The 106,349-nt window shown below is 44.0% G+C and overlaps 2 protein-coding genes across 6 annotated transcripts; one reads left to right on the top strand and one right to left on the bottom strand.

Moving 5' to 3' along the window:
- Positions 1–4,137: 4,137 nt before the first annotated feature.
- Positions 4,138–9,604, bottom strand: TRH (thyrotropin releasing hormone). 2 transcript variants are annotated; one of them, XM_036391316.1, is made up of 5 exons: positions 9,562–9,604; positions 7,613–7,795; positions 7,471–7,523; positions 6,395–6,609; positions 4,138–5,623 (listed from the first exon to the last, which is right to left on the bottom strand). In XM_036391316.1, the coding sequence occupies exons 4-5, from the start codon at positions 6,585–6,587 to the stop codon at positions 5,046–5,048; spliced, it is 771 nt and encodes a 256-aa protein (XP_036247209.1). In that variant the 5' UTR covers positions 6,588–6,609; positions 7,471–7,523; positions 7,613–7,795; positions 9,562–9,604; the 3' UTR covers positions 4,138–5,045. The 2 variants fall into 2 exon arrangements, with proteins under 2 accessions (XP_036247209.1, XP_036247208.1); XM_036391315.2 differs by lacking the exons at positions 7,471–7,523; positions 7,613–7,795; positions 9,562–9,604 and having other exon boundaries at positions 6,395–7,378.
- Positions 9,605–25,989: 16,385 nt separating this feature from the next.
- TMCC1 (transmembrane and coiled-coil domain family 1) lies at positions 25,990–100,518 on the top strand. 4 transcript variants are annotated; one of them, XM_036390908.2, is made up of 7 exons: positions 25,990–26,066; positions 29,573–29,819; positions 40,106–40,162; positions 43,242–43,486; positions 86,515–87,449; positions 93,864–93,999; positions 96,323–100,518. In XM_036390908.2, exons 4-7 carry the CDS (start codon positions 43,283–43,285, stop codon positions 96,635–96,637), a joined length of 1,590 nt encoding a protein of 529 aa, XP_036246801.1. In that variant the 5' UTR covers positions 25,990–26,066; positions 29,573–29,819; positions 40,106–40,162; positions 43,242–43,282; the 3' UTR covers positions 96,638–100,518. The 4 variants fall into 4 exon arrangements, with proteins under 4 accessions (XP_036246801.1, XP_054372005.1, XP_054372004.1 ...); XM_054516029.1 differs by lacking the exon at positions 25,990–26,066 and adding an exon at positions 28,162–28,198; XM_054516030.1 differs by lacking the exon at positions 43,242–43,486.
- Positions 100,519–106,349: the final 5,831 nt, after the last annotated feature.

Below are 106,349 nucleotides of genomic sequence, written 5' to 3'. Positions count from 1 at the left end.
CTAAACATTTTGATACATAACAAATCTGTTTAATTGGTCTGTGTAGACAGGATAGAAGCAACATTTCCATGCCAAATCCATGATTTTTACTGTGTTTGCAGTCTCATCAATCCAAACTGACAGCCTCATGGTTTGTTAGAGTGGCAGCTGACTACTTGTTGAGCCCCTTTTATCTGATTTGTTGATTAACTGCTTCGATACCTGCAAGCCAGTCATCATCTCAAGTTTGTTTGGTCCCTTAACACTGCTGAATAATCTGTCTTATTGGTCCTGAGTGCCATGGAGTGGCATCACTTACATAAAGTAGGTGAATTATAAAGAAGAGAGATGGAAAGATTCAGAATTTCTTTGCATTTACATTTAATTAAAAGGTTTAACTGTAAGAGATGGATGCATCCATCCACAATGCATGGATTCCATTCAGGGCTCATTTCAAATGTCAAGTACACCACATTTGGGTGCTGTCTCTTCTAGCCTCTCATCTTCTCTTTTGTCTACAGGCTTGTGCAGCAACTGATGCCCTTCTTGAAGACAGCATGTCTAAAAGCAATAAGCAGAATACCCCCACCAGTTGGTATTTCATAGGGAAAGATTTATGATTTTTTGTAAGGTTGTTGTTGCTCTCTTTTTCAACACCACTTGCTTGTTCAAAGTGGTGTTTCAACATCACTTGCTCTTTGTCTTGACTGTTTTGACTCAGAGAACCTTTCATAAATTCTTACTATATTTTTCATTTGTCTAGACTTTACTCCTCCTCTTCTTCTTTTTTCACAAAGCTTCTTCAGACACTCCACACAGTACCAGCTTCAAAATCAAGAGGGAATTCATGGTGAAAACATATGCTTCTCTGTGAAAATTACTTTAAATCAGCAATAATATTTCAGGCAGACTCTTCAGATCAGTTCCCCTAGTTTTCTGAGTCATAATCTAACATTTTTCCCTATACTAATCAGTCTATGCTGCATCATATTAATTACATCCATTATAGAGAGAAGATGGCAATGAAGTAACTATGGCATGTTGGATTCTCATTTACCCGCATTCCATTTTGTAGGAGTATTTGTGCAATCTATGAAGTCCAGATTCCCCCTCTTTCCAATGCGTATGAACAGGAAGAAAGTGAGGAAATGTTAGCTGTAAGTGAGGAAGGTGTTCCTTCAGTCAACCCTTCTGTGGCCTACTGCTGTCTTGTCTGGATCACTGGCTGTTAGTTCAAACCACAGTGGCTGAGATAAGTTCAAGAGCTGGTTTCACCCTTTGGCTGGGATCATTCCATTGTATTGGTATCTGAATGCCCCATGTATATCAGAAACAGGTATCCTGCTCTAGCGTACCAATACAATTTATGATCTAGCAACACTCCTTCAGCCAGTGCTCCTTCCATCTTGGGGAAGCAGACAAGGTGAACTGGCTGGTACCTGACAAATGTTTTTTCTTTTGTTTCCTTCTTAGTACATATAAGCTGTATTGGTTTCATCAAGGAAACAAAACACACATGTCTTCACATAGGTCTAAAAGTAGTCTTAAGGCAGGTACATTCGCTCATTTTTCTCAAGGAGTTTCCCATCTGGTTTTATTGAAGGTCTCTGTGTCCAGCCTTTCCTTATTACCCTGCAGGGGTGTTCACGCTGTTCTTATCAGAAGGGGAAGAGAGGCTTCTGCACTCCAATGTTGATAGTCCACATACCCATTTCCTAGAATCAGAAGAACTTCCCTGTCTTCATTTTTTGTGTCATGCCTCTGTACAATCTAGACCTCACACAGTGTCATCCCTCTTGCATTCTCCACTTGACTTTTTTCAATCATATTTTTTATTTATAACGATGTCCTGACCTGACTGGTGCTTTAAAGTTGCAGCTGACCCTTTAATGTTAACTGAGTGAGTTACCAGGGAAGCAGTGACTCTACTTCAGCTGTGGTGGTGATGATGACGCTGTTTTCAAACTTTCTTCAACTAATGAGCCATTATAAGTAGTAATAAAGTTGTTTGTTGGGGCCACATGTCCCTCGGAAACACTCAGCCCATGCTAATTACAGTGGGTCAGCAAAGTGGTCAAGGCTCATAAGTGTGTGGGAGGGGGCATTGAACAGTAATGCTGAGAGGTGTTGAAAATAGTTGCAGGGAATGTTCATTATACAGCTGGTTCTCATGAACTTTCTCCACCCATTAAAACAAAACTCATTTTGAAGACACTTGTAAAATCTGTGCTTTACAAATCAAGCTCCCTTATGTCTCAGTAACTGGTAATAATACCCAGATATATGAAACTGCAGTGGAATCAACAAAGAACTCATCTGTGCAAGGTGGGTTTAGTCTCAATTAGAGCTAGAAATGAGATTTTGCGTGACTGTGCTGCCACATTAGAGCCATTGCACAGCTTTGCTCTGTGGAATTAATTCAGATGCTGCAGATTTTGCTACTGACTTCCATGACCTTTGGACCAAGTCTGCTGCTGGTTTGTTCTCATTCCTGAAGAGCCCCAGCCTGTCTGACAGACAGAGCACTTCCTCAGGGAACAGTGCAACTGTAAGGCCTGTTCTGCAGTTGTCAGTGCGAGTGACAGAGCAAAGCTAGTTACCTGTGGATGTTTGCATGGCTATTAAATTCTCCTAAGTTCTAATAAGAAGTGGCAGTGAGGGGAAGGTGTACAATAAAAATAAGATGATGAGAGAGAGATGTGCAATTAACTAATTCTTATGTTATGACTAAACATATATATTTGTATCTAAGTTGTTCATATTGCTAAGAAATTGCACTATATTTACTATTCAAATAAGCATGGCATAATAGGATAAAAGCTGTCTATTTTCTGCTTAGTTTCTTAGCCAAACTCCAGAATCAAAAAGCTTTTAAGGTGCAGATAAATCTGACAAATACTTAACTTTGAACACGTGCTTGTGTGTGCTTCATATTCACAAAAGCGTGAAATCCCCTGTGGTAGTCAATGCTCTGAGAATGATGTCTGTAGGAGAAGGAGTGTACTTGCCTGTATGCCTGCAACACTGCAGAAAACAGGAAAAATTAATAAATAGAGATGAAATTTTCACGCAGATACTGGAAGAAAATGTCCTTTTGATTAAAATAAGAATCTGGACATTTTGAAATACTGGAGTGAGTTAAAAAAAAGAACTTTTGAAATATGTAATCCTTGCTGTAACCCATGTTTACCCAATTGGTATTTTTTATTTTCTGTTTTTCACTTATTTTGAAAATTTCATAGCAAGTAGTGTTCCCCAAGGTTTAAGAAGCATTCATTCACTGCCAAAACAGTATATGAAATGGTATTCTACAGAGAAATCGGTTTTTCCCTGATAAAATGCAAATGAAGCATTTTAAAAGGCATCATATACAGAAAGTGTGCTGAAGGAAGTTGAAGTATATGGAATGTCCCCACCTATCTTCTCTAAGGATTTCAGCACTTGTTTATTAGAAACCCCCTGTCAATAGAAGATGTCTGTCCATTGTCACATACTGAACATCATATTACCTCCAAAGTTAGAAATTGTTTGAAAGACCACATGAAGTGTTGATCAACCTGTGAGCATCTAACTTCAGTGAAACTTGTGAGATGATGAATTATTTTTCTTCAGGGTAGCTAAACTGATTTCTGCAAAGCTGACTTCTGTAACTGAGGAGGAGTTCCAAGTCAGCTAATGTGTCTCTATGATCTTGAGGATGAATGTTGATGGAAAATATACTCATTTGTTTGTAGAAATAACATTTTAGCAAAATATTGATGTGCTATAACCTCTTTGAATGTACAAGAAGTGATATGAGTAACACAGTGTGCTCAGTAACTGCATATCAATTGCAAAAAGCAGTAAATATTGTTTAGACCCACAAACAGGAAATCAGCTTCTTGTCAAGTTCCCTGTGAAGTGTGTGACACAATTGATGTGAGTTTAGCCTAGATGCATAATTATGTGTGTCTGACAGGTGAAAGATCTTAAAAGGGAGCCTATCATCCTTCCACTTCAGTAATGAAATAGTTTAAGTACAAGCATGTGCTGACCACCAGCATGCAAGGAGATTGTACATAGAAAAATACCCTTTGTTGTTATTTTATTTAGCTTGAGTTGGTTGTATGTTTTTCACATTATTGCAGTGTGTTTGCACAACCAATAAGGACACCAGAGTTGACTATTCTTGTTTATTGAATAACTCATATCAAATAAACACTTTTGGAAGTCTGACCACAGAAAGTAAAAGCATTCCTTTGAGAGAAGAAAAATCAGAAATCCTCACTGAAAGAGACAGATCTCTTCTTGCTTTATTATTAAATGCCTGAGGAGAAGGCATGATTTCAAGTGGCATGACTGAAGTGTGGACACACCAGGGTGGGAGTTCTTGTGTGGGCTGTACACAGTCAGGGGGGGTCACAATGTGTGCTTGAGATGTTCAGGGATGCATTAACCATTTGCACTCTGTAGCCTCTTAGGTGAAGAGGGTTTTCCTGTGCCAGTTCCAAGACAAACTATGAAATCACTAGTCTATTTTGTTCCACTTGAAACTGTTCCTGTCTCTCTATAGTGTTTACTGTCTGGACAGATTGTAGTGTACGAGGACTCAGGTGTCCAGAATGTTATTATTTAGAACTGAAAACCTGCTCTATTTAATTTTGAAACAATTGCCATATGTTCTTTTTTCTTCCTCACTATTTACTGATTGCACTGATGTGAGAGGAAACCATATAATTATTCTACTTCAGTAGCGTCAGAACAGAAATTTAAGAGCCTGTTTTATTCATTTAGGAACACACAGCTGGATTATTTTGGGGTCTGGGCTCCTAAGAAAATAAGCACTCTTCCTAAAGTTGGGAAATTGAAGATTCTCAGTACTTGCCTGTTCCATTCAGATGGGTCCTTTAGTTCCTTTGCTTTAAGTGTGTGACAAAGCCATTAACTTGGATGGGAGCATTAACACACTGAAAGGTAGGTGCAGAGGTCAGCAGCAGGAAGCCAAAAAAAAGTGAACGGGATGTTTTGGTGATTTGGTGATTTTGGCAGTTTACTTCACCAAATGCAAGTGCTACACAATTATTTTCTCATTCCTCTGTTTCACTTTCCCATGCTGATCTCTTTCCTGGGTGCTGACGCTTTTCTTCTACCCTGTCTCTGCTAACATCTTCTACTAAATCAAGCAACAAGTTGCCTTTGTGACAAGTGAGTGACTCCTGAAAGTTGCAGGGACCTGTGTCATCTGAGCTGTCAGAATTCCAGTACCTTTTTCCAGGATGCTGGCGTTTCTCACCATATTCGTCTACCTCATAATTCCAGCCTCTTTTGCTAGGACGCTGGTGCCTGTACATCGGATATCTTCTGCCTGGATGTTCTCTTTTGGATAACTCATTCATGTAGGTTAGCTGTGCCCTAGGGCTGTAAGCAAACTGATCCAACAGTGACTTTCTGCTGGGAGGCTGTTGCCTTTTCAGCTCCAGATAGACATCAAGGTCATCTTCCATCTCCCTTTTTCCTGGGTGCTGCCTCTTCTGAATGTCTCCATAAGATGTCTCTTCCTCAACATCTCTTTTTCCAGGATGCTGTCTCTTCTCCAGGTTACCTAGGTACTTTTCCCCAGGGTGTTGTCTTTTGGAAAGCCCTTGTAGCAGAGGGGCAATTGATTCTGTCCAAGGAAAAGAATATGGTTAATGAAACCCCATAATCCTCCCTAAGGAAGTTGTAATAGGAATTTGTGGAGCAGGATCATAATCTGTTGCTTTTTGAAAGCCAACTCAGTATTTCCAGCTACCAGTCATAACACTATTAGTATATCTTACTCATTCTTAGGCTCTTTTTAATATTTCAGTGCTTGGATCAACACAACCAATTCTCAGCATTGATGTGAAGAGGGAGAATGGCTTTTCCTGTGGGCACTTGGGGCCAGCTCGTCTTCCACTCTGGAAAGACCCAGTGCTCCTATTTGCTGGAAGGCACCTCTGTGCTGTTTCTTGCAATCCCTGAGTCTGATCTTCCACTGCTGTGACAACTGGTAGCAGAGCATCTACAAGGTGGGAGCAGCCTCTAGCATTCCCAGCCGTGGAAAAAGCCTGCCTCTGTTAAGGGATAGGAACCAGTGAATCAGGGCAGTAGGTGAATGGCAGCACCCCCACCTCGAATTTACATTAGGTACAGGGTCCACAGCTGCAGAATGCCCTTCATGGGACCTCTTAGAGCTTCCCTAGGGAAGTACCTGCTGGACAAGCAGGTTTTCTGTGACAAGCTTCTAACCTTTTCATTGTGCAGCAGCTGCTTAGTGATAGTACAGCCTTTCCTGAGCAAAGAGATCTTAGAAAAGAAAGCATCTGTGAAGAACTGTCTGTCAGTGTATTGTAGCAGCCCTCTTATCCTTCCCTTCCCCTTAGTTCCAAATGGGTGTCCCCAGTGATATATATACCTTTATTAATCTCCTCCTTTTCAGCTTTCTTGAGGACAGACTGAAGAATGAGGCTTTCAGATCTCTGAAGGATGTCTTCCAGGGGACTTTTTCCCATGTTCTCACTCTTGTCTGGAAGGAGATGTTCCCCATTGAAGCAAACACCACACGAGGTCAAGAAGAGGAGTAGCAGGGGCAGCTGGATGGATGGCATTGTGGGACAGGGGTTCCTGCAACTTCCATTGGACAGAGAACAACAGGGGAGGAGGATGGAGCAAGCAAACCTAGCAATAACAGCAATATTTCCAGACACTGAAAAACAAATATGGCACTGCTGCAGGGATTGAAGTCTCTTAGGGTCTTTCCTCATTTCTGTTACTAACCTCTCAGTTTGTTTTTTATCCTTCAAAGCATCTAAATTCTTCATAATTAAAACCAGGTGGTTGTTCATTTTTCTGGCAGAATAAATATGATATGAACTTCATGAGGCATGGGTGATTCTGACAAACAGTGATTTTACTCTGCCTTCTGTCAAGAGGCAAACATAATTTCCTCCTTGAACTCTGTATGCACAAGGTGTAGACATCTATACCTGCTATCTCCATCAGGCAATTCCCTTTGCTAAGAGTTATTTTTAAAATGATACTGAGATTAGCAGCACTTCCATTCCACCCTTAGTTAAAGGCAAACCTAAATAATCCACTAGTTTTTTGCTATGTTTTTCTATACATTTAAAGTAGCCATGTGCTGGGTATTTGTCAGGCTAAGAAGACAGCTATGCTCTGTGTGGCAGGGAGATTTCTTGCATGGAAACAAATGAGGGAAGTACCTTAAATTTTTTTCAGAAACATAATAATAATTGTATCCTCTATTACCTCTTGCCCAGATACCAAGTGTTTTCCTATTTCTTCTAGCTAGCACTGAACTCCTAACATGCTTAGGGATTTATTTTACAGTAAGCAGAGTTCCTTCAGTAGAATGGAATACATCTTCAATACTACTGTAGCAGTCATTTATCTTATATCTTCAGAACGTAAAAGAAATGCACAATTTTATGAAGTCCTACAAATTTCCCAAATAGAAAATCAGTTCATTACCTTTTTTATTGGCAGGTTTTTATCAGTTCTGATCAAATCCTTGAGTAACAGCCCTAAGAACATCACATAGGCAATTTGACTCAGAGCAATCCTTAGACAGAACAGTAAAATCTGCTAAAAAGGAAATTATTTGATAAATTACCTGATCTGTAGTTTCAGATTTTTGCTTGATGCATCTGCCAAGTCCTTTAAAGCTCAGGTTTGTGCACCTGAGCTTCAGTTGCCCTTTTGCTGCTGCAGGCACACGGAGCGTCCAACAGAAGCGTTGCTGTGTGCTCTCTGCAGGGCTCACGTCTCTGTACTTATAGTCTACTGCCTCTGGACCCTGTATGCAAACAGCTCTGAGGTAATTTAGGGGATATGATGTGGGGGTTTTTTTGCTTTGTGTTTGTTTTTTTTTTTTTTACTGCTCTCAGAGAGCTGCATTTTGAATGCATTTAAGATTCACACAGTTATCTGCTGGCCTCCATAAATCCATGCTCGGCTCCCCAAAACCATTATTTTCCCATTCTCTAAAGAGATTATGTTGAACTTTATGTAACTCAGCATAAAGAAAAGGAGGTTTTCTTTGCTTAACAAAGCTAAGCTTGTTTGTCCTTTATTAAGCAAGTGTTTTGGAATAAAAGCAGAGAGGTAGGTAATTAATTAGGCTAGGGAAGAAAGACAATGGCAAAAATGTAATGGATTAGATTTAAATAAGTGTATACCCTGGGTTCTTATTCTGAATGACACTATACAGTTTCTGGCTCACAGTTTCTGGCTCACAGCTCCATATTTTTTTGGCATAGGCTTCCACAAAAAGTATTTTAGAATATGAGGTGCATAGCATTAAATATTAAAACATGTTTATGTTGCTGCTATGTGCCTCAAAAAGCATTATACTCTTGTGACTTGAAATAAGACTCCCTGTCTTTAACCTGTTGTCTACTTAACATACTGCTCCACACAGCACTGCTCGTGCAGGGGGGGACAACTCCTTGGCATTTCCTAGGTGTAGTAACTCCATAAGGTCTCTCATGTACGACACCTGAGTTTAAACAGTTACTGTATTGCCCTATGAAAGTGGGCATTGATGAAGTGGGAAACTGCCTGGTTTCATTCTCCTTAAAATCTGCTTCTTGACACACTTTTGAGCTTACTTTTAGAGAACATGTGTAAAGCACTGTGTTACTATTACAGCCCCATGCAAAGCTCTTCAGCAGGTGCAAAATTATATTCACAGTGCAATGCCCATGACTTCCGGTCTGGCCAGCTTTGCCTCTTTGCTCAGAGTTATTTTATTGTATTTTGGACTCACTTAGTAGTTTTAATGCTTTGTTTAAAGGAAGAAACTTAAAATTGAGCACCTCAGAGAGTTGGGGTTTTTAATGAAATATGTCCTTTTTCTATTTCACAGCTGGAAAACTGTCTGATTTTAGTATGATATCCTTTCTTTTAGAGTTCTGTTTTGCTTTTTTCCAGCTACATTTTTTCAGTTTCATTTCCCCTACAGATGATTTTTCTATTTAAAAGATTTCTGGAGGTTTGTTTAATGAGTGTAAAAGTTCTTTCCTCCCCCTGACTGCACAATTACTCATGGCACTGAGATGAATTCATGGGTAGGAAGGAGAGTTTGTTTCCTCAAACTCCAGAGTGTTCCAAGCTATACTTTTTTGTCTTGTCACAAATACATTGACACCCCAGACTTGCCCAGAGCTTCTGTCAGCACAGGGTTTGGCTCCCAGTCCACATCTAAGTCTGTGGTAGGTTCTAGAATTGCACAGCGATGTTGAACTACCACATTTCACACCTAAATACCGCATTTCAGCATCACTGTGATCCTCAATCCTTTGTCCAACTGCTGTATTTTATCACAAGTGCATCAAGTCCCTTGAGCTTTTGTGTCAGCTCAGTTGAGGAAGTTCCCAAATTTTCTTTTAAACGTTCTCAAGGGCACCCCAGCTTCTCAAGGTGCTTCTAAATGAAAAAACTGGGAGGCAGATAACTCCTCCAAAACCAGAGTCAGAGCCATACATGTGATCTGTGAGGACTGAGGTCTCCCATACTCCCCTCTCCAGCTTGCATGTTGCATGTGTTGCTGCAGTCACTCACCATGTGGCACCAGGATCCTGGTGCCTCCACTTGTGCTGAGCACTTGTCCAGCTCAGTGTTGGTGTTGATAGCAGCGGGGCCTTCACATTGGGGCTGTCACTGGGCACAGAGCTGGTCCCTAAAAAGATCTCAAAGGGGAATAATGAGGAAATCTGCTGCTAACCCTAGTCGCATCTCTGTTTTAAAGAATATAGACGTGTTTTGTACAGTTAGTCAGCCATGAGTTGGGCAGAAAGTTCTCCTTGGCAGATTTTTGAATTTCTACATCTTATTTTGACTGCCTTGCTCTTGTCACTGTCAGAGATAAGTAACTGAAGTACATTGCTCATTTTTAGTATAGTCATCCCTCCAGGAATCCTGAAATATGGAAGTTGTTATGGGAACTGCTTTTCTTTTCCTATAGGACTAAAAAATACTCTTGTTTGGAATCTATGGCTCATTGAATTTGTTACCAGTTTCACTAGGAGACGCTGAATTTTAAGTGGTTTGCCCTTTGTCACAGATCCGTAGTTTTAGAATTAGGAAGTGAGACCAGAATCTGTTCTGGTCTAAAGTTAGCCTTCCTTTATAGAAAATAGGTTTGGTTTCTGGTAGAACCTCACAAGACACACATCTTTCTCATTTAAAAGGTTACCTACATGGCTTTACTTCTGTGTGCAAGAATGAGAGAAATACCTTCACTGACTACTTAAGGCATCCCATTAATTTTTATTAACTGTACACTGTCAGTAGGACTGTAATTTTGATCTTCTCATCTCTTTAAATAACTTTAACCTCTTGGATATTTCCTGAATTGTATTTCTTGCAATGACTGCAAATCTAAGCTGTTCTGTCTGAACTTCCTCTTGTTAACAGTGCTATGAATTAGGAATGACTTGTTTGCTAACAGAAATGAGAGTCAAATCAGATATTTTGTTTTCTCTGGAAAATGTAAAAGCACAGTTTCTTCATATCACTCCTCCCGGTTTGTTCCTTGATTGAACTACTCAGGCAGAAAATTAGGGAGATGGATATCAGTAATAGGTGGACAATTCTCTCTTTCCATGTGATATCTTAACATGATCCTTCCTGCATAAGAACAGGTAAATAGTTTGCCCTGGAGGAGGATGTATTGTATTTTTGTGAGAGGTATAATTCCAGCTTTTCTTCATTTTGATTTTAATGACATCGGAGTGCCAGAGTATGTACAGCCACAATGATCTTTAGATGGTATATTAGACCCATAATATAGTTTTACGTGGGAGGCAAGCCTTCAGGAGTACAAACCTTTCTTAGGCCCAAGGAAATGCATTCATGTCTGAAAGTTTGTCTCTCCTCTTAGAATCAAAAAAGGACTTGTGATCTCCCAGAACTGTCAGCTTTTCATGGCAATAGATGTCACTACAATAGAAGATATTATACCTAATCTACAAACCTTGTATTAAATCTTAATAATTAATGGAGGCAGAGTTTTAACCAACTTCTATCTGCTAGAATAGAATAGAATAGAATAGAATAGAATAGAATAGAATAGAATAGAATAGAATAGATAGCCCCCAAAATTCATTTGCTAAGTAAATGGACCTAGACACTTCTGAGTGGATGTAATGACACATGAAGGAGGTTTTTGAAATGCAGCCTACTGTGGTCACCACCAGTATTAGCAAAAAAAAAAGATCCCTTTGTGTAAACGTACCCAGCCAGGGGGCTTCAGATGGACAGCAGATCAGTTTATCATAGCCCAGCTGGTTTTGCTGCAAGTCATCATAAAACCAAAACCCTTGAGGAATAATAAGGACAGCTTTCCTATTTGTTTTCATTAGCTGTGAATATAAAATCTAGGAAGGAAATGAAGGTAACTCGTCTATCATGTTCTCTTTCTTCCAGCACTGAGCCCCCACCACAGTACTTCTCTTGTTGCCTAGTGCAAGAGTCTGTAGTGGTAAACACTTGTTTGTGATGTAAGCTCTGCGGCCTTTTGGGGCTGAGCTTTAGTTGCACCCAGGTGAAGGAATTGGGCTGGAGAATCTGGTGAAATTATTAGAAGCTCTACTGGCTGATGTTGAATGGCACTTGAAGCATGACCTGAACATGGTAAGGATGTGTAAAGGATTCCTTTTGAAGGCTGTGTAACCTTCAATTGACACCTCCTTGTCAAAAATTCCAGAAATGGCAAAACCTTTTGCTCTGACTGTAAGGCCCAGACTTTCATAGTTTTGCAAACATAAAAGTGTTGAAGCCTAATTTTTTGAATTCATTGAAACTAATAGAAAACCCTTTGAGGAAACTTAATATATGGAGAGATTAGGCCTTCTGTTTTAAATAATGAGTAGGATGAGTATTGAAGGAGATTGAGAACATTTATTTCTTTGTGAGGAAGCCCTTAATAGAATTACTGAGTAAGTTCCTCATGGAACACATACACAGCTCTCCTCATCAATTTCAATCCAAAAAGGGAACTATTATATTAGAAGGAAAGGGCAGTATCCCACATATCATTAAAACTGTTGCCAAAAGGTGTATAAATAACATGTTGCTTGTCTTGGCTAAATAGTTGTATTGTTCATGAGGAAGCAAACCCAAAGCATTATGACATTAATGCCACATATTGGTTAAATGACAGATTTTTCAATATTAAACAGCATATTAGGCAGCCAAAACTTGACAGGCTTAATTGTATATTTAAGAGTCAGACTAACTCACAGTTTATTCTTTCTGGGAGGGTGGCAGTTTGGAATTAAAGATCTCAATAGATTCATTGTAGTGATTCTTTATTTTGTAATTATCTCAACAATGTTTATGCAGAATTATTTCTATAGTTTTTTAGTCAAGTGAACCCTGTGATTTGGGAAGAAAATTGCCATCATCAGAAAGAATATTTCTGTGCCCTGATTCTTGTTTCAGGCACAGTCCAGGATCTTTCAAAACAAATGTCACTTACTGAAACAGACATGGCTCTATGCCTCCAAGCACCAAAGAAACCTTCCAGCTGCCCACCCTGTTGTTTTTTCGCAGCTACTGATGACAAGACTCAAGATCTTGTTTACTTCCAACAGTCATCAGATGAAGCAAATTTACAGCTCAGTTCACCTTGCCAAAATACTATGTTTGAACTGGGGCAAGTTTCATCATATAGCAAGAATAGATTTGGGGAAATTTGATTTAGAATGGTAGAAAACATTCAGCTTACTTTTCAGAAGCAACTCTGATTCACACTGTGAGGTAAATGGCAAAGTCAGTTGGATGGTTGTAGATAGAAGATCACTACTTCCATAGAAATTAAAGAAGTGACATGGTGATGTGCTTGCTCTGTGCCTGTCCCTTACACTCACTGCTAAGACATACTAATTATGACAGAGAAGCCATAATTTGGTGTGAAGAGATGAGGTAGAGTTGCTAAGAGATTTAGTGTTTGGCACCAAGTGTTTGAAAGTGCTGATTTGGATTTTGAAGTCCACAATCCTCAGCTTGCAGCCAGTACTCCTGTCCAGTTCACCAGAAGCAATCAGCAGAGAGCATATTTGGATAGTCTGCCTGCCAGTCCTGGCTGGTACAGTTGTCAGGTACAAGGCTCCAAAGCTCCTGAAGGCTTGCCACAAATGGTGCATCCCCAGTGATTGGGAATCGGAGAGCACAAGTAAGAATAGGATGTAAAAGCAGAATGAAAAGTTCCAGACATGTTCCTTGTGCCTCACTGTAGAACATCATCCTCTCAAAATTTAGATATTTCTATAGCAGCTTTTAAAATTAAAGACGTGTATATCTTATTGTTGCATTTGGCTGTTGTAAAAGACAATGTTCAAAGTTCATTTAAAATTATTCTGTAAAGTGACCTCAAGCCTGGCTTTAAGGATGCAGCACAAATGTGATTTACCCTTAACTTGTATATGTTGATGTGCTAAGAAAGGGAAATGGGCCCGTGGCAGGACCACCTCAGCAAGGCAGATGTGTTTGTGCCTATCTATACACAACACCTAAGAACTGCTCTTCTACTGGAGAAGAATCAGACGTAGAGAGGAATTTTGAACAGGAATCTGGTTTAACTAACAGAGTTAACTTCTGGTACCAGTCATGCCAGCTGATCTGGTTGAATTAGGTAACAGTTCAGGTATTGCTCCTTCTCCTCAGGCGTTCCTGTCTGCCTGTGATGATGAATGTGTGTAATGCTGGATTTTACTTATGAACTGTTCCTGTCTATTTTGTCTAGTACCTTTGTCTTTCTTAATAGTTACTAAGTTATTTGGTCTACTCATTTTGTGAGGGCTTAAATTTGCTGACCATGTTCCTGCAGTAAGAGTAGACATTTTATCTTTTCAGCTACTCATTTTAGGAGTCCTGTAGCACAGCAACAGTGAAGATCAGAATCCTGTTGTCAGAAGTACTATGGTGAAGTAAAATCTGAAACTGTCTTCCCAAGAGAGTTAGAATTAAATCTAGGTGTATATGCATACATCTCCATGTGCACGTAGACCTATCAAACATCTACACGTGCACCTGGAGGTGTATGAAATGATGAAGCAAGAAGGTGGGGTAATCATGTCAGTTGCGTTGGCCATAAATCTGATCTTTCAGGAGTTTGGGTAGCTGTAAATCAGCATCAAGCTAATCAGGACCGGGTTAGAGTTGATTTGTGAGCTTTGCTACAGTGTTGAAAAAGGATGTGAAAGAAAGAAGACAGTCATTTTATCCTGGCATGAATTTCCTCCCTTTTGTAAGAAAAGGCTTATAAGAAAGCTGGTCACTTGCCATTACCAGAAGGTTAAAGACGTGCAGGTTTTGCTGTCTGATTCCAGCACAGGCCATTTATAGGAGGGTCTTAGCAAATATTAATGATATAGTTTACTGTTTCTAGTATTGTCCATCAGTCTCACTGTGTCTGCAGGGCACATGGCTACAGGAATTTTTATTCCTGTCACTTGCAACCATTACTAATGATACCAATGAAACTGGAAGCTCTTACTTAGAATCCAAGCCTTCACTGTAGCAAATATATGGATTTATGGCACTAGAGGTGTGGCTGGAAGTCAACCGGGAAGTGCTACTGCCTGTACTTGACTAACCACAGAAGCCACCAGAGATCTGATACGCTACCATATCAGATGTGTGCCTTCTGTAGAGCACGGTAGGTTGGGAGTTCTTTCCTTGGTGGATTGTGTGAACTAACTGGTTAGTATGAGGGAAGTTTACGGAGTACTCAGTACAGAACTGCTCCCTTGCTCATTGTGCGCAGTCATTTAGATGGAGCTTGATGTGCGGCTAAGAGACTTGGAGGGGGAGGAAGGTCTCCACAACCAGTTGCTCAAGACCGTTTTCATATTGTACTATGAGCTACATAACAACAATGACCTTTATCTAATTTGCACCTTTATAACTTTCATAGTCATTGTAATAACGATAGACTCTTCCACGGGTGCTTAATGGGTTTGTTTACAATCAAACAGCATAAAGTGAGAATCAATAGGTGTTCAGATGCCATTTTGGGGACAGGAATTGTAATTATTGAACAAATACTAGTCATTGTTCTTTATGGGGCAATAAAGACACACATGAGGTCAGTGAGGTATCTGCTGAGACCAGGAGTAGTATTGATTTTTAGAAATAGCTTCTGTGATATTCTCGTGGATTTCTCTTCTCATCAGTCCAGCTGGCAGACTCTGTGCATCTCAAGGGAAGCTGAGTGAATGAACATGTAGCCCTGGAGTAGAAGTTCCTTGAGTCATTTAACACCTGCTTCTGCTGAGAAGACTGTGAGGCACAAAGTCTGTATGCCTCTCAGGTTTTGTGTCATTCTCTTCCCCTGGGTGTTTTCAGCAAAGCCTGAGCATGAACAAAGATACATTTAAAAGTAGCTGGAGAATGGTTTGCAGATGCAAACTACAGCATATATCTTGTATTTTTATAAGCACCAAGCTGGGAGACCACATGGTTATTTGATTAGAATGGAGCCTGAGAACTGAGCTGATTTTGTTTCTGTCTCTTACATTGAATTGCTCTGTGATTTTCAGTGACTCATTGAGGCAAAAATCCAACTATAGTTAAAACCATACTCAGACTTTTCGTAGATGGGAACTGGAATTAAGTAAGCCCTTAAATATCCGAGTTTTGTGTTCCCTGTCCACAAATAAGCTATAGTGATACGATACAGAGAGTTTTGATGCTTGTGATATGCTTTAACAGTCACAAATTATGACAAGAGAAGTAAAAATTGTTATTTATAGTTTGTTGGGGTTTTTCCTAGGGAGCAAGTAGACTTCACCAAGCCTGGTGGGCATGGCATGCAAATCTTAGTAAAGAAAATGGTGAATACAAAACTCGTGTTTAATCTGACTCTGGTGAAGCTTTGGTGTGGTCAATTGTGACAAAAACACAATTTTATATCATACATATATTAAATATCAGCAATTTCACAGGATTCTTTCTACAAACTGCTGATGCCTTTAATAAACAGTTTTCTCCTCCAAATTTCTTTCTTTCCTTGCTGAGGCTGCTAGCAGATTTGAAATGTTCTATGTTGACACCTAAATGGTGTGATGGAATTCTAGAATGCACTCCTGGAATGGCTGGTGATAGTCTTCCTTGAATGTGGTACAAGAGAATGCAGGGTTTGGAATTACTTCCAAAGGATGAAAAAAGGACATTCATAAAAGCAATCCTTTTGTTAAATTTCCTCTGTGATGATCTATAGGTATCCTAGCAAATGTTACACATCTAGAAACTGTAACAAAAGTAAAGCAACTAGAAAAAGTAAAAAAAAAAAACCTCTTGGGAGTTGCTTTCACACCTGCATTTCCATGAGTGATTCAGAGATCATCATGGAAAATACAAAGTTAAAACTTTCATAACATTCTATTTTATAGCTTTTATTCAAAAATATGACCCAATATTTTGACATTTGAAATAGCTTATCAAGACATGCAGAGGCTGCCTGGCACTGGCATTAACTCTGTCCCAGCCAGACATAATATAGCAGTGGTTACAGAGGAGCTCTAAACTCTACGTAAAAAGGGCTCTGAGTTAGCTTGTTCTTTCCCTTGTTTGGATAAAGAAGCCAGTCTTGCCAGTCAAGACAGGTGCAATGTGCTCACTCTGTAGCAAACTTAAATTGCAAAGTTATTAAGTCCTTTTCAGCCTCAGGTAGCTGCGGATTTTTTAATTACAGGGTTAGTGATCTACAGTAATAGAGAGTTTGGGGACCTTATGAGGTAAAACAGTTTCTGATTACAAGTAGATCATGGTTTATTTAGACTTCTGCTTCAGAATATGGACTCCAAGGTGATATAGTCTGGACCTCCCTACTTAAAAATTTAGCAGACTACAAATTCTGCAGACTACAAGTTTTGTAATCCACAGAACTAACTTCTGTTAGTTCTACACTAACAGAACTAACAGAACTTCTTTTTTCTTCTACACTAACTTCTGTTCTTAGAGTTCTCAGCTGCCTGACAAATTGACAACACAAAAAATTAAAACCAATGTAATGACAGTGAATTTACAGTTAAGTGGTGACATTTTCAAAGGGTTATCTTTCCCATTTAAACACAAAGGAAGTAGCCAGGTTTGCTCAAGTAGTTGTTGTCTTGGTTGCTTTGATCCTTTGAAGATCTGACAACATATGGAACAGTGGCAGCTTCTAGGTACCGGGTACTGTCCTCTTTTTCTGGCTGTGAGAGCAGAAGCAGAGCCCTACTATAGCATGTGAATCAACTGCAACCATTGAAATTGTATAGATGTAGAGTAAGTTTGTGATTGTAGCAGAATTTAACTGCTATCTCCGAGGAACCCAAGTGAAAAGATTAAGTTAAATGAATGATATTGTGTTATCTGACTTGATATTGCCAGAGGTTGCTAAAAGGTCTTTGCTTCTTTAATGTTTATCTACTTCAGGAAATATATTTATGTCCGAGCCAGGTAAGGAAACCTGGTCTGATTGTGAGAGTGGGGGTAGAAACTGCAAAGGGGCCTCAGTCCCAGCTCAGGTGATGCAAGTGTGAATGCCAGAGTGGCTCCTGGATGGTCAGACAGAAGTTTCCTGAACACTGCACAGGTGCTGCTGTGCTGTTCAGAGCCCAATGAACCAAAGGGGAGCTATAGCCATCCTATTATCTTTAACTGGTATAAAGTAATATTGTCCTTGCGTTATTGAATTTTCAGCATCTAAATGATGATGGAAATTTTCCAACCAGATGTTCTCTCTCCAGGATCCTTGCAGATATTTCTAATTAACGTGACTGCGCCTGAACAATTTTGTCTCGGTTACATGGCAATTCTCCTGGTACTCAGGAGTGTAAGAGTTTAGGCTTGGCTTGTTCAAACTTGTATTTGTCTTATTTCAGTAATATTAACACAAACCCTGTAGCCTGTCTAGCAATGGAAACAGAACACAAATAACAAACAGTTTGTGTTTTTAAAGAGACTTACATATCCATCTATGGAAAAACAATCAATGACCATTTAGGTGCTTCTGACTGAACAAGATGTCTTTAAATTAAGTCTCACATCTCATATAAGACTTGGAAACAAGAACACTCTGACTTCCTAATTGAGCCACTGAAGAGCAAAGAAAGAAGTTTGAGTTGTTTGGCCAGGTGACATGTATGCTTCCACCAGGGGTCTTCAGCAGGGGAGCATTTTTCCTTTAGGCATCTGTCACAGGGAAGAACTGCCTTTAGGGGAGCAGAAAGACTGGGGAGAAAACTAAAATACTCACTTGGTGACCCTGAAATTAAGCAGCAGTTGGTGATAATTTTCTGATATTTTTCTTCATTCAAAGAACTCACTAGTTTTAGAATGAATTGGTGGTGCAAGAGTTGGAGCACAGTCACCCAGATGGAGGTACTGAGAGTAGAATTGGGGCAGCTGGTGTTAGACCAGTGTCATCTGTGTCACTGTAAACCATGATCAGATCTAATTGCACACAAGCACTGAGAAGACACTCTCATTCCTCTTTCTTCCTATCCACACTGCTCCAAATTCATGCTTGCATAAATTGTAGGGACTGCTCAGCCCCAGTTGATTTAATTCAGCATACTGATCAGATGTATCAAGAAGGGTCAAAATTTGGCACAGAGCTAGACATTCCCATGACAAAGGCTGAAATGATATTCTGCTTTCATCCTGATGCAATAAGACCTGCTTCTCAGTGCAAGTAAGTCTAGAATGGCAACAATTGTGTTGTTGATCTTTGCTTATTTTGTCAAGGGCGGGCATGATGTTATCTGCCTTTTTAGAAAGACCTGAATAAGCTATATGTATTAGTACTAGGAATTAAAAGCCTCTTGAATCTGCTTACCTGAGCCACAAAAGGGAAGCTGCCAAGTTGCTCTCATAATTATCAAAAAGTTAAATCTTGTATGTAAATAAGAGCCAAAGTGATTAAGAATTCATTTGGAAAGGAAGCAAAGATTACAAACTTGTTTGTTTTCTCACACCTGTTCTCCACTTCAGCAGTACAATAAAGCAAGGCATAGTTAATGCACTTTTCCCTAAAATTATTAATGTACCCAGGGGAATATGATCAGCTGAGGCTTTGGAGATCACACCGCCATTTGCCCAATTATACCTAATGACAACACATCGTTCCAGCAAAATGTGTCTATTCTTTGGTAGGTTACATTTCCTCTCGGCCTTTTGCTTATTGATCCAGTAATACCTCATGCAGAACAAACTTCTTTGTTGGCAAGTCATGTTTATGAGAACAGAAAAATCTTTTATGTTACATTTTTAACATCTGACCAAGTCAGTGAGAGGAAAAGCTTCCTGTATGGAGCATGACAAATTTTTGTGATTTTTGTAAAACAAAGCAATAAGTCAAATGTCTGTATAGTTTGGGCTATACAGATAATTCATGTTCTGTGTTCAGTATTTCTTTCTCCTTTGATGTCATAAAGCATCTTAAACTATGTCTGCATTACATAGCACTTAGAGTAAATGATCGCTTTAATCTTGTACTCCAAGTAGGTATATATTCAGTTCATTACAGAAAATCATATGTCTGCTCAGCAAAGCTGCAGCATCATGAAGCTCAAGGCATATTTACTTTTTTGATTTGTTGTTTTTGTTTGTTTGTTTGTTTGTTTGTTTGGGGTTTTTGTTTGTTGTTGGTTTTTTGGGGGTTTTTTTGGAAGTGGAAGGACTTGAAGAAAGCTGGTGAAATGATGTAACTAACTAAAACACTTAAAACATTTTTGTGTCTCCTGTGAGTGTTCATGAGAAGTACAAGCTGATGAGTAAGGGCAGGGTTGGATTCTGATTGCTCTTACAAATTGTCTCTCTAGTTACTTTTTTAATAGTTGTAAACTGCAACAAAAGAAATTGTTTTTTCAAATGCAGAACCATATCAAGGTAGTTCACTACCATCATTCAGCACTTTCTAGTTGGATTACTGCTGTGGTCTTCAGACCCTTGGAGTTTAGTTTTTAAAATTTTCAGCCTCATCATTATTGCTGTCCTTCCTTCCAGCATTTTTCCTAAAGTTCTCTCTTGTATGCTGGCGTCCTTCTTGTAAGAACCTCCAGTTTTATTCTCACAAAGGTTCCTACCAGTAATTTGAGCTAGGGAGTATACATGGGCTTTGCATTCCCCTTGTGAAGCCTGAAAGCACTGAGTCTGAGAAATGCAGCTGAGTGCACTGGCCACTGCTTGAATGTGACAGTGCTCACGGGGGTTCTTAGATGAGGCAAGAGACGAGAATGTTGACTCCATGTTCAGAAGGCTTGATTTCTTATTTTATGATATATATATTACATTATAACTATTCTAAAAAGAAATAGAAGGAAAGGTTTCGTCTCTCAGAAGGCTAGCTAAGAATAGAATAGAAAAGAATGATAACAAAAGGCAGCTCTCTCGGACTCTGTCCGAGATAGCTTGGCCTTGATTGGCCATTAATTATAAACATCCAAGATGGGCCAGTCACAGATGGACCTGTTGCATTCCACAGCAGCAGATAACCATTGTTTACATTTTGTTTCTGAGGCCTCAGCTTCTCAGAAGAGGAAAAATCCTAAGAAAAGATTTCACAAAAAGATGTCTGCGACACTTGAATCCCTTTTGTCTCCCTCACAGCCTTCATTTTCTGTATGCATCCTCAGAAAGATGGCAAACCTGGCAGTTTTTACTTAGAGGAAAACATGAAAACATGTTTTTCTCTCCCAGTGTATGAGAACTGGGAGTTTATCATTCAATGTCACAGAGAAACTTCTTATCATTCCACCAAATCATTCCTCCCAAGCTAAGTATTGATCCTTTGTTCTTAAGTAAACCCTGCAGTTAATCTTAATAATTCTGAGACATCTCATTCCAGTGGCTGGATCAATAATGTCTTTGATGGTGTCCTGCAGTGTTTTCGTGTCATTCCTCAGGACCTCTCTGTCACCTACTGTTCTTCCAGATCCCAGTGCAATAACCTGCTGCAGTGGTGAGAATGCTGTCAGCCCCTTCCCACTCATGTAGGACTCAGCCAGGAGGATATGGATGAGGCCTCAGATGAGAGTGTTTGTAATCAATGTCCATGTGAACTCCACGCTTTCCCTCACACTGAGGCTGGGAGATTTCCCCTGCCATGTCACAACAGTCAGACCTAATGCCCATAGGATGATTGCCATGAGCCTGCCTTTGGGCAGAAATACAGAAAGATATCCCCATTCCTCTTCTTATGCAGAGGCTCAGAGTAAAGCTGCCAGAGAGCAGTGAGTCCAGGGGCTCACTGAGGGATGGAGGACCAGGATGTGAGGCGCCACAAGGCAGGTGGGGCAGGGGCCTCCCAGTGCGGCACCTGAGGGCACACCTGTGTGCAGGGCACAGGGCAGCACTGACAACGGCAGCCAGAGTCAACCAGAGCGTCAGGGCAGTTTGAGGTGACGAGGTCCAGCCACGACGTCAGTCCATGGGTGAGGATCAGTTCTAGTGACAGTAACCAGGGTTACATGTGATTGCCAGGCAGGTCTGTAGAGGCAAGACAGGTGATCTGGGCTTGGTAGACCTGGCCACAGCCTCTGGGCCTCTCCTGTTGATCCTGCTCAGGTGCTAGGGGAGGCCTGGCTTTTGGAGGCTGCTGCCTTGCCAGCTGTGCCAGCTGTGCCAGGTGTTTGGCTCCTGGCTCTCCATACTTTATTGAGTAGTCAGCCCTTGCTGTGCCCTTTTTTTACCCTTTCTCTCCTTCTCCCATTGTAAAACATGCAGCTTAGGGATGGGAAGAAATCTGAGCAGTCAGACAGTTTTAAAGATAGAGTTGCAAAACAGAATAGTGCTGTGTCGCTTGCTTACCCAGAGTTAGATGTGCTAATCTTAAATAATTTCTGAATCTTTCTGATAGACAAGGTTGGTTGCATGTTTGTTACACAGAAGCCTTGGTCATTCAAAAATTGCCAGACAAGGGTGGGGGTTTTTTGTGGGGCTTCTTAAGTTTCTCAGGGCTGTGGTTTCTTCTTTTTATGCTATTTTGGTGACACAAATCCCATCTTGTTCAGATGTAGTTATAGAGAAACCAACAATATGTGCTATAGGTTCCTGTAAGATCTAATATAACTGTATTCTCATGAAAACTTTTAAGTGCTGATGCCTCCCACCTACTTCAATGGTTTTATCTCACTTACACACATGGAGAGGAAGAAATATTTGTATTTGCCTTAGAAGTGTAAACACCTAAGTCTGTAATGGTATTGCAGTAAAAAGCTTTATACAAAGTATAACTAAAATTTTAAAAGGCACTTTGCCCCATACTCTCTTAGTCCTCTTCATCTGAAAGCAAAGGTGCGTTCTTAGATCATAGCTGGAAATCTTCAAGACATAGGCCACAATAAGAATTTGTTCTCTTAACTGCATTAAAAGCCAACAGTCTTCCTATGGTTGTGAAGTACCTCTACTAAACTCAGAGGAAAAATGTTAAGATATGCTTTAAAATAATTGCAAATGAATTTCTAGTTTATTACTTGCCTGCAAGTCAAGAACTGAGCTTAGCCTAACACGTTCCCACACTTTGTTCTTATGATGTGATTTTACTCCAAGCTTAATTCCACACTGGTTAGTTAATTGAAGTATGTCAAAGGTAATTTTAAGTGAATGCACTGGGATTGAACTACATAATATTGCACAGCCTTTTTGCAGCAGTCTGAATGGAAGATAGTTAAGGGCTCTAAAATATGGTGCATACCTAGATGCTGTAAACTGACCAAAGTGGGATGGACATATTTTAAAATTTGTAGAATTTAATTTTAATCCTGGATTTAAATATCCCAAATTCAGATGTTGTCAGCCAGATCTCAAGTCAATGACCTGGATTCATCATTAAGTCCAGCATCAGTTTTTCACCTCAGGCTATCCCTCAGTTCCCTGATATTCTGTACTTCAGGGCACACAGTGCATAATGCAGTTCCTCAGCCAGTCTTATTCTCTCATTCTCTCTCATATACACAGTTAAAATGGAAGACAGGGAAAAAGTGGAAAACAAGGACCTCCTGCATTCTTGCATCTATTTTTTTCCCAGCCTGATTTGTGCTTCTAGGCAGACTGTGAAATTCAGGTCACACAGTACCGCCAAAGCTGAGCCTACCCCAGTAGTCTGTTGAAAATGGAGAGAATATGCTCAGTACAAGTCTGTCCTTCACAGTCTGTTCCCTGAACCAGCTCACTTGGCCTGAATAACTCAAAGGCCTGCAGTTTCCACATTTCATTTGTATCCCAGCATTTTAGAAGTTCTTAGGTATTTCAACTGCAGTTTGCAAAGAACTTTGTAAGGAAAAAATGCAGAAATGTATTTGTGAATTTATAATAGTCAGGTTTGATTATTGATTTCTAACTGACCTGAATCTATGTTTCCCAAATCCATTTTAACACTACATTGGTTTGAATAAAACCCCATTTTTACTACACCCCTCCCAACTTTGTAATTCAGTGTTACAAGCTTAGCTCCTTGTTTAAGCTCTATATGGACATTAAGTGTGAGGCAGGACAGACACCTAGATGGCAAGAGTAGCTGCTGACAGTAGATGCCAACAGGCAGTGAGGCTCTTGTGGTCCTTCCAAGGATGAGCACAGTCACTCTGAGTGATGTAGTGCTGTTGGGTACTTTTACAGGGTTCAGACTAATGAATGACTTGCTAACATTTGGTTAATTGTCAGTTGTGCCAATGAGGCTGAGTACTGCATTAGAGGGGCAGTATGAACTCCTAGGAACAGCAGCAGGAGCAATGCCTGCCCACTCCTTTCTGTTGTAGAGGGACACCACCTGGCTATCCAGTCTGAGACACATGCTATGATTTATTTCACTTGCAGATCCAAGCCCACACGGGATCCTGAAGCCTCTGATTAAGTAGTGCTCTGTGCCTTCTCCATTTGTCCAACAGCGACCTGCTACCAAAGGTTTCAGTAGTTCCGCACTTCCTCAGTTCAGTCATTCTTCCCTTTTTGTACAATGGAAGAATTAAACCATTTCTGTCTTGATTCTCAGACAGGACATCAACAAAGTTTAAGTTTTGAGGTTTTCTACAGAAAATAATAATTGTGTTGAGTTGAAGTGCAGGTTATGGGTCAGTAGTAAACAGTAAAGGGCCAGTAGGAAAGTCTAGCCCGGACAACGGATGTGAAACAGGTGTTTCAGCCCTAATGTGAGTGTACCCTGACCCTGGAGCTATCGGTGTGTGTGATCTGCCTGAGTGTGTGTCCGTAACACCTGCTGCCCGTGCCTGCTCAGTCCCAGCGCAGTCCCAGCTCCGCTGGCCTGGCTGGGGCGCTGCTGCCCCCTGCCGGACGGACCTTCCATGGCGGGGTGCGGGGCTCCGCCCGGCGTGCCCCCGCTGCCCTGCGCTCAGCCTGCATGAGTGCAGCCGACACGCGTGTGACACGTCTGCCCTCGCGTCTGACTGCTGGGCATCCCCCTGGGGTTACACACTGCAAGGTGTGCTGCCCACAGGCAGCGGAGTGTTCCACTCAGTGGCGTGGGTGCCCAAGGGCAGCTGTGGGGTGCACGGGCCACTGAAGTGGGACCCAGTGAGCCCAGGTGCTGCGAGGTGCTGACAGCGCTGGGTAGAAGGAGTTTGCACACAGTCGGTTTACACTCACACTCTGTGCAGTACCTGTGCCTTACCAAGGGGAAAAGCTGTCCAGGGTTTCATTCCAGTGCTCTGCACAGCACTGGGAATCCACGGCAATCCAGTCACACAACAAGGACACATGCTGGTGTATGCAGAGAAGTTGTGCAGATCAGCTGTGGGGCCTTGGTGTCCCTTGCTGATGCTGAGCATCACCCTCTGAGCATCGGGTGCCCTGTACCTGGGCAGTTGAGAAAGGTGTTTTTAATACAGCACCTCCATCTGCAGTGGGGGTTAATCACATTTATCTAGCTCAAGAGCAATGATATGAGGCCAACTTTCTTGGAAAGTCAAAAACATGAAAAAGACTAAATTTTTATTATTATTTGCATTAATTGCTTTTCTTTTACTAACTTCTTTGGCTGCATTGGAGCAGTCACAAGAGACAGAGCATCTTGCAAATGGAAGTGTACTTTTCATTATATTAGTGCATTACACCATTGTCTAGAGACTAAAGTGCATCCTTCAAAGTTATAATGAGCCATAATTTCATTGAAGGGTCTCTAGGATTTCTGGACCATGAGAGCAAAGCTACAGCAATTTAGTCACGGGGACCAGAAAATCAGATGACAGCCCCTTTAATACTCAGCTGGGAATATGCTACTGATCTGAGATACCTCAGGCTGGGGTGTCTGCTGTGGTGGAAATTCACGGATTTTACCTTTTAAGGACATTTCAATCCACGGTAACTATTCAAAGCCAACCCTGGCATGACTGTCCTTTCCTGCTCCTTCGACCCAGAGGTCAGAGCCAAGGGTGTTTGGCAGGGGGAGGTGGGTTTTCCCTGCTGTTTGGAAGGCTGTGCTTTAGTCAGTGCTGAGGGGGCCGTGACTCACCTGTGCGGGAGTCACACCTGAGGGGGAGTGACGGGCTCTCAAGGCGAGGAGCCACCCAAGGGAGCTCAGCCATGGCTGCGCCCGAAGGGGCCGGGCCCAGCGGGAAGGGGCTGCGGGAGACGGAAGAGGTGAGTAGAGAAAAACTGTCTGGAGTGCGAGTCTGCCGCCTCCGCAGCACAGAGAACGAGAGCCGCCCCGGCGCCCGCCGCGGCCGGAAGCGGGCCGGGCCGGGCCGGGCAGAAATCCCGCGGACGGGAACGGGAGCGGCCGGCAGAGACCCCGCAGAACGAGAACGAGAACGGGAACGGGAACGGACCAAGCAGAGACCCCGCGGAACGGGAACGGGCCGGTCTGGGCCGGGCCGGTCTGAGACCAGAGGCAGCGGCACCGGGAACTGATCTGACTCCGCCCACCCCGCACGTGACCGCGGCAGCGTTGCTGGGGCGGGGCCTCACCGCGCAGGCGCCGCCGGGAGGGCGTGCCCTACCGCAGGGCCCGCCCCCGCAGGTGACGCCACCGCGCGCGCCCGCCCTACCTCTCGCGCGACGTCACGCGGCCGGGCCGGGCGGTGGCGGCGCGCGGGGATGGAGCGGCCGCCGCTCGGCCGGTGAGTGACCGACGGACCGCGGGATCGGGAACGGGATCGGGAACGGGGCGGGAGAACACCTGGAACCGAGGGACGGGGCGAGGGGACCCCGCCCGACCGGCCCCGCGTGCGCCCATCGCGAGCGCCTCATCCACCCCCAGACCCGCCGCTCGGCCGGGCTGTCTCTCACCGCCCCCGCTCCTGCGGCCGGTTTAGGACTCTCTGTCCGGTCGCGGCCCCGCCGCCCTGCTCGCCCCGTTCCGGGCCGTCGTCCGGGACGCAGGACCCGGGCTTCGCGGGGCGATGTCCGGCCCGGCGGTGGCGAGTGGCGCCCTCGGCCCCTGCCGTGGCCCCCGCGACCGCCCCGATGCCCCGCGGCCCCCAGAGCCCTCTGGGCCCTCCCGGGGGCGGCCCCACGCACGTGTGGCCTGTGCCGGAGGTTCGCAAGGCACCGCCTCGGCCCTCGCGTTGGTTTGGGGCGGGCTGAGGCGTGTGTTCGCTTCACTGATTCCTGCTCGCCTTGGCTGTCTTTGATGAGATGGTTAAGACATGAATTATTTCATGGCGAGCTCAGAATTTGCCGGCTTAAAAGCAGATTGTCAGTGACAGGCCTTTAAAGTAAAGAGCTTAAGGGGTAAAGCAGCAGCTTCGAAGCTTTATGAGTGCTAAAATTCACGAGACTTGGAGCTGACACTCTGTTTGTGACTTGTGTGCAGCTGCTGTCAGTGGAGACACGGAAGTACCTGGTGTGCATTAGTCACAAATGCGGTGGCCAGCAAAACTCCCATGGTGGGTGGAAGCATTGCTTTCACTAAAAAACTCTATCAATAGGGAAACTTAATGAGGCTTCTTGGTGGGTAGGAGGTGTAAAGGTCTGAACTGAAGGTACAAAGATCTGAGTCGAAGTCTAGGGGAGGGGGAGGCAGAAGAAGGTAATGTAACTCCCACTGCATCAGTAAACAGTGTCCATCATCCACAAACCTTAAAATCAGGTGTTTCTGCAGATTGGAAGCCCTTAGTAACAGTCCAGGCTACTGGTGTGGTCACTGAAGTAGTGATGCCTTGACCTGAGCCAGTGCCACTGGGTTCTCCTCAGCCCGAGGAGTAAGTGCTGCTGTCCCTGATGCTCACCACTGACTCTGTCTTACTCAAGATTAACATGTGGCAGGTGACTCCATTTTTGGTCATGATCCTTCTCTTAGGGTAAATTCTTGGTCCATCTGGAAGTGTGTAGAGGCACGGAAGGCCCGGTGAGTAGGTGTACTCACTGGAAGGGCTGTTTCTGTCTTGATCCCAGGGGAGCTCTTCCCTCTCTTGTCTGGGGACAGTGGCACTCCCCAGCTTGCAGGGTTTGTGCTGCTCAGCAGCTCTGCAGCCACATAGGGTTCTGGCACCAAATGAACAAGTTTGTTGGAGCTTTGTGTACACTGTGTCCAGTTCTGTTGCCTGATAAACCCACCCAGCTGGTCTGGAAGCCATCCAAAGTATGGAAGCAAACTGAAGATGGAGAAAGATCTACTTTGTGTGCAATTTGCTTTAGAAAGAAATTGGAACTTCAGGTTTCCATAAAGTCTGGGGTTTCCCTCCTCCATTTACCACATAAAATTTACCACATTTACCACATTTCTGAGTTTGGTTTTCCAAGCAGTTTTGTGTCATAGTTTGAGCTGTCTCGCATCTTATTTAATCACAGCTGAAGTTCCTGTAATTAAAACGTATGTCTAATTCAGATACAAAATAGAAATCATTGGAAGTCTACGGATTTTGTTTCCCTGTGTTTAGAGAGGTGCATTCTGCAGGAAATGGGTTGTATCTAGTGAGTCAGCTCCTCCACTGCTTGGGTGAATGGCCTGTGCCTGACTGTGAGCTAGCAACTGTGGCTGCTCTGGAGTCAGGCAAACCTTGTGTTAGTGTTTTCTCTGGTCTTTCTGAGAATTGTTTTGAACCATTCAAAAAGACTTGGTGTGATAATATCTTGGGCTTGGTTTCTAGGAATTTTTGCTTAGAGCTCTGGAGGAGGAGTCTTCCCTTTCCACTGGCTTCCCCAGCACGTTTACTGGTGTGGCATGTTCTCCTCAGGTGGTTCTGTAGCTGTCTGCCAGTGAGAGCTGGGTTTTGGCACCTGAATTCACCAAGTGCAAGGTGTTTCTCAGGTGAGCTGGCTGGTTGGCTGCCTCTTGATAGACCTGGAGTCTCCTCACCCCTGAAGTAGAGGGAGTGGGTTTCGCTGTGCCTGTCCCCTAAGGCCTGATAAAGGCTGGTTGCTGTAGCACACTGAATGCTGCTTGGCACAGAGGTTGCGCACTCTCCATGGGGGATGGAGCTCCTGTGGACTTGAGCTCTCTGGGGCCAGCAACAGGGTGGTCTCTCAACAGAAAGACTTGTAAAAGTGGTGTATAGGCAATGAACCTTGCGTGGCCCAGGTGACATCAAGAGGTCCCTTTCAAGGTCAGCAAATCTGTGAACTCGGCACAATGTTTCCTAGAGGATAAACTGACGTCCCTAGAAAGAGTGAAGGTGGCTGAATGAAATGGAACATGAAGGTGGCAGTCTAGACGTGCATTGTCTGCGCTTCTAGAAACTCAGTATTCTGCTGTGATTAAATACTGAAAATACTTAACTCCCCTAAGCAGTTGAGACCCTGGATATTGTTACAGCACAATGAGCTGATTGTTTGGGCTTGAATTTAAGCTCCAAATTCTCAAAATTGTTCTTCCAGCCAAACTGTTAAGGAAAAAAGAAAGAAGAAAACAATTAATTGTTTAGAGTTAAATATATTTTTGCAAAATGTAATGTCTTCATACTTTCAGAAACATTTAATGGTAATGCAGATCTAGTTGACCCTTTTTATTTATAAACTCATGTACCAAAAATACAAAACGCTTCTATCAAAATAAGATTGAGAACTTTGATTTGGAAGCTAGATCTGACATACCGTGTGAAATGCAAACACAGAACAGGAGGTCTCTGCACCAAAAACGTTTACGTTTTATTAACTTAAATCCAGACCTGAAAAGTTCAGAAGTTTGCCAACACTCTGGAACATTTATGCCAGGCAGGTACCCTCCAAGTATGTACTTTATGTGCATGCTGTGTTGGGGCTTCCATCACACTCTGTGTTGGTCCCCGTTTTGGACAGTGGCTTAACTCTTTAGTCTGACACTGGTCACACAGGCACTCCTGTGGCAAAATACTCAGTGAACATCAAGGCATCTGGTGAGCTGGGAAGGTTTGTCTGACTCAGGGCAATCTGTGATGTGATACGGTGTTGCATGCTCTGATATGATCAAACTTTATTTGAATGCTTAGAGGATTTCCCTCCTTGAGATAATTTATTAGGTTAAAGTAGTCACAGTATGAGGTAACTTCAGAGGCTGCTTCTGATTTTAAATATGTCAAAGCTAGCAGAAACCCAGTTTTTCATATGAGTTAATTCTTTTCTCTGAAGGGGACTCTGAATATGTGTGCTGTTTTATTGTTTATCAGGTATTAATGGCGTTTCTTATTATACTTGTTAATTTTGGCAGGTCTTTCTCCTCTTCAAAGAAGCTTTGTTGCCAAGATTTACTCTGAAAATGACCTACAGTACCTACTGCAGATGCCTGCAAGTGTAGAAGCTGATAAATCATATCATCTTTCCTCCCCTGACTTTCCTGTTTCCTCTGGAATTTATACTTCTAATTTTTTTTAAAGTTAGACGTCTGTTGATGACATTTGGATTACAACTGTGAGCATACCTATGCAAAGAGACAAGCTACCCTGAGCACTTTTGAGGTATGTATGCCTGCTATGACTTAGAACACATGGAAGGGAAGGCCATCTGATTAGGGCAAAGAGAGCTCTAGGTGTACATATTCTAGATTTAGGCTAATGTGCACTCTTTTGCACGGTTTTAGCAGCAGAATATACGTGTACACAGTGAGGCTGTAGGAGCACCAGAATACCCAGCTGGCATTGTATGGAGGGTGACCGTGGTTGAACCTACTGTGGGAGTACTCAAAAGATTGTGTTTAGAAAAGCTGTATCCACTGCTCACCCATTCAGTTCCTAAATACCACCATGGTCTGCAGAAATTTTCTTCTTCAAAATGTATGTGTCATTGAAATGCGCCTGGGAGGCCATGGCGGTTGCTCTATTTGCTTAGGTAAAGCACTCACATGAAGTTACAGAGTATTTGCCCTGAATTTGGAAGCATCTGGAATGAAGGTTAGGAAAGAAGGATATTTTGCTTGCCTTCCTGTGCACAGGTGCTGGCACAGTGGTCTCTGCTCGCGGAAAGGAGCAGTCTCATTAGACAATATGCCTGTGATGTACAAGACACAAGCAGAGCTGGGTGGGATTTGCCTTGGTGCTGTGCAGGTTTGTCCCACTCAGGTAACAAGAGATGGACAGCCTTGGCTGTTTCCACAGCATAGAAAGTAACCGGTATGCACGGTTTTATTTTCCTTTTCCTAAAGCGTCCTTTGGAGGCTTTTAGCTGTCTATGCATATTCTAAACCTGCAATGAGGAAGCTGGCTAACTGCCTCTGTATGGGCTTAGAAGAGGCTGGTGTGCACTGATAACATCTTTTCCTTCTGTAAATTACTTGGACTCCTTATCCCTTCTGTGATGTAGATGCCAGCGTTCCAGAGCAGTGGCAGTGGCAGTTTTGTCAGTTAATGGTGGGTTACAGTGAAAGGCAGCCAAACACACACCTCTCTGGCTTCCAGAAGAGACATTCATTAGTGGGTTTAGTTTAAAAAGGAAAACTAGTGCTGAAAGTAGCTACCTGACTGAATCATTCATCATGCACAGTTGCCATATAGGATATATTTAGCAGACAACATGCATGCTTTTGTTGATAAGCTCCAGTGATTCAGGCTGAGATGATACTAGAGGGACACAAATCTGACCTACCTCCCTGTCTGGCTTAAAACAGCCTGATAGTGTTCCTGTGACAGGAAGGCAGAATGGGCTCTGTTTCAGTGCAAGTCTGAACTGTGATGGGCAGCAAAGTGCAGTGGTTGGGAAGGGGATCCCTTACATGTGCTGCGGGAACTCCTCCATCATTCGCCTGCGAGCAGAGCTGAGGCCAGGGATTGGCATCTTGGTGAGATTCTCTGTTATGAATGGACAGAAGTTGGGGTAGCACACTTTAAATGTGTTTCTCAGTCTGCCTGGACAGTGTTATTTGGCTGTGGCAGTGTGCAAAAGCAGCATTGGGCAGAAAGGAGGAGCATTGTTTGCTGTAAGCTGCTTTCATAGAAGCTGTAGGAACACGCTAGGAGTGGTTTGCTGAGTTACCCATTGCCACCTTATTGGTGCTTTATGCAGTGTACCAGGCATGTGGATTCTGCAACCCAACTTGGTGCGAATTTGGTGAATTTCAGTATATTTTGGATTTGTGTGAGCTGATGATGTCCTTAAGAAATCCCATAGTGGCCTTCAATACTAAAGCTATTGACTATTATTTTCCTGGAAGCCAGTTGCCATGGTGATTATCCTGAAGGCAAATAAATGTGTTTTTCATGGTTCCCAGTTTTACTAGTTTTGAGCAAAAGGACTGTGGCCTTTTCTGGGATCACTGGAAATGCTGCACCCATAGCACTCCATGTTTGTAAATTCACTGCCTGCTGAACAAGCATTTCATGCTTTAGTGGGTCACAGTCATAAGGGGTAGTGTCACTTGTCTGTGAGAAGCAGTGAGTGTCCTTGCTGTGATCCTGAGGTTGAATAGCAGTTAAAATGGGAGAAATGAACACAGAGCGACTTTGGGTCAGAATCTGTTAAGACTGAGCTTAGCTCATTCAGGCCAGTGATGACTGACTGACTTAGGAAGGCAAAATCTCTATTGGTGAAAGCCAGTCCCTCCTAGGTGCATGGGGCTGTGGTCCTTCCCTGTGGTGGCTTTCAGCTGGGGTAGCCTCTAGCTCTGGTTGCTACTGATTTATATTAAATGCTTTGTGGAGGAAGATATTCTGCATGTGTGAGCCTTTGCATAACAGAAGAACTTGGCTATGCATTGGATACCTGTGAGAAGTTTGACTGCCTGGGCTGCAGAGCATCCTGTGGTAAGAGGAGCAGAGAGGGAGGCTGTGTCAGTGGGTGCTTGCTGTTCTGCAGAGCAGTTCCTGTGCTGGCCATGCTTTTGCTGTGGGAGTTAGTTCTCAGCTGGTTTGTTGTGCTGAAAGTTTTGGTTCTGGTTTACTGAAGTGCTTTAAATGCTTCTGGTGTAATTCCAGTCTGTGGGAGAAGTACAGGGTCCAGTACTGTACAATCTCTTTATTAATAATATATTAATAGGGCCAGGTGAAGAATTTTGTAGGTGATGCAAGATGAGACGTTGATAGACCTGATGATAGTACTGCCATTCAGAGGCACCTGGATAGGCTTGAGGAATAGGCAGGCAGGAACCTCATGAGGTTCAATGAAGGGAAAGAGGAAGCTCTGCACCTGGGGAGGACCCACCTGGTATAGCTGGTTTTCTGTAACCACCCATGTACTGAAATTCCTATCATGTACCCGTACTGGGAGCCTGACCAGCTGCAAAGCTGCTCTGCAGCTAGCAAACGGGTGTTCTGGCAGAAACCCAAGTTGCACAGCAGCTCTGTAAGGAGCCATTAACTTGTGTCTTGCTTTTGGCTCTGATTATAAGCCCACACCTTCTCAGTGGTAGTTGAAATTCAGCATTATTTCAAATAAGATTGCTCTCTTCTTAGGCTGCTTTGAGTAAAGATTTGTGGATTTTTTTTATGTGGTCTTTACCATGAATGTGGGAAGAAACATTATGATTTTGGCTGAGGTTTTAAATGCATGACTACTTGTTTCCCATTGGCAACAAAGTAGTCAAGCCCAATTGCTTTATACCAAATTACTGCCTCTGTGCAGCTGGATGTGGAGGTGGATATTGAAGAGCAGCATATTTGTGAGTGGCTGCTTTGCTGTGCTGTGTTTGTGCAGTTTGTGTGTGTGTGTGTCTAAAATGCATGATAAGATCTAAGAGAAGAAAAGAACCATAGATATGCATCAGTATTTTTATTGCAAAAGTCCAAAAAGTGAGCAAAGCAGGGAATTCACAAGTCTATGTGGTAGCAGTTGATGGATGGTTGACATGGGTCCTGTTCCAAAAGATGCTGCTCTGAGGGGATAGGGAGTTGTGGCTGTGCTGGGCTGGTTCCTTGGCACCTGAAAAGAGGCCTGGCAGCATGTCTGTGTGCTGCAGGGCAGGTGCCCATGGTTCTGCTCACACAGTGTCTGTGAGATACACAGGCCAGGCTGATGCTGTTCCTACTTGTTAGGGTACATAGGAATGCAATTATATTGTTCCTTGTCTTAAGCTCTGCTTGAGTCTACCTGGGACTGGGAGAAGTGGCTGCAATGAATCAAGTCAAAAGCACCTTATGCATGTCTCCTGTTTCTGTTGACAGCTGATAGCAGGTTTTTAACATTGAGAACAGGTAACAAGGTGTGGGTGGGGGTAGTCTTTTACTGATAGGTCCTCCCAGCCTCATACAAGTGCTGACTGAAGGACTTCAGGCTGTGTTTGATGGGTAACCTGAACATCTTGTTTGTAGTCCTGCAGGGAGGAATGTGCTAATGCTTGATTAGAAAAGGACCCGTAAAAAAACTGGCCCCAGATTAAGGCCACTACTGTTATACTAATACAATTTTTTTAAAGAGTCACACTTAAGTAAAAGCTCCCTAGACTCGCAGTCTTGAAAAAGGATCAGGAAGGAGAGTTTTCTTCTGAAGAGCAGGATGAGGCTGTCAGTGGTTGAGCAGCATCGACAGTCAGAATAGCAATGACTATTGACTTCTGGTCAGAATTTATCTGTTTATCAGATCTGTGTCGCATTTTAAACAATACTGGTAGAAAGAGCTGGTTTTGAGTCATCAGGGGGACTATTTTACCACTATGTGTGAGTTAGTTCTACTTCTTTCATGAGTCATTGTAAATATGATACTTTCCAAGGGCTAAAAGCACATGTTAAAATCACACATAGTGTGGGGTGTGGGTTGGTGGTAGATTATATCTTTCTTTACAAGCCTGCTAATTTAACTTGTTTTAACCTCCTTACAACTGCAAGCCTGGAATAAACCTTTCTTTTAGAACTAGAGTTGCTAAATCTTGCCAGTATCTCTCCGGCATTATCGCAGGTAATTCTGCTAGGAGGTAAAATGAGAGGCCATCTCTTCTTTGCTTTGTATTACTAGCATGCTTAGACGTCTCTCTTTAATGCCAGAAATAGGTGTAGTATAACCTTTTGTCTTCCCTTGAAAGTGGAATGAAAATACCTGTATTTCCACTTTATGGTTCACTTGTTCCTGACATTTGAGTCAGCTTTGACACACAGAAGGTGGCACTGTCTCTTGGCAGACAGCAGTGAGGAGATAAGAGCAGCTTTGATCTCTCCCCTCCACCCCTTCCTCTCCTGAAAAGATCCTGCCGAAATTCATGCCATGGCCTAGTACTGTTGCATTTTTCCAGAGACTGAAGAATCAGATCCAGATAATGCAGATGTTAATAGGAGAAGTTAATAGTAGGAGTGCAACTGAGCACTAAAATATTTGCTTCAAGGAATTAAATCCATTATTTTCTTGGTGGAAGACACATTGTTTTGAATATTTGCTTAATACTTCTTCAATCTTTTCCTTTGGGGAGGAAGTTTCTCTGTTTGCAAAATGCAGTATTTGAACTGTAGAAGTGAAATCACTTGTATTCTGATGAGTCCTTGCTGAAGCTCACGTGAGTTCCTGTTTCTGCAGCTGTTATGGCCATAGCATCAGATAGGAGGTTTTTGATAACACCATCTGGGAGTAATTGTGCACCCTGTCTGTCTACTTCCTCTCTTTAACCTTATTCCAAAGTTGTTATAACTGAGTCTATGGTCAGGTTTGTCCCTCAGTCCTGTCTTCCTTCAAATCAGAGTTATTTTCTTTTGTGTTGTTTCATATCACAGCCGTGGAAATACCTGTGCCTACAGAAGCTAAAATTGAATGCCATGCTGTGGTTCTGAAAATGAGCCCCTGGGGACAAAAGAGGTTGGAAATGTCTTAAATTGCCATTTCTGTTGTACTTCTTGTGTTGTGAAAGGACAGCTTCAGATCTCTGCTTGGACTGTGGCTAGAGATGTCCCTTCAGTGTTCTTCGGTGAAGCCCTGAGTTCAGAGCATGCACTTGGCTGGTTTTTAGAACGCGGTGATAGGGGTGCAACATTTTTCCCTTTTGCAAAAAGCAGAGGTGTTTTAGAGGAAATGCTGATGTTTGGCTTAAGTTCAGTTTGGTTTTGAGGAAGAGTGGGTGAGGATGTCAGTTTTCTGAAACAGGCCACTAAATTAAGTGAAAGTGTCAGCTGTCAGCCTTCCTGTGGCAGACCACACAGTTTTGAATTGCAGGTTTCCTCTTGAGCCTAGTAAAGCAGGCTGTCTTTATAATAATTCTTCATCCACTTTGTTTTTCTTCTAAAATCTCTGCAGACTGCACTGTTAGTGTTGTCTCCCAAATTTTAAATATGTTCACGAAAAAAGTCAAGAAAATGTACATGATATATGTAGTTGTCAATGTCAACTAATCAGAAGATTGTAGTTAAATTTTTCTTGAACATTCATTTAGCTTTCTTGAAGCACTGTTTTTATATAATGTGATGGAAAATAGCCTATATGTAGCCTTTTCCAGAAAATAATGTTTTAAGTGGTTTGAGTAGGTTCCAGTTACATTGCTGTACACTGTTCATAAATGAATCTGAAGCTATCAACAGGAGAAATCACGGAAGTATAACATTAACCTTATAAGAGCAAATATTAAGTTTGGTTCTCTGCTGTATAAGTGTCACATGACCTTTAGGCAGCTTCTTGATCTTCTATGGAGGGAGGGGTTGCCCGAAAACTAGGGAAATAATAATAATTCAACATAATGTAGGAGCATTCGAAGGGTGAATTCACAGACTGCTCACACGTTATGGTAATATAAACCTAGAACTACTTTATGTAGCTAAGGAATTCATCAAGGATAAAGTTCTGCTGAGCTGTGGAACCAGCAGCATTGCCCCACAGTCAGACTCCATGGCGCACCAGCTCTAGATGCAGCGGTGCAGTTGAGAAAGGCTTCTGATAAATAAGCAGGTCACCAGCTATAGAAATACAGCTGAAACATTTTGCTTTGGTTTTCACATGAGATTTTGACATATCACAAACACAGAATGATTATGTATTGGTACCTCTGCCTGGTTAGTAATTTTGGAGAAGTCTTGATCTTTACTTTCATAGCTTTGATTCAAACAGTGCAACCACTGAGTTACTGAGTGTTCAGAGAGGGGTGGAAAAGATGTCAGGAGTAGAAAAGATGTCAGTGGCAATCGGTTGTACTCCAAAGCAGCAGAACCATTTCTGAAAACCAGTCACTCAACTTTAGGCCACTTTGAGTTATTATTACTCAAATAAACATGGAAAATTGCCTCATCTTTGGTGATGTTGTCTGTGGTTCTTAGATGTGAACTTCTACTTTGCAGAAGAGCCAGCAGTCTTTATTCTGCATTCAGAGCATTGAGCAAGCAATACTTCCTATAGGGAGGGCATCAATAGTGTAAAGGTTGCCCACAAGTGTTATTGAAGGTACTTGATTCTGATGTAGGTGTACTCAGGAAGATGTTCATTAAAAAGAAATTGAAAGGAGAAAGGGATCTGTCAACTCACTAAGGTAGTGTTTGGTATATGCTCTGTGAGTGACAATAAGTGAAGTTTTCTCTTATCTACAGAATTAATATTTGAGCTGTCAGGAGCATAAACTGTATACCTTAGTTCTGCTGGTCAGCAGTATTAAATATAAAGTTATAGGAGCTGTTTCAACATGATGTGGAGCTGAGAAGAGGCTGATGTTGAAAGATCACCTTCTGGTATGTCTAAGCATGCTGCCCTTGCACATGTGAACCATTAATGGATATAGTAATAGAAATGGTGAACTCTTTTTGGTGTGCCAAAGCATAAAATCTGCTGATGAAACCTTTGAAGTTGCTATTTGTTAATGTGTATGGAAATGCATGGGAAAAAGTGACTCTCTCCCTCCCCACCGCTGCTTCAGAGAGGAGGAGGAGGACATTAGGGGATCTGCTCTCGCTCCTTTCTCCTTGTAACATACTCACCTCTAGCAAACAAGTGCCTGGACTGTGTAGAGCTATTTTAGTCTTGTGAGGATTTTAGGAGAAACATTTCATGTTTTGCATGGGATCACACATAATGCCATTTTTGTCCCTGAATATCTTAAAAATCATGTAACTCATACCTAAAGACACTGCCAGCCTTTTCCTTTAACAGTGCTATCAGCTATACTCCCTCTCTGGTCTTGGCCTGGGGAGGGTCTTTGTGTATCTATATCTCGTGTTTCTGGCTTTTCTTTCAGACTTCAGTAGAATTCAAAAAAATATTTTCTTGGGTGAATTTTGGAGGAGGAGGATGATGAAGAATTATGTATGTAAAACTGTAGGTATCTTTTCCATTAGAGATAGTATAGAATTGCTTTCTGTTTTCTTTCTGCCTGTATTCTACCATTTACCTAAGGTATTTGTATTTAATTAATTCTTGTATGTCTTCTTCTTCCATTCTGGCCCAAATTCTCCACTCAGACTTTTTCAAAATTGTTCTATTGTAATAGCTAAATATATACATTTCTCTAGATATTGGGTAGTCATGTTACTATCCCGTTTTCTTAAGTCAAATTACTTACTCTGTTACTGGTGTCTTCCTCTTTAAATGTTTTCCAGATGACAGCCCCCTTGAATTTCACACCCATTCTGGTTTCTCATGAGTTCTTTTTTGTGATAGAATTAGTTGTTAACGCACCCAGAGCTTTCTCTCCTTATTTGCACTGCTGAGCAATGATGCTTTTAAAATATCTTAATCCTCCTTTGGATATAAATCACTTGCTAGGGTTCCCAATTCCTGTAACAGGTGGCTTTCCAGGGTGTGACTGTTGCTTCTTTAGTCTTTCTTGCTAAACTGTTTGCCTGGATACAAACTCCATTTTGGGATGGGTTTCTGAAAATAATCTGGGATTTCTCAAACTAAGCTGGGCTTTTTCTTAGCAAGAATCCTTTCTATTCTGAAACAACTGAAAAGTGCTTTTCTTTTACCAAATAGGATGAGTGGGAAGCGTCTCCTTCCTAAGATCCCTGCTAACTGTGATGACACTCTATAGCGAGCTGTTAAATTGACCTGTTTATGAAATAAAAGGAATGTGAGGATTATATAGCTAACTGTACTTCAGCATCTTTATTATTAAGGGTTCATGGTGTTCTTATACGGCATAAGAGAAAGGTATTTGAAATACTCTATGAGAAGGCAGAATTTTTCCTCTTTCCTTTCCTTGAAAATAATTTTTCTCCCCCATTTCTGCAGTCCTGTACTGTTTGTTTCTGTAACAAGTACTTCAGCTGCAGATAAGTAATCTCTAAACTGGTTTTCAGTGGTAGCTTCAGAGTTCACTTTGTTTACAAAGAACTCTGATTTTGAAGGGAATTAATTAAACTGATTAATTTAAAGTAAACTTTCACTTGAATAAAGTCTAAAATCAGAGGGGCAGAAGTATTTTCAGACTTGTCAAATTTTTTGAAATGTTCATGTTACAAAGTATTTGATAAAGAAAAAAAGAAAAGGGAAAGAGTGGGAAGAATTGTCAAAAAACATCAAAGCCAAGATGATGGCTACACTTTGTAAGTGCATGGAAGTGAAGGAATTTTGATTAGCCCCATGCAATAGTTTCTCAAAGTTCAGAAGAAAATGGAGCTTCTGAGAGCAAATGGGAGTTTTGGTGGTGTGTCAGTTAGGGCTGTGATTCACATGAGGGACAGTACAGGTAGTTTTGGTGCTAATGCCTCTTAGTGCCCACCTGTGGGCACTTTGGGACACAGACTCTGAACTATGGCAGCGTGAAACAATTTGAGCCAAAAGCAGCTGCTGATCTGCAGGTCCTGTAATGCTGTAGGTCATCCTGTAGTGCTGTAGGTCATGTCTCTGAAGACCTTGCTGACAAAAGCTCTTACAGTTACTATGAATAAAAAATAACATTAAAACTTTAAAAAAAAGTAGACAAATAGTGTGACTGAAGTTCTGTTAGTGACACCTCGTGTGACCAGTACTTCACACATTGTATTAGTTCTCCACTAAGATTGTTTAGAAATGGATTTTCTTCTATAGGAAGATATTTTTCAAAAATGTGTTCATTCTTTTTTTCCAAGTTCCTAAGATTTGCTGTCATCACTTTCTTCATATTCTAGCATCCCACTTCAGTGGATCAGAGTAACCCTTTCTTCCTTTCTCTCTGGCTTTGAGGTGGGAATCTGCTGTGGAGTAAAACAGTCAAAATATCCCTTTAGTGCAGAGTTCTTGGGGTGTTTATCTGAAGAATAGTGTGCTCCCTGTTTTCAAGAGCTGGTTGAGTTAATGATCATCTTTGGAAAATCTGGGTGATCTGGCTGTGTTTCAGACTAGTCCTTGAGGCTGCCTAGAGAAGTGTGGTTACCGTGTCTGGTCTCAGCTTTTCTCTTGTCATCTCCTAGCAAGCATTTGGCCTTTGGGTCTTTTGCAGAAATGGACAGGCAGGAGCTGCCAGGGGACGGCAGCTGCCTGTGCAATGAGCTGTGGCAGGTGCAAGAGTGTCCAAATGCCCACAGCTTTTACCTCCTGTGAGGTGAACACCAGAGGCAGCTGTTTGACCTGGGCTGGGAGCATGGAGAATGACTAAACAGGAGAAGAAAAGAAAATCTACATGGTGCAGGTTGGAGCCCTGGCATCTTCCTCTGCTTTCGGCCTGTGCTGGTGGCCATAAGCCCCAACATAAAATGCTCCTTCACAAGAACTTCTTGATTAACTCTGTAAGATTCAGTTTTAACTTCAGTCATATTTTTATCCCTTCAGTTATTTGAAAGAGTTTAAAACAGGACAGCTTCCAGGGGAGCTTGCATTTCAATGGAAAAAAATTACTAAAAAAAAAAAAATTAAAAGTTGGAATCATGCTCTTTCTTTGCTGTTTATGTATATCTTTCCTCCAGTTTTCAGTATTGTATCTCATACCCAATTTCTCTTGCAGTTCCGTTCAGTGGAGGGACTGCTGTGGGTCAGCCATGCTAAAGGGCAAATGATGGAGGCAAGTACAAGTTTATCCTTTCACTATTATCTCATGTTGATTTTGCCAGTTTTTCCTTTTGATCTGTTTTGTTTCCCAGGGCTCCTGGGAAATAATTGCGCAAATGAAGGGCTGTATTAGAATGTTCTGGGATATAATAATGTCGTAACATCTGCTCAGTTGGCTATATATGTAATTGTGAATTTGTTCCTGATGTAGTGTATTCTTGTACAAATAAGAAATGTATGTTTTTGAACTTTATGGTATAAAGTATTGTTTCCTCCCACTAACAGAATATAAAGGTGGTTGTAAGTAGAGAAAACAAAAGTGACCACAAAAGTTGAATCCTAATGCAAATAAGTGTGCTAAATAATTTTGAAGATTCACAATTCTTCACACTTAGAGTATTCTTTTCCACAGCAGTAGATACTAGAACAAATAAATACTTGTAAGGATCTTCATAGCAGATGTGTAATTTGCAAAGCTCATTTCAGGCTCACAACAGACTCATCCTGTGGAAATAGGAGATGGCTACAAAGCTCCCATGAGGAACCTCTGAGAGGCTATATAATTTCAGAAATATGTTGCAGAATGGTCATATCTTGTTTGTGAGCTCACTGTGAGCTGGTTTGTTTCAGGTTGGTTTGTAAACTGCCATAGGGTTAATTTAAGCAGGGTAATTTTTTCTAGCAGATAATGCGTGGAATTCCAGTTAGATTTAGGTGGTGTTCTTTAAGACCAGCATCATTGCCAGTGATAATGTGAATAGAGATCCTGGCTGGAGAGTTTACCCATCATCTTAGATAAGAACTGCAGTTCTTCAGGGAGTCCTGACTGAAAAGAAATGCTGAGTGAACTAGCTAAAATGAAAAAGGCAGTTATGGGTCAGCTGTCAGGTTTGTATTTTATACACCAAATAGTTTTTGGGCTCTTGCTTTTTTAGATGGTGAGTTTTGTTCACTGAATCATTTGGTCTGTTGGTTTTTGCCATTTTTTTGTCCTAAAACATAAATTGAGTGCAGACCTGTAGTCTAACTTTCTGCAAAACCTGTTGCCTGAAGGGGAAAAAAAAAAGATTAAGAAAGAGGAAGCTCAAAAGCCAAAGCACACTACTAGACAGAAAGGCACTTTAATTCATTTAAGATAGTGTTAAGTATGTAGGTATGTTGTTGGCACATCTTTTTTTCTTCTGCCACACAATTGCTGCATGAATGTGGGTAAATATATTTTTCTTGGATGTAGTTTATTCCTTTGCATTTAATGTGTTACTGATTAAACTGGCCGGTATATTTACACTCAATGCTTATAGCATCTTCAAAGCTCAGAGATAAAATCCTGCATGATTCCAGTGTTCTGCTTTCTGTAAGTACTGAGTTTCTTCTTGCCTCCAACTAATAGCAGTGACACTTGAGAAAAAGAAAGAGAGAGGTAGCTCTTCTGATATTTTTGGATGGCAATTTGGAAAGCATTTTGGAATATCTGTTTAACCCATTGTGTTAGGCTTCAGGTGCACAAAATCTAGAGCACTCCAGTTGTAAACTCAATGCATTCTGTTTCTGCAGCTGTTCTAGCATAGAAATGAACACTCTCAAATCCCAAATATGCTGAGTTTCAAATAATTCTTTTCTAAAGTACAGACTGCTTTCTGCCAAGATTGAGGTAGACCTTTGTGAGCTGATTTCTGTCTTTATAGAAGCCTAATCAAAGTTTTCTCTTGCAGAAAACAGTGGTCAGCTTCTAAACATGTGATCTCATGGTGCTGATGTAAAACCCTTTCAGTTACTGTATCCTTCCTTTCTTCCTCCCTTTCTTCCCCATATCTTTGCTGACCTTCTCCCATAGTTGTTGCTATGAGCAAGTGCTGAGCTGCACTGTTGTATAATCCAGTCCTGCCTGAGCCCAGGGAATGACTCGGGTTGAGATCTCTAAGAACAGATGCGCAGTTCCTGTGCCAGAGGCTGAACTGCACATACCTGGTGCTGATCCCTTGCAGATTTAGTTGCTTAATCTACTTTTCAGAATGCATTCTTGTTTCCTCTGAGAGCTGTGGAACAAGAGTATGCCAACTGAAAGCATTTCACTTGCCTGTTCTTGCTTGAAGATAGATTTTCACATCAAGTTTCCAGTGCCATCAGTGGATGCTGGCTGTAATAAGCCATTTCTCACTATGTGGAAATGAATAACTTATTTGGAAATGTTCTGGTTTTTTGCATGTATTAAATACTGTTAAGTTAGGGCCTTAGTATCAGATCTTTGTTAAAGAGCAAAATTAATTCTGCCTGACTAACATGCTTTTCAGAAGTTTAACCTCATGTTAGATGTTATTATGGGCTTGTTCTTAATAAACAAAACCCCACTGGTTTCTTCTTGCTTCTCCCCTTTTTGAACAGCTTTTTTACCTTTCTTGCTTTCCTACACCCTTTGTGCTGGACTTCTCCCCCCAGGCAATGAATGACTTGTCTCACACAAGCTTTGGCTTCTGCTACAGCCTAGATGCAACTAATGCCACGTGGAGGGGTGCTCCAAGGACTGATACATTTTATTTTGTTAATGGCATGTTTTGTGCATTGGATTTTTAACCCACACTTGCTGCATGGATGTATAATAATGACTACTCTTTTGTTTAACATTAGATAAGCATGAGATCACCGTGGCACAGCTGCATGTATAGTCACTCTTGAAGCATTTACACACCTAATTGGCTGGCAATCTTGGCATTTTCAAAATAAACACAAGCCTTTTAAAGAAAGGGGACATATTTATGTATGAATAGTCAAATAAACTTTTTGGGTGTCATCAATGGAGCCGTCTGGCACTGAACAGTTGTCTGATGACCCTGATCCTGGAGGCAAATCCCAAGATCAAGAAACCAAAAAACAACATGAATCAGAGCAAAAATTATCCAAAATAACGCATAATGCTTTGGAGAACATTAATGTCATTGGTCAAGGCTTGAAGCACCTGTTCCAGCATCAGCGCAGGAGGTCATCTGTTTCTCCACATGATGTCCAGCAAGCTCAGGCTGAGCTGGAGCCTGACCTGGATTTGGAAAGCCAAAGCGTCTGTGCTGAAATTGATGGTGTCTCCACCCACCCCACAGCTCTGAACCGGGTGCTTCAGCAGATCAGAGTGCCACCCAAAATGAAGAGAGGGACCAGCCTGCACAGCAGGTGGGGCAAGGGAGATGCCCCGAAAGGAAGCCCGCAGATCAACAGAAGGTCTGCTCAGGATATTCAGTCAGGTCGGCCCAGATCATCATCCACTACAGATGCTCCCACAAACTTGTCTGTGATGGAGATTGCTTCTTCTATCTATGTAGGTGGAGAAGAGGCCACAGCAGCAGCAGTAAGTTACTCAAATTTATCTTTGATCTTTATCATCTCCTTGTATGTTTTCTTAAGCCCTTTGAAATATTGTTTTGAAAAGTAGGTTTCTTTCAGCAAATTCATATGGTGCTGTGTTCAAAAGCTTCTTCAGTGGCGAAGCAAAGAGCTTAAAAGATGCAAGCATTAGTCATTTTCTCACATGGCAGGTGGCTGATTTTATATGTATTTGATCAGTGAAATGAGAGCTACATTTGAAACGTATTAGGTTGTTTGGATAGCACACCTCAGTCAAACAAGGAGTGATAGGCTGAGCAGCAGCCAGAGTGGTCCTTCTTAGCAACTGTTAGCTAGTTCCTGCAAGAAAACCTTCCATTTGCCCAGATGACTTTTTAAATTCCTTTCTTATTTTCTTTTGTATTTTATAAAAGAAAAGAATTCTAGTGTGAGTGGATGGTGTTGTTGGTCTTTTAGGCTGTGAGAGGCTCTGGGAACATGGGCTGCAGCCTGCACTACTGTCCAGCCCCTCAGTGCTGGGTTGCTTGTATGTGGTTTAGATCATCCTGGCTGCTCTGCTGCTGAGGGATCACTGCTGTCTCCTTCAGTTTCCTGCCTGTGTGGGAAAAGCAGTCACTGAAATGACAGTCTCCGTTCTGTGACACATTCTTGCAAAGTTTGCCTATCAGCCTGTTGATGATATCAAAAAGCAAGCAGCATTTGTCTTACCATTTCTCCCCTTTCCCAGATCAATTTAGTTGAAGCATTCTTGAAGTTTGATGTGTTTTGGGTTTTTTTTGTTGTTTGCTTTTTGGAAGACTAGCTTTCTGATTGGCTAATTTGAGTTTATTCAGGAAACTGGTTCAGAGAGTCCTCTGAAAAACAGCCCTTAATAGCAAAGGGGTCTATGGAGGCTGGATATACTTTGTTTCCTCTTGCAAGGAGTCTGCCTGGAGCTGTGTCTGAAGCTTTTGCCTCTTGCTGATTGTTACAACAACAGAGATAGTAATGAAGGAGTTGTGAAAAGCATGCGCTCTCCTGGGCTGATTAACTTTACAGTTAGTCAAGCCATTGAGAGTTGTGAGAAAGAGACCTCATAATAGCTTCAGGTTTACTTGTATATTGCCTCTCTCTTCATTGTGAGTGAACTCAGGATCTTTGTTTCAGGAGAATTTTAGGGAAAATTGTTAGTTTTTTGAGTTTGTACCCAAGTCCAGCAACAGAAGTTTATAAAGCAAGGTCTGGTTTGTTGATTTCAAACTGTCTTCCCTTTACTTCATGTATGAGCAGGGAGATTGAACAGGCCGAAGCATATTAGGTAAGTAATGTGGCAATATGGGGAAAAGCCTTTTATCCCAAAGCTGACCCTTGGTGCAGCTTTGTCTGATGAAATGTTTGCCTGGATTGGTGGTTTCCAAAGCAGAATGTGGGTAGGACAGTCCACTGGAGTGTAGGAAGGAAATATTTTTTGGTTTGTTTTTATATTTATTTTCCTTTATAGTTTGTGTTTCTATGTATGTTTTAAAATAAGCATATTGTAATAGTTGAGTAGTACATATACATAGTTTATAAATAAGCATACATGTATTGAGAGTCCATGCTCAAACATTTTGTACTGATTGAGTGTGCAGAGTTTGGAAACCACTGGGCTCACGTGGCGGGAGTGACAGGAAAAATGAAGACTGTTAATCTGGTAGCATTCTGCTACAGCATCTTGCAGGTATGAGAACAAGTTTAGGAATCACTTTTTGGCATCTAAGGGCCTGTGATTAGGTGAAGCAGCCACTTTGACCCTGAGGCTGCCGTTCCTCTGGAGCAGCACGTGGTACGAAGAGTGGCTGGGGACGGGGTCACCCCCTGGGAGCCATCCTTGGTGCTGCTGGCCGTGCCCTTGGTGGCCTGAGGGAGAGGGGCTGCGCAGGCTTTCTCCCCGCCACGTTGGAGAGATGAGAGAGGGGGACTGGAGTCTGACAGGAGAAAACAAAGTGAGAGGGGAAAGGCCACCTTTGGGGACTAAACCATCAGAGACCTCTGCGGTCAGTTGACCCTTGGTAGAGCTTGGTGAATTTCTAGCTGCTTTATAATATTTGCACCATCTTATGACAGACAATAACAATGTATACTGTAGGTCTAAAGTGACACGGCCAAGGAAATACTGCTATGGAGAATGAGACATAAAATGAGAGGGAGATGCAAGTATCAGTCCCTTGTACTGAAATCACGTTGCACCTGCCTGTTTTTCTGTTACTGCCTTTTGTCTTTTAGCAGATAGTGTGTAGGAGAGGGAAGAAAGATGGGCGGGAGAGTTGGACTCTTCCTGGAAAATTTTCACAGGTCAGGGTGGTGTACCTCATTTACTCTCCTGAGAGCAGGTAACAGCACTATCTCACAGTGTGACACAGAGGTTGGAAGAGTTATTCAGTGCCTTCCAAATGTGGGGATCTCTATCTTCTCATGCCTCCCAGAGCCAGAAAGGTCAAGACTGCTGCAATATTGCTATGCAATCTGTGTAATGTTGGGAGCTGTAAAAATCACATGAACTATGCTTGACTTAATTTGCACAGGAAACAAAAAGTAAAAATTGAAAAATAGAAATGTTGGGGTTTTTTTCACAGAGAACAACATAATGTTGTCTGATATTCTGTGAAAAGCACTGTGTGTCTTTGCCATATTAACATAATATCTTGCTGTTATTTCAGTCTGAGGCATACTGTCTTGGCTATGGCATGTGTCTGTACATACCAGGTTTAAAGTATGTTGTGTCAGTTGAAGTTACAAATTAATGGGAGACAGCTTGCAGGTTAAATGCAGATGATTGTACAGCTTTAAATAATATATAGCAGCCTTTACTGAATTTTCAGTATAGAGATGTAATGTATTTGTAAATTAGCTCCATGTAAATTTTAAATCACTGATATGATTATTAGCAGAGCTTCTTGGTTTGTCAAATCAGTAAAGCATAATGCAGTCATTTGGTAAATCACCCTTATAACAGATGTCAGTGCTGTTTTCATTGGAGAAGCCAGCTTAGCATTCAGGCTGCTGCGCTGCTGGAATTTATGACTATAAATTAATGAGTTGTTTAGTTGCAAAAAGTAACTCTTCATTCAACAATTTGTATTGGAAAATTATTTGCAACACACTTCAAATGAGAATCAGTAAAGAACCAGGAAAAATCTGAAGTCATTAGAGCAAACGTAAAGTTTGATGTAAATTCAAACTTTAAACACTGTCTTTAAGTTATGAGGTATTGAAATTGTTTCACACAGTATTAATTTAACCCTAAGTTCTCCTATTTTATTTAGCCTCACTGAGACTAGATTACATAATGAAGCTTAAGAAGTAGAAATCATTTTTTTGAAGTGTCTGGCAGATAATGTTCACTCATCGGGGTTGAGAGACCTCTGGACCCCCAAGTTATACCAAGCCTGTATGGATTGTCACTGCATCTAACTTTCACTTAACTTTTTTTGTTGGTCTGTGCTCACTTTCTCAACACTTTGCCTATTTGTCTCCTTCAGCTTTTTGTGATGTTATCTTTTAAATAAATTTTTGACCTTTTCCTTTTAATAAAGCCACAGCAATTTCACTTCCTTAGTTTTGGTGTTTGCTGTTGACAGTGATGCTACACTGACTCACTGTCCCTCAGCAGAGAGTATTTCCTTCAAAATTATTTAAGAATTTCATAAATCCGTCTATAATTAGAAAAATGTCACTGAGCTACAGCATTGATCCATCTGTTGTGAACATATGGGCTATACAAGCTACAAGGAACAGAGAAACAACTCAGAGAATGGAAAAGTTGTGATTTAATTATGACAAGAACTGTGTAACATAGGATTTGTAGTCAAGCAATATAACTCTGTTTTCTGGTTCCTGTCTTCTGTCATTGTCTGCTTTGCTGGTACCTCCCCGTGTCGTGACACAGCTTGTTCCCGTTGGTGTTGGATGTGTGCCAGTGCTTCTGGGACTCCTCTGCCCTGTCAGGTAACAGGTGTTGAACTGCACAGGCCTGTGCCCGTGCCTTGGTGTCACCTGTGTCACTGTGCTGGCACTGCTCTTGTGGCAGGAATTCCTGCTCTCCTTTCCTTTCTTTCATTATTTTTCTCCCAGTATTCAGATCTATTCAGACAGTTAGGAAGAGTAGTGAACATTTTGTTTGCTTCACATGCTCTGTACCTGCTCACTAGGCTGTTGAAGTGAGACGTGAAGGTCTCAGGGAGCTGCAGGTACTGCACACCCTTGTGTGCCATGCGCCCTTCCTGCTTTTAAGATTTGACTATGACTGCTGAAGGTTTTACTATGAGTAGATGAAGGATATCATCAGACTTGGATTGCTGAGAAATTAGCCTTCATTTATATTTTATCAGCGGCTTATTTTATCAGAGCATTATTCTATATGCTTTTGTGGGTGGCCGTGAAATTGTCAGTGCTTCTTATTGGAACGGCAGGAGCGTTACCTGTTGCAGAACTGCTTTGTCAGGCATGGATGAGCAGGAGCCCACGTGCTTCAGTCTTGCTTACTACTGAAGCTTAAAGACCTGTTAAACACATCTGGGCTATTTCCATATCTACCATGTTTTGTGGAGTCAAGCCCTGAGCGTCATCCTTCTGTGCAAGGCTGCACAGTGATAAGAGTTTATGCCTAACATTGCCTACAAAAATGCTGTGTTGAGCTTGGCTAAAGCTTGTGATTTATTTTCTTGTTGGGTTGGTCCTGCTCAATGCTGTTACATTTGCTTTTTAGCAGTAGTGCTATCTCTGAACACAGATACTTTTCCTTTGGAAAAGGAAAAAACCCTTATCAGCTTGGCCATGTCCACGAGGTAAATTGCAAAAGTGCAAAAGGAAATTTTGTAATTAAATTCCATGGAATACTAAGAAACTCAGGTGCCCATCATGGGGCAGCTGTGGAAGGGCAGGGCTCAGAGCAGGGAAGCTCTAGGAGCTGAGTTTTCCAGCCAGCTCCTCAGAGTCCCCTTCTTCCTGAGTCACATGCAGAGTACTGTGTGCAAGGAAAAGATGTGTGCAAGATATGGTATTGATATTAGTTTGTCTTGCCTTTCTTTTGTCTTGGACTTTTTAAACTTCTGAAAGCTCCTGTCGCATTACTGTTTTTCCACCCCTTTTTTTCCTGGTGTCTTTGTTCAGCTATATGAACCAGATGGAAGTCCTCTTTCTTCATGTGCTGGGCACCATTTTGTCATTTATGTTGCATTTTTAAAAATAGGTGTAGCCAATGTGTGTCTTTCACTCCAGATCCTCGGTTTCTGGCATGTGAGATGTCTTCTTAGGCCTCACGCTTCCTTTTTCAGGAGCTTCCTCTTTCCCCAGCCTGCTTATTTCACATGGCAGGGTCAGTTTCCAGCTGTCTCCTGATTAGATACACCTACACTTTCCTTTTCATGTCTATAACCCCATTACACACACACACACAACCTCCCCCACTAAACACTGTGCCAGCAAGCTTAGGAGGGTGATGTCCTCAAAATGTTGTATTGTTAACTGAAGTGGGGGTTTGGGTTGGTTAGGTATTGGTATTGTTTTCCCCTGCCAATGTTTTATGTGTGGATGCTGCAGAGTTTTGGAGAGAGGAGTCTTTATTTCTTGTCAATTCTGCAAAGCCCCTGGGCCAAGGTTGGACCCTGGGTGCTGGGGCCAGGTTGCAGTGTTACTGCGTTGGCGCTCGCGGGGGCAACAGAGCTGCCTGCTCAGGCCGTTCAGAGAATTTAGAGGTTCTCTTGCCATACAACAGAAGCATAATACAATCTCTGCTTTAAGCACTTGTTTATGTGAAGAACGAGGTTAAGCCTGGAGCAACTGTCAGAGTTTAGCAAGGGCTGTGATAGTGCCTTTCAGGTAAAGGTGGAAAACTCTGGTGGTGTTGTAACTTTGCCTGTTAATAGGTTGACCTTGTGTTTGTATGGTTATTCAGAATAATAAGTTTTGGATGAGCCTGATTCTGTGGTGCTGAGGTGTCCTCCACTTTCATTAGGAATGAAGGACATTGAGTATTTTGTAGTGTAAAGGATAATAAATTCTTAATAATCCTCTGCACACAAAATGTTTTTAGTTCACAGTATTGTTACATCTCTGTTTTCTTAGTTTGTTGTTGAAATAGAAGGGCAAATGTTATCCCAAAACAACAGATCAGATTTTTCTGAATACCTCATTTACATATATTTGCATGTGTAATAATCCTGCCACATGTTGTTAGGCTTTGTATAGAAGCTGAGAAATGAGATTGTCATAGCATTGAAAGTGTAATAATTAAAATCTTACTGAGATACTTCACTTGAGCTTTTATTTCAAGCAATCTAAATATTTTTTCATAGATCTTTTCTTGTAGAGGCAACCCACTGAGCTGAGAAAATTGGGATTGTGGTTGTTTGAAAATGGCTGAGCCTGCACGGATCTCATTTGGGTCTCATGTACTTACAGAGCTTTTTGTGAGGTAATTAATTATGTGTCAAGAACAGAACAATATTGATGTTTGAGAGATATTTTATCCATGCCTGTGACCCACATGCAGGACCCAGCACCTGGCCTTGTGGAACCTCACTGTGATTTTTGCCATGAAGATCCCTGTATGGTTTGCTGTCACCTGGGCATGACACCAGTGTTGGTGTTGGAGCATGGCTGTAATAAGGTCGCGTTACTCAGTCTGGATTCTGGACAGGAAATTGGTTTGGAATGTTTGGTGGAAGCCCTTGGCTGACACCTTCTGGCATCACTGAGAAGACAGACCAACTTGGATTAATTTAGTATGAAGCTGTTTGGTGGATTTGCAGCTTTTTGCCTCTGTAGGCCCAGACATTTTCTGGTTGCCATTTGTTTGTCTTAGGGCTGCAGGAATGATGAGAGAAAGGATTTACTGTCCTGCAGTGGGATTCTCATAGAGCAGCTTTTCAAGGCTCCACTCACTTCAGTCCTACTGTATCCTGACAGAACTTCACATGTCCTCATCCACTTGGCAGTTTTGACAATAAGTTTTCATAAATATTTCAAATATCTTTGGGTTTTCGTTAACAACTTAAATCTATATTCTGTTAATGTCCACATTTTAGAAAATTCCTGCATATACTTTTGGCATAAGTTTACAGTCTTCAACTTGCAGCTGCATCAATATTTTCCAGATAGAGTAGATCCTATGGGTATCACAAACCTACCAGCAATAAGCTTGCTTTTCTTAATGACTTACAGTGACTCCTTCCAAGTGTTCACACTGGTCTGCACACTGCATGATAGCATAAACAAGACAGCAAGATGCCATCCTTTCAGTATATGTAGCACAGTTGTGAAAGAATGAACAGTTTCTCTCCAGCTGTAAATAGTCTTAGTGGTAACTTATTTGCCAGATAATTTTTGCAAATTCTTCTGTCCTAAACACCATGCAATACACCTAGGAGAACCACCTGTGAAAAAGGAGAAGATAAGAGTTTTTTATAACATTACAACCATGTGGAAAGTCTACTGTGGCTGTGAACAGTATGTCCTGGATCTCTAAAAGATGACTTTGGCTTTAACCCATTTCCCCAAAGAACAAGCAATCTTAGCACCATACTCTAGTGTTGGCTCTCCAGTTCAGCTTACATTGGTGGTGAGCATTTGGTAATTTTTATTTTTTTTTTTTGTAACTGATTGAAGTAAAATATTTGTAGTTTTGGCCGTAAGGGACTGGAAATGCTAAAAATTATTTCACTTTCAGCATCTGCAGTTGAATCATGTTCAGCCAGCACCAACTTGCACAGTTCCTGTGAAGGGAGAACTTGTACTCTTTTGGGAGGGTGAAGCAGGGCCTACCCTGACAGCCAGGTGTACAAGAACCTCGATAGACAGTGCACAAAGAGCATTTCAGGACAGCAGGAATTTACTTCTTTCTTAAAAGTGGCCCTGTAGACCCCTGGAGCTGCAGATTCAGGCTCCCAGCATATCCGAACGGGGTTGTGTCATTGTGTCCAGGGCAGCTCTGACTCCCGTGTGCCTGTGCCACTCTGCTCCCAGCGGAAAAGTCAGCCCAGCGTTTGTGCAGTGCAGGGTGATAGGGTTGCGTTGTTTGTGTCTTGCAGCAAGATAAGATACTGGCAGATCACTGGGGTGCTTAATTGCAAGTTGAGACAGGTCAGGAGTAGGCTAAGGGTTATTTCACAAGCTCAGAAATTAGTCTTCGGTTGCTTAATTGCCCCAGAAGCCCATTCTGCAGCTGGCACTGTTTTCCCTCTCTGGGAGCAGTGACCTTTGTGCAGCAGAGAGGGGCATTAGGCTCAAAGTCTTGTGGGCAAAGGATGCACACAGAGACACACAGACGCACACACACACACACTCTGTATGGGAAGAGCCAAGAATTTCAGTATAACTGAAATCTGAAGGGTCTCATCGTTATTAGTCCAGATCTATTTTTTTTACAGAAGGAAAAGTATTATTGGTGTTAAAATGTTATGCACACACTTATTTTATAATCCCTCCTCTCCGTTTACAGTCACCCTTCCAGTGTTCCTCAGGTCCTACAGTTCGTGCTGTTGTTCTGGGCAGGGTGGAGGCGTTATCTCTTCAAGTTGTCAACAACTAGTGTCCTTCCCTGGGAGGTTACTTGGTTGCTCAATTCTAAGGCTAAAAATGTAACCTTCTCTAGGCAGTGCTGTTAAAACTCAGTGCTACATCTTCTGCTGACGTATTCAGCCATGATAGAGCAAGCTCTGGAGACAGGTGCGTGCTGCAGCAGGTAGCAGAGCCACTGCAGATGTGTCATCGATGCTTTTGACTGGTCTGCATCTTCCACGGTAGAATACCATCCAACATCATCCCCAAATCTCTCTTAGGATTGGGGTCAATTTCAGTAAAATCATGATTTTGAGCCATTGGGAAAGGGGCTGCACCATCTTTATCCTCATGGTCTTTAACTGCGGGGATATCACCAAAGTGACAAATGCTTTGTTTGCCTGTGATTCTCTGTACCAACACTGTCTATGATAGTTACGGTGCTAGTATCAAATTTCATGGCAACTCCAAAACATTTTAAGTAATTTCTAATTGTAGATTTGACTGTGATGTATATCTTATTTGTCATCCTTTTTGCAAACTTGTCATGAGTGCTTTCTGAAACAGTTATGTAGAAATTCTAAGTGTAATTTAGTTGGAAATTAATGTTAAAATAATAAAACCTTTGTTTTTGCTTTGCAGTGGCCCACCCATATAGGAAGTGGGTGGCAGGGAGGAGAGATGTTGAGTGGTACCATGACACTCTGCCAGGGTGTTAGGATTAGGCAGGGTTGTGGCACCACTGGGTGTGTTTATCTGCCTTGTGCAGTTTGCAGGTGGAAGTCCTGAATAAAAGAGCTAATCTAATCTCTCAGTTCCAAATGGTGTGCAGGAAGGAAGGATATTTTACTGGGACATGTTCAAATATTTTACAACTATGGGAATGCTGTGACTTTCCTGGTGAGAAGTGGAAATCTGCTGTACTCGAGCAGCAAACCAGTGCTGGCCAGGAACAGAAATATGGTCCCTGAAAAAAACGGAAATAATTTTTACTCTAAGCAGTGCAACGCTATGCCCGTGTCGCACTTTCTGTGAGTGCTGAATGTGGGCAGGACAGGTGAGTTTTACCCAAAGTAAGACTGCCTAACCTAAAGCAGACATGGAGGCCTGGGTTGGGAGTGTTCGGGACTGAGAAAGGCAAAGTCGTGCTGATGGTGGCTGCAGCCTGTGCTGCAGTGGGGGACGTAGGTTTCTTTTTCCTCTCAATCAACTTAATTTGTGAACTTGTTGAGAATTTTCTTAGGAGTACATGACATCTTTTAAATATGTGAGTTTCTGGTGATTTTTAAATGTGAAGGGCTTTGATATACCCCGAATCTGGAAGTGTTCATGGTAAGGTTAGCTGAGGCTTGGAGTAACCTGGGCTAGTGGAAGGTATCCCTGCCCACAGCAGCAGGGTGGAAGGAGATGGTCTGTGAAGTGCCACCCCAGTCAGTGACAGGAAGAGGTGCTGGGCGGTTTGGGCGGAGGTGCAGGTGCGGCCGTAGTGCCGTGTCCTGCCGCACGTGCGGCGGGTCTGCCCCTGCCCGGGCGCTCCCGGGCGCTCGGGCCGCACAGCGGCGCTCCGGCCCGCAGGGGGCGCCGCGGGGCCGCGCCGTGGAGCGGGGGAGTCTGATACGAGCGGGGGAAACTCAGAAAGGCCTGCAGCAGCCCATACCTGCTGCGTGCAGAGACTGGGGCTCACTGCCGTGAATCCAGAGCACTGAGGCGGCTTTAAGTGTTTTATTTTGAAATACATATAAAGTCAGTTGAAAGGGTTTATCCTGAGAACGTGTAGGTTTCAAAATATGAAATTTTAATCTTTCAAACCTTAGAATAAGGTTTGAAATAAGAAAATGTCTCTCCTGTTGGTTATCTCAAAAGGTCCCTCTGTAAGAGGTTATCAGGAAGATCCCTTCCTGTTCATTTACTTGTGTCAAGCATTAATGTAGCATTTATACATACATATTTCTTCTACCTTTATATGGTTCTAAAAGATAATTTTTTTAAAAACTGCTAAAAACTCTGTATTTGATATACAAGTAAAAAGCTGTAGAAGACCTCCATGAGAGGGATATTAAAACAAATAATTATCTTCTTTACTGAGCATTTTAAAAAAGAAAATTATTTACACGGTATTTTGTACCAAAGATTAATTCTAATTGTGTTTTGTGCCCCCATGAAAGGGCATCAGGCAGAGGCACTAGTTCATTATGTCAAGTTCATTTTAAATTTGAAAATAAAATTTGGTGCCTTTTACTGAAATCTTGCTTTTTCTCCATCATGTTCCTGGATAAAAACAGAAGAATTCACCAATTAAGCTATTGCACAGGAAATAAGTGCTGTAGGAAGGTAATATTAGGAAAAGAAGTGACAGTAGCCCAGCAACAGGGGACTAAGGCGTATGTTCAGACCAGGAGCCATTAATTAACTGTGAAGATCGTAAGCATCAGTTTGGAAATGCTGAATGTGAGGCCTTGGCTCCAGAGACAAAGGAGAATGTTGCTACCATCAATTCTGCTAATCTGGCAGTCCCATCTCGGTCTGATGTGGATTATTTCCCAGCCAAGCTGGCTCCATTCCTTATCTGTATCTCTGTGACCCAGACTGAGCCACAGGAGCCTGTTGGGGAAGGGAGAGCTGAGTGTCTGTGGAGGAAATGAGGCCCTCTGTGTCCCAGGTGCAGGACAGTGGGTAGTCCTCAGCACCTTGGGCACCCGGCTCTGCGGGTGAGAGGCTGATTACCCAGAGCCGTTGGTATCTGCTGTCAGGCAGCATGGAAGCAGGGAGGTTTGGGTGCAGCAGATACGGTGACCAGCTGGCTGTCCAGGCTCCAGTGTTTTACTCCAGTGCTATGGTGGACTCCCACACGGCGTCACTGACTGACTGCGAATGTGCACACACTCACACTCTCTCGTGCTCCCACACCATCTCGCTCACTCTTACGCTCTCATTCTCATCTCGCACACACTTGTCCTTTTGGTCTCTGCAGCAGTAGGCACATGAGCTTTCCCTGGTGCACAGCTGTTCAAGGTGGTGGTATGGATTTTCTGCAGTAGGCATTGAACGGTGTGCATGAGGCTTCTGAATATAGCCAAACTGCAGAACAAGAAGTACTGACCCAGTTCAGGGAGGATGCAGCTGCTAGATGCAGAATCCCGATAACATCTGGTGTCTTCTCTGCCAGTACAAGGAAGTGCTTCTAGTGTCCCAGTCCTTTTTGTTTTCTGTACTGTCAGCTCTCCATGGTCATCACAAAACTGAGGCCTGGTAACTGGGTGGTGTACTTTCCGTATATTCCAAAAAAAGGAGAGCATTATGAAAAGGAGTCCAAGTTCTGTCAGGGAATACTTTCCCTGTACAGAACATGTCTGCATTCAATACCTCTGAGTTACCCCTGACTGGGCAGAATGCTACTGGATCCTGCTCTCATTTCACAGCTGGGATTTCGGTGCTGAAGGATGCATCTATTGATGTTACTTTTGAATGACAGTTATGAAATAAACACCTCTGTTTAATCTTCTTATAACTTTCCCTTCAAGGTCTATTTAAGGAACCACACTGACTGTTCTCATAACCATGGCCCAACTGCAAATGTCTCTTCTATCTCTAGTGTCCAGATCACCTGATGACCTTAAAAATAGGCTAGAAACATTTTCCTTAACAAGGCAAATATTCTGGCCTAATATACCTTCCTTTTTCTACAAGACTATACAATCATGCATGGTAGTAATCTGTACTTACCTAGTACCTGCCATTGGGAGGGGTTTTATATGGAGTCAATGCACAGCTGACTCCTAACAGCCAGGTACACACCATAACCATACATATTGTGCAGTCTGGAGCCCCAGATTTGTCCTAGCTGAAGCATGCAACGGGATCCCTTTTAGCCACTGTGCCAGTAGTTGGTACCCAGTGAAGCTAAGGTCTGAGGAGAGTGCTAGTGAGCAGCACAGTCCTGGATAATCCAGCACTGATACTGAGTCAAGACTCATCAGGGACATGCTCTGGCATGGGAGCTGTTCCTTATCCAGTAGTTTTGTGGATAGTTACTGAGAAACTATTTTTCTGTGTAGGTAAGACCATGTACTGGAGTGATCAAGCCATGGCCATTTCAGTGTAGTGCACAAAGGAAGCCTTTCTATTGCGCGCAGGAGGCAATTACAAAATGATTTGGAAATAAAATCCTAAGAAGTCCAAAACTAAAATAGTGAGACAGGACTACTTCAGAAACAGGCTTGTTTCCAGAGATTTTGAGCTCCTCGTTGTGTTTGGGGTTTTTGGTTTACGTCCTTCGTGTATGAACATCCTGGCAGCTGCCCGAGCCCATGGGTTGAGAGCGGGCCCCCTCTGCACCGCACAGGCTGGCACTGTGTCTGTCCTGCCTGCCGGACTCCTGCAGCCCCTCGGAGCATTGCTGCAAAGCGAGGTTAGAGCCCTGCAATCCCCTGTTCTGCAAGATTGTGCTGTGTCCCTCACTCACCAGTGCTGTGAGTGGAGGAAGAACACTTTCAGGCTCCGAAAGCCGCTCTTGTCACGGCATTTGAAGAACTGCAAGTGTACCTGTTTTATCACACATGTTTATTGCATATTTATGGCGGGGAGGGAGAAATACTTTCTTGAATTATTTTCTAGTGATTGCAACGGGGTCTTCTGTGCTGATTCCCGGGGCAGAGCTGACACTCTCGTGCCACAGTGTGCGAATGCAGCGGGAGCTGCGCGGGCCCGCGTCCGGTGTGGCTCGGCGGGAGCGCTGGGACGGGCTCGCCTGAGCCCCGCAGGGCCGGGCCTTGCCGGCGGCGGGGCGGTGCCGGGGCGGTGCCGGGGCGGTGCCGGGGCGGTGCCGGGGCGGTGCCGGGGCGGTGCCGGGGCGGTGCCGGGGCGGTGCCGGGTGTGTCTGTACCCGCCTCCCGCAGCGGCAGGCGGGAGCGCCGCGCCGCGCCCCGCACTGCCCTGCCCTGCCCGGTACGGCCCGGCCCGGCCCGGCCCAGCGCCGGGCTCCTCGGGGCAGCGCTGGGCCAGGACACGGTGCCGGCCCCGGCGCCCGAGAATGCGCAGCCCCCGCTGAGCGCCGCCGGCTGCCGCCCCTCGCCCGCCGCGCCCCGCGCCGCCGGCCCCGCGCTGCCCGGCCCCGCGGCGGACCATGGTGCAGCGCTTCAGCCTGCGCAGGCAGCTCTCGAAGGTGGGTGCGAGCCGCGGGTCCCCGCAGAGCCGCGCCCGGGCGAGGAGCCCCTCCGCCTTTGTTCGCGTCCGCACGGACACAAAGGCTCGGGCGGGCGGGGGTCCGCCGGGGCCGCTGGTACCGCAGCGGTGCCGGCTTTGGGGGTCAGCGCAGCCTCCACGCTGGGCCGGGGATACGCGAGCGGGGGCAGCGGAACTAACGGGTGTGCCCGAGAGGGGCCTGTGAGAGCGCTCACACGTGTGCTTTGTCCTGGGCAGAAGGTGCTTAGCGGTGTGAGCCGTCCCAGCGGCATACCTGCAGGCACGGGGGAGCACGCCCTGCCCTGTGCAGGCTCCGTAACCCTCACTGGCAACACGGGGCTTCAGAACAAAGGAGCTGCCGTGTATAGCTTTTGCTGTTTATTAATTAAAGTGTTCGAATTCGTTTCAGGAATCTACCTTAAGAGAGAGAATAGTTAATCCAAGTAGTCTTGCAGATTGTCACTGAATCCAATGCGTGTAGTTGCAAAAACATTTGGAAAAATCCATCCATGAATAAAAGTGAGTCTGTGTAGGACGCTGCAGGTATGAACCGTTCTAGAGCTGCGAGCACCGCCTCATCTGTACAGCCTTCCCAGTGAGCAGAATTGACTCTGGACATAGGAGTTACAGTATTGGACTCTTAGGAGGCAAGCTGAACTTTCACTTTACATTTAAGCTGTTCTTCTCTATCCCTCCCACCGCCTTTTGTGTATTTGTAAAGGTTTTAAAATGCAGTCATCAGAATTCTAAAATGCTGTCATCAGCATTTAAAATGGGTCAGAATTCGCATCCTGCAAACTGTCTTGGGAAAAGCTACAGCTTTGCAATAATGTGGTATCTTTCTAATTAATTTGTAATTTTCTTTACTACCTCCTCATCTTGATGTGGCCATTTCAGGGAAAACTGAAACTTGCATCTTTTAAGGGTTTGCCTTTTTATGTGTCAAGCTGTGTCTGCAAGCAGTAGAAGTCTCCACAGACACTTCGGAGTTTAATCTTCCCCTCAAAAGAGACTTGATCTAGTTAGTAATGAACTTTGTATCTAAGCTTTATTTATGTAGGGCAGCCAAAATAGTTTAAAATGAACTCATTTGGATAACTCCATTTTTAATCCTTGTTTTTCTCGGTGGGCAGGGTGATTTGGAAAAATGTTTTCACTGATTTGTCACCAATTTGTTTTTCTGGCTCTGTCCATTTTTGTGTTGTCTGACACAATTGTGTCTTGCACTGCATTAGCTCTGATTGTGTCAAACCTACTTTATACAATTGTCTGGCCCTGATATACTCTTGATTTCTCTGTTTTAATTGTAAAAGTTGTGCAGCTCTTATAAGTATAGTGAACTGAAGGAGAAAATGAGAGCTTGGTCTGTGTTTACCAAAACAAAAAGTGTAGTTGTGTGAACAATTGGAAGGGATTATGCTTATCTCAGTTTGGATGTAGGATGAGAACTGCATCTCCCTGTCTCCTCACTGTGCTTTAGATGGGACTGGGAAGTCCCTGTGTGTTGGACACCTTGGTGGAAGAGAGGCAAATGGTGCTAAAACCATCTTTCATCTGCTGAAAGGAAAGCATAGAAAATATGTATGATTTTGCTGATACCTTTATCAACTGAAATGCAATCACTGCCAGACTGTATAAAAATAAACTGTAACTTTATTAGTATTTATTCTGTGAAAACCTCGGTTTTTGTATGGCTGGTGACTTACACTTCAGAGTTGGCAAATGCTTTTGTAGGACCTGGAGCACCTGCTCCCAGGGTGTGACCACTTCTTGTGTGAAATTGGGCATTATTATTGGCGTGCCTGTGTTATGCAGCTGCAAGGTCAAAATTGCAGTTTCTAACCATATTTAATAGTGGAGCCTTCAAATAGAATGTGCAGATTTGAGAGCTGCAAACTGAAAAATGCTGCCACCGGTGCTTATAAAACTTGAGCAAAGAAAAAGCAGGACTTCATGCAGGAAGGAGAAATATGGCCTCATGATCCAGGCTTTAATCTCCAAGATCTGGTTTTCTGCGGGGCTATTTGCAATGAATGGCTTCCATCAAATCATTTCAGTTTTCCCAGTCTCCATCTTCCACCTATGAATGAGGTTAATGCCTTTCTCTTATTTTCCTAATGGCTATTCAGTTTTAAAATATTGTTCTGGAAAGGGCTGTATAAGCACTTAACTGTATCTTAATTTATGAAATGTTTGCATTTGATAACCAGTTTCCCCTGGCTAAAATTGGTTTGTTCCCTTTGTCATCTTCTGGTTCTGTGGGAGGTCTCCATGCCTTTTTTATTTTCTTTTTTTTCCTTTTTTTCTTCTTTTTTATGTTTTCCCTTCCTCCTTAAGTATCCAAGGTGTTTTCAGAGTATTTTGGTTCAAACTGCTCTCTATCTTGTACTGTTTGGAAGCCCTTGGAGGCCCTGCAGTTACCGTCACCCAAGATCTTAAGAAGTGCAGTTGCTGATGTGTTGCATTTGGAGAAGTCCCTCACTGTTGGGGTGATCGTACAAAACTGTATCTAGCTGTTACACAACTTGAATTTTTTCAGATGTTTTAGCTGGGTTTATGAAAAGAGAACAATGGAGACAAATTGAACTCTATTTGAGGATGTTTTCCTAAGTTGTCATCCATCCCCTTTTTCAAAAGGTACTTCTTTCCTGGGAAAGATTCCAGTGAGCCAAGTAGTTAAGTTCGATTTAAAGAAAGAAAAAGCCAAAAAGAAGTAATTTTTGTGAACTGTGATTGCTACTCCATTCATTTATCCAGCAAATTAAAATATTAATAATTTCAGGCCGAACTCTTTTGCTCCCAAGTACAATCTGGATTTATCAGCCTCTGAACTGTCTCTGTGTTGCCACTGGTGTGTGTGGAGCTTATTTATGGGAGAGGAACTTCAGTGTGTTATAGCGTGGGAATAGCTGGGCTAAAAGAAGCTCGCCTGTGTGAAGGTGACAGGGGGTGACTGTGTTTGACAGCACAGGCTGCATTTCTCCTTGTCGCTCACACAGGTAAAAAAACTTCTTCCTGCAGTGTTGCCCTTCCTCAGGTCTCTTAGCTCTTGAGTTGCCTGTGGTGTCGGGCAGATACAACAGGATAGAGTGTATCTGTTCACGACCGAGTAATAGCTCTCACAGAGTTCTCGGTGAAACTGTCCTTGGAGAGATATCTGGTGTAGCTTGCCCACACTTAATAATGAGGAAAAGTTAAAAGTAAAAGGAAGATTTGGAAATTTTCTGCATCAACATGATTCTCATGTTTAACAGAGCAGCAGGCATGCAGTTTCCCTGTGGCTCTTCAAATTTGCCCTGCTCGTGAAACTGGAATGGCATTGTTGTACCCGTGGCTGAGCAAGGCCAGTGGGGTAGTTGGATCTAATGAGACCATCTGAGCTACAAGGACATATTTGTTACCACATTGGTAGCTAAGTGGATTACCTTTAAATTAACCTTTTTCTCTTGATAGATGTGATGCAACTTACTGCAGAGGGCATCTGATAGAAGGCTGCTCACTCTCATTGCAGCCTTTGTGGTGTGCTGCAGTTCTGTCCCAGGCACACCTCACCCTAACTCAGGTGTGTGCCCTTGCTTGGGTCGTGCAGGGGATGAACTTCTCCCAGTCAGTGCAAGGGCAGTTATTCAGAATTTTCCTGTTGCTTCTAAGGGAAAGGTAGCATTAGATTGGCTTGTGTTGGCCATTTGAGTGCCCTGTTACATACAAGCCAATTGGGGCCTTGCAGTGTATTGCTCCTCACATTACTTGGGTTTGAATCTGTTCTTGCAGATATTTTGCATGGTGTACACGGCAAAAGGCTTGTCTACACAAAGCTGAGAGGTGGCAATGTGCAAACAGGTCTCTAAGCATTGCTGGCTGTGCTGGTTTGGAATGAGTGACTAGAAGTGCTGTGAACTTTTCTAGGTATAATGGTTTCTCAAGAAGCTTCCGCTGCATCATCTTGCTCAGAGGAATATGTGGGAAAATGTTACAGAGATATTACATTCATCTTACGAAAGGAAAATGGGCTTCTAGTGCTCTGATTGAACAAGTTGGAATATCAGGTTTCCTGAGGAGTTTGTTCTATGTCAGTGTAACAGCTCCATGAATGCCATGACAGTGAGGAAGTAAAATAGACTTGAAGCATATTTCACATTGGTAATTAACAGGGTCTGTAAAACTACACCTGCAGAGATGTTAGAGGTAGGATCTGGGAACTTCTCTTTGTGAAGAAAGCATTACTAATAATCCAGAGAATCAGCCCTATCCATTCCAGCTGGAGGTCTGACAAATTGCATGTAATGGCTCATTGCCAAATAGACTTACAATGTATAAAGCTGTAAACACAGACTATAGGGGAATTCAGCTTACATAAATGCGTCTTTCTTTGTAATATTGAAATTCTGCAGCTTATGGCAGTTTACAGAAGATCATCATACTTTGTAATAGGTGCTTATGGGTGGCTGGATGGCAGTAACAATTGGAATTTCCTCCCATCAGGGATCAAAAGAAGCATTACAAGTGTTGGCATCTTTACTCTGAAGTAGTTGCCTTTAGGAGTTCTTTGTAGAGATTTTGGCTTGTGTAGAATTTTCCCCTTCCCCCTCAATTCCTTGTGACAAACCAGTTGGCTGTTTCCTCAGCCAGTATTTCTTCAGGGGGCAGAGAAAATTTTGCTCTCGTTTTGCAAGTCTTTCTGTTCTGGATGTGACAGTCAGTGATAAAGGTGCACATGTAAACTAGGTCCTTCCCAGAAGGGACAGAAAAGTCCTTATGCTGGTGGAGGGCCTTGGAAGTTCAGGGGAAATGAAATAATGGTGCAAAAGGAGTTAGTTCTTAACATTTACAGGATATCCAGTTTAGGTCTCCCTCTTGTGATGAAGAATGTGACAATGGCCTCCAAAATAATTCTTATCAGAGATTAATTGTGAACAGTTGTGCTTGAGCAGAGAAGAGGTGGAGGTTTCATTCACAGGATTTTGGTTGTTCAAAGATGGGGTTTGCCTGTTCTTTCAGTCATATTTGCTCAGTGTTCCCAAAGTGGAGGGAGCTGACTTGCTCACCTTACAGCAAGCTATTCTTATGGACAGGAAGAGTAAAGGAGCAAAATGGCTTTTTGATTTTGGGTGTTTGGTTGGTTGATTTTGTTGTTGGGTTTGTTTGTTTGTTTTGGTTTTTTCCTAAGTTGAGACACGGTTTGGATCTCCCCTGAGATCAACTGGTATTCGAATAGGGAGGTCAGCATTCCTTTCTTGAGTTCTCAGCTTTGATACAATTTAAAATAGATAGGAAGAATTGCTAAGGAAGCAAGGTTCTTGTCCTTCAAAGATTTGCTGTGAAGGTTTTAGTATGCATGAAATAGAAAATTGTATTTAGATTTGAAATACGAGTAATAGAATATTTCAGCAGCATATTATAAGTACTGTTGTTTGAGCTTTGTGATAGGGCATTCAAAGAGCACACACTTAGCAAGAACAGAATCCAAGATCACCAGAATGCAAACTGAAGTTTTGCTACAAGAGGGGTTTTGTTGAGTTTTTTTCCTGGAGTGCCCTTGGTAAAAGTTCAACTGCAGCAAAATATTTTCTCTGTGTTATCTGCATATTTTGAATTACTTAACTCTTGAAAGCCTGTGAACATTGAAGTCATGTTCAGAAAGTCTGTAACTTGTACAAGTCTCCGTTCTAGAATCACTAACTTCTCCCAAAGAGAATGAAATGTTGGAGTGCTTCAGTTAGCACAGGATGGCCTTTGTGCAGGCACAGTTTGTGCTTGTTCAGGCACGTCTGCCTCGGAAGTGCACCGAAACCCACTGCCTACACTGTGGTGTGAGAGGTCCCAGGGTCCTGTTGATAGTGGACAGAAACTTAGAGGGGAAAGAAATATTTCTATCATCAGAAAAAAGTAATTTCAGCTGCTGGCATTGGCAACAGGAGCAGAGGAAATGAAGAGGTTCAGGTTGATGGGGAGGTGGTGCTTCACTGGAGCCTGAACTGCAAAGCATGTGCAATACTGGTGCAGAACTGCTGCCCAAGGGTCAGCAGTGTGTGGAACTGATGTATTGGAGTGGGACTAAAGTTTCTTTTCTGCCCACCAGGAAGAATATAGGATTTTACTAGCTTGCATGAAAAGTAAAGAGGAAGAAGAAAATACTGCTTTTCATGCCAGAAGAAAGCAAACAAGCTGAAGACTGTGCAAAGAAGTCATTGTGGTGTTATAGATTTAAATAATTGGGTTGCAGACTGCTGGGCAAGGAGCTTTCCTTGGCCACTGAGGTTCAGTCACAGTGCACGTAGTGTGGCTGAATCTCCTGTCTTTCCAGACCCAGATGATCCCTGGATAGGTGTAACCCTGCAATGCTGCATGGAGTATTGGCAGGACTGGGGCACCACAGAGCTCTACGGCCTCAGTGCTACAGGTTTCTCCAAGCAAATGCCTGTGGTGTGGCTGGCTAGCGAAACCAGAAAGATGCTTGCTGCAGGTTTTTCATTTCAGAGCTCATCAGCTGTTGTTCAGCTGTTTTTCACACTGAACAAATTATAAACATCTGCTTTAAAGGGAAATCCTTCCCATGTAGAGTCTAGTTTGGAGGGGCACTTGTTCTTCTGTTACTAATGTTCTCAAAACAATTGAGATATGTTGATCTTTTCTTGTTCATCACTAACTACTTAATTTCTACATAGTCTTCGAGAGTTTTCTTGTGTAAAGTACCATGAGAATGCCTTCATTCATTGTGTGGGAAACACTGTGGATAACTGGGAGGGACAGTAGGTCAACTTTAGCAGTTCACTGACAGCCTGTGCCAGAACAGTGAAGATTCAAAGCGAATCCTTTTACATGAGCCTAGATTTAATTATTTTGTTAGATATTTGGAAGTCAGGACTGTGCTAGGTTTCATGTTATCCTAATATTGGTAAAATTTGGGAAATATGGAACTTGCTGCTACTGCTCAGAAATGCAGAGAGTGGACCTTGCTGCAGATGTCACTGGAGAGCTGCTGGAATTTAGTCAGCCAAATGTTTATTGTTTAACTGATAAATATTGAAATTGTATCCTTTCAGAATCCAGGTTAAATATATATATTGGTGGAAACGGGGTAATGGAAGGGATAAACTTTAATGCTGTTCTGCTTTTAACTAAGGAAGTGCCTGCCCTACATACTGTGCAATCTGTGTGTAGTGCTTTGCTGTTGTTGCCCTGTCTCTGTGGGTTTTTGGGGTGCCCATTACCTAGCCGTGGTGCAGAAGTGCTCATGGCCGTGTTCAGGTTCACGCTGACAGCTGGATGGGGCTGGGTTACCTGGAACTGCGTGCTCCAGCAGAGGCCAAGGAGCTTGGCTTTCCCTGCTGCTACCAGGCTCATTCCCGTGGGCCCTGGCTGCTTGGGTCTGGGAAGATGATGTGCCTGTCCTGCTGGTAAGGCTGGTTAGTGAGCTTGGGGGAAGCTGGGGAGAAGGGAGACCTGGGTGCCAGTTGAGCTGCTTTTCTGCTGCTCTGTGCAGAACCTGAGAAGCTCTGACTGATGGGACGAGCACTTGGTGGAGTTTGTGCAGCTTTGCAGTGCCAAGGCTTTATAGTGTTAGCCAGCACACACGTGCTGCAGTGCACTCAGCCTGACTGCTCAGGCTGTTCTGTAGTTTCTAGAAGTTGTGCCTGAATTCTTGTCACAGTTCATCGCATGGAAAATTTTTAGTACGCTTGGACATGGCTCAGTGATCATGCTCCTCTTACCTGCTCATGTCCTGGCCCAGCATGGCCAGGTTTCCATTTACAGTGTTTGTACAAAATGTTTTTGTAAATTCATCCATCTGGAGTATGACCTTGTATTTTTTTTAAACTTACAAAATTAATAGTTTTAGCAAAGTAAAGGGAAATTTGACATTAATTAACTTCAAGTTTAGAAAGAAAAAGTGTTTAAGGTTAAGATGTGTTGAAGGGCAGCCTTCCAGTGCCTAAAGGGGCTCCAAGAGACCTGGACAGGAGCATTGGACAAGGGAATGAAGTGACAGGACAAGGGGGAATGGCTACACACTGACAGAGAACAGGGTTAGGTGGGAGATGGGGAAGAAATTCTTGACTGTGAGGGTGGTGAGGACCTGGCACATGTTGCCCAGAGAAGCTGCCCCTGGCAGGGGGTTGGGACTAGATGGTCTTTAATATGCAATTTAACCCAAACCATGCTGTGATTCTGTGAAATGCTAAGAAGAGTTGGAACAAAAAACTTGACCCTGTGAAGTATAAGCAGTTTGGGCAATAATACAGGGTGTGTATTATCATGAAGACTGAATTTTACATATAGCTGTTCAAAAATTGTACATATACTTTTTAAAAAACCTCACTGTCCATCAGCTGCCCTCTGTCTTTCTCGTCACTGAGGATTCCCGTTCTAGAGTTCTAGCTGCTTTCCCCTAAGTAAACCTGATTCCTAGATTAAATTACTTTTCTGTTCTAGGAGGTAATTACCTGAGAGATTAAATTCTGTGTATGAAGAGAATGGTGTTGATGACTTGGCAGCATTTCAGCTAGAGGCTTGCTGCTCAGTGCTGTAAACCTTATTGTTGTCATTTCTATGCTGAAAAATTATCTAACAGTATTTCTATCCCATTTTTCGGAAAGGGCAGTAAATTGCTTTAGCTACTTTGTTATGCTATGGAGAAGGAACACTTAATTACTCAAGTGGCTCAGTGGATATTTTGACTGAAACTCCATCTGCCAGTGCAGAAACTGGTTCTATTTTTAACAAATTGAGACACTTTTCAGCAATTATTTGGCTAAGTTGCTTATGAGGGGGTATTTTCATCCACTGCTCTGGACTGTCTTCTGGGTGAGGTTTATGTATTGTCCTCTGTGGCTACTCTTTGTTTCTTACAACAGCTCTTTTCAGCTAACCAGTGACAGTTGTCATTAAAATGCTTCCAATTAGGAAGCAGATAACAACTAGATACTTTTGGAAAAATGGTATTGCCTACTTTGAGGCCAGATTTTGGGATGGGGAGAGTTCTGGGGCAGGCAGGGACAGTGAGTGCTGCCTGTCAGTATGTTCCTGCTGTATTTGTGTGTGATTCCCTCTGTGAGATCACTGCCAAAGATTGCACAGCTGGAAAAGAGGGGTGGTGCTTTTGGTGGGATTTGCTATATAACTCCTACTGTGCTCTTTAGCTGCCAAACACTAGTTCCAGTGAGCTGGGTTAGTGAAACATGCTCTTCTGGAACTGTTCGCTTACCTTGGGTGGTGTTACTGAAAGCTCAGGGAATGGCTCTGGCAGCAGCTGTAAGCAGGACAGTGATACAGAGCTGGGACGGCTGGAAAGGTGCTGCCTGGGGGAAGGAGCAGCCATGGGCCAAAGATGCTGCATTTGCCATTTGTTTCTAAGATATTGATTAGAAGGAATGGAAGCTAATTGCCATAGCAACGAATTTCACTCTTGCCCCACTCTTGTGAGTTAGTTAGTTTGGGTTATGTCCATGGCACTGCCAGGCAGCCACCAAGCCTTTTGGAGCAGCCAGTGCAGAGGGCGTTTGTGTGCACAGGGAGTTGTCGTTGGTGCGGGTGGGGTTTTTGCAGCGTGCTGTCCTGGTGGGCAGTTAGTGACTGGTGTCCCAGCCAGGCTGGTGGTGGTCTGGCAGGACTCTGCAGCTGTGAATGCTGTTTAATGGTGATTTGGAGAGGTGGCCTCGTTGTCACCCAAGTGGGACCTTATCATCCGTGGTCATCAAGACCAAATATTAGGCAGGGCCTGTGTGGTGAGTTGAGACTAATAATGAATCAATATGTCTTGGGAGCAATGCATTATTACAGTAAACCTTAGAAATGTACCAACCTGAGTTCGACCAGAGCCTCCTGAAATAATTTTTACCAATTTTTTTAGAACATGCTTTGAGTTAACCTAGACTGAGACAGATGAAAATTTTAAATTTTAGTGAAAAAAAAAAAAAAAAGTGGTGGTCACAAGAAAGGAGTTGTCTTCCAAATATTCAGCAGAATAAAAGCTTAAAACAGTGTGAAGAGAAGAAATAATATGATAATTCTGATGCATTGTAGGGTTATCAGCAAGCTGTCCATTATGGTGACTTCTGCAAAGGTTCACATTCCAAGTATGGATTTAGAGCATGTGAGTCCTGGAACTACCTGTGGTCTTGCTGAGCAAGAAGATAGGAGAAGGTTCCCTTTAAATACTGGTAAGGTTACTGATCAGCTGATAGGGACTGCTGTCAGAACAAAAGGTATGCTCACTACCTAAACTGGAAGTGCATTTGTTTCCCCAAACTGTAAGCCCAAGTGAGGTAGCAGTTGAGTCAGAAAAACAAGCTGATGTTTTGGCTTTGGGGAGGGCAGAAGGAGCAGTACAAGATTTGTCCTTTTTAAAACCATCTCTTGTTGTTACCAGTTTTTTGAAGTATTTCTGCAGTTCTTGCACCTTTTTCATTGTCCTGTCTTTAAAGAAGGCCCTTGCAGATGTTGCTATTTCTCAGGGCTACTGGGTAGATGTAGGACTCAGCAGTGGGAGTGGTTGGTAGATTGGTGTTGGGGGTGCATCCTGGTAGGCCACCCTTGGGACAGCATGTGACAGAGCAGACTGCCCCTGAAACAGCTGTGTCATAATCAGGGTAGATGGCTACTAAGCAGATAGTTCTTACAGACCCAGAAAGGATACTCATGTAGCTTCTCCGTGCTTGTGACCTACCAGCCAGGAGGGAATTGCAGCGGAGCGTCCCTTAGACTTAGTTTTCACCTCTGCATTTCTTGAATGACCACGGTAGAGCCAGCCAGGCTGATTAGTAATTAACAGAACACAATCGGTGTGAAAACATGCTCAACGAATAAATTCACATGTCTGTCTTTTTGAGGCTAGATCTGTTATGAATAGATGGTGAACACAGTTGTCTACCTACAAGGCAGTATGCTGTGAGAGGACAGTCTCTCACTTCTTCCCTAGAAGAATACACTGTCTAGACCATCCCAATGGTTCTCAAAACATACAGGGCCTGTTTGCTGTGCTTACTAGAGGCATGAAATATAAACCTCATCTTACAGTGTTTTCCCTGGATCTTGTTTGGGATCGCTTCAGCACCTTGTGCTTTGTGGTTCTGCATGTGGTTTCCTCCTGGTCCCCGGGAGAGCCTCGTGTCTGTCCTGCTGGAGGGATGGAGCAGGTGCAGTGCGTTTTTTAACTCTTTCCAGTCTGACAGCTCTTTTTTTTTTCCTCTGGTTGCTGACTGGTACAAGGCCCCTACTGCAGCATTCCAGCCAGGTGACAGGTGTTCATCTGTCTCACATGGGACTGCACAGTGCACAAGGTGTCTGTGCCCTCTTCAGCAGGGCACGGGTTAGATTTGTCTGCAGTTGACTCCTTAACCTGTAACAGGAGCCTCAACAATCTCCTCTGGCAGGTTGCGGAGGAGGAGATCTTGAGGTTGCACCTTGGCCCAGAGCTCTAGAAGAGGTGTAAAGCATGTCCTTCAACTCAGCAGTATCCCTCTTGAAATAAAACATAAGGTGTTTTCCTGTTCAAGAGTATGTTGGGGTTTTGATTGCTTTTTAAAATAAGCTTCCAAGACAGTTGCTAGCAGAGCTACTTTGCTTTTTTTGGTTTTATTATTATTCAGAAAACTTTATTATTCTTCAGACTCTTACTTGAGATGTGTTTCTGACAGGGGCAGGGAGGAAGTATTTTTAGCAGGCTCAGTGGCTCTGCTTGCAGTGCGTTCATGCCTTGCTTGTTCAGGGTTGCAGTTGCTTTTTCAAACACGCGTTTGGGGCTCCTGCCAAGACACCCAGGGCACTACAGCGTCGTGTTACAAGGTCCTGCTTTGTGCAGGCAGAGCTCAGCCCGGCAGAGCTTGGTCTGGGCTCTGCCAGCATAGTGCTGTGGTACAGTGTGTTTGGCCAGTGGAGGGGTGCTGGGGTTCACACTGCGTGCTGCCCTCGCCGCACACTCAGCATGGAGAACTCGCCGCCTGCCTCTGCAACTGTATGTCCTGGGGCTTTCTCCTTTCTTGGATGTCAGCTGTACTGGGGTTGTGGATGTGGCTGGTTTGCTGGGCAGAGCCCTGAGTCACCTTTGAACAGCCTGGCTCTGCATGTCTGTTTGCTGTTGCTGATGCTGCTGGAGTTTGCTTTTAAAAAATCAGTCAGCAAGGTGCTGTGTGTTGTGACACCAAGGGAATGAAATCAAGTGTCTCCTATCCATCCTCTCATCTGAGTGATTTAGGTTTTTTCTGCTGCTGTTTTTCTGCTCCACAGCAAGCAATGTTTGTGGCCCATCTTGTGCTCAACATTAAAATAAGGAAACCCACTTGCACTGCTGAGATGCCACTTTTGTTTTAAATGCTTGATCTCTTCTGGATGTGGCAGTAAAAATTGCTCATTGGGACGTTCTCCATGAATGCAAAGAATCTGTAGTTTGAATGGTTTAGTGATAAGAAAAGTTTTGTAATACCAGAAGTCCGTTTCAGGAGTATGGTTAATTCTTTTCCAGTTACAGTGATTTCTTCCAGGTAGCTTTGAGGTCAGGCTTCCTCATGGGAATCCTCTGCAAAGTCTTCTGGAATTTGTCCCAAACAGCACAGAATGTGGGGAATTTGTCACAAAGTGTTATGTAGAGATTCAGTGAACAAGAGGGAATATGAACAGCAGAAGAAACATGGCAGAGATAAGTTTTAGTAGTGTTTAAGACTTCTTTAGCATATAAAGGCTGTATTTTATCAGGACAGTAAGACAATTCTAGGAAACTCCCTGTTTTTCAGGAGAGAAACGTGCTGGTCTTTGAAAGTCTACCTGCATATTTCAATGGAAGTATTTTGGTCAACTAAAATGGGGTGTTTCATGGAGAAGACAGTGGTGAACTCCCCAGGAGCTCCCTCCCCTTGGTGCAGAGGAAATCCAGTCCCTGCTGGGATTGCTGCCGTCATCTGTGCTGGTTGAGCTCTGTGATCTCCCCCTCCTGTCGCCTGTGCGTTGGCTCTGCTGGGTGTGGGTCTGGCAGTGCTCGAAGGGCCCTGTCCCGGGCTGCAGCAGGGGCGGGCTGCGCGTGTCCCTGCGGAGCCGGGGCAGTGCCATGCAGCCGGGCTGCTCCGTGGGCATGGGATGGGCAAAATAACACTCTGTCTTCAGCCTGAGCGTGCTCCTTCCCAGAGGACAGAGCTGCATTGTTGGGACAACGAAATGTGAAAATACTAAAAGCATTCAAACTATTTTCTTTTTATTTGGGAGCCCTTTGTGGAGCTCTACAAAGCAGCCAGCCCAGTGTGTAGAGCCACTGGCAGAATTCAAAGGTGAGCTCGGAGTAGAAGGAAAAGCATAAGCTTTTTGGATTTTTTGCTGCTTTCAATTAAGGGTTCTTATATTTTTATAGGGGACATTATCAGTGTCAGGCTAAGAGGCCTGGTTACATGTTGACCGATCTGTTTAAAAGGAAAAAACATTTTTAGTCAATCTGATTTCAGGTGGTTTATGGTATGTACTCTATTTCAATGACTAATACTTTGGTTTTAAAAATTCAGCTTTCTTGTGTTGTCATCTTAGCTACAAGTATCTGGGACTTCAATACCTCTCCAACAAAGCCAGAAAGGATCAGATTTTCTGCTCTTCATATTCCAGCAGTTGAAGGAAATACAGGTTAGAAGGAAGAAGGTTTCACTTTTATGCTGAGAGGAGAGCTGTCAAATTCAATGTATCCAAGCCAACTTAGTGAGCATAAGGCCTCAGGTATATTATTGAATTAACAAAGAAGCCTGTGTCAGCTAAACTGCAGTAACCCATCACGTCCCGTGTTTGCTGCACACTTTGGGCTTATTGCAAAGTAGAAACAAAACCTCGGATCCTGCCTTGCACATGTGGTGACCAGGACAACTCACATTTGCAGGTACAGTGATGGGCACACAGCCCGCTCCACGTGTCAGTGGAGGCTTGTTAGTTAGGTTATGAACTAAAGTCACTGAATGGCAGAACTCCACCACCAAGACAGTTGCTGAAGAGTGAGAAGATGTTTTTTGTGGGTTTGAACTTTGGTTGGTTTTTTGTGATTTTTTTTTTTCAACTACTTTAATAAAGTGAAAATGTGAAAAGGTGAAGTTTGGTAGCTCAAAAAGCTTTACATGCTGACCAGAAGTAATCAATTTGATAAAGAGATGTGCAGCAAAACTAAAAACTGGCAAATTAAATTCTGTTTGAAGAAAATTCAAGCAATTTCAACCACAGCTGTGTACCTTCCCAAGTTGTCATTGGAGAAAACAGAGCATTAAGACTAAAAGAAATGTGGGTTTTGGAAAGTGTGTGTGTATTGCGTGTCAGTTAGACTTAGATATTAAACAGTGTGGTAATGTTCATGCCAGCAATATGGAGAAATGACAAACCAAGTCTTCTTGAAAATGTTCCATGTCGTCACTCTGCAGTTTTTAGGTTGCTTTATTGATAAACTTAATCCTTTATGCAGACTGGGCATTTTGCCCTGATTGTGGTTTCTGCTGAACTGGAGCCATGTTGGATAGTGTGCTAAGAGTCTTTATTTTTAATCTTCTGTATCATGAAGGAGGAAGATCATGTTTTAAATGCAGATTTCTAACAGATTAACCGATTCATTGCCCATTAGAAAAACAACACTATGGTCTGTGGGCAAAACAAGCATGGCTTTAAAGCCCATGCTGCAGGTCTCAGGTCTGCTGAAGTTTAGCTTTGTTTTCCCCTTGCTTTCCCTTGTGGCTGGAAGCAGATCCCAGTGATCATGAAGCAGCAGCCATTGAGAAGCCCTCATCAGCTAGTGCCAGACTGAGGTGTAGGCAATTATTTTGGACTTGTCAGTTTTTCCTGTACCTGGAGAAATGGAAAGGAAAGGAGACAGGACCAGAATTTAGTGCAGTTTTGCATGTCCTTTGGATGTAATTCTTTAAAGCTCCATTCTGTGTTTGAAAGTGGAGCTTAACCAGTACTAACAGATTAGAGTGAAGCTTTGGATCATCACATGAGTAGCCAGAAGAGACAAACTGTTTAGTCTCCCCTAGAGAGAGGCTGTTATAAATACTGAGAAATCCATTTCTAACTAGACATCATTTAACCATGTATGCAGATCTGGTCTAGTAGCAATCTGGCTGGCAGCAGCTGGATTTCCTTCATTATTACTGTGGGTGAGTCAACTTGATGCTGCAGTGATCACAAGAATGCCCTTGGAAAATGTCCTTGGTGTTGATACCTCCTGAAGGGGGAACCTGCCCATCCATGCAGCCATTCCCTCTCCAGCATGGTCCCTGGGGACATCTGCTGAGTGATAGCTGCTCTGGCTGTGGGCCGCCCTTGTTGGTACCCCAGTCCTGAGCTGCATGGTCTCAGCCTGCCATGGTCTTTCCTTCAGACTCACCGTGGTGGTTTTGTGCTGAACTGATTATGAAAAGTCCCATCAGTATGGCTGCACTTTACATCGGTGCTATGGGATGCGAGAATTATGAATTAACCTTTCTCTCTCATTTCTCCCCCTCCCCACTCCAAGTGCTAATGGAAACATTTGGAGTACTTCTGGAAACAGGTGTGGAGAAAGGGAAGGCTTTTTTTCTTCTGGTGATTAAAACTGGGGCAAGAATCTGTGACTAGTAAAAAGAAAGCAAGTTCGTGTGCAGAGCATCCTCTGAGGGAAATCTGCAAAAGACAAATATAGTTAAAACTGGCTTTATTCCAATGGGTGTGTACAGAGGAGGGGAACTCCAGCTCTGTGCAGTGACTTTGAAGTCTAGGATCTTAAATTAGAATATAAATGTTAAATAATGCATTAGCTTAAAGTGCTTCTGGCCCAAATGGTACCTCATATGATTAGGCTATTGCAGCATTTGTAATCACACACGGGTTCATAATTTGTAAATGCCAGCAAAATGTTCAGGTGGCTTCAGCCCCTGTCCTGGGCAGTAAGCATGGGAACAGTCTGGTGGGTTTCAGTTTGGGGATTAGTATGGATCAAGACCAGGGATCTGGGATTGGGGTCTTGCAACTGTGCAGGAATTTACTAATCACCACAGAATTAAGCAGGAAGCCTTATGCAAGAGGCCTCACATCACTGAGGTTACTGATCCAGGAGTGCCATTGGGATATTAAGTCTTCACTGCCTCTACAACGTTCTAGTCAATAAAGGCAACTTGGAACTTGAATTTTCTGCTAATTTCTTACTCTCTCACTTAATGTTCTGCATTACTTAATATTTGGCAGCATTCAGACTTTTCCTCATAAATGGATTTAGCCCCTGCTGTATTTTTTTCAACAACCATTTGGTTTTAAGGGGTCCTGCAAAGAGTTCTCCTCTTGTTACAGGGGTCATATAAGCCTCTAATCTCCGTAAGTTTTTAACCTCTATCAAAGCTCATTTGCTCCCACCCCTGCAATTAGTCGTCTTTCTAGTTTTACTGAGTAACTTCAGGAAATAAATACTCCAGAATGTAAGCAAGCTACAAGCAGCCCCTGGCTACATCTCCGTACTGAGAACACTTGTAGCAGGGTGCTTAGTGCCCCATCCCTTCCCTGCCCTTCTCAGTGCTGGCTCCAATTAGGAGACTTGGTTCTTGGCTGAGGCACTTGGAATGTCTGTCTTCCCCCACATAGCTGAGGCTTGATGCCATCATCTGGCTCCAGCTGCAATGGCCACTGTCTCCTGCTGTGTCAGGCTGTCACAGAAGGGAGGTGAGGAGTTCCTGCAGCAATGAGACCTGCACAGACTTGCTGCAGGATTGCAGCATGCCAGAGCTGTTTGAGTTTTGTTTGCATGGAAGAGTGCCTGTTGGTGCTCTTTATATGATGTTTTTATTTCTTTGTGGGTATAGATGTCTCCTTTTTATGGCATGGGACATCAGTGCTCTGTTGTCATACAAAGTCACTGAGAAAAGCATGCATTCCTTTTGGAGGACTGAGACAGAGTCCTCTTATTGGTGGTGAAATTCAGCCTGGTAGGTTGGGTTTGGTTTTATTGCTCTGTAGCAATAAAACTTTTGAAGGCTCTCTAATTATATTAAGACTAATTAGCATATTTTCATGGATGTGTTTATTGCTTTATGTGGTAAAATGATCTATCTGAATAGTAGTAAAATTCATGTGAATCAGACTGGGTTGTACCCAACATCAGCTGCTTCCTAAATAAGTCCAATGGCATTCTTTCTGCACAAGAAATTTCACCATCCTTCCCTCTCACCCCTGGTAAGTCAGATCTGCTGTTGTTAATGGAAAAAATATCTTGGGCATCTGGAGGTTTCTCAGTATAAATACTGCTTTCTGAGAGGGAAATCTGCCGTATGAATTTGAAACAGTTCCTTGAAAAAGAGACTTTCTTCTTTTTTCTCTAAATTTCTTGCTGTTGTGTTAGATTGTGATTCCAAATCCAATGTGTGCTCTGAACTTGTGCAAGAATAGAAATTATTCCGTTTCTGCATTTAGCCTGGACAGTGGCTTTTTAGTAGACATTTCTCACTAGACTCTTGCAATAGAGTGGATGCCTCTTAGCCTGGTTCTCGCTGCCCGTCGCTCTGCGGCACAGCGCATGGAGTCAGCCGCTCTCCGCAGTGTTGTGCAGCGTGGTCAGTGTGTTTGTGATGATACCCTGCTGCAGGCCCTGCACGAGTGCGTGATCACAGAGATGGGGCAGATGTGGGCTGGGATCCTCATTTGGTGCAGGTCAGTGACTAATACCAATGTTTCTGTTTAAGAGACTTTTTTACAGCTTGAATGTGTTTGTTAGTGCACTCAATAGTCAGAGAATATCAATATCTAATACTCCCATAGGCTGACACATTTTTAGAGTTCCTTTTACCATTTAACACTGAAAATAGCCACAGAGAAATAGTGATGCAAATGTTAGTTGAATTAAATTTCCCGTAGTTTCTGGAGTCTGCAGTCATTTTCACGTCAGTATGTTGCAGTTTGCAATCCATGATATTACGATCGGTCGCGGTAGTTTCATTTTCATTTGCGTTCTTTGCACATCTTGGCCTTGGTTACTGCAGTGCTGCTTCCTGGGCTCTTCCCAAGGCTCTGAGGGAGCCGGTGCCGTGGCAGAGCACGGCAGAGCAGGGTGGGAGTGGCGGTGCTGGCAGCGGTGCTGGTACCTGCAGCTCCCCACTGCAGGGTCCAGGTACACCGGGCACCTGTCAGCCATGGGGGGATGGAGGCTGCAGGTGACCCAGTTGCAGAATTGCACCACAGACTCTTCTGAGAGCCACCTTCCTCTTGCCTTTTCCCTCATCCATTGTCCTTCATGTCCTGTTCTCTGATGTCACAGAAATGACCACAGAAATGCTGTTAGGGCTGTATCATTTAACATCCCCACCCCAACATGGCTTGTCTCCTTCATGAATCAGATGTTACCTCTCCTGCCCTGTGGAGTGTTTTCATTCTCAGTTCCTGTTTGTTCTAAATGGCCTGTACAATGCCCTTGCCGTTTCATCATAGTGCTTTTTCAGAAATGCCACCTGACATACCAATATAATTTGAGACAATTGTATTTTCAGCTATTCTTCCTCTAATTTTGGTTCTTACAAAACACATTTTTGGCTTTTAATTCCTCTTCTCTTTTTTCCTAATGAAAACTGAATTTTGCACATAGGAATATTTTCTTCCACATTACCTGTGATCTGAGTCAGTCAGGAGTTTCTCCTCTGTTACATTCCTGAAATTTGTATTTTAGGAATTAACATTTCGGTGCAGAATTTCTTCACATTACCTGTGCATTACTGCAAGTGAAGAAAGTTATTGGAAAAAACCACAAACCTACCAAACCCTAGCACTGTGATGTCTGTCAGAGTCTCAAATAGTCATTGCCTCAAAGGTTCAGACATAAAATGGGAAAGTTCAGTCCTTGTATTGATACTGGTGGCAGACATGCTGCAGTATTCATGCAGTGGGGAGCTCCTAAAAGGCCACTCCATTCCGGTCAGGTTGGGTGGTTCCTGGTATTTCAGCCTCAGGAGCACCTTGCATACTCTAAATATAATGGTTCTGAAGATCCCAAACTTAGATTATGTATGGCTTGTCTTCGCATCATCTTGTCTCTGTCCTGGGTGAGTGATAATATTTGCTACAAACAGAATATCAGTGAGACAAAGAAGAGCAAGGGGAGAAATAGCCATGCGGGTGAGGGTGGCTTTTTACAAATGTGTCTGAAGGAGTGGGGCTGGGTGGCATAAGGTGCTGTGAGTCAGAGCTATCAAACAGGGTAATGAGCCTTTGCTTTACCTCTTTGAAATATGATAGTAAAACACATTTTCTTTGACAAAGAAATTGAGGGTAGGGGATAAGAAGTGCTGAGGTTTCTTCATGCCCCAGGGTCGGCTGTGGTAACAGTGCTGTGCTGGCGCTGTTGTGTACTAGAGTCCTTCTGTGACAAAATCAGAGCCTCAGCCTTCCAGGAGATCACGCGAATATTCGGAAAATTTTGTTTAGTGAATATTAAATAGCATTTCAGCACTGCTATAATTAGCGCTTATGGTTTATAGGTGGATTTATGTCCTGCTGTGCATTTTTGAATCTCCAGTGTCAATTCTGCTTGGCCTTTGCTCCCAGGTCTGTTATGTTGTGTTGCTGAGGAGCAACTGTGTCACTTAGACTCTATTCATCTGCTCTTGATTTGACTGTCTGTTATCCTGAACTATTTTTCTGGCTTAAATTATAGTTTTAAAAATAGTGTCAGGCGTTGCACAGTGCCTGGGAAGGCCTGTAGCTTTAAATGCCGTGTGCTGGTCCTGCTCCCAGCCCGGAGCAGAGCTCCCCACCGAGGAGCAGCGAGCGCTCAGCCCGGCACTCAGCCATGCTCGTCCGGCAGCAGCGCTCGGGCGGCGCAGCCGGCGCTCGGTCCGGCCGATGGCCGCGGCCCTGCCCGGGCAGTGCCCAGCGCCGCGGCTGCCCATGGCTGCACGGTGATGTTTATGTGGTGCTGCTGTACCTGCGTGTGCTGTGAAAGGGACTTCTGCGAGCCCACAAAGGTGAGGAGCTTCTCGGGGAACAGTTGTAGCTGTCATGTTTGGCTGTTTTATTTAAGTCTCCAGTAGAACTTGACCTCATTTTGTGCATCAGCCTTGGAAGCACTCCATTTTTCCTCTGGGCACTGCTGTTGAATTTCGGTGGTTGTTTTTTTTAATGTAGTTTTTCTTTGCTTTTGAAGCTGGGAAGTGCAAAAAGGCTCCTGTCTGAGTGAGTGTTGCAATCCATAAACAAGATCAAATGTGGTGCTGCTTTTTGGGATTTTCTGGTTTTGTTGTTTGGGGGTTTCGTTTGTATGATACAGTGAGTGATGAAAGAAATGGGAGATGCAGATGCAGAAGATGCAGATGCAGCCCAGTGTCAGAGAGAAGTATTTGCATTGGTAGCTTTTTTAATGTGACCTCTTGTTTTGCTGTTTTTAGCTGTGCAAAATGTATTTTCAGGAAGTAGTAAACAAACTGCAGAACCATATTCTTTTCCAGATAAAAAAAGAGTAACTGTGCTGCCTCCCATAGACCCAGTGACCTTCAGAAATGATTAAGTATTTTTCTTCTGTTTCATTGAGCTGTGTAACTCAGCATTGCCCTTTTGCAGTCTGCATTAACAGTAAACTGTATCTTCCCTCCTCCCCCATTTATTAAATACCAAAGAGAGACAGTAAGGTCTTTGATGCTCTGATCTGCAACACAAAATAGAAGCTATTTCTCTCTGAATTATTGCAGTTAGCTCTCCCATGCTCTGTGGTCCAGTGTTTGAGAAAAAAAGAAACCTGGAATCCAAACTGGCTTTTGCCATAGCTGATGGTTTACCTGGGGTCTGTTACAGTCTGCAGAAGACATGGTTGAAAGGTTGAATAGTATTCCTGTTGTGTTTGAAACACATATGTCTAATATATTTATTTCATTAACTTCGATTTTCCCAAAAGAAAATAATACCTTCTATATGTGTACTTGGTCTCACTGCATTCATACTTCATAATAAAAGTGACACACAGGTGGCTCTCAGGAAAAATGCCTGTTGTTGAGTTGCAGAGGTACAGACTGCGGTGGTATGGGGCAGCAGGAAAGCCCGAGGGGTTACAGATGTTCCGCATCATAGGCTGAATGATATGCGTGCTTTGCATCTTGTCACACCTAACTTGAGGCTGCTGCATCACCTCCTGAGAGCTGAAGAGAGGAATAGTGAGCACAGGATACCATGTTCTGTGCTCTCTAGGCCAGGTCAGGGTAGTCTGAACAGCTTTCTACCGTGTGTTGAGGAGATGCTGCACTGAGGGCTATCTCCAAATGGAGTTTTCAATGAGGATTCTTAGCTTTTGCAGGAATACTGAAAGCAGCACAGTGATTTCAGGATTTACCTAATTCAGTGTTCCCTGTGGATTGCTGGACAAGTGCCCTGTTGCCTGGCCCTGACGGGTGCTCGTCATCCCTTGAATGCGTCTTCCTCTCTGATGTCTCGTTGCTTGCTGTTCTCTTCCAGGTTTCCAAAGGCATCTGTGCCACACATCAGCGGCCCTGAGGAGGGCATGTTCATGGGCTGAAGGGACTGCCCTTGCTCACGGTGTCTTGTCCTTTACAAGCTGTGTTTGCCACTTGGAGCGATCTTAGAGATTTAGTTGGTGCTAATGCAGGAACACCTGCAGCACTTGGAGTAAACAAGCTGATTTGAGCAAAGCAGGAGTCTGAAGCAGCTGTACTGCACGTTTGTGACAAGTGTGATCTTATCTGGTACTATGTGTATGTTGTACTACAAAGGCTTTAAATAAGGAAATATGTCAAGAAATGCTCTATGGCAATGGCAAAGCGGTGTATTCACAGGAAGCATGAATCTTGTTGCTTTGAATTACTTAATATTGTATGAACTGTTGATTGGATAAACTTCAGGGAGGAGTTTTGGTTATGATCACACTATGTGTTGTACCTGCAAAAAATACTACAGTTAAAAATAAAGAAATGAAGGAAGTGTAGAAGTATAGTTGCTGGAGCCCTTCAGATTAAACACTTGGAGGGGATGTGCATGATAAACCTCAGCAGAGACACATCCCCTGAAAAAGGGAGAATCTTTGCTCTTGCACACGGCTGTTCTGTGCAGAAGGATCATGCAGAGGCATTTGTCCTTCCAGACTTCGACCCAGTTTGCTCCAATGCTTTGCAAGTCAAAGTTAACTTGCGACCATAAAATTAAGCTGTGTTCTTTACAAACTAATATATAACATGCAATAATAATCTCTGTTCTTCAGATAGCAGCTTGAAGCATAAAAGTCTGGGAAGTATTAACAAAAATTTTGTCTCTCAGGTAATGAGATGTGACTCAAACACTGAGGAAAATAGGATGAGATTTTAAAAAAATTAGAACCAAACAAAAAAAACACACATCATTTTACATAGTCACTTTCTTATAAAAGCTTGTATAAACTTGTTTCTTAATCCACCCTCTTCTGCTGATTCCTGTACTTAACTTTTGCTCAGCTTTACCTCATTTCCTATCCTTATTTTTGTAACTTCTAGCCTGATTGGCACTCCCCACTAGAAATCAGGAGCTGCTAAAATAAACAACCGTGGTTGTTATTTTGGCTGTATCTTTTGCTGTGTCATCCCTTATCACCTCCTACAAGTTCTCGTGTATAGTTCACGAGAACTATAAGAACTATAGTTCTTTCCTATTTTTCTGACCAGATTGTTGTATCTGTTCCCTTGGACTTCCCTCAGCCTCAGTGTTGCCTTGTTTATTCAGTCAACACTGATGATTTTCTGCTTGACTAGTCTAGCTTTAGGGAAACCATTACTGAATTGGGCCATCAAGCCTTACTTTTTTTGCTCAAAAATATCTTTTTCTCAGGATTTCAGAAATTTGAGGTCAAGAAGGTGATGTCTTTGGCAGCAATGTTGTTTAAAAGGAATTAAAGGGGCTGTAGACAGCCTCTTAAGGGAGACTTTACACTGGATTGTGTCAATCCCTTCTGTCTCTGGGATGTCAATAAGTACTTGTAGGCCAAGCTAGTGCCTAGTCCCACATGTTCCAGTCCTGCTTGAGGGAACAGCTTGTGCAGTGTTCTTGCCTCAGCCCACCATACTGGGCTGGTAGGCGTCAGGGATGCATGTGCCTGAGGGGCAGTTGGGAAAGATGGAGGCCAGCTTTGTAGCTTCAGCTACCTCTTAACCAGTTAGTAAGTGAAACATTTGCTTCCCGAGAGGCAGGGAGCCCTGGGCAGGGGGAGTCAAGCAGGGGGAACATGTGGAGCCCCCTGAACCCCCCTGCGCTGACAGCACGGTGCTGTGGGGGAAGCATCTGTGACCAGCAATTGCCTTCACTGACAAGGCTTCGCTGGAGCTCCCCTGTGGAACAGGTAGTGTTGGTTGTGACAGAAGCTGCCCCTGGGACAGCGAGTATGATGCCGTGTGGCAGCAGCATCTTCATCATTGCTCCCAACACCAGGAAGGGCTGCAGCTGAATATGGGTCTGCTGCTGACAACTCTGAGGAAAAGACAGCTGGCTGCTTTACAGCTAAACTATTTTTGGCACTTGATGTGACACATGAAGTCACATCTCCATTTCATACTGAATTAGGTACAAGGCCATGGGCAAGTCGCCCCGCAGCTGGCTTTACCAAATCCCAAGTGAGGGTTTGTTAATGTGCCTCAGGCCGTTGCTTGAGGGATGCTGCTCTTGGCACCAGTGCCAAGTGAAGCAGTCCCAGGTCACCTTTTCCTCCAGTGGTGTTTCTGCTGTCTTGGGCCTGATGGTGAACCACATTTGGGAAAGTAGTAAGAACATCCCCAAGCACCTTATCACTTGGTTCCCAGTGAACTCACAGATTGGCTCTAGAGGGAGCTGCTGTCCTGTCTGTCCCCAGGCTGTGCCAGTACGGGGTTGGGCAGGGAGCTGCTTGGCTTCAACACCCCTAAAGAAAGGGAATGCCCAAATGCATGCAGTATATGCAGCATATGTGAAATGTTTCCCCTTTGTGGTTGCCCACAAGCCCTTCTGTCCGGGGCAGGGACCTGCCCTCTCCCCTCTCTCCAAAGCAGGCCTGTGGGGCTCTGTGTTGGCAGATGCACCATTAGCGCATTCCTGTTGCAGCAATCATCACTCGTGACTGTTTAACCATTGTGAGTAAGGTGTGAAGCCATTTCCTCTTGGTGTCACAGTGTTGGTTTCCTGCTCAAGCTGTTGACTGAGGCAGGCAAAGGCATTGTACTGGAATTTTTTATTGAATATTTTTCAGAGTAATTTTTCATTTTTTGTTTTCTCGCTGTTTGTTTTTTTTTTTTTTTAATCCATAACCATGGTGATCTTCCCATCATTTTGAGGGTTAATTGCTCATAGGCAAAGGCTGTATAACTTTCAGAAATCCCCATTTTATAATCTAAACAATGAGGTGTGCTGTGAAAAACACACAGCAAGACTTCTTGAGCTGTCCATCTGTTTGTGTGCTTTCCTTAGCCAGGTTTAATTTGGATTTGGATTTAGGGGCATGCTAGAGACACCTCAGTGCAGTTGCTGTCAAGGATGACCATAGGTTTTTGTGGGTGAGTAGCTGGAGCCTGTTAAAAAGCAAAGCTGCTGCAGTTTCTGAAGATTAAATCAGTCAATACAGTTTTTCAGAATAACTGCAGTGTGTCACAAGGAATCACACTGGACATGTTTTCTGCTTTTCCTTTTTCTTTTTCTTGACAGTAAATCCAAGGCAGCTGTTTTGTAGAGCGGGAGCATATATGCACCCTGAGCACTTGCTGAAGGAAGGTGGAAGGTGAATTTGTAAATGAATCCACATGTGAGTGAGCAGTTGTTTCTAGGGATGGTTCAGTGCAGCAGTACCTAGATCTTCTGTCTGTATTTACCTGAGAGATGAATGAACAGAAATATTCTCCCTTACATATGCTGTTGGCAGGATTTGGAATCACAGAAATATGCAACTAGAAGTAAATAGTGACCCATAGAGTTGCTGGTATCAGATGTGTGGCAGTGTGCAACAGACAGACAGATCCAACTTTCTGTTACAGACAGATCCACAAATGCAGGATGTGAAAGTAGTATCTGGGAGATACTCAAAAGCTTTCTGGACATGGTCCTGGGCAGCTGCTGGCTCTTGGTGGCCCTGCCTGAGGAGGAGGTTGGACCAGGTAAACTCCAGAGGTCCCTTCCAACCCCAACTGATCTGTGATTCAGTAACAACATTTAAAAAGCAAAGCATTAGAAAAATAGACTCTCAATTCTCGATCAGGTGTAGGTCATAAAGAGCTTATTGCATCACCCAAGTGGATGAGGCAGGGGAGTTTGTGACACTTTTTGTTTCCTTTGAGACCTGTGGTAAGTTGTGCCATGTACAATGACACAGAGGAACGGGACACTGACTGCTCATGAGACAGTGGGGCTGGTCCCATGTTAACCCATGTGTTTCAAGAATCATGTGCTGCAGGTGGCATGCAGGGAGGTGACTTAGGACTGTTGATGGCAGTTAATCTAATGTGTTAAGGGTACCTCATGGTAATTTGTGATGTTTAAGTATCTCTTCATTGTACCTGCTGGGGATTCTGTGTGTGTTTATTCAAATGTGCACTTAGGTAACGCAGATCCAATGAAATGGGGCCTGGGGGGGCTTTTACTCTGCAGATGTGGTTGAGCACAAAGAATGGTGGGGGTTTTTCTCCCCTGTGATTTTTATTTCCTCTGAGGCGTTGATTAGAGATCTTGCTTACTAACAAACCAACTCCCTTGTAACTGTCATCAGAGATTTTGAGTCTCTGCTCCTGAGCCTGCCTGAGGCTGGTGACCATCTGTCCACCTAGGTGGAGGGGTTGGCCAAGTCTCTGTGCCCATCCCTGCACCTGCCATGTGCTAATGATGCTGTTGAGTGGTGTTTCCAAACAGGAAGTCTAAAACCTATGACTTTCTATGAGTCTCATAGACTTTCTGTCTTTCTTATGACTGTATTGCCTTTAGCACAGTGGGAAAAGGAAGCCAAACAAGTTCTGAATGTTTTCATGGCTAGTTTTAGCTGCCAGTCAGGTGTGCAGTCACTGGGAAGTTGATTAACCCAGGCACCTCAGGTGCTGTTATCTTCTTTCTGGGGCTGTGCAGTCTCACTCTGAGCTCCCGTCTCACTTTGCCCTCCATGTGTTTATTTTAAGTAGCATGACAATTTTCAGTCACACTCGTGAAGCTCCAGGCTTCCCAAGGGGAGGGAGGAGGAAGCAGGAGTTGCCCCCTTGCAGCAGGCTTGCTCTGAAAGCTGCTGTTTGCTTAGGCCAGCTGCCCTGAGTGTTTTAAAGCAACAATCCATCTTCTTGGTGAATGACCGGTATATGCTTTTACTGAGGAGTTTTAGGAGGGTGAAATACCTTTAAAGGAACTGCTGTATTTAATCTTCAGCAGCACGAAAAGGCAGAATCATGAGGGGCTTTCTGGGTTGTGTGCTGCAGAATAGAGACATTGGAAAGCTTGTACAGGAGGGAAAGCCTGAGAGCATTAACAGTTGAGAATTTGGTAAGATCTTGAGAGAGAGAAAGCATAAGGCCCTCACATGATTTCACCTGCTTTGTGGCATAATTCCAAAGCAGTTCTCAGTGTGCCTCCTGGTGGGAGGGCACACAGCTCCCCTTAACTGGACTGTCAAATATAATGGAAAATTGTATTGCAAGGAAGATTGACTATTGAATTCTAACCCCTGTTCTTATACAAACATTGATCATTATAGTATTTAATTTACCAACATCTTTTCAGGACAGATTGACCATCATCTCAAATTAAATAATATGTCATCAGCATTTCCCAGGGACCCAGTTTGTGTTAAGTCTTCCCTTTACAAAGCCTTGTCGATATGGACAAAGTATTTAAATTATCTCAGTTCTGTTCCAGAACTGCACTTATTCAGCCTTTTCCTCTTGAATTGGAAAGAACCCTTTTTGTTATTTCCGAATAATATCCACACATCTGGTAATTATAAAGCAATTATCCCAACTTGGTTTATTCTATTACTGCTGTTCTAGTTCATTTTCTACCAAGTTGTAAGGAGACAACCTGGGCAGATTTGCTGAAGTCAACTGACTTGAAAAGGGGAAGAGAAAGTTTCCACCAAATTTTTCTCTCACAAAACTTGTGTCATGTGAGGAAGAGTGTACTATTGGTGTGATTTATGGTAATTATCCATACACACACACTAATTATACCAAACCTGGAGTAAATTAAGCTGATAGAAACTCTTTACTGCAAAGTAGTGTTGCAGCCCCAGTAGTTCTATGAGACTGATCTGTGCCAATTTCAGCTCAGAGCCTCTGGGCTGCAGACAAACTGGTGATGAGCAGTTGTTTGGTTCTGAGACACTGGGTCAGTCCCATGCTCACTCACCCTTACTACTGCCCAGACAAAAATCAATTATGAAAAAGAAAAAAAAAAAAGTTACATTAAATTAAAATGTGGAAGTTTTGCATCAAAACTGTGGATCTTTCTGGTTTTCATCGTCTGCCATTAAATACTAAAATGTCCTTGGTCTGGAGGAGGTAGAGATTGTTAAGAATGGATTGAGAAAGCCCTTGGTTCATAGGCATTTAACAGTAATATGATTGTCTTGGTGTGCTGCACAGATGCTCTGTGCTGCTCTTGGGGTGGCGGCTGGTTGGCAGGGCTGCTCTCTGGGTGAGGCACAGACCAGCTGTGCCATGGGTGCTGGGTGATGCTCCCAGGCCAGGCATGCCCTGCACAGGCAAGGTCTTTGTGTTTGTCTAGGCCATAGGGAGAAGTCTGATCACTGACAGCCCTGGAAGAATCTTAATGAAATTACAAATTCCAAGAAGAGTTATCTTTACAAATGTGTATTACTTGCAAATGCATGTCCCTACATCTCATAGACAGCATGTTTGCTGTGCAGTACTGATATCATGCATAGTGTTGGTCCCACTGATTAATATTAATTCTTAGCACCAATTTTCCATTGAGCTCTCCAGAGCTCCAGGGTTTCTACAACTCAATCTTAAGAAAGCAGTTGATATTGCAGGAGTCACAACAGACCAAGAAATTATATTGTATGGTTTCCAGCAGCTGAGCTCCTCTAGAAAATGAATCAATTGCTTCCCCAGGTGTCTGGTTTTCCTCTTGAGGGGGCAACAGAGAACCTTAGGGTTATGGAAAGGAGCCCGGGTAACCCCCGGTGCCGGCCAGTGTTGCAGCCTGCGGGGTTTTTGGCATTAAATACGGAATGATGAACCGTGAGAGAGGTTACAGTTAAGTGTAACAGCATTTTTGTTTTGTAAAGCGCATATTCCCAATCACGGACATGGTTCAGCGACCGGGCAGTAGCGGTGGGTCGGCTGGCAGCTGTTGCAGTGGAACGGCCCGGGGAGCGGAGCGTGCGGGCAGCAGTCGCGGCTGCTCAGCAGCTCCTCCCCGGGACAGGGGCCGCGGGATCCAAACGCGCGTTCGTTTTAAAGCTCGGGGATGGAGATTCCCTGCGGGACGCGGTGGCTGCGGCTCCCGGCTCCCCGGCCCGGCGGGGCCTCCCTGCCGCGAGGGGGCGGGCGGGGCCGGGCGGGGCCGCGCCGCGGCGGGCGCGCAGCCATGCACGGGCGGCGGGCGGCCGGCGGGAGCCATGCACGGGGAGCGGGCGCTGCCGCCCCGCCGGGACAAGGTACGCGGGGGTCCCGCGGGACGGGCGTTCCTCCGCCGGAGGACCCACCCGGGGCGGGCCGGCATGGGGGCACGGTCGGCTCCAGGGAGGAATGTCCGGGTCAGGAGCCGCCGGTGCGACCGCACCTGCCCGGTCCTTCGCGGGTTCGCGGCGGGTACTTGGCGGCTTGGATTGAGCTGAAACAGCCTATAACTTTTTTTTTTTTTTTTTTTTCTCCATCCGTGGGGTTTGTCTTTTGAAACTCACTTTTTCCCTCCCACTCGGAGACACCTGCTCGCAGGGTTTGCCGCGGCAAGGCGTGCATTCGGGTGCCTCTCAGGCTCCATTTTTCTGACCGTAGTAGATCGGTTGTAGGTTTCACTGCTGCTGCTATTCAGACAGGTGAAGCACTAGGAATGACTCGGGTGTGCTGTACTGTACAGTTAAACCCTGTGACTTCTGCTCTCAATTACCTTCTTGGTCTCTTCACTCTCTAGCTAGTTGAGCCCCTGCCCTTGTACTGATATCTTGGAGTGCTTGGTCTGCCAAACTGGGGTGCCTTGTTGCACATTTGTGCTTGAATTTTCAATTGTTTGAGATGATTAAGTGGAGTCAAGTATGAGAGGTTTTGCTTTTTTTAAACTTTTGCTGGATCTCTTTAAAATATATGAAGCTCTCCTGATTGATACTGTCCCCTGGCCAGCTGAAAAAAGATACAATTTTTCAGAATTAGTTGGCATAAAGAAGGAAAGCTTTTCTGTTGGTGAAGCTGCTGATTAGCACTCATGTTTCTCTCTCTCTGTGCTTAGATTGAGCGATTGGAAGTCAGCAGCTTGGCACAGACCTCCAGTGCCGTGGCCTCCAGCACTGATGGCAGCATCAATGCAGACTCTGTTGATGGGACCCCAGATCCGCAGCGGACAAAAGTGGCCATCACACACCTGCAGCAGAAGATACTGAAGCTGACAGAGCAGATCAAAATTGAGCAAACAGCCCGTGATGACAACGTGGCAGAGTACCTGAAATTGGCCAACAATGCAGACAAGCAGCAGAGTGCCCGCATTAAGCAAGTGTTTGAGAAGAAAAATCAAAAGTCAGCCCAGACCATCTTGCAGCTGCAGAAGAAATTGGAACATTACCATCGAAAGTTGCGAGAGATTGAACAGAATGGGATCCCTCGGCAGCCAAAGGATGTCTTCAGGGATATGCATCAGGGTTTGAAAGATGTTGGAGCAAAAGTCACTGGCTTCAGTGAGGGAGTGGTTGACAGTGTAAAAGGCGGACTTTCCAGTTTCTCCCAGGCCACACATTCAGCAGCAGGAGCTGTGGTTTCCAAACCCCGGGAGATTGCCTCCCTCATAAGGAACAAGTTTGGGAGTGCAGACAATATTGCTAATCTGAAAGACTCCTTAGAAGAAGGCCAGGAAGATGGGACAGGTGGCAAGGCTCTAGGTGTTATTCAGAACTTTCAGTCAAGCCCAAAATATGGCAGTGAAGAGGATTGTTCCAGTGCCACATCAGGCTCAGTGGGAGCCAACAGTACAACAGGGGGCCCTGTGGGAGCTTCCAGCTCCAAAACAAACACTCTGGATATGCAGAGCTCAGGGTTTGATGCAATACTGCATGAGATACAAGAAATTCGAGAGACACAGGCAAGACTGGAAGAATCATTTGAGGACCTTAAGGTTCGCTACCAGAGGGATTACACGTTGATAATGCAGACCCTGCAGGAGGAGCGGTACAGGTATGTGCTGTGGTACTTTGTTTGACATTCCAATGCTGTGATTGCAAAGCACCAGAGTTGTGGATGGTAGTGTTCAGCGGGCTGTTCCCAGCAGCCTGATTCAAGTGGATAGTTCTGAGGTCTTCTCAGGACTATTCCCTCCCAGTTCTGCCTTTTATCAATATTTCTATCTTGCTGCTCACCTCCCTCTCTGTACAAGAAAGAGATTGTAAGGAAAAAGGTTATTTCAAAATGTTTTCAAGATAAAAAGTGAAGCTGAAGAGGTCTTATAAGGGGTCCCAAAGCCAGGAGTACATTGATGCAATTACTGTTATCAGACAGTGCTTTGCCCTGCAAAAAATCCTGAAAATATTTGGATCAAAGCAAATGACGGGGAACTAATGCAGACATGACTTGACCATGCCTTCTCCAACACTCAGATCCATATCTACCAGAGAAAGAAACATTCCAGCTTTCTTCAAGTTCTCTAAAAATACATGATCTTGCCCACGTGCCAAAACTAAGATATCCCTTCCCTTCTTTTTTCAGTCCACAGAGGCAGCACTCAGGGAAATGAAGTTGAATTAAATGTCAGATACTGACAGTGCTCTTGTTGTGGAGATTATAGGGCACTGGAAGCAGGTGACCTATGTTTCCATCAGTCTTCCCCTCACTGGAAGTGAATGGAAAGGTGAAGCAGTTGCTGCAGTACTGCTGATCCCTGATGAAGTCACAGGGGAGAGGTGACAGGCCTTCAGTAAGGCAGCCTGACCGGCTGCCCCCACCTCCCTGCTGAGGAAAGCTGCCCATGGAGAGGTGCTGAGGGAATGCTTCCCTCTCCTTGCTGGGTAGGAGAGGCTCTCTGCAGACTGCACTGTGCTGTCCTGCCAAACACCTGATGTCCCCCCACACGCATGCTGGGAGCAAGGGCTTGACTCCAGGCTCTGAAGGGAAGAGTTACTAGCTGCCCTTCTGCAGGCACCCTGGACAGGATTCTTAAACTTTAAATAACAAATGCAAAGCGCAAGCCCTCCTTCTAATGAAGGACAGTACGCTGTTGTCACGAGGTTCTTTATGGCCTTCATTGCTTTGCCAGGATGTGAAACACAACCTGAAAGGCACAGCAGAGCTGCTGGGGGTGTGTACAGGCTTGCTGAAGTGCCCTGTGCCACTTGCTGCACTGGTTTGTGCAGTGTAACATAGAGTTGCCCTACAGCTCTTTAGACGTGCTTATGCCAAAACATTAGAAAAACTCTGGAAAAGGCTAACCTGCTAGGATCTGGTAGAGACAGCAGGCTCTCAGTGTGCTTTGCAGAGCTTGGGCAAACAAAGCCAACACTGCTTTCTAATCCTGCTTTGTAATAATCAGCAGTTTGACTGAAACCGGCAACCAGCACAGCAGCTTTGGTTCCTTGTGCCTCAGTGTCATCAAGTCATCCCAAAGCGATGCAGAGCTGGATCTTCTGCTCCTCAGAGAGGAGAGAGGTGCTGTTGTCTGTTGCTGTGTAGGTTGTTGTTTCACACATACAGCAGCAGCCATTCATGGTGGAACGCTAATGCAAGCACAGCATAGCTGAAGGAGTGGCCTGAAAGTACAATAGCAGACCTTGGGGACTGATGTGCGCTGTCAGCTAAGCGGGCTGCTTACTGCCCAACACCTCTGAGCAAGGTTCACGTAGGCCCCATACTAGCTCACCATGAAGTCATATCTGTTATGTGCCATTAACCTTTGCAGAGCTTTACTCCCCTGAGGTCAGCCCAGACCCCAAGCACTAACCAAGGCAGCCTGGAGTGAAAAGCAGGGACAATCTGCATTTGGCTTATAAAAGCTTAAGACAGTAATTTAGACCTGTCATTTGGAATGTTGATGCAAATTAATTAAAGGTGTGACCTTTAAAGAGGACCAGTTAAACCACGCTCCGTGCCCTTGTCTGTGTGGGTAACTGCATGATCAGCAAGAGCTCATGGGTTAATCACGATTAGATGACTACAGGACTGTACAAATGTAGATTCTTGTTTTTATAGCTTCTGTATTTTGAACTATCACAATGATAAAAGCCAACATCACCTTAGAAGTGGACGGTGATGTAATGTGTCCAAGGGCAGAGGGTGCTGCTGCCTTGGCAGGGAGGGGTGGTGCCTGTTCCTCCAACTGGAACCCCGCTTGCTCCTCAGCTCTCTTCAGAAAAAAGCTAAAAAAAGGGAAAAGAAGTTGTGATTTAATGCTGGCAGGCTGAGGATTCAGATTAATCATAATTGGCTTTAAAAGTTGTAAATATCTCCTAACTCTGCTGTTTATGGGAAGCTTTTAAAAACAAACACAGAGTTGAGTTGGAGCTTAAAAAAAAGTTTTTGGAGAAGTCTTTTTCTTGTCAGGTGACACTGAGTGTTTGCATTTTACCTGGAAGCTGGAACAAAGAACATGCCATGACATTTTCTCACCTGGTCTTAATCCATTTCCTCTTTCTTTAATTGTCTACTGTTTTGTAGGTTCTGATCTTTTTTCCCGTTTTTGTTTGTGCAGTTTCTGTTTATCAGCCATGGCTTGCCTCACAGGTTTTCCATGACCTCCTTCATCTCCTCCCTCCCCTCTCCCTGCTTCCAAATCTTGTCTACCATCCATGTGGCTGCTGGTTTGCTAAGCCTAGTCTCAGAGGCAGGGACTCACCTGTCCAGTTTCTCCAGTTCTCCCGCCCTGGTGCAGGCCTGGCAGCACCATGGCAAGGCCAGGGTGGGCTGTGCTGCCCAGCACGTGCTGGCCCTTGAGCACTGCTCTGCTCTGCTGGGGCTGAGCCAGGGAGGAAGGAAGAGTCTGACGGTACTTGGCCATCATTGTTTTCTTCTGCACCAGGAGCAAGCGCTGTAATGGCTTGTTGCTAATCTCATTATTGGAAGGTGGCAGTTGTTTACTGGTACGAGCAGGGACTTTCTGTGCTATCAAGACTGAAATAAAGTTCCTGCTGAGTATTTTCATCTTGCTTGTCCCTTCAGGAACCTGTTTGTACATGGCAAAACCATAACCTCACATATTTGGAGTGTGGCCAGTCTAAGGTTTTGGGTTTCTTCCCAAGCCTGACGGCCTTGGAAAGGGCATTTAGGTCTCCCATGCTCCTGTCAGAAGAAAACCTTCAGCCTAAAGGCTAGTCACTGGTGCTTCCATTTGTCTGGGTTCTGATGTAGTCTTAATTGTCACACTTCAGTCTGTCCTCATGATGTGTTTTAAAATAGATCAAAGGAGCTAAACCTCTGAGGTCTGGGAGGGTTGGCAAGGCTGTTCTGGAGCGTGGCCAGGCAGTGGAAGCAGCGTGTTGGTGCTCACCCAGCCAGGACAGCACCAAAACATCCCTGCAAAGCTGTCTGTCCTCCTTCTAGGGAGGCTCGGAGCTGGAAGTACACGGATGTGTGCGGGTGTCATGAGCAGCTTGTGCTCCCTGTTGGGAGCAAGCTCTGTCCTTCGTCTGTCCTGCCAGATCAAAGACTTGGAGCATACTAGAAGTAACTTCTGGTTTTAGCTGTTTACTCCACTATTTGAAGCAGTCAGTAGCATAAAGATGTATTTAGTGACAAATAAAGATTACATGAAGGTTTGTATGGCATAGCTATAAAAAGGAAAAGGTCCATCTTGAGAGACATCTGAAGACAGGTACTAAATTTCATTCACAGTCTAATGCAGATGTCTTTGTAGCATTACTTTGATCAGAGTTTCTTTACTCACCATAGCACTAAGTGCAGATCAAATGCCTTTTTTTATCACATCCCTCCCTTCCATATGCTGTGCTAGCTGTGCATTTTGCAGCTATTACTTTAAAATACCTTAAAGCTTTTTTAAAAAAATGAAATGGCCATAATTGTGTTTCTGCGCCTTTTTTAGACCACTTTTGCAATTCCCACGCAGTGAGCCTCAGAAAACATGTGGAAATACAACACAGCTATTTGAAATGAAGTGTTCCCATATCCCACACTTGAGCCAAGCACCCCAGCTATTTACTGTGTCCGTAGGAACAGCTCTGATCATCTCTGTGATACTTGTGACAGGCAGCATTGGTCTGCTGCACAGAGATGTTTCTGGACCTTGTTCTTTTAAGGATAAATTTCACATTTTAAATAGTAACAAAATAGTTCTTGAGGCATTTTCCATACATGAGGTGAAGTGGGATTTGATTATTCAGGGCACTGCTATATTCACAGACAAGTTTAGTTTGTTCAGTAGACCCTGGCACTGATGAATTAGAGGCATGTATTTCATCTTAACCCTCTTGACAGGTAGCCTATCCCTTTTATTTGTGTAATACTCCCACTTAAATGCAAATCAGCTTTCAATAGGGAAACCCTGGTTCTGGGTCCCATTAGTGCTTTTTAAATTTGAACACCAGTAGAAAGCAGCTGGAAAAAATTATTTTCTAAATTGTAGATATTGGGACAAGAAGTAAAAATAAGCTGAATGGAGGATGTGTCATTTAAAAAATAAATCAGGGTAGGTTAGTGGGGGCAGGGATGTGGTTTTTTTTAAATAACCCAGTTCTAGCAGTTGCCTGACACAGTGAGTTCTGAAAGTGCAGGTGATTCTTGGATGCAAACTGCAGCAGTTCTGGTGTTGAGCAGGGAGTGAAGTGTGGATTGGGAATGAACTGGTTATTCTGCAGTCTTCAGGGCAGGAAGATTGGAGCCAACCCTTCTGCTAATCATGTTCTGTTTAAACTCTTTAACTATACAGATTAGCAGGGTTTCCTTATGTTTCCTGTAGATTGAGGTAGTTTTGAAGTTATTAAAATACAATTGTTTCCTGTTAGAGAACAGGATTTAAGCTGCTTGGCAACAGCTGCTTTATGAAAAGTGTTTTTATGTGAGACGAGGTTAAAAAATACAATCATGCTATTTTCAGAAATGCTTAAGTTTCTTTTTGTGTGATAAACACACTGCTGAATTTTGTAATATAGTAACAAACAATATATTTCAAGTAATTGATGCTGCCTTTGGGGCTTGGAGTGGGTTTAGTTGTGATTTTTTGGTTGTTGGCAAGTTTTGTTGTCAGTTTTAAGTCATGTGGGAACAAAGGGCAATATTAATTATCTGGGCTCCTTCTTTGTTAGCCAGTCTTCATATGGCCATTCCCTTGTCGGTCCTGGGAAACCAGTTCTCTGGTGTATCCTGGCACAATTGCAGAGCTCTTCTGGCACCTTTCTGGGCTCAGCCATGTCAGCTGGCAGTTGTCTTGGTTTCACTGCAGGTTGACCTCATGCATTTTACTGCTGCAAATTGTCATGCTGTGTCTGACTCCTTCTTAGTTTAAAGTAATATTGCATTAGGAACATAAACAAAAATTCTTTTCATACTTGTCTATTAAAAACAAAACACTAAGACTGTTTTTAAAGGCTAGCTTTTGACTACAGATTCTAAAACACAAAAAAAAAAATCTTGAAAAAAATGAGAAGCAGGATTTGTGTCTTAGTTTCAGAACTTGCAATTAAATTCTTCATTCTAGATAAATATTTCTTGTTCATCTTGTGGGGTTTTTTTTTGTAGTAATTAAATTCAGTGGAGTCAAAAGAAAACCAAAATTTAAACAAGGAATTATCTCTGTGGTTATATCCTTAGAAATGTCTTGGTTATTAGCATCAAGATTCAGATGATAAGGACTGTGTGGTAAGCTTTTTCCATCTGCTACAGTGAGTAGACAGTGGAAAAGGCCCAATGGCCACCACAGCTGTGCCCATACCTTTGTTACCATCAGAGCTACCATTTCAGTTAATTTATAACTCTCTTAGGGAGAAGCAAAACTTTATCTCTCCGAGTTGTTATAACTCAGTTTGTTTAAGCAACCCTCTTCTCAGGACTGCTCCTGGTCCATTCACCAGGAGCAAACTGAAAAATAAGCCTGCAGGTTAGTGATTCATGTGTCCTTCTTACAAATAATGTGATGGTATTTGCTTGTTAAGTTGCATCATTCATGGGAGATAAAGGAAAAGCAAATCAAAGATCCATGTGACCTCATGCAGAGATCAGACAGTAACACCATGTTCTCTGAGGCATCAGTCACATGTCATTTCTGTGTAATTTTTATGCCCATTACTGTTCCAAGTGTAGATAAAAACGCTTAGGAGTTTATGGTATTATAGAAGGGAGTTGTTTGGTTTACACAGAAGTTTGGTGAATACTTCATTCTATTCTTATTCTGTCCTCGATTTCTTGCATCACTTAACAGTTACCATGCAATTGTGTTTTCTCCAGGTTAGGAACAGTATCACAGAGTTTACTTGGTAGAAAGAAGTAATTCCCAGCAAGAGGGCATTAGTGCTAGAGTGTGCTGTGTGCTGACTGAGGCAGCCATGCTGGTTTCAGTACACAAGCCATGGTGTTCGTTGCTTGTTTGTCACTGGTGTCATTTTGCCATCCTCTTCTCATTAAAGCCATTGTACCGTGTGTTGTCATTTCTAGATGTGAAAGACTTGAAGAGCAGTTAAATGACCTGACTGAGCTCCACCAGAACGAGATTCTCAATTTAAAACAGGAGCTGGCCAGCATGGAGGAAAAGATTGCCTATCAGTCTTACGAGCGAGCCCGGGACATCCAGGTGGGTGACAGAACCAATGACCCAAGTCCTGCCCTTTGCCTGCTCTTTCAGGAACTCATTCACTTTTGAAATATGCCTGCACTTCAGTATTTGTTTTTAATCCTTGTAGCTTTATTGCTAAACTGCTGCATTCGAAAAGGTCCTTTTTCCATCTCTGACCTCTGGGTATCTCTCCAGGTAACGTCCTCTGTAAAGCAGGGCTGTGTCCCACACCAAGGGAACCTGCCACTCAGCTGGAGCAGAGCAGGAGCCAGAGCCCACTTTTGGTGCAGGTTTTTGTATTAGACACTCAATGGGCCGTGACCCAAACACTTTTTTACAGTCATGTTCCCAGTACATGGCCCTGGGGTGTGGTTGTGTCACTGATTTTACAGCAATGGTCACATACATCTAAGGAAAAATGGCTTTGTGTGTGCCCTGCATTGAGTCAGGAAACAGTTCTTTCTGTTGGCTTTGAAGAAATAAGGAGGTGTTTCTAAAAGTTTCTTTTAGTATGTAAAAAAGGTTGTGAAACAGAGATCTTGAAGTTGGAGGCCCTTCTACAAAGCAAAGCAGCTGCTGACCCTTACAGAGAAAGGCCTATTCAGAAACAAGTCTCTTGACTATTATAAGGACTTGCTGTGGTAGTTTTAACAGATATCTCAGTTCTGATTGCTAATGGGAAATATTTGTAGTGTGAGCAGAGAGTTGTAGTTTAAGAGTTCTCCCTTTTTCCTGCAGTGGTACTTCAGCCAGGTGATTTCCTCTGAAGACCAAGCAGGCTATGCTGTTCATACACCAGATGTAACTCTGATTGTCAAACATTCTTCCTGGTCACTGCTGTTTGGGACAGCTGAGCAATTCTGCCCTGTGCTTTCAGGGGTCTTAACCAAGGAGAGGCATTCATGTTTCATTGACCCCCACAGACATGATGCAGTGAGAAATGTAACAGGTGACAATGACCTTTAAGTTAAATTTAATCAGTGTCTGTGCACAGTGGTACAATGGCCCCTGGCAGTGTAAACAGGAGGCTCTCCCTTGGGGGAGTGTTACAACAGTCGGGTTTTGTTCTCCTCTCTAAATTCAGATGGCAGGAAGATTGAATTGAAGTGGGATTTCTCAACAGTTTTTTTTTAATTTTCATTGTATGATTCAGTACTTTTAGTGTAATCTTAAAAGTTGGGACAGCCTATTTCTCAGCACTGCTGGGGAAGAGGGAAGTGTTTTGTTGTATAAAAAACTATTTAAGAGCATGGGCTACTGTTGCAGAGGAACAGTCCTGGTTCCTTTTTTGGTGATCAGTCTGGGAAGGACTGCTGCAGACTTGTATATCATATTTGCAGTTGGCCTATGTGTCTGGAAAAGGTGACTCTTGAGGGGAGATTGGTGGAAATATTGTAACTTGGTATTTTCAAGAGCAGAAGTCTCTCTTGGTGTTAATTGCCTGAAAACCTCTCTCCCTCTCCCTAGCCCCCTGCATTGCATGTCACCAGTGTTTTAGTGCAGGTTGGGTTGGTCCAGTTGGGGTTCAGCCCGGTGAAAAGGTCTGACAAATCCCACTTGAGTCAGTGGGGCTTTAAAGAGGTGGATTTGTGCAGGGTAGTCTTCTCCTTACACCTCCTTTCATTTTGCCTCTTCCTGTAGGCAGTTCCATAAATCTCATGCTTCTTACCCTTCTAGATGTCTTTCCCCAGCTCTCACAGTCAGCTGGAGCTATGCCAGTGCCACAGCTTGCTGCAGTCTGGAGAAGATATCCTTCCTGCAATGGCAGCTGTGCAGTCCCAGCCATAGTGCCCCTCAGACCTTTCTCTGAGCTCACAGCTCATTAGGCAAGCGGAACACAGCTGAGCCTTTGGTAGTTATTTTTGTTGATGTAGTTTTCTGCAAGGTTGCCTAGTTTTCTGCAAAGGGGTCAGATAAGCACAAGTGACTCCAAGGAAGGTGATGGAAGTTGAGGTTCTGGGAATGCACATCCCAGAAGAAGTGAAGATTTCTGGCTAGGCACAGCACTTCTGTCCTCTGAGTGGCCTCTTGCTGAAAAAGCTGAGGTGACCAGGTGGCTGGGTAGCCCCCTTCTGGCAGAAGCTGTGGGGTTTCCCAGCCTGGCATCTCCATGTCAAGCTTTCTGGGTGTGGATGAGGTGCCGTGGTGTACTGCAGGCTGCAGTGCCCAGTCAGCAAGGGGCTTCTCACCTCGGAGAAGTGGCACTGCTTCCTCTGCTCCCACTGCAGGGCAGGAGCTCAGTGCACGAGCAGTGTGAGGTGAGGGGATGCTCCTGACTCGGCCTGGTCGGTGAGGTAACAGATGTGAGCTTGAGTAACCCAGTACATGCTCTTGCCCACAGGAAGCGCTGGAAGCGTGCCAGACGCGCATCTCCAAGATGGAGCTGCAGCAGCAGCAGCAGCAAGTGGTGCAGTTGGAGGGGCTGGAGAATGCCACAGCCAGGAACCTACTGGGGAAGTTCATCAACATCTTGCTGGCTGTCATGGCTGTCCTCCTCGTCTTTGTCTCCACTGTGGCCAACTGCGTTGTGCCCCTGATGAAGACTCGCAATAGGACGTTCAGCACTTTATTTATAGTGGTTTTCATTGCCTTTTTGTGGAAGCACTGGGATGCCATCACCGGCTACTTGGAACGATTCTTGTCTCCCCCCAGATGATGGTGGCAGGAATGGGCTGCGCCGCTCGCTCCTGGCGCTCCTGGTGAGCAAGTGTGGCAAAGATTAGTCAGCAACTACTCTGCTGAAGTTTTAAAGTGTCCGAGTGAATTTGTTTACATTTAGAATAACGTTTTTTCTCTGCAAGATGCATTGCAATAGTATTTTTTAGATTTTACTCAAGAACTCTTTTGTCGAGAATCCTGGATAATTTTTATGTAGCATGGTTCTCTTTGGATGCAAATCTTAAGATTCTTTAAAGTGTACAAAAGAAATGAATAAAACACAGAAATTTGGAGCATACCAATGGGCAGTTTAAATTGTGGCTTGAACTACTGTACTAAACCTGTCAGGAAGAAGAGAACGTGGTTAGTTTAAGATGAGCAAAGCTCAATCTAGTGCACAGCCTTGAATGATGGTACCACAGCAAACCTGTAACACTAAACTTTTACTGTGAAGTCTGCTCACATTCCATGTCCGAGTGTATGCGTTGAGTGGTTTCTTTCCTTAACAAGAGAAAAACAACAACGTGTGGATCTCTCCCAGCTCAGCATCTGGGTTCGCCGTTTGTGTTAACCTGACTTCAGTAACTTTCTGTAAGGCTGGCTGACTTGGCTGAGTATATGGAGTGGAAGCCTCATGCCATATACAGTAACTGCACAGTCGTGCTACAGTATTTTGAAGTAGTCCTTGAAATACATATACTCTTTAAGCAGAAGCCCTTGGTCGCACTTTTAAGGTTTTTTTTTAATATATGTATATTCACAGATTTAAAAAAAAATCCGAACAGCATACTTGAAGAGTGTAATACTCAAACTCTCAGTGCTTCCTTATTGTTTCTAATAGGATTTTTTATTATAATTATTATTATTATTATTGGGGTTTTTTTTTGAAGGGGTTGGGAGGGTCATTACTTTTTTCTTTCAAATAAAGAAGTGATGTTTTTAAATGAAGAAATGCGTGAATAATTGTGAGCCGTCTTGTCCTGAAGCAGTTCTGAGAAGGGCAGAGAGTAGTTTCTAGTGTCAGGCTGTCAAATGCAGCACTGTCCATATGCCATTTGTCTGTCCTCCTGAGCTTAAAGATGCAGCATCATGGAAAACATCTGTTTTCTCCACACTTTTTTGTCATGCAGGGCTTTTTTTCCTTTTTCCACATGTGAAGGATGCTATGTTTGTATTTTTTGTTTGCATGTCATCTCTCATTCCTGGCCTCAGGATAAGAGCAAGGAATTTCTGTTCATCTCTTCCTAGGGAAAAGACAGGTTCTTTTGAGGAAAGAAATACTGACTCGACAGTTCACTTAACAGAATGGTTATCTCAAAAATAGTTCTAACTAAAAAAAAAAAAACAAACCAAACAAAAAAACCCCAAAACCAACAAACAAACAAACAAAAAAAACCCTGAAAAGCGAAACCAAAGTTTTCCTCCTGTCAGGCTCTGGTAAGATTATTTGTGTGTCTGTATCTGTGGTGTGCCATCCTCTTTTTCAGCTACAAGGGACAGCACTTGGTGCAGACACCTGTGCAAATCCCAAAAGGAAATGCCAGCTTCAAATGCAGCCCCAAGTCTTCACAATGTGCCATTACTGGTGACCTGTTGGTACAGGTAGGCAGCCCTCAAGTCCAAGAAAACTGTGTTCATTCTGTGCTGATTTTTAACTGCTGTCCCTTTCACCATAACAGTGCCAAGATTCATCTTTTGTCTTCATGAAATCTAAAAAAAAAACCCTCCAGGATTCTGTCAAAACCATTTATGGTGTTTAGTTAGGTCTTACTGTTTTCCTTCATTCCAGGATCAACTTCCCTCTAGGAATCAAATATTGCCCAAGTGACCTAAACCAGTTGAAAACGTACATGGGCATGTATGAGACATGTACAACGTACATATACACACATACATAGGCATTGTGCTATGATACAGATTCTGGGTTCTGAGAAATTCCCTCAAACAAGGTTAATACCTTGAGTGTTTTCTGATTGCCAGCAAAGGCAAACCCTCCACTGTCCAATCTTTCTTCCTCCAAGGGTTCTTTTTTTCTGTAGTCACAGGAAATTCAGGTGCCCTTCCCCCAGGGATCCCAGTACACCTCTCTGTCACCATGTGCACTAATCTGCTCCTGTCCTAATTAAAACTAAAACTAAAATAAAAAGATTGACAGCTGACTCAAGCCAAAACTGCTTGTGCTTTCACTGCAGTGCCACAGCCAGAGCAGGGGGGTGTGGCCATTCCTCCCCTTGCTCCTGGCTCCGCTGAGGCTCTTCTCTAGTGACTCGCGTTTCTTGGCTAACTATCACCTTGCCATTTTGCAGGTTTTGTCAGAAACAAATGTGTGAATAACAGTAAGAAATGATTTGGCACATAACTGAAATACTTTGTTGCCTTTTTTTTCCTGAAACCTGGCCTTTGTACCTCTTTTTCTCAGTCTTGTTCACACTACAATTGCTTAAGATAGGTTTTCATGTGGTCAAATCAGGAAGGAGTTAAAAGCCAGTGGCTCTGGACTTTCAGTGTCTGTAGTATTTAAGGAAGTGTTGTCCCTCTTCTTTATATGCTAATTTCATTTCTTTTCTCAACTCTGTCATATTCAGTAAATATCATTTGCTAGCTTGCCAGAAGGTGCAGGTTTAATAGAAACTGACATCTCAGAACTCTTTGGTGAAGGGCCATATACATATGGGTCTGGACAAAGTGTCTGTCTCTTTCTCTCTCAACAGTTTCTTCCATTCCAGAAAGCTGTCTGCAGTAACGTCATGTATGATGCTGCATCCACTTCTCATATCCTAACACGACTGCCATGTGTTTTGCCTTTTGCACTAGCAGAACATTTTGGGATTTTCCTCCCTCTTCAATTTGAAAGTCTGTGATGATTTCTGATAGCTTAATGATGATGTTGTTGGAAATGTGATTCTAGCTTTAAAGCTCCCTTTCCTTGTACATGGTGGTGTTTGCTTTCCTGATGGAGTGCTTCTGGGTGACGTGTAGAGAACAGTTTCTGCTGTGGATGTGAGTGCGTGCGTGAGTACCTTTAATAGCCTCCTTTGTAGATAAAAACTTTTTAGTGACCATCTCTGAGTTGCAGAATGTTTCCCAAAACATTTCATATTCAGAGTTGAAGTGATTCAGAAATTGCTTAGATGCGTTTAGCACATACTGCCTTGGCACATAAAAAGGGAAAATTACTATGGACTGTGTAAATTCCAGGAGCAGCACCTCCTTATTAACATTTGAGGGTTCAAGTGAAGTTCATCTGTTTCCCCTATTTCCTTCAATATAAAGAAGAAAGAAAATCTGGATGCAAAAAAAAAAAAAAACTTTTAAAACTTTTATAAAGTTCTTTTTTCTTAGTTCATTTCAAGGGTATTCAGCATGCTCCCAGCAGTTACTCTATTGGTTTATTCCAATCCCATGTGTGCTTAGGTGGGATCAGATGAACTGCTGACTTACGTGCGTGTTACAGGAAAGCAGTCTGTCAGCTTTGAAAATATGCATTTTTAAAATTAAAAAAAGAAAAGGCATTATAACAAAAGAAGCCAAGCTACAAAGGGTTCAAGATTGAGTAGTTTTGCCAGTTTTTAAATGAATTCTGGAAGTGGCTAAAGAGTTACCCTGTGTGTCTGTGTTGTGTATGCCAGGTGGTATAGTCGTAGGCAATTGACTTAGCTGTAAGTGTGTTTTAAAAGTGTAAAAAAATAAACAGAAAAACTCACTTGCACGGGTTGAAAAGTACAGAAATGACACTTGTGAACGTAACACTGTAGTTTATAGATCTTAAGCTGCTAATTGTTGAGAGAGATTTACATTTGTCTTGTCTGATTGTCGCAGATTTATCTGTGGCAATTTTACTGTATATAAAAAACTTTAAATAAAGACCTCAGCTATTAACACCGGTCTAGTTTGGATCTTTCCGGAGGGGTGAGGGCAGGGGGGGGAGGTGCTGTCATGGAGAAGAAGAGGAGTGTGTCAAAACTGCTGAGCCCTGAGAGCTCAAAATGTCGGCAAGTTTTCCATAGCTCTGATTGTCAGACTTTATCCTACACTCAGCCGGCCACGCACCACTAGGGCACAATGAAAATAAGCTGGTGTCAGTGTCTGGTCTTTGCACGTGGAGGAAAGGAGCAGCAGCATTGCACTCATCCTCATTGATCCTTTCCGGCCCCCTTGTGCCTGGGACAGCCTCTGGCAGGGTCCCTGCAGCCACACTGTGACTCAGTTTGCAGGTCAGTTCAGTCAGACTTACCCACGAAGTGTCTGTCTTGGAAGGACCAGAAGCTGGTCCTGTATTTTTCCACCACTGGTCTGTGGCCTGCCCTGTCCCAGATGAGAACAGCCCTTGCTCCTGTGGACTTTGTCCTTAAGGGTTTTCAGGGCCCACTCTGTGTGACATGCGTATTTAGAGGCAGGTGCACTTGCAGCATCACCCGTGTGTCTCAGGGAGCTCATGATGGAGCAGTTGCAGGCCTGGCTCAGTTTGGATGAGAAAGGCTGCAGCTGCCAGGACAGCACTCCTTAGCAGAAAGCTCCCTCTCCCTGAGCAGAGGCAAGAGACTGCACTATGTTGGTTGAGCCCCTGCTGTAAACAAGAGGTATTTTGGCTACTGTGTTTCATAGAAGAATTTCTGAATCCTTTGTTATTTGTACAAACTGAAAGTGAGCAGATTCCTCACTGGTGTGGAGAAGATACTTGTTCCTCTTGGGTTTTGGTCATGTGGTATCAGGAAGAACCAAGAAGGGAATGGAAACAATATTTTAAGGATAAAGGTACTGAGTCCTTCTCTCTGTTTTCACAGAGATGCAAGTACTGTAAAACCAGCAAGAGATCAAAAAGCAAAAGCAGCTGTTTGCAGGATTTTTCCCCCTGTAATCTCCTCACAACCAGAATGCAAATTCCAGCAGTTTATGCATGAAGCAAGTGCATGGTGCTGCTTTTGCTAGAGCTGTCTGGCTCAGGATGGGACGTGGTTGTGAGGGTAAATGATTCTTCATTCTTCTTTTGGGACGGTCACCTGAGAGGTGCTGGCTGTGGCTCAGGAGCAGCAGGGGGCCATGATGACCAAAGGTGAAAGCACTGGCCTTCTACTCCCATGTCAACAGATTTAATCTGATAATGTAGGGGATTAGGTGGTGTTACTCAGCTTTTTGGTTAGTCTGTGGGAAGTGGTTTGATGGCTCCACCCAGGTCCTGGGGAACAAACAGGGATATGGCAAGGGTACAGCCAAGCTGGGTTGCAGCAGTGGAGGTGAGGAATTGACTGATGTTTCTCACTGGAGCAGTCATTCTCCCCGGCCAAATAACATCATTTTGATGTGCTAATAGTGGAAATTTTAGCAAACAGCCAGCTCCCTACCACAAAATACCAGTCTTTAAGTTGTTTCTTAAACACCAAATCAACTGGTGTTTAAGGGTTGGTCAGTAGTTCATCAGCCTCAGTGGATCCTCCCTCACTGACTGGAGTTAGAAATAGGAAGAGGGTTCTTTGCTGCCTGAGTTAGCATGAAATAGAATATCCCAGGGCAAACCAGCTTTGCTGAGTGGCTTGTACTCTAGCCAGATCCCCTCTGAAATTAGGAATAAGAGTCAACTTGAATTTGTTCTTGGCCTTTGTACCAGCCTTGTGCCAACCCTGGCCAAAGGGGAAAAAAGAAGTAATATTGTCTGAGAAGGGCCAGAGCAGGATGGGAAGATGCAGTGTGTTTTCAGCCCTCTTCCTCAGTGCAGCTGTTCCTGTAGTCCTGCCTGCTTTCAGGTGATACTCTCCTTGCCTTACAACCAAGAGGTCTGAAGGCATTCAAAAGTTCCTCCACTACACATAAAACAGTGTTTTCAGATTGGGGTCACCTATCAGACCTCTGTTGCGACAGCCTGAGGACACCTCTGGCTCCAAATCATTGTTTGAAGAACACCTTTATGCCTAATCCTGATTGTGACCTCCAGGGAGGAGGATGCCTGAGAGCCCGTCTGGCCAGGACAGAGAAGCAGATGAGTGTGACACCACATTGTGCTATCTGGTCAGTCAGCTCCTCAATTCCACCTGATTCTGACACTACTGACACATCTGCCTATCACCGAGGTGCCTCCCCAGTCCCTGAGGGTGAACAGGAGCTCTGGGCCAAGCCAGCCCCCGTTCCTCCTCCGCTCTGCTGAGTGTGTCCCTGAAGGGGATGGGGCTGACACAGATGAGCGCACTGAGGGGGAGGCAGCTGCTCGGTTTGCTCTGGGAAGGAGCTGTGACAGCATGGCTCATGCTTGTCTCAGACACACCCTGAGAACTCAACGAGATATTTTACAAATACCCCATCCTGTTTACCTGGGCAAAGGATCCTGAGAAGAGAACAGGGACTGAATGAGGAAGCGGGTGACGTTTCACAGATGGAGCACTCCTCAGCAGAAAACATCTTCAAGGAAGCAACATCCCTCGACCCTCCTGATTGTTGTCTCACACGTCTTGAAGCAGTTGTGACCCTTGGCATGGGTAAAATAGTCTTGTCCCACACTGCTCAAGAGCTTGGGCTATGTTCCTCCAAAAATGTTTCTTTGAAAGATCATTCACTTTTTTCAGATCAGCTCTCCACCTCCATTGGGCACATCGGCATTTCCCTCCACCTCTGGAAACAGACTGGTAGGTAGGTATCAGCTGGCATTCCATCCGTCCCGTCCATTGCTTTCCCAGCTGGTAAAGGCCGGTTGTTGCTGGGAGCAGCCAGACTGGCCCAGGCGGGGCCGAGTCTTCGCTACCCCGAGTGCCCAGAGCCGGGCCAGGGGGTGCCTGGGGCGCTGCTGGCTCGAAGTTATAGGGCCGGGATCTGGACCGGCTGATGGGAGCCCTTTTGATCTCGGAGTTAACGGAGGGGCCCTGACGGCTTCGAAGGCTCCGGCCCGCGTGACCCGCGCGGGTCCCTCCGCGCCCTGAGGGGACTCGCGACCTCCTCGGCTCTGAGGCCGCCTGGCGGCGGTGCCTGGCACTGCACGTGCGCGCGCCCGCGGTCTCAGGCGACCCCTGGCGGCCACGTCCGGCAGCGCGGGCGGAGCCCTTGGGCAGCGGCCGGGCCGGGAGCCGCGGGTCTCTCTCCGCGGGGGCTGCGGCTTGGCCGCCGTGCCCCTGCACCCCGCGGGGCCGGGCTGCACCCGGCAGCGGCGGGAGGGTGCGCAGAGGACATGGCAACGGGCACCGGGAGCGGGGCAGCCGGCACAACCAGCCCGCCCACTTGCAGGCACTGCCGGAGCGCCCCGGCTCTGCCGCTGACTGCTCGGTCAGGGCTGCCGCATCCCGGAGCAGCGTTGTGCAGCGGGAGGGCACGTGCAGACCCGGACCTGCTCGGTCATACAAACACCTCGCCGAGGCTATCCCGGGCTCCGGGGCATCCCGGATGTACCAACGGCCTTGCCATGCAAATGTCCCGGCCGCTCCACCGCCGGGCCACGGGCAGCAGCTGCAGCAGCACGCCGAAGTGCCTGTGCTGGTTCTGCTGGGCAGGACCCCTCTCCCCCATGGTTCAGCATCATTACAGCAGTAACTCAGTGGTTGTTACTGCTCGGATGCAGTTCGGTATCGTGTCGGCTCGGATGAGGAGGAGCCTCTCTCTCCCTGCTCAGGCTTTGCAGGCCCTCTCCCGATCCTGCACAGGGCAGCCAGGCCTGTGCTCGGCTCCGTTGCCCACCTGGAGAGAGAATAGGCAGACACAGGCTGCAGCTCTGCAATGCCTCATGCTCCCCGCTCTGAAGGGAGCCATTCCGAGGGGTAATTGTTCATGGGACATGCTTGACGGCCCTCAAACCAGCAGTCACATACGGCTGAATGCACTGCTTCTGTTGTTAAGCATGGTTGGGTCTGTGATTACAGTGGAAATCAGTCATTTGCCTGATCTGGACCTTCCCTCCCTTCTCCTCAAAGTGAGGGTGGAGTCTACAAAGATCTGCTAACATGCTCCTCCCTGCTTCATCCACTGCAGCTCTGCTGAGCACTCAGACCTGATCTCCTGCTGCTGCCTCTCCTGTTCCCATTCCTGCTCCCATTCGTGATGTCTTTGCTCGCAGTTCTGGCTCTAGAGGCTTGGTGTCTCCTCTAGCTCCCAGAAAACGTGCTGTCCTGTTTGCTGGCTTGTCCCAGAAACAAAGGGGAAACCATGCTGATCAAGGCTCCCAAGCACCAGCCTCAGCCCTGCTCTATTGGAGTGGTGTCCCCACCTAGAGAACTCACACACAAAGAACTTTTTCTTGGATGCAGGGTAGCTTCCCAAGAGAAAAGGAAATTGAAAAATCATATGAAATTTTGAGGTTCTTTGAGAACAGGACAGAGAAAACATAGCAACAGTGGCTACATTGATAAATTCCGCATTTCCTGACACAGGCTGGGAAGGAGGGATCCCTGCAGCGGCAGGACCGCAGAGTGATGGGGGCTGGAGGTGGCAGACAGGCCAGCTCAGCAGGCACATGGCAGTGCAAACAGAGCTGGCAAGCACAAGCTGCCTGTGGGCCCGGGGCAAGATAAACCTGCAGATTTTCAGCCTGAAGGTGTTCCTGTTCCCTCCTATTAGCAAAATACCCATCATCCTTCTGCCACATCCCCCTTCGAGAAGTTGCCAAGAGCTGCACCTTTTTCCAGGTATTACCTACATCGTTAATTACTGGGGGCAAGGTGTGGCCTCATCTGAAAATGGGGAGGCTGTGGAGTGAGGGCTGTGGGGCCAGGGCACAACTGTGAGTTGAGAAATGCAGGGAACTGTCTGGGAAAAGGCTTTTAATTGAGCTGCTGAAATCCTTCCCCCTCTCCCCATCAACAGAATGAAACTGGGTGTTTTGCTGTCCAAGATAATATTTTGTTTTGCTCTGGTGTGTGGACAGTTGTGGGAGCTGCTGGTGGAACCCCGTGCCGGAATTCAAGGAATGTAAAAGGTGAGTGAGCCGGTGTGTCAGGTCCTTGTGTGGGGAAAGCTCAGCCCCGCGGCGGGCTGTCCGCGCCGCAGAGCCGAGCCCGGGGCCGGGGCTGGGCGCTGCGAGGGCACCGGCGGGCGGGAGGGCACGGAGGCTCCGGCAGCGCGGCCCCGGCGCAGCCGCTCCTGCCGCGGGTGCTCGCAGGGAGCCCGGAGGCAGCTGCTCTGCAGGGCTGGGACAGCGGGGCAGCCTCGGCTTTTCCTCACTGCCGGCTGACGAGCCCAGGGCTGTGCAGAGCAGCAGCGAAGCTCGCCGTGCCTGGACCCCCGGCCTGACACAGAAACACACGCCAGGCACGGCTGGTCAGGATTATCGCCCTTGCTAGGCTGACCTAAACGTGCTTTACACACGGAGGTACCAGCGAGCAGGTGCGATAACGGCAGTGGAGTAGTTGGATTGCTACTATCTGGGTTACAAAGGGCTTGTATTTAATCATGCTCAATTTTCTTTCCCTGACGCTGAGTTTCTGCTCTGGTGCAGGGCTCACCAGTGCCCAAAGCAGCAGCAAGGCAGCAGGTGCCTGCACCCCAGAGACCTGCCCAGGTACCACCCTGGGATGATGGTTGGAGCAGAATCGTTGCAGGCATCAAGCCCAAGCTCAGTACAGAGGTGCTGAAGGACTCCTCACGTGACAACCAGCTTCCAGGGGACAGTGGGTGGGTGAAGCCCCTCTGAGATGGCTTGGCTCACACCTCATGCTGGTGTGATTGTGGCTGTGGCACCTGGCAGAGATGGTCCACACTCTGCTGCCTTCTATTTTTAGGACTCCCCTTGGAGCATGTGA

The sequence above is a fragment of the Molothrus ater genome, chromosome 11 (genome assembly GCF_012460135.2).
Source record: "Molothrus ater isolate BHLD 08-10-18 breed brown headed cowbird chromosome 11, BPBGC_Mater_1.1, whole genome shotgun sequence".
Classification (NCBI taxonomy): domain Eukaryota; kingdom Metazoa; phylum Chordata; class Aves; order Passeriformes; family Icteridae; genus Molothrus; species Molothrus ater.
Note: the sequence above shows the minus strand (reverse complement) of the source record. Positions and strands in the feature narration are given on the sequence as shown.

Bases quoted from the DNA above. Each gene is read 5' to 3' on its own strand.
- TRH (XM_036391315.2), bottom strand. From the start codon at position 6,824: ATGAACAACCACCTGGTTTTAATTATGAAGAATTTAGATGCTTTGAAG. The intron at 5,624-6,394 runs GTATATATATCA...TTCCTTGGACAG, and splicing joins AAAGGAGGAGATTAATAAAG to AATCAATTGCCCCTCTGCTA.
- TMCC1 (XM_054516027.1), top strand. From the start codon at position 42,941: ATGGAGCCGTCTGGCACTGAACAGTTGTCTGATGACCCTGATCCTGGA. The intron at 43,487-86,514 runs GTAAGTTACTCA...CTCTGTGCTTAG, and splicing joins AAGAGGCCACAGCAGCAGCA to ATTGAGCGATTGGAAGTCAG. The intron at 87,450-93,863 runs GTATGTGCTGTG...TGTCATTTCTAG, and splicing joins CTGCAGGAGGAGCGGTACAG to ATGTGAAAGACTTGAAGAGC.